The 144,179-nt window shown below is 36.8% G+C and overlaps 6 protein-coding genes and 1 pseudogene across 11 annotated transcripts; 3 read left to right on the plus strand and 4 right to left on the minus strand.

The window, feature by feature from the left end:
- Window positions 1-1,473: 1,473 nt before the first annotated feature.
- LOC121981923 lies at window positions 1,474-3,711 on the plus strand (annotated as a pseudogene).
- A 24,903-nt stretch (window positions 3,712-28,614) lies between these two features.
- LOC121981930 lies at window positions 28,615-38,091 on the minus strand. 2 transcript variants are annotated; one of them, XM_042534715.1, is made up of 6 exons: window positions 37,682-38,091; window positions 37,433-37,591; window positions 30,748-30,879; window positions 30,607-30,666; window positions 29,083-29,175; window positions 28,615-28,993 (listed from the first exon to the last, which is right to left on the minus strand). In XM_042534715.1, the coding sequence occupies exons 2-6, from the start codon at window positions 37,457-37,459 to the stop codon at window positions 28,874-28,876; spliced, it is 432 nt and encodes a 143-aa protein (XP_042390649.1). In that variant the 5' UTR covers window positions 37,460-37,591; window positions 37,682-38,091; the 3' UTR covers window positions 28,615-28,873. The 2 variants fall into 2 exon arrangements, with proteins under 2 accessions (XP_042390649.1, XP_042390651.1); XM_042534717.1 differs by lacking the exon at window positions 30,607-30,666.
- A 9,594-nt stretch (window positions 38,092-47,685) lies between these two features.
- LOC121981928 (protein trichome birefringence-like 1) lies at window positions 47,686-49,253 on the plus strand. Its single transcript, XM_042534713.1, has 2 exons — window positions 47,686-48,288; window positions 48,376-49,253. Exons 1-2 carry the CDS (start codon window positions 48,080-48,082, stop codon window positions 48,605-48,607), a joined length of 441 nt encoding a protein of 146 aa, XP_042390647.1. The 5' UTR covers window positions 47,686-48,079; the 3' UTR covers window positions 48,608-49,253.
- A 575-nt stretch (window positions 49,254-49,828) lies between these two features.
- LOC121981931 lies at window positions 49,829-60,282 on the minus strand. Of its 5 annotated transcripts, XR_006111953.1 has the most exons (8): window positions 59,857-60,282; window positions 59,603-59,764; window positions 52,266-52,397; window positions 52,125-52,184; window positions 50,389-50,481; window positions 50,180-50,298; window positions 49,970-50,088; window positions 49,829-49,882 (listed from the first exon to the last, which is right to left on the minus strand). XR_006111953.1 is itself a non-coding variant. In XM_042534719.1 (7 exons), exons 2-6 carry the CDS (start codon window positions 59,627-59,629, stop codon window positions 49,987-49,989), a joined length of 414 nt encoding a protein of 137 aa, XP_042390653.1. In that variant the 5' UTR covers window positions 59,630-59,764; window positions 59,857-60,282; the 3' UTR covers window positions 49,829-49,882; window positions 49,970-49,986. The 5 variants fall into 5 exon arrangements, 3 of the variants coding, with proteins under 3 accessions (XP_042390653.1, XP_042390652.1, XP_042390654.1); XR_006111954.1 differs by lacking the exon at window positions 50,389-50,481; XM_042534719.1 differs by lacking the exon at window positions 50,180-50,298.
- Window positions 60,283-74,017: 13,735 nt separating this feature from the next.
- Window positions 74,018-75,455, plus strand: LOC121981929 (protein trichome birefringence-like 1). Its single transcript, XM_042534714.1, has 2 exons — window positions 74,018-74,364; window positions 74,452-75,455. Exons 1-2 carry the CDS (start codon window positions 74,156-74,158, stop codon window positions 74,681-74,683), a joined length of 441 nt encoding a protein of 146 aa, XP_042390648.1. The 5' UTR covers window positions 74,018-74,155; the 3' UTR covers window positions 74,684-75,455.
- A 475-nt stretch (window positions 75,456-75,930) lies between these two features.
- LOC121981927 lies at window positions 75,931-86,125 on the minus strand. The gene is made up of 7 exons (XM_042534712.1): window positions 85,712-86,125; window positions 85,459-85,619; window positions 78,770-78,901; window positions 78,629-78,688; window positions 76,807-76,899; window positions 76,385-76,503; window positions 75,931-76,297 (listed from the first exon to the last, which is right to left on the minus strand). Exons 2-6 carry the CDS (start codon window positions 85,570-85,572, stop codon window positions 76,402-76,404), a joined length of 501 nt encoding a protein of 166 aa, XP_042390646.1. The 5' UTR covers window positions 85,573-85,619; window positions 85,712-86,125; the 3' UTR covers window positions 75,931-76,297; window positions 76,385-76,401.
- Window positions 86,126-114,469: 28,344 nt separating this feature from the next.
- On the minus strand, window positions 114,470-119,108 carry LOC121981926. Its single transcript, XM_042534711.1, has 6 exons — window positions 118,987-119,108; window positions 117,279-117,486; window positions 117,078-117,209; window positions 116,937-116,996; window positions 114,857-114,949; window positions 114,470-114,766 (listed from the first exon to the last, which is right to left on the minus strand). The coding sequence occupies exons 2-6, from the start codon at window positions 117,426-117,428 to the stop codon at window positions 114,647-114,649; spliced, it is 555 nt and encodes a 184-aa protein (XP_042390645.1). The 5' UTR covers window positions 117,429-117,486; window positions 118,987-119,108; the 3' UTR covers window positions 114,470-114,646.
- Between the last annotated feature and the right edge of the window lie 25,071 nt (window positions 119,109-144,179).

Below are 144,179 nucleotides of genomic sequence, written 5' to 3' on the forward strand. Positions count from 1 at the left end.
TTATTCCTCTCTGTTCCTTTTTATCGTCTTGTCCAACCTAACATTCTTCTCTTGTGTGAAGTTCGCTTATTCCTCTCTGTTCCTTTTTATCGTCTTGTCCATATAAGTCCAACCTAACATTCTTCTCTTGTGTGATGGAACATTCAACATTATATATACATGAAGAGAAAGTGCACCCAATCAAGTTTTAACGTCTCTTGTATTTTATTTTTACATTTAAAAAGAAATTACAATAAAAAGATGAAAAATAAATGTTTTCATTGGGCTTTTTTTTATCGGTCTGATGAGTGATTGCAATAATGGCCCTTTTTCCAGTAACCTAAACAATAGAAGAATTAAGGGGGTGTTTAGTTCTTTCCTAGGAATAGGAATCGGAATGAGAATCATAGTATTATGTAATGGGAATGGGTATGAGCATAAATATCACATTAAAAACAATATTTGGTTAGTTGAATATTTTCTATCGGAATCAATCAAAATTTTCTTTTTTACCCTTAAAGGAAAATAAAAGAAAAACATTAGATGTGAGAGAGTATGATGAGAGCGAAAGTGTGATGGAAAAGAATCAAGAGAGAGAGAAAGTGCGACGAGAAAAAATAAGAAAAGAGAGTAGATGAGAGAGAGCATGATAATAGAAGATGAGAGACAAAATATGATGAGAGAGAAAATATGATGAGTGAAAAAATATGATGAAGGAGGATGAAGAGAGAGAAAGTGTAATGGAAAAAAAATGAGAAGAGAGTGTGTGATGGGAGAGATTGAGGAAAGAGAAAGTATGATGAAAGAGAAAGTTGATGAGAAAAAAATAGGAAAGCAAATGTGATCAGAGATATTGAGGAGAGAGAAAGTGTGTTAAGAAAAAGGGAGAGAATGTGATGAGAGAGATTGAAGAGAGAGAAAGTGTGATAAGAAAAAAAAAGAAAAGAGAGTGTGATGTGAGAGATGATGAGAGAGGAAGTATGATGAGAGAGAAAGTGTGATGAGAAAAAAGAGGGAAGAGAGTGTGATGGAAGATATTAAGGAGAGAGAAAGTGTGATGAGAGAGAGTGTAATGAGAAAAAAAGAGTAAGGAAAGTGTGATGAGAGAGATTAAGGAGAGAGAAAATGGGTGATAAATGAAGAGAGAGAAAATATGATGAGAGAGAATAAGGAGAGAGAAGGTGATATGAAAGAAAAATTAAATAAATATATTTTGATATTTGATATTAAAGGGGAAAATTTTAGTTTTTTGGTCAAGGGATATTTTGGGAATAAAGAAATATTTTGATTGTTGAAAATAGGGTAATGACTCATTGAAGGGGGGAGACATGGGAATGAGTCATTACCCAATTATAAGGATTCATTCCCTTATTTGTATTCTCATTTCTATAATCCAAACATCAATAATGGAAATCAATGATTGTTATTCTCATTTACCACTCTTATTCCCCTAAACCAAACACCCCCTAAATAATCGCGAGAGATCTAGGGCGCTCACCGTGCGCCGGTGCGCCGAATGCTAACCCGGCTCCGATCCCGGTCCGATCGATTTGATCATCAGCTCTTTAAATCAATCCATGGCGTAGTAAATACTAAATACAGCTTCGTCATGGAATACTACTTCTCCTCCCTTCCTCCTCCCCTCTTCAGCCGGAGATGGCTTATCCTCTCCCTCGCCGCCCTCCTCGGCTACCTCTTGCTCTGCTTCACCCTCCACCGCATCTTTCCGGCCCCGAACGCTATAGCCATCACTTCTTTGTCCTTTCCTCGCCCTCAGGGAGAACTCGACTGGACGCCATTACCACCGGCCCCTCAAGTTAGTCATTTGGCACCGACGGCCAACGTTCCTGGCAACGGCTCCGGCGAGGAGAGCGCGGAGGAGAAATACAACTTGTTCGAGGGGAGGTGGGTCCATGACCCGAGACGGTACCCGCCCTACCGCTCCCAAAGGTGTCCTTTCCTCAGCGACCAAGTGAGCTGCCAGAGAAGCGGCCGGCCGGACTCCGACTACGAGCGGTGGCGGTGGCAGCCCAACGGCTGTGACTTGCCGAGGTCTTAACTAGTAAAGTAGCAACGCCAAATTTAATTAGGAATTAATGTTGGCTAATTAAGAGACAATTACGGACTAATTTAAATGAATTAAAGGTTTAATGGGTCAGAGATGCTGGAGAGGTGGAGGGGGAAGCGGGTGGTGGGAGATTCACTCAACCGGAATATGTGGGAGTCTGATGATCTGCATGCTCTACTCGGCGGCTCGCCGGAAGCGCGTCTACGTCAAGAACTGCAGCGCCGAGCACAAGCTCTTCCGAGCCTTGGTACATATTTAAAGTTTGTCCGTCTACTTTTCTTTTAACTTGTTTTATGTTGAAATGATAGGATCACGATTGCACGGTGGAGTTCTTTTGGAGTCCGTTCCTGGTGGAGCTGAAGGAGAGGGAGGGAGACCGTGCCAAGATCCTGCATCTCGACAATCTCTCCGCCAGCGCACGCTTCTGGAGAGGCGCTGATGTCATGGTCTTCAACACCGGCCACTGGTGGACGCACCATGGCAAAATGAGAGCCTGGGACTACTTCCAACTCAGAGACGAACTCACGGAGGAGATGGAACCCGCCGAGGCTTTCAACAGAGCCCTCAGAACTTGAGCTCACTGGGTCGACCGCAACGTCGACCCTCGCCGGACCGCCGTCTTCTTCCGCAGCATCTCGCCAGAGCACAAGAGGTAATTTGGAAAGTTTGAAACACAAAATGCAGAACCGAAACTTGATTTCAGTTAATGTGAAATTGTGAATGACGGATTAAACTGCAGGGAGAATTTACAATGGTGCTACAACCAAACTCGACCCTTCTCCGACAACGAGGGATAGCTGCAGCTGTTTCCCAAGTCGATGGTGAAGCTGGTAGAGAGGACCCTCCTTAGGATGAGGACGCCAGCGCGTTATCTCAACGTGACGAAGCTGTCAGAGTTCAGGCGGGACGCCCACACGGGCGTGTACACTAAACGGCAGGGGAAGTCCCTGACGCCAGAGCATAGGAAGGAACCGAAGAGGTTTGCTGACTTCAGCCACTGGTGCTTGGCCGGATTGCCCGACACTTGGAACGAACTCCTCTTTGCCTCCCTCCTGGAAACCAGCCTCCCTGCTTCATGAACACAGGCTGGTGAATCACAATCCACGACGGTGTGACTCAAGATTCAAATGGCGCTTATATATTATTTTTGAATCTAATTAGCAGCAATAGTCGAATATCAGACGACATAAGTATGCAAATTGACTTCTTGTAGATTTCATGCAAGAAGAGGCAGCTGTGACCTGCGAATGTGGCGTAGCAGAATGCTGCATCATATCCTTGTTACGTGCTCACTCAACCACAGAATTCAACAGTTTGTCTTTCAAAAAACAAAAAAAGAAAAGAAAAAAGAGATAAACCATGTTATTGGAAACGAAGTAGAGACCAGTATCACCTGCATCTTTTCTTGTCGAATTACAAGATCAAACAAGAGAATGTTCTCTTTAGATGTATTACACGTGGTGGCGTAACTTGCATCGTTCCAAAAGCCATAGTTATCTCAATCATGCGATGGCTTTATAAATTTTGAGAGTACAAGTATTACGTAATTTTGTATGCAGAAACACCTATATGGCATGAGATCAAGTGCTCAGATCACACAACACAGATATCTACGTCCTTGAAACATTTGTTGCTGTCAATTGCTGCAAGAGGTTGGAGTACCATATGGACATCAATGCATATAGATGGATCGATACAAAATCAAATTTATTAACTTTTACCTTAGTCTTTCATTATATGTACACATATCATTTTAAACCAAGTTAAGACAGCAAGTAAATGGGATGTTTCTAAAGATAATTATCATATTCAGTTATAATCCAATCAACATCGACCCATAATTTCTACTCCAAAAAAATGCCCAATAGCAAGTTGAGCATCTGTTGTCAATAAGATAAAAGTACCAACACAGTATTTAATAATTGTTAACCCTAAATAAAGTAGTCTTAATTTCTACATTTAAAAGCACATAATTACAAAAGCAACTATTATCATCAAACAAAGTCTACTTTTAATTTCTACTTCCAAAATAGCACGAATGCAAGACAAATTGAATGCAAGACAAATTGATCCTACTGAAACAAAAGTACCAACACAGTACTTCATAATCTCAAATTTTCCAGCTTACAGTCCTGCTTCCACTTCAATAATTTCTACATTTAAAAGCACATAATTGCAAAAGCAACTATTATCATCAAACAAAGTCTACTTTTAATTTCTACTTCCGAAATAACACGAATGCAAGACAAATTGATCCTACTGAAACAAAAGTAACAACACAATACTTTATAAGCTCAAATTTTCCAGCTTCCAGTCCTGCTTCCACTTCAATAATTTCCTATAAACAAGAACAAAAAAAAAAAAAATCAAATTATCAATGCAAATAAGAGTTTATACAAAACTAACAAAACACTATAACCTAAAATACTTTACCCGGTTAAATTTACTTGTTAATTTAATAACCAATTTCTTAAAATCTCTCTCCAATTTTTCATTTTTTCGTTCCATCGAGAATTAAAATGACCATACTGAAATCAAAAGATAAACTTATAAATGGAATTAGCAAATAGTAAAGATGAAAAAAAAGCATCATTAGTAGATAGAAAACTTTTAATAACTTTATGAAATATCATAAAAGTATTCATAACAAAATAATTTGATTAACTGATAGGTATTTGATAATCAATATTTCAATAAAATAACAATATACATAACATATTCTCCAACATAAGATTGAGTAAAAAGATAATAGAATGAAAATAAATAAATGAAGTCGTATTGCATTCATCCCATAGATTGTTGACAAAGCAAATTTTGATATAGTGTCAATGACAGTAGTACATAAAACTAGGACCATTGAAATAAGCAACAGCAGCCACGTTAGTGGCGATGATAGTAGGTAATAAATGTGAGGCATTCACACGGAAAAATGGATGATACATATCACTTTTAGTGGTTATAGTATTTGATGGCCACGTTAGTGGGGATGCAATAAAATGCTAAATGAAATAAAAATATACAAAAAAATTTAAAAGGAGGACAAAATGCATGCATGCATGCAAATTCACATTGAGAAAAGTAAATTTAGAATATCTTTTGAACGGAACATAGTCAGACTATTGGGTAGTTGATTCAAGCCACCATATCAATTGACTTAGAAAATGAAATCATTTATAAGCATATTAAGTACCTTCAAAGAATGTTGACGATAAGGTGTCAAAAAATTATTGACACTCCAACGCATTTCAATATTTACTAAAATTGTATATGTTACAATATTTTAATACACAACACTAATGAATAAAAATATTTTCGAATCAACTAAATATGAGCATTAAAATTCAAACAAATAAAAAATTGATATTTACGTATAGCATAGTCATTTTAAAAATGGACAAAATTATTTGTCAATTAGCTAAACATGAGATATATTTACACTTCATATTACCTGCATGTGTTTCATTTCTAACTTGAATTGGGATAGATCAGAATTTTGTTCCACCTTAAACTATAAAAACACCAAATAAATTATCAACTTCTGTAAAAAAAAGCATAATAAATTTCAAGAATACTTAAATAGATGTCAAAACCTCATTGATTGCCGACTTTGACACAACAAATTGAGCCAAATGATCTAAATTAGTATTCAAAAATGTCGTCAATGTTGATATGATTATGTATGCTTAATTAGGAGGCAAGCCTTGAGCCTCTAATCTTCTAACCTACAAAAAGATTATAGCAGAATTCAATTTCATTAGTAGACAAATTCAAAGTCATTGTACAGAACATACGAGAGCCGATGTGTCAACAAGATAAGTATTATTTCCATATATCTATGTGTCAACAATTTCATTAGTATATCATTGAATATTTAGTACAAGAAATTACTAATAAATTAAACATAAATTTAAAAATTTATTAAGTGATATATATATACGGACCCCAACCATTTTGTGCAATGGCGGAGACAGGATTTGTAGCCCACCCGAGCTACAAATATCCTCTAAATAGGTACCCGAGCTAGAGACCCCCTTGCTCTATTTGGGAATGGAAAAAACAATGCAAACAAAGGGTAAAATTAACACAACTTTAGCTGGGTCCCTCGGGCTATAGCCCGGGTAGCCTAAAGCCTAGCTCCGCCATTGGTTGAGTGAAACGCATGGTTCGTCGGAACGGACATGGAACGACTGGAACAGACATTCTGGCACGGGAACATCTTATGTCGTGCCAAAGTTTCAGTGAATAACGTTCCGGCTTCTCAATGTCTATAGTCTTGACGGCGTTACTGCTATAAAAATGGAGGATGAAGGACGACGACGGAGGTGCTCTTCGGCGTGGCCGAATCGAGTAGCTCATCGGTGCGGGCACGATGGTGGTGGGAAACACAAGCGGCGCGAGAAGACGAACGCCGAATGGCAGGCGGTGCTGGAATTAGGGCAAGATCGCGTTTTTAATAAAAATTTTATTTTAATTAATAAATATATGATCCTGTCCGAACCAGGGGTCAACGAACGCTGGGGATGCGGCGCTCCCTGCTAGATCCTCGAATGCTCCGGCGAACCTGCAACAAAACCGAGTCGGGAGGGGTGCCCCGGCGACGGCCCTCCGACGCTCAAGTCAGGCGAGGAATAACAAAGAGGTGGCTTAGAAACAGAAGACTCGTGTACCACCGGTGAAGAAATGGAGACCTTATATAGACCTCTCGAAGGAGCCTGGGCATGCCAATCAAAGCAATCACCTGCTTTCGACCATGCCCAGGTATGGGTCTGTCAGAAGGGCATCCATAAGGCCATACCGCTACTGTATCAACCTCTCCATGATGTGACGGCTAGATCCTCTATCATGAAATCTTGTGTACGGCATAATCATTAGGCATGTCTTTGCTGACATCCCATATCCCGAGCCGAACGAATAGGCCGTTCGGCTAACCTTTGTATCCTCGCCCTTATCCTGGCCGAACGGACCACCCGCTCGGCCCTTCGGTTCCAGCCGGGCAGACACCCGCTCGGCCCTTCGGTTCCGGCCGGGCAGACACCCGTCTTGGCGTCGGAAACCCAAGCCTATGGCTGGGTTATATCTGGCTCCGCTCGGACCTGCTCAACTGCTCGACGCGGCCCTTACCCGCTTAGTCAGCCCTCCATCTGTCCTCAGGCTGGGACCCTTCAGGAAGTGGGTCCCCCATTCTCACCGCCGGATCACTTGCCTCCCCTTCAAGTCTAGTCGAAGGAGGCAGTGAGTCCAACTGACTGGACTATGTGTCCGAGCGGGCGGTCGTCGCCTTACCGTCGCTTATAATATCCCTTGAGTCGTTCGGCCCTTATGCCAAATTCAGCCGCTCGGCTCTTCGTTTTGAATGTCTTGGCACTTCACGTAGATGTTTGCTTGTCTAAATCTTCTCGAAAATCACGCAAATCCTTTTCATTAAGTCGAAGCATGCGCGGTATGGGCGTATTAATTGCACCTAGTGACAGAGCGCCACGTGGCTCTTCTCGCGTGGCGGTGATGATCCGTACGATGAGACGCCGATTGTTTTGAAATGGACGGCCCGATGACGTCCTTGTTTCTCGTGACCTGGATCGGACGATGGAGGCCAATCGACTTCGGCCGTATAAAGCCTTAGCCCTCTTCCTCTGCCGCATCTTTGCTCGTGCTTTGTCCTTCTGCCTCCTCTGTTGCTGCGGCCTCCGGCGATCCAGTTCCCGTTTTTCGGCGGCTATCCTCTCACCGGCGATCTTCTCCGCCCATCTCCTTCTTAGTGAGCCTTCTTTCCTCGCTTACCAGGTCTTTCCTAATCGTTTCACCTCTCTTTCGTTGCTATCCTTTTGTCTCTTCGAGATGGCGAGCTCTTCCGAACCCGCTACCTATGTTCACGGTCCATGGTATATGAGTATGGAAAGTAAATTTGACGAGGAGGGCGCTCGGCGTCTTGTTCGGACGTACGGGATCCCGGACGACCATGAAATAGTTATAGCCGACCCGACCGATCGGCCCCATAACCCGCCGATCGATACCATTTGTTTTTTTCTAGACCAATTCCAGGGCGGCCTTAGATTTCCTACCCATCCATTTATTTTGGAAGTCTGTAATTATTTCCGGATCTCGCTCGGCCAACTTGTGCTGAATTCCTTTAGGCTGCTGAGTGGGGTGGTCGTCCTCTTTAGGCTGCATAGTATTCCACTTGACCCCAAAATATTCCACTTCTTCTTCTACCCCAAACAATCCGAGTTGGGCACTTTTATTTTCCAAAGTAGAATATGCTTCAAATTTTTTGATAATATGCCGACCTCCAACAAGCACTGGAAGGAGTTTTTCTTCTATATGCGACTTCCCGAGCGGCCAGCATTCCGAACTAAATGGCAGACTGTCGTGCCGACCCAGCCGGAGCTCGGCAAATTCAGAAGCAATCCAGCCTACCTTCATGCGGCAAACTGGTTGTCCGGTCAGCGGTACAAAATCGACCAGTTGCTTCTCAAGGGGGTGTTGTACATTTTTGGATTGTCTCCCGTTCGGGCCAATCTTCCCTACCGCATGAGTAAGGACTCTTTACTCACTTCGCCTTTTTTTGTCTAACTGATTTTAATTTTTTCTACTGCAGCTGAAGTCATGTGGCGCTCCAAGGCTACTGATCATCTGAAGTTGAAAGCCGCCCGACAGCTACAGGAGAGGGGGGGACGCAGTCCGCCCCCGAAACAGAAGTCACTCCATCCGCTTCAACAGAGGTTGAGGCGGATCATGTTTCCTCTGCCCCAGCCGAGCTGGGAGTCCCCCAGGCCGGGGATTCACCACGGGAAGTTCGGCGGAAACGTCGAAGAGACCCCAGCCTTCCGTCGACCCAAGAGGGCGAACCACAGGCGCCGATCGAGGTCGCTTCGCCAGATCGCACGCCATCGCAGATCGGGACCTCAGTGGCCTCGCCCCCCGCACAGCCCTCTGGCTCTCCTCCTCGGACTCGTCGTCGCTTATGACGGTTGGGCGAAACATCAACCATAGGGGAGTCCTCGGGCCAGGCGACTGCGGCTGAGGAAGTGCCGGCCGGCCACCCGACCGTCAAGACCACCCTTCGATTCCCATCGGAGGAATATTTATTGTCTACCGATCGGCCTTCAAGCCCCGTTCATGAGATAACCTTGAGGGGTCCGCTCGCCAAGCTTTTTGAGGACGCTCAGATTAGGGTGGCCCTCATGACGCCCAAGCAGCTTGGTGATAACCACATGCAGCAGACCACTCAGGTAGGTTCATTTTTCTCCTTGTGTCCTGCTACTGTTTGGTTTCTGATTTTATTGTTTCCCTTACAGCATTGGGCCGAGCAAATCGCCACTAGCCATCGGCTGGCCGAGCTGGAGGATCTCATGGAAAAACTCCAAGTCTCGGGGGGTCCATCGGCCGAGCGGGAGAAACAAGCCCGTGAGGCCGAACAGAAGAAGGCCGCCGACCTGGCTACAGAGGTGGCTCGACTTGAAGGCCTGGTGAAGAAACGCGACACAGACGTGAAGCGCGCCAGTAGCCGGAAGAATTGGGTGATTGCTGATCTGGACAAGATGAAAGTTGAAGTCCGAGCCCTAGATCAGCAATCTAAGAATCTGGAAGCCCAGCTAGTTGCCGAACGGGATGGGTGCTCCGCTGAATGCACTAAAGCGGAGGTGGATCAGAAAGTTCTCCAGGACTCGCTAATTGCCTCCCGAGCGGCTTTCAGAAAGTACAAGGAAGGGGAGCCGAGTCGCCTAGCAGCAGCGCGCCAAGAATACCTCCGCTCGGAGCGGTTCGGTGAAAAGTTCGGTGGCAACGTCTCCTCAACTTTCGCCGAGGCGGTCAAGGTCACCATGGCGTATTTGAAGAAGGGAGGGCACCTTCCTGCTGACCTGAGCATTCCCTCTTCAGATCTGGCGGCTATGATTGACGATATCCCGGACGCCTTTTTTAATTTTGAGGACCCGGAGTGAAGCGAGTTCTTCCCAGTACTTTCTGTATTTTATCTGCTGATGTAAAAATTTTTGCATGTGCCGATCGGCGTAATTGTCTTCTTTTGTTTATTTTTGCTTGCCCTTTATTGTCGTTTTTTGTCTGTTTGGTGCGTATTCGTAGAATCAGTTAAGCTCCACGTGTTCCACACTAGGCGACCGATCGGGTTAATCAGTTGACTTGTTTTCCTCGAAATCCTTTAGCGCTTGGCTATGCTGTTTGCATTCAGTGATGGCCGATCGGACTTAATCAATTTAGTACTTGCGAACGCTCGTAATTTGGCGTCCTTAGTTTCGTCCAGTAAGCTCACAGTCGCGAGTTTGACTCTCGATCTTTAACGTCGGTGCTCGACGGCGCGGTTATTTATAGCCGGTCGGCGCGGCTCTCGATCTTTAACGACGGGGCTCGTCGGTCTTCCGCTCGGACGTTTATAGACGCCGGCTCGTCTCTCGATCTTTAACGTCGGTGCTCGACGGCGCGGTTATTTATAGCCGGTCGGCGCGGCTCTCGATTTTTAACGACGGGGCTCGTCGGTCTTCCGCTCGGACGTTTATAGATGTCGGCTCGTCTCTCGATCTTTAACGTCGGTGCTCGACGGCGCGGTTATTTATAGCCGGTCGGCGCGGCTCTTGATTTTTAACGACGGGGCTCGTCGGTCTTCCGCTCGGACGTTTATAGACGCCGGCTCGTCTCTCGATCTTTAACGTCGGTGCTCGACGGCGCGGTTATTTATAGCCGGTCGGCGCGGCTCTCGATTTTTAACGACGGAGCTCGTCGATCTTCCGCTCGGACGTTTATAGACGCCGGCTCGTCTCTCGATCTTTAATGTCGGTGAACGTCGGTGCTCGACGGCTCGGTTATTTATAGCCGGTCGGCGCGGCACTTGATTTTTAACGACGGGGCTCATCGGTCTTCCGCTCGGACGTTTATAGACGCCGGCTCGTCTCTCGATCTTTAACGTCACAGGTCTAAGCCCCGGTTATTTATAGTCGGTCGGTGCGGCTCTCGATTTTTAATGACGGGGCTCGTCGATCTTCCGCTCGGACGTTTATAGACGCCGGCTCGTCTCTCGATCTTTAACGTCGGTGCTCGACGGCGCGGTTATTTATAGCCGGTCGGCGCGGCTCTTGATTTTTAACGACGGGGCTCGTCGGTCTTCCGCTCGGACGTTTATAGACGCCGGCTCGTCTCTCGATCTTTAACGTCGGTGCTCGACGGCGCGGTTATTTATAGCCGGTCGGCGCGGCTCTCGATTTTTAACGACGGGGCTCGTCGATCTTCCGCTCGGACGTTTATAGACGCCGGCTCGTCTCTCGATCTTTAACGTCGGTGCTCGACGGCGCGGTTATTTATAGCCGGTCGGCGCGGCTCTACGGTTTAACGTCTGGGCTAGACGGTCTTCGGCGCGGATATTTATAGCCGGTCGGCGCGGCTCTACGGTTTAACGTCTGGGCTAGACGGTCTTCGGCGCGGATATTTATAGCCGGTCGGCGCGGCTCTACGGTTTAACGTCTGGGCTAGACGGCCTTCGCTTTTTTGAGCATTTTGCATGAATAATTTACCTCCGGCCGAGCGGCTAGGGGCCTTCGTCTTCGAGCCTCTAGCTGGCTCGCATATCAACCTCCCGGCCGAGCGGCTCGGGGGCCTTCATTCGGAAAATTACGATGAATTCTACGCCCGAAAGAAACTATATCTGAAAAACTAACCTGCCGATCAGCATAAGATCTAACGCAATTTCTCAACTCCCGAATACCCGTGGAGTGAGGTGGATACAATGTACTTCGTCGAAATTCATCTAAGGCCAGGAGGATGGCGAAACTTCCCAGTCGGTCCTCCATGGCCGTTCGGCCTACCAGAGGTGGAGGCGTCCTGCTGCTTTATCCTTTTACTTGAGCCTTCTGCTCCCATTGCTCCATGAGCCTTCGTCAGCGAGCGTCTGGCTCGGATACTATACCTCCAGCCGAACGGCTCGAGGCCTTCTTCATCGATCCAAGAGCGCTTGGCTCGTATCTTATACACCATGAAGATAGGCCGCTCGGCCAATAATTCCAATTGCGCACATTATAACATTTTGCCTTCTACATTTCAAATATACAACCAAACGGAAAATATACAGCACATATTCTATTGGTGCACCTCTCGCCCTACCCCGGACAGGCTAGAGATAATTTGTGCTTCATGGTGGATCCAAGTGCCAATCCCTCTTCATCCGCTCGGCGGCTCGTCCACCCAACTTCCTCGTATGCGGTCGATTCATCGCCTGACATCAAACTCCCGCTCTTGAGGTTCCAGAAGGAGGGGCTTGCTATAAGTCGAATTCGGGAGATGAAGTATCTGCTTTTGAGGGAAATGGAACTGTGGCAGTCGGTGCTTCCGCTCGGGAGAAGCGTCCTCTCGGAGGATTTTGCCCTTCCTATGATCCCGCACGGGAGGCTCATCAGATGAAGATCCTTGCCCCCCGTGAGCGGGCGCGATTTATGGGGGAGTACGGAAGAGTGCCTGAGGGAACCCTCCTGTTGAAACATATTCCGGGCGGTCTGCTTGCGCCGCCAGGCCTGCTGAAGCCGAGGTTTGCTGTTGCGCTCGCTCAGCCTGTGCTTTCTCCTTTTGCTGCACCACTATCTTGGCTGCCCTCGCCTCGACTATGGCGTCCAACTCTTCTTGTGAGAGTGCCACAGTATGTATTCTTCCAGCCTAGTCCATCGTTCCCGTTCGGATGCAGGAGCGTTCCCACAGACGGCGCCAAATTGATCCTGTCCGAACCAGGGGTCAACGAACGCTGGGGATGCGGCGCTCCCTGCTAGATCCTCGAATGCTCCGACGAACCTGCAACAAAACCGAGCCGGGAGGGGTGCCCCGGCGACGGCCCTCCGACGCTCAAGTCAGGCGAGGAATAACAAAGAGGTGGCATAGAAACAGAAGACTCATGTACCTCCGGTGAAGAAATGGAGACCTTATATAGACCTCTCGAAGGAGCCTGGGCATGCCAATCAAAGCAATCACCTGCTTTCGACCATGCCCAGGTATGGGTCTGTCAGAAGGGCATCCATAAGGCCATACCGCTACTGTATCAACCTCTCCATGATGTGACGGCTAGATCCTCTATCATGAAATCTTGTGTACGGCATAATCATTATGCATGCCTTTGCTGACATCCCATATCCCGAGCCGAACGAATAGGCCGTTCGGCTAACCTTTGTATCCTCGCCCTTATCCTGGCCGAACGGACCACCCGCTCGGCCCTTCGATTCCAGCCGGGCAGACACCCGCTCGGCCCTTCGGTTCCGGCCGGGCAGAAACCCGCCTTGGCGTCGGAAACCCAAACCTATGGCTGGGTTATATCTGGCTCCGCTCGGACCTGCTCAACTGCTCGACGCGGCCCTTACCCGCTTAGTCAGCCCTCCATCTGTCCTCAGGCTGGGACCCTTCAGGAAGTGGGTCCCCCATTCTCACCGCCGGATCAATATAATTTATACTTTTTAAGCCCGTCTGATTATTTTATTAAAATATAATAAAAATTAATATATATATATATATATAACAGATTTATTATTTATTGTTATTATATTTTTTTCCCAGTGTTTTATCATTTCCTTAAATATTAAACGTGTTATTTTTAATTCTTAAATTACTAATAATCTAAACATAAATTAAAATTTTTAATTAAGTCAAAGTTTTAATTGTATTTTTCTATATATATACATACACGCGTCGTGCCACGCCGCGCCGCGATCGTTCCATGAAATAATATTGGAACTGGAACGGCAGAATCCGCGATGATTACCGCAACCGTTCCGACGAACCATGCTCTCTTGGTCGATAGAGCTCTTCAACAAGAGCCAGAAGAGGGGAGTGGTACTCACTCTACTTCTGAAGTCCGTCCAGATGGGGATCCTGGCTACTTTCGGGTCGGCCCGGCGACCCACCATTCGGACCGCCTGTGCCTCCTCAGTTGTCGGATAAGGATGTGAGTCTGTTTGTTGCTGCCGCAGCAGTGAACGCATTGTGGGAAAATGTTCTCAATGTCCGTGTACATGTTTAAATTAGCTGTTTGATTCCGCGACTTCTGTTCTCTCACAAAGGTACCTTCAACCCATTAGCCTGATTGATGTGCAAAATTTAATTAATTAGACCAATTGATTCGACGGACTTTTATTTTCTCAATAAAGTTTTGTCAATTGTTAACCTATTAGCCTAATTGAGTAACAAGGCTGAGTCAATTATGTCAATCAATTCAGTAGTTATTTGTTTTCTCGTTAAACAACTATTAATTCATTGTCTCAATTGAGTAGTTGCTCAATCGATCAGATGAATCGATCCGAGCATGTAAACTTAGAATTTCAAGTTTAGAATTTGTCAAACGATTATACTTCTTAATAATCGATTTCTAATCCTAATTTCAGTCGTTCCAAGATGAATTTGTATCTTGTCTGATATTCACTTAACCTCAACTACCATGACTTCTTTAATCCAACATTCAATCATGACCTACTGAGATTTCTCGTTACCTAGTATTCGATCAACCTTGACATGTCAGAGCTTCTTCACCAAATATTTGGTCAACCTTTGATCTACTTGGCGAATAAGGTGTGGCCCCTGAAGTTATGGTCAAAATCAAGAGAATCGACTGATGTGTTAGTCAAAGTTAAGGAGGAGTCAACAGTTGGGGCTAGCATGGCCACATGTCTCGATCGAGTGGTCTAGCCGATCGGATCATTAGTTCGATTAGATCTTGAGTCTCTCAGGGTCGATGGGACCCTGAGCAACATTGGTATCATTTAGAGTCGCATTCTCTTGGCCTAATCGAATATGCTAGGTGTATAGCCCGACTGGACTCTTAGACCGAGCAGAGGTCGAGTTCTCAAGAGGGTCATCCTTAGTCGATCCGACCCCGTCTGTGAACGAGGTTCGATCAAACGATAGAGGTGACTCTGTTGGGCTATCATCAAAGCATGTTAAGGGCTCCTCGATACAATGACCTAATATTCTTTTTTGACGTTTTACGTAACCGTTGTCAAAAAATCAAGGAAATATTCACTGTGCAGTTTATATGACGGAAGCTTCCACCCTGCAAAGCATATAAATGGTGAGTCTATTTTTGGGAAGGTGTCAGAATGGTTGGTCCTTTTTTGAAAATAATTGTTATTCGTGCACAAAGAAAAAATAATAATATATAAGGGGTCTTCTCCAAAAGGCACAGGTATGTTACATTACGCTATACAACATTTACACTCTCAGAGTCATTGTTCATTTTATACTGTTCATCTTTTTCCCCTCTCGATCATCTATTTGAACCCCCCCCCCCTCCCTGTGTATTGGAGTGTCTGTGTCGGAGACCCTTGATTTCGGATGTTTTTCTCACTCTACTTTCTTTTTTGACATGTAGGATCATTTGACGTTATCTTCTTATAGCTCAGAGTCTTCTCCTAGTCAACATCAAAGTCATCTAACTCGCGATCCATCTTCTTTGATTTCAAACAGAATCAATCGCATTAGTTGCAACTTGTCGGGATACCTCATACCACCTTCGCAAACAAGCTTGTTCCATACTTCCTCGTGCCCAAGTAGGTGATGGGTGCTCTCTCTCTATCCTGCCTGACTTTGTTTCTTGTAAAATGAAAGAAGACGATCCTTTATTTGCAGGGTGAGAAACTAATTAGGACTAGAAGGTGCTGTGGAAGCAACAACTAGTAGTATTTTTGAACAAGCTAAGTCAGTCAAGGGACTGGTTGTTAGAATGTATACTAAAAGCCTAGTTTTTTGTATAAACATTTATTTTGAAATGAGAATCACATTGGTCAAATGTCTGCATTTAGTTAAATGCAGTTGTCACTTTAATTTATATTGTACATAACATGGTGTGTGGTGTCACACAGAAGATCATATTATCAGTTACTTATAAATTATAAATAATAGCTCACAATTAAGATAGATTGGGACAAACCATTGGAATGGTTGTAGTATAATTTGATATTAGTTTATCTTGACTATAAAATTACACTAGTACACTATGTGTGTATGGAGCAGGACAATTTGAAGTTGTTCCTTTTATACTGACTGTATAAAAAACAAAACCTCTGTTATTATGGATGTGCATACTCTTAATCCCGATATAATAACAAGCACGTGTACTTAGTATTTATTTCTTTAATTTATCAAAGGGTGAGATTTATTCGTTAAATCAATAGACCCGATAAGTTGGGAAATAATATTATTTATATGGTGTGTTGTTGATTATAAGAAATAGCTCATAATGTAATATGAGATTGGTGTGGTAGTTCAATAATAACTATTTAGTGGTATGAGTTATTATCGATGAACTTGAGTTGGGTGTTCGGGTCGAACACAGGAAGCTCAAGCTCATCAGGAAGCCAAAACCAATTCCTCCTCTCAGTCCCTGTTGTAGCCTCTATAAAGTCTCGCATTCGCCCGTTTTGATTTTCCTTCCTACCCAAGTGAGGGGTCGACCACATCCTTGCTTGGTGCCCAAGCAAGGGGGTGGCCAAGCCTTGCTTGGTGCCCAAGATGTGGGTTGGCCAAGCCTTGCTTGGTGCCCAAGCATGGGGCCGACCATAATAGAAGGGAAAAGGAAATTTATTTAAAACAAAATTTTATTAAAATCTTTTCTTTTATACCTTTCTACAAATGATTAAAAGAGAAATTTTAATTTTGTTAAAATCTTTCCTTTTTTATAGTTATCTACAATGGTTTAAAAAAAAAAATTTAATTTTGTTAAAATCTTTCCTTTTTGTAACCAATAATTATAGAAATAAAAGGAATCTTTTGTTAAAACAAAGTTTTGTTATAATCTTTCCTTTTATAGATATTTATAATGGTTTAAAAGAGATATTTTAATTTTATTAAAATCTTTCCTTTTTTTGTAACCATCCACAATAGCAAATAAAAGGAAAATTTTATTAAGACTTTCCTATTTAGCCGCTAGGAAAGAATATAAAAGAGGAGGAGGGTGGTGCTCAAAACATAACCTAAGTCCTCTCTCTTTTATTCTGTGGTCGGCCCTCTTCTATTGTTTTTCTTTCTCTTGAGGCCGGCGACACCTTGCTTCTGTTAGAGTGTATACTAAAAGTCTAGCTTTTGGTATAAACATTTATCTAGAAATAAGAATCACATTGGTCAAATATCTACATTTGTGATAAATGTAGTTGTTCAATTAATTTATATTGTAGATAACATGGTGTGTGGTGTCACACACAGAGGATCATGTTATCAGTACCTTATAAATTATAAACAGTAGCTCACGACCAAGATGGAAAGGAACAAACCATTTGAAGGTCGTAGTGTAATTAGGTATTAGTTTATCTTAACTATATAATTACACTAGTACACTTAGAGTGTATTGAGTAGGACCATTAGAGGTCGTTTCTTTTATACTGACTTTATAAAGAAACAAAGACCTCAGTTATTATGGAAGTGTATGCTCTTAATCCTAATATAATAACAAGCACATATATTTGATATTTATTTCTTTAATTTGTCAATGGGTGAAATTTAGTTCGATGAATCAATAAGCCCGATAAGTTGGGAAATGATATCACTTATAGTGTGTGTTGTTGATTATAGAAGGAAACTGTGTCCTAGAGATACTAGGTTGAGAATGTCCCCAAGAGGAGCTCAAAAGGATTGTCATGTTAAACCCTGCAGGTGGACTTAGTCCGACATGACGATGAAGTTGAGTGGTACTACTCTTGGAGCTAGATATTAATTAAGTGAGTTGTCAGTAACTTACTTAATTAGTGGACATTTGTTATCTTAAACACAGGGAGACTAACACACTCATAATAAGAAGGAGCCCAAAAATATAATTTGGGATTGGTGCGGTAGTTCAATAATAATTCTCTAGTGGAATGAATTATTATTGATAAAATTAAGTTGTGTGTTCGGGGCGAACACGGGATGCTTAATTTTATCGGGAGATCAAAACCAATTCCTTCTCTCGGTCCCTATCGTAGCCTCTTAATTATAGAGTACTATACACACCTATACCCACCTTCTTACCCATCCTATAGGGGGCCGGCCAAGCTAGCTTGGAGACCAAGCTAGGGCCGGCCATGTTTTGGTTCATGGGTGAATTCATGTGGCCGGCCCTAGCTTGAACTCAAGCTTAGGTGGCCGGCCCTATTAAAATAAAAAGGAATTTTATTTTTTTAAATTTTCTCATGTGGATAACATGATTTAAAAGAGAGTTTAAAAATTTAAATCTTTCCTTTTATAAGATTCTACAAAAGATTAAGAGAAGAGTTAAATATCTTTCCTTATTTGTAGATTAAAAGGTTGATTTTAATTTTGGTAAAAACTTTCCTTTTAATCATGTTCATGATTTAAAAGAGAGTTTAAAAATTAAATATCTCTTTTATAAAGCTTCTACAAGGATTAAGAAAATATTAGATATCTTTCCTTATTTGTAGATTGGAAGAGATTTTAATTTTTAAAGATAATTTTCTTTTTATCCACATGTTTAAAAGAAATATTTTAATTTATAAAATTTCCTTTTTATTGACTATCATGAAGGGAAAATTATTAGAGAAATTTTTTATAAAATTTCCAGAAACAAATTAGGAAAGTTTTAATTCTTGATTGAATTAAATTTCCCTTGCTTGGTTTAAAGTGGCCGGCCACATTGTTGATGAGAAAAAAATTATTTTTAATTAAATAAATTTTCCTTATCAATGGCAAAAGAATTAAGGAAATTTTTATTTAAATTTCCTTATTTGCTAAGGCCAAGGATTATAAAAAAGAGGGTAGAGGTGCCTTCATGGCTAACAACTCTATTATTTTTCCTCTCTCTTTTTCTTCCTTGGTGTGGCCGGCCATCCTCTCCTCCTTTCTTCTCTTTGATGGCCGAACCTCATCCTTCTTGTGGAGACCCATATGGTGGCCGGATTAAGTTTAGAGAAGAAGAAGAAGAAGGAGAGAAAGAAAGCTTTGTTTCTAGCATCCCTTGGAGCATGGTGGTGGTGGCCGAACCTCTTCATCCTAGAAGAAGTTTTGATGGCCGAAATTTGCAAGGAAGAAGAGGTGCTTGGTGGTTCTCGTCTCGGAAGATCGTTACCCACACAACGTCCGAGGTTAGAAGAGGAATACGGTAGAAGATCAAGAGGTTTTTCTAAAAGGTATAACTAGTAATTTTTCTTTCCGCATCATACTAGTTATTTTTGGAAATAATACTAAATACAAGAGGCATACGATTCTAGAGTTTTGAATTTGTTTTCGATATAGTGTTCTTTTGTTTTTTTTTCTTGTGATTTGATTGTTCTTTTCGGTTAACCTAAAGTTATTTTAGGAAATTAAATATTAGCTTTCTATAAAAGGTTTTGTCTAGTCGGTGGTGGTTGCTCCCATATCCAAGAAGGCCATGTGCCTCGCCACGTCAGTACTGGGAACCGATTATGGAAATTAATATTTAATGGAATTAATAACTTAAGGTGACTTGGGTCGAATGTGTTAAGTTCCGCAGGAGATCCAAGTCAAAACCTAAAAGAACAAATAGATTAAGTTTTGGATCAAACGTGTTAAGTTCCGCAGGCGATCCAAAATTTAATTTAAAAGAACACATGGTAGCTAGGAAAAGGTTCAGACCTTTGTACAAAATTTTTGTACAGTGGAACCTCTAGGCTTTCCGAGTAGCAACCAACAGCTTCAATCTTTGTGGCCGGCGGTGCTTGGAGGAGAATAAGAAAATGTTCGGGTGCTTTGCCTTGGTAGATCGTCGCCCACACGACGTCCAGGAGGAGGAGAGGAATACAGCAGAAGATCAAGAGGTATTTGTCTACGAAGAATGGTACAACTAGTTCTTTATTTCGCAACAAAACTAGTTTAGTTTTTCTTTGTATGGATCCTGAAATATCAACATAAGAGACTATCGATTTTGTGCTTCAATTGAGTTCTCTTTAGTTAAACCAAAGGTTCACTGTAAGGAGTTTAAATATTTAATTTCTTTGAAAGGTTTTGTCTAGGAAATGGTGGATGCTCCCATAACCAAGAAGGCCGAGTGACTCGCCAATGATCTGGAAGTCAATCCTCGAAATAGATATTTAATTAAGTTCTGTAATATGGTTTAACTTTTGAAGAACACATGAGTTGAACTTGGATTAATAATGTTAAGTTTCGTTTGCAATCCAAGTTTAACTTTTGAAGAACACATTGGGTGTTAGGAAAAGTTCTGTACTTATACAAATTTTAATACAGGGGAAACATAACGGAATTCTGAGTAGCGCCAACACTGGTACCAAAGCATCATTCTCAATTCATCGAAACTTCTTGGGTCGCCGTCAGCACCAACTTCTGTAAGGAGATAGTAGAACCAGCTGATGCTTTTATATGTGCTCGCTGGCTAGCTAGCTCTTCAACGAGTGTAGCTCTGTGGGGTATTCACTCCTGAGTTCTGATCAAGAAGAAAAAGCTGTGGTGGCACTGCTCAATAGAGTCACTGTTGGAAATGGGCCCTCATTTGGTTGGGTTTTCATGGCGAAATTCTTGACTGCATTGTCTCAGAAGTTGAGGAGGAATTAGAAGAGACGATAACTACAACCACTGGAGAAAAGAAGGATTGCCTATTTGCTTCGGTTTTATCAAAGCAACTGAACGTGCACAAAGAGGATACAAGCAAAGAGCTTTTAGAATGGGGATCAAGATCCTCATTTGCAAACAGTCGCCCTCCGAACACATGACAGTAGAAAAACGACACCGTAAGAATTGACAAGGAATTTTTCCTCTTCTCTTTGCTCTGTGACTGAACTTTTTTTAGGATCATTCTCAAGCTATCTAAGACGATCGAGACATGAAATAATATAATACACTAGTTCAGTTCAGAAATGATTTGATATTGTAGATTTGTAAGTACTTTCTGTTGGATGAATAAGCTCACCCTAACAACATTTAATGATAAAATCTAGTTATATTATTGCTAAAAGAATTATTAGTTAAAATTAATCTCCATAAGATAGATATTTGAATTCATTGTTCTAATAGTCTCCTATCTATAATGGAGTTGTTCGTATTGACCAACAATGTGAAGAAACAAAGATATCTTAGAATCATGCAATGGTTTTACTATATATTTTTTTAGAAATGATAATTGCATAGGTAAGAGATAATGATTAGGCAAGAATCCAAAAAGATGAAGGGTAGTAGAATAGTCTCTATTTTCTCGCCTTTCACATGTATAACATATTTGTTATTAAATTATTAAATTGTATTGATTAGAAACGACGTTGACGGAAAGGACACATAATTTTGCTTTTTATTTTCTAGACTTAACTTCTACCCAAATTACGGCGGAATATATATATTGGCAACAAAAATATTTTTTTTATTTCGACTAAATTATATTTTACTTTCTTTCGAAAATGTTAAATTAATTAAATTTAATCAAACATTTGACATGCGGATCACATGGGCTTCAGCAGCGAAGCGAATCCATCGTCAGCCCATTTGAGTGCTTCTGCCAGGCATAAGATGGTAAAGAAGGTAATCAATCTAAATTAAATCAAATCTAAAATGAATTAAAATAATTATTCAAATTTAATTTAATTTTTTCTATTAGCTTGAGTTTGCTTCAAACTTGATTGGTGTAGATTCTATTGAACTTTTAATTTGAGTTTATTTGATTGTTGGAATTTTTACTTTGTAAATTTATTTGATTAATTATTAAAGTTATAATACAATTTTATTTATTTATTTTATTTTTTTAAATATAAAAAAATTTAATTGAGTGTTAAAAAATAAAGTTCTAGTAATATTTGTTTAAATGCTATAAAAAGATTTAAAAATTAAAAAGGTTATTAAGTTCTAATAATACGATTTTTAAAAATTATATAATATTTTTTGCTACTCAATCAACTTTTATCTAAAATTTAGAAGAGCCCTAAAAAAGTTAGTAAAAAAGGTGATATATATGATATTTTTGTTATCATTTAAGCAGTAGAACATCTAAAAATTGGAAGAAAAAAAAATATGATGCATTTTATTATTATTTAGAACGATCTTGTGACTTTTAAGAATTAATATACTATATTGTTATTTTAACTTGTACAAAGGATTTAAACTGTCCCTAACTAAAAATAACGTGCACGCACCACATTTTTTATTTTTTTTAATGGTAAATCTATCTAAGCTAAGGGTAATTTAAAATATATATATATATATATATGACTATAATCGAACAAAACCTAACAGTATATTTTAGAAGCTTCTTAAAGGTTATTGCCCAATCAAATGGTCCTACTTAGGTAGGACAATATAATTTATCTTTAAGCATGCAGTGGATTGACAGGCTAAATTAGTGAGAACATAATTTTCCCAAGTACTTTGCCACCCAGATTTCAAAACAAAAAACAAAATCCATGAACTGAAAAAAGCTTCGCAAAGGCCATTTTAAAAAGCCCTTGATAGGAAACATGATGGTTCATGCGTTAACATAAAAACAAAACAATGACAAGGGTACGGATATCCTACTGATCTGTACTCTACTTTCTAAGCCGACGGCAACTTTTTCCCTTTTTTTTTTTTTTTTTTTTTTTTTTTTTTTGTAAATTGCATTTCCCCCCTCCCCTGACACGCGCACCTCCCCTCCCCCCTCTCTCTCCCCCCTTTAAATGTCCGTTCTGCCCCTCTATTTTTTTTGATTTCTTTTTATTTCTTTAATTTTATTTTTAAATTTAATTTAATTTATTAATTTTTTCATTCATACTTATAGATTTTTAAATTTTTATTTAATTTTAATTTTTTAATCAATTTTATTTATTATTTTTCATTAATACTTATATATATTTTTAATTTATTTATTTTTATTTTTTAATTAATTTTGTTTATTATTTTTCATTAATACTTATATTTTTTAAATTTTATTTAAGTTTTATTTTTAATTAATTTTATTTATTATTTTTTAAATACTTATTTAGTTTTATTTTTAATTAATTTTATTTATTATTTTTTAAATATTTATTTAGTTTTATTTCTTTAATCAAATGCGTCGGGAGCAGAATTTGGAGGTAATTTTGATTAAGATTTTTATTTTTATATATTTTCATGTTTTTTTTATTATTATATGTATTCTTCATTTGAAAAAATTATTTTTGTTCCTAAGTTATGAATGTGTTCACTATTAATTATTAGCATTTTTGTTAGTTTTAAATATAAACTAAAAATAAACACAAATTATAAACATATAAAAAATTATTAAAAAATAAAACGGATAAAAAATGATAAAAAAAATTGATTAACAAAAAAAAATCAATAAAAAATAAAATTAAAAAAAATCAATTAAAAAAATAACAGTATTATGAAAAAAAATAATAAATTAAATTAATTAAAAAATAAAAACTAAAAACTAAATAAAATTTATATAAAACTGAAAAAATAAGTATTGATAAAAATAATAAATTAAATTAATTAAAAAATAAAATTTAAAATATACTGAGAGTTATTTTTAAACAAAATTAATTAAAAAATTAAACTAAATAAAAATTAAATAAAATTAAAAAAATTGAAGAGGAGGGCACATGCGTCTTTTGGTAGGGAGATTGGGGAGAAAGAGAGGGGTGTGTGTCAGATGCGGGTGGAAAAAACAGCTCTCTTTTTTTTTTACTTGAGACATGAGGCACGTGAGAGAATAAGGTTATGATCAAAATTCTCCACCGATCTTTTCCATCATCAAGGTTACTTTTTATAATTGTTAAATTTACTCGGATCTAACTGGTATGAATTATGAAAGTGGCATTCATGGGAAAAGTTAAAGAAATATAACATGTAATTGTTCTTAATTTGTGAAGTCATATTTCGACCTTAATTTAAAGCCCCTCCTAGTACGAGAGGTTCGCAGCCCCTTAGCTTGATTGGATCAAAACGATGCCTCATTATTAGAGCACATTAATTACACTTTGCCACACCCTCATAGCTAGCCTGTGAAGCACTTACTAAGAGCATATTCAATCATTAAAGTTCTAAATGAGATTTTTTATGATTTCAATATGTTATATTATTATTATAAAATTTCATTGAAACATGAAAAATTTTCATGCGATCCCTATTGGCAAATAAATTTTTACATGCAGTCCCGCCTATAAAAATCTTTATTTCTATTCCCTAGTCAAACATATTTATCTAATTGCCCATAATACTTTTAGGTATAAAAGTCCAAAAATCAGTATAATTCCTATTAAATTCAGTACATTAAATTAGAATCTAGTATATTTTCTATCAAATTGAGTACGATTCTTTTTTCACCTCAATTGGATGGAAAATATACTAGATTTTATTTAAATAGTAAAGATGAAAATATAATATATTTTCTTTAAATGGTACTCAATTGGATGAAAAATATATTAGATTTTCTTTAAATAGTAAATAATGTTGAATTTATAATGAATTATATTAAGCAGGAAAAAAATCGCGCTCAATTTAATAAAAAATATACTCAATTCTAATTTAATTTACTGAATTTAATAGGAATTATACTCATTTTTAGACTATTTGTACCGAAAAAATATGAGGGTTAATTTCAATAGAAAATGTACTCCATTCTAGCATAAAGTACTGGATTCTAGTGTAAAGTGCTGAATTTAATCAAAAATATATTTGTTTTTAGACTTTTTATACCTAAAAAAATTAGAGGGGCAATTTAGATAACAATATTTGCATGAGAGAGTTGAAACAAGTAATACTTTACATGTAGGGAGTGGAAATAAATTTTTTTATGAAAGGGGACTGTATGCAAAGTTGTGATTATGATTAGGAATTTTTCTTTATTTTACCCTTAAACATCCCCAATGGCTAAAGCTCTAAATAAGTTTTTTTGATGATATAATTAAATACAAAAGAGTAGCTCTGAGTTTTCACTATTACTCTTGAATTATAAACCTCAAACCTCATATCTATAATAATTTGATTTTTTTTATTCGATTTTTTTTTATTTTAAAAATTTCTCACAAATCTTTCGTTGGAGATACTCTAATTAGGGGTGTAGATGAGCCAAGCCACTTGTAAGCTATTCGAAGCTCGATTCGAAAAAAGCTCGTTTGAGCTCGTTTAATGAGGCTCGTTAAGATAAACAAATCAAGTTCAAGCTTCACAATATTTGACTCGTTAGCTCGTGAACATGTTCGTTAAACTCATAAATCAACTTTTAAATAAAAATAATAATAGTTTTGATATTGAATTTATAGATTTTATACTCTATTATGAAAAACATAGACAAATATATTAAATTTATTTATTAGAATAAAATTATAAATTTTAACAAGAATATTAGGGGTGACAATTCGGTTCGGGTTGGCAGGTTGGCGGGTTGGCAAATGACAACCTGAACCCGACCTGATTATTATTTCGGGTCAAAATATTCAACCTGAACCTGATCTGTTTATTTGCACTTGACCCGAATCCGACCCGAACCCGACCCGTTTGACCCGTTTAACCCGCTTGACCCGTTTAACTCGTTCGACCCGAATATGACCTGAATTCATTAAATAAAATTTGTATATTTAATTAAAAATTCAAAATAACATTTATCTACATAAATTGAAAATTCATATCATAAATGATAAGCCATAGCAACATTGCAATCAATAGCACTATGTTTAGGGTTTTTAACTTTTTTAAATTTGTAATTTTAGTTTAAATTTATAATTATTTATAAACGGGTTTGCGGGTTGTAATCGGGTCATTTCAGGTTGACCCGAACCCGACCTGTTTATTAATTGGGTCAAATGGGTCGACCCGATTTCGACCCGAACCCGAAACTACCCAACCCTAACCTGATTTTTTCGTGTTCGGTTCGGGTCGTGTTTTCGTGTCGGGTCAAAAATTGTCACCCCTAAAGAATATTATAATTTTTTAAAAATATATAATTTTATTTTTAATAAATATTTAAATTTACTATTTATATTTATTAAGCTCGTTTAAGTTCGATAAAAGCTCGAATAAACTCGTGAGTTATGAATATATTCATTAAATAAAGTTCGAGCTTGACTCGATTATAAACAAGTCAAACTCAAATATCCAAGAGTTTGATTCGACATACCTCTATTACATCCCTAGCTCTAGTCGAATCCAAATCCACTTTAATTAATGCACATGGACGGCATGCATCGTATCCTTTTTTGACCTTTTTGCCGAGTCGATGAATGCGAGGTCGGTTAATGCATCTATCAAAAGTGCATCTCGTTCGCTAGCCATTAAAATTGATGACGACGAAGACTTGTATTTGGCATTTGCGCCTTTATAGTAGAGGAATAATTGATAGAAGCAATTAATTGACGGCTTGACTTGTGAGGATGCAGGTGAGCTACTAGATTAGTTTTATGGGCTATTTACCACCTGCTACGCTTTCTAAACCCCGACCCCGGCAATGATGCATTGACAAAGTATCTAAACAACGTATGAAGTTGGGGTGTTTTATATTACAACCTGCTCCGCTTTCTAAACCCCGGGGCAATGATGCGTTGACAAAGAGTCTAAATAACATATGACGATGATAAGGTAAGTAACGTGGGGCTCTTAAAGTCGGGATTAAAGTTAAGAAAGACAGATGGTGTTGTGGTCAAAGTTTAGGAGGAGTTAACAATCAGATTGTATGGCCACTACAGGCCAAATGGTCTGATCGATCGAAGCGTGTCTACGTCAAGGACCGGAGCGCCGAGCACAAACTCTTCCGAGCCTTGGTATTAAATTTTGTCTATCAACTTTTGTTTTAAGAAATTAACTTGTTTTATGTTGAATTGATAGGATCACGATTGCACGGTGTTCTTTTGGAGTCCGTTCCTGGTGGAGCTGAAGGAGAGGGAGGGAGACCGTGCCAAGATCCTGCATCTCGACAATCTCTCCACCAGCGCTCGCTTCTGGCGAGGTGCCGACGTCACTGGTGGACGCACCATGGCAAAATGAGGGCCTGGGACTACTTCCAGCTCAGAGAAGAACTCACGGAGGAGATGGAACCCGTCGAGGCTTTCAACAAAGCCCTTAGAACTTGGGCTCGCTGGGTCGACCGCAACGTCGACCCTTGCCGGACCGCCTTCTTCCGCAGCATCTCGCCAGAGCACAAGAGGTAATTCGGAAAGTTTGAAACACAAAATGCAGAACCGAAATCTGATTTCAGTTAATGTGAAATTGTGAATGGCGGATTAAACTGCAGGGAGAATTTACAATGGTGCTACAACCGAACTCGACCCTTCTCCGACAACGAGGGATATCTGCAGCTGTTTCCCAAGTCGATGGTGAAGCTGGTAGAGAGGACCCTCCTGAAGATGAGGACGCCAGTGCGTTATCTCAACGTGATGAAGCTGTCAGAGTTCAGGCGGGACGCCCACACGGGCGTGTAAACTAAACGGCAGGGGAAGTTCCTGACGCCAGAGCAGAGGAAGGAACTGAAGAGGTTTGCCGACTGCAGCCACTGGTGCTTGCCCGGATTGCCCAACACTTGGAACGAACTCCTATTTGCCTCCCTCCTGGAAACCAGCTTCCCTGCTTCATGAACAGAGGCTGGTGGATCACAATCCTTGACGGTGTGACTCAAGATTCTGATGGCGCTTATATATTCTTTTTGAATCTAATTAGCAGCAATAGTTGAATATCAGTCGACGTAGGTATGCAAATTGACTTCTTGTAGATTTCATGCAAGAAGAGGCAGCAGTGACCTGTGTATTTGTGGCGTAGCAGAATGCTGCATCATATCCTTGTTACGTGCTCACTCAACCACAGAATTCAACAGTTTTTCCTTTCAAAAAATAAAAAAGAAAAGAAAAAAGAAGGATAAATCATGTTCCTGGAAACGAAGTAGAGACCAGAATCACATGCATCTTTTCTTTTCGAATTACAAGATCAAACAAGAGAATGTTCTCTTTAGATGTATTACACTTGTGGTGGCGTAACTTGCGTCGTTCCAAAAGCCATAGTTATCTCAATCATGCAATGCCTTTATAAATGTTGAGAGTACAAGTATTAGGTAATTTTGTATGCAGAAACACCTATATGGCATGAGATCAAGTGCACAGATCACACAACACAGATATCTACGTCCTTAAAACATTTGTTGCTGTCAATTGCTTCATGAGGTTGGAGTACCATATGGACATCAATGCATATAGATGGATAGATACAAAATCAAATTCATTCACTTTTACCTTAGTCCATTAGCTAGGTGATCACAAACAAAAGGCATGCAGCTAACTCAATAGTGTTGGCCGAAGGAATCATATTCATTCATTGAACTCTAACTGAGAATATATGATAAGTGGCATTCAAATCCATTAAACAGTATATTACATTTCATTAAGTAGAATTTTGTCAATATTCTCTCTATTTATTTTCTAACATTTTTTTTTCATCTATTATATTTTGTACCAACACCATCAAATTACTATGGATAATAATGTTCATTATATGTACAGACACACACACACACACTTACACATATGTTCTACTTATCTCATCTATCCATCTCAGTATTTACTATCAAAGAATATATCAAAATGCAAGATTAAAATGCAAATTACTACTTCAGATGGCTCCAAAAAGATTATAAAATAGACAAAATAACCTCATGTGATCTTCACCATCACTTTAAACCAAGTTAAGGCAGAGAATTAACCAAACCATAGAAAATAAATTTTGAATAAATGGGATGTTTCTAAGATAATTATCATATTCAGTTATAATCCAGCCATCATCCACCCATAATTTCTACTCCAAAAAAATGCCCAATAGCAAGTTGAGCATCTGTTGTCACTAAGATAAAAGTACCAACACAGTATTTAATAATTGTTAACCCTAAATAAAGTAGTCCTAATTTCTACATTTAAAAGCACATAATTGCAAAAGCAACTATTATCATCACACAAAATCTACTTTTAATTTCTACTTCCAAAATAGCACGAATGCAAGACAAATTGATCCTGCTGAAACAAAAGTACCAACACAGTACTTCATAATCTCAAATTTTCCAGCTTCCAGTCCTGCTTCCACTTCAATAATTTCCTATAAACAAGAACAAAAAAAATCAAATTACCAATGCAAATAAGAGTTTATACAAAACTATCAAAACACTATGACCTAAAATACTTTACCCGGTTAAATTTGCTTGTTAATTTAATAACCAATTTCTTAAAAACTCTCTCCAGTTTTTCATTTTTTCGTTCCACCGAATTAAAATGACCATCCTGAAATAAAAAGATAAACTTATAAATGGAATTAGCAAATAGTAAAGATGAAAAAAAATATCATTAGTAGATAATAATCAATATATCAATAAAATAACAATATACATAGAATTTCCAGTTATGTGATAGAAATAAAATTCAGATTCCACCAATTAAATCTTCTTTGGAGACATTGATTCACTAGTTTAATATTTAGTAAATATTTATCAAATTATAATAATAGAAACGTACATCGAATAATAGGTATGATCATTGCAAAGACAAGGTTAAAAAGATAAATCTAATTTTCAAGTCAAACTAGGTCATAAAGATAAAAACCTAAATGCCATTCAATGCCACTTAAATCCGAAATATTATCATGATAATATTTTATACTATCTAAAAGTTCATCTCAAGTAATAGATATCACAATAACTAGCACAATAAAATATAGTCTAAATATCTCAATATTACTTATAATAGAGGGATATATGATTCATTTTCCAAATCAAATACTTAAGACATACGTAGAAACTAATTTGCATTGTTCAAGAAATTTTTTATTGTTTGATTAAATTTTATTCTATTTTCTAAAATAATAGAGCAAAATCAACAAACTATGCAAGTGACTATCATGTCAAGGTTAGCTTGGTTTCAAGGATAAATAGGTACATACATTCAACTATATTGGCTTGCATTCGCTAAAAAAAAATTAATTGCTAAGTGTATAACATGAAAGGTTTATTTGGTAAAGAAATTGTCCATTGTAAAATATAATAATTATGACGAAGAAATAAATTGCAGATGTAAAGATTATATCATAAAGTAACTATAACTCAAAATAGATACACTTTGCATGTAGATATCTTCAACACAATATCCAAATTCCAAACATATTCTCCAACATAAGGTACTCTCTAATTTAAGATGAGACAAGAAATGATGCATTATTTAAGATCCTATCTATATCCTTATAGGAGTTGTCATACTAAACAATCAAACAAGATTAGCAGCACATTCATCTTTATTAATTAGAATATAAAATAACTTAAAATTTTCTATTTAAAAGGAGGATCAACTTACAAAGAGTATTCAAAAATTGAGTAAAAAGATAATAGAATGAAAATAAATAAATTAAATCGTATTGCATTCATCCCATAGATTGTTGACAAAGCAAATTTTGATATAGTGTCATTGACAGTAGTACATATCAAGCGACTATATCAATCAAAAAATTATTGAATCAACTTCAATATCTACTAAAATTGTGTAAGTTACAATATTTTAATACACAACACTAATGAATAAAAATATTTTCGAATCAACTAAATATATGCATTAAGAATCAAACAAATAAAAAATTGATAATTACGTATAGCATAGTCATTTTAAAAATGGACAAAATTATTTGTCAATTAGCTAAACACTAGATATATTTACACTTCATATTACCTGCATGTGTTTCATTTCTAACTTGAATTGGGATAGATCAGAATTTTGTTCCTCCTTAAACTATAAAAACATCAAATAAATTATCAACTTCGGTAAAAAAAGCATAATAAATTTCAAGAATACTGAAATAGATGTCAAAACCTCATTGATTGCCGACTTTGACACAACAAATTGTGCCAAATGATCTAAATTAGTATTCAAAAATGTCGTCAATGTTGATATGATTATGTATGCTTGATTAGGAGGCAAGCCTTGAGCCTCTAATCTTCTAATCTGCAAAAAGATTATGCAGAATTCAATTTCATTAGTAGACAAATTCAATGTCATTGTACAGAACATACGAGAGTCGATGTGTCAACAAGATAAGTATTATTTCCGTATATCTATGTGACTTTCGAAGAAGACAAAGAAGGCGAAGAATAACACCATAGAGACGCTAAAGAGGGTCGGATCATTGACACTCTCTTGGAAACGAACGATAAGGGCGACATCGAAACCGAATAGAGCGAGCGGCAAGGGGAAAGGGGAAGAAGAGAGCGAGCTGGCGAAACCTAGATTGGCAAGTTATTTTATTTCATCCGTTAGATCGTTAAGGATGTTTCATGACAGCCCGTTTACCTGAACTAATTAAAAATATATTTTTTAAATAGATATAATAACATATACTGCTAATACAATTAAATTTAAGAAAATTAGACTATGCTAACTAATCACCGTATCAATTTATAATAAAATCAAATTGTCCCAAGGCATAACGCAAACGGTGGGTGTATGACATCTCTGACGTAATAGACAGGGGTCGATTATCAGGAACTGACGACCTGAAGTTTACCACACCATGCGCTTATGACATATGCACCTGCATTTATCTCCCTCCATATCCGTGGGGCTGACACTAGGAGGCCGTTAAGGTAGCGGGTCTATTTTTTTATAAAATCAAACGCTCCGAGTTATGGTCTAGGAGAGCGTCAAATTGTCACTTAGATATCCATAGTTCGATCATCAATTACAACACATTTACAAGATTTTTTTTTCCTAAATAGGGCATGCAACCACTGGATGTTGAGCTTTTCGACCTTACTAATTTATCCTGATAGTTGATGAAAAATTTATATGCGACTAAAATGATCGCTTCAGATTTACTATTAACTGGTTCAACATTATAATAAAATTAAATCATGATATTTTAATCAAATTTTGACAGATAATAGCTAAATCATAATGCTTAGATAATAAAATTGTAACACCTGTTATAATTAAATACTAACTCCATGTATTAATACAAAATAATGAGAGTTCAACTATAGCATCTTTCAAATTAGAAGATGGTACCCTTCGAATAAATTTGTAGTCACCAAATTTTATTTGGTTTTGGTCGGATATTCACCAAATAATTGATGATAATAACATAACCTTTTTATACATTTTATCCGGTCTTACCTCAATTGATACGATATGTTATAAATCGGGCATAGAAGTGTTGTGATAGTCAAAGTTAAAATGAGGTGATAGTTAAGTCAGGGTGACATGACAATCAGAGTTAGAACATATGCAGCTAAACGAGTCACTCTCACCCGGGTTTAGCCCTTCTCACATTAAGGCCTCCAATATGCAGCTGGACGGCTCAAGGGTCGATCGGCCTAAAGAGGTTTAGTGCTTCATTTCTCAGTATCAAGGTACCTAATATGGAGTCGGTTGACCATATAGCCAGTCAGATTTATGGGACCATATTTTCCATTCTTTAAGCACAAGTCTCTTAGCATACCCTCGATTAAACTTAAAGTCGGTCAGACTTATAAGACTTATTGCTCCACTCAGCCAAAATACACAGAGTAAACCTAGTCGGTCTTCAGTATCCAAGCGAGTATATGGGATAACTCCCCACCCTTCAGAAGCAATCTCCCAATCTATAGCCGAACAGACTAATATCCGATTAGGCTTATAGAGTCAAAAAACTCAGTATACAATCGGTCAATCCCACAATACTATTCTCAGTAGACAGCTGGTCGATCACAACTTCAGTTGGGTTTACTGGGCCCATCAGCTTAACCTCTTATATATGCAAGGTAAATGGATAAGGTAGTTCTCAATATAAACTTGGTCGAACATCAAGCCAACCAGACTTCCAGATCTCAAGTTATCATTTCAGGGCCAAGCCCCATAATATATGGATGATCGGCTCAAAATATCGATCGAATTTCTCGGGACTCAGTTCCTTATTCTTTAAAAGCAAGTCTGCCAGCATATGGATGGTTGGTCATAGAACCGGCCTGACCCATGGGACTCGGTTCCCTGTTGCTTGAATATCAGATTGCCAGTAGCAAGTCACACCACATATAGCCGAGCGGCCTAGAAGACGGACGATCTTACGGGACTTAGAACCCTACTCCTTGTGTACTAGTCTGCTATAATACTGTTGCTCGGATATAAGGCTGATCAGAATACCTCCAGGAATCACAACAACCCGCCAAAAATAACAACAATTTGTCAAAGAATATTCTGCTATTATAACGTATACATGCTAAGGAACCTTCCTCGGAGGATGGCTATACACTTTCTATCGTCCGACATATTCTAACAGTATATTCTCTTAACCACCTCATTAATGCTGGAGTTTATATAAAGCGATTCATATATAGCTAACGCAAGATTCCTAGGAGGGTGACTGTACATCTCCCTGGCTATATATCTTCCATTATGGGATAACTTCTGACGTCAAACATTCTTTACCACCTCTTTATTATGGAGATTATAAGAGCCGGTATAAAAGAGGGGGTTCTCTCCGTTGACCAGGTATGATTTACTGTGTGCGTGTACGCATCTACTGTTCATCTTCTCCACTTTTGACTCGGCTATCGTAATGACTTGAGTGTTGGAGAGCTTGCGCTAGGGACCCCATTTCTGGTTCTCACTCTAACGTTGCCTTGGCTCTCTCTTTGGTGTGTGCAGAGAGGAAGGAGAAAGGAAGGAGGTACCAGAAGTCTTTTTTTTAATCTCCAATTTGAAGTCTTCTTCCGGTCAACAACAGCGCCATATACCTAACATGTCATCTTCCTGATTTTAGACAAGATCAAATTTGACGTCATCTGTGAGAATCTTCGCCTGAATCTGAAACGTTGAGATGGAAAAAGCTGGATGACTCATAGCCGTCACCCTATCTCTTGAAGATTTAAAGTTGTTAATAGTAGCTCGAGCGTAGAGATTGATGCAGCAACAACAAGCAGCAGCAGAGATTCTGTTACTGAACGATCCAGCTACGTCTATGAAAAGCCCTCACGCTGAACGAGAGACCAGAATGGAAGGCCTCACTGGGTTCCAGTCGGTCCCTCCACCAACTCTTAGTTTCATGCCAGCACCTGCTCTACAAGTAAGCCTTCCACCCGTGTCGCCATGTTGCATACCACCGGGAACTGTTTCATACCCCATTCGACGACGCATGCCTAGCGGAGAGGCCCTAAGTATCGTCCTCATGAGATGCGCCCGCATGAGATTTGTACAAAGGAAAGACTCCAATGGCTAGCGGCTCTCCCAAGCAATTAAGTATGTCATTCTCCTATGAAATATTGGAGGGCAAACTGCGAAGCCACTTCCGACCCCTGACAATAGGAGAATATGAAGGGGCAACCGACCAAAAGATCACCTCCTCAAGTTCGAAAATGCCATAAATCTTAATCAATACACAGATGGCGTGAAGTGTCGAGTATTCCTCACCACAATCTCTGTCTCGACACAGAGGTGGTTAAACCGACTGTCGACCGAATCCATCTACTGCTTCAAGGATTTATGTAAGGCTTTCCTTCATCATTTCGCCAGCAGCCGTCGATACACAAAACCACCTGAGCATAATCTCCCTCAAACGGGGGTCCAAGGACTCTCAGGATCTACATCAAAAACTTCAACTAGATGACCATGGATGTTCCTTCAGTCACTCTGAGATTCTAGTGAGTGTCTTCTCTCAAGGACTTGCAGATAGTCAGCTTTCCGATCTTTAATTAAGAAGCCCCCACAGGAGTTTGACCATCTACTTGATTAATAATTTATCAACTTCGATAAAAAAGCATAATAAATTTCAAAAATATTCAAAAGAATGTCAAAACCTCATTCATTATTGACTTTGACACAACAGACTGTGTCAAATGATCTAAATTAATATTCAAAAATTTAGTCAATGTTGATATGATGGCATATGCTTGATTAGCAGACAAACCTTCAACTTCTAATCTTCTAACCTGCAAAGAGATTAAAATAGAAACCAATTGATAAGTAGACAAATTCAATATCAGTGTATAGAACCTACCAGAGTCGATGTATCAACAAGGTAACTCTTATTTCCATAGATCTCTGTGACTTTCGAAGAAGGCGAAGAAGAATATAGTAGAGACGCTAACGAGGGTCAGATCAGTGATATTCTCTTAGAAGCGAGCAATAAGGGTGACATCGGAAACAGAAGAAAGTGAGGGCAAGGGGAACAAAGCAAGTGGCAAGGGGGAAGGAAGAGAGCGAGCAGCAACGGCGTGGGGTGTGGGGCGTGGGGTCGGACATGACTGAGAAACCTAGATCGACATGTTATTTTATTTCATCCGTTAGATGATTAGGGATGTTTCATGATCATCCATTCACCTGATTTAATTAAAAATAAATTTTTAAGAAATTTAATAAGATATACAACTAATACAATTAAATTTTAGTATATTAAATTATGATAACTATCCACCGTATCAATTTATAATAAAATCAAACACCCCCGAGGTTATAGTGCAACGGAGAGGTGTCAAATTGCTACCCATATATCCGTTGTTCGATCCCTAACTACAGCTCCTTGGTAGATATTTTTCTTTCAAATGGGGCACGCAACCACAAAATGCTAGACACTGCGAATGTTTTCTGATTTACCCTGACAACCGGTGGGTAATTTCCATTGGATGAGGCTGATCGCCCCAAGTTTGGTGTTAACTGGTTCAACACGGTAACTTTCTTATACATTTTATCCGGTCTTATCTCAATCATCCTAGAAATTTGGAACATGGCGAAGTGACTCACCAGTCACCAAAGTTTCAGAATTTAACTTACCATGTTTTTTACATCAGTCGTCAGATCCATCTTCTGTGTACAGATTCAAAAACACTATTGTTTCTCCTTTCCTAATTCTCTAACCTGAGCCACTGTCATTGGTTAATATTGTAGCTCATCTGATCAAACCTCTGCAAGTTCGCCCACACCAGATAACATTTCAAATATTTTCCAAATGCTTCATATAGTTTGGGGCCACATCCAAGTCCAGTGCCTAAACCTTGCCCAAAACTTGCACAAAAATTCAATTCCAAGTTTACAGCAACACAATCAGTTCGGGAAAGGTTTCTCATCCAGGACAGTGCATTACGCACATACAAGCAAGGTTTTGTTGAAAATATGAATTAAAAATAGATTACAAAAAATAAACTCTAATGTGTATGGGAGCTTAGTCTCACTCACGCCAGAAGCTATATAACATAAAGACTGATTTAAATTGAATTACAAATTTGGATGTTGTGAACATTTACTCGCATGGGGAGTGTCAGGATTCAGACTGTACTAAATCTAGTGACTCATGTGTGTGCGCAAATTGCGCGTATCAAATGGCAGACCAATCGAGGCAAAGTTTGCCTGAGTAGATCAGCCAATGTTTTTGCCACTGGATCAATTTTTTCATGCCTACTCACTTTTGTAACAGACGCACTAATAATCAACCTGAAAATGGTAAGGTGTTAATAGTGAATCCATAACCGGCCAAGTGGTAACAACATCAGCTGTTAGCGTTATCACTTGGGCATCCAGAGACTATGAATGACCTTTACCATGCCATTTAATACCATTATGAATCGGAATCTATATAAGGAGCTCCTTATTGACAAACATTGTAAAGAAATAAAAATATCTTAGAGTATCTCAATCATGCAATGGTTTTAAAAATGTTTTATAAACGATAATTGTATATGTAAAAGTTATTAATTAGCTAAGAATTCTAAAAGATGGAGCATAGAGTATTCTCTAATTTCACCCTCCTAATATATTTCTTATTAAATTGTATTTATTATGAACAAAGTGTGAATTATAGAATATTTTGCCAAAAGTAGCAAACCTTAAGAGGGAAATTGAAATTTCTCCTATTTTTTAGCAAATGGAAGTCATGAGAGGACAATTCACAGCAACCTATTGCAAATTATATTGACACCATGAGAAGGCAATTGCTGAGTACAAGTATTAGGGAATTTTGTATGCAGAAACAACTACATCGCATGAGATCAAGTGTTCAGATCACACAACACAAACATATATCTTGTAGATGATATGACATCCATATGATCCTGGAATATGTCATTAAAACATTTGTTGCTGTTAATTGCTGTGTAAGGTTGAAGTATCACATGGACATCAATGAAACACAGAGCGTGCATAGATGGATACAGAATCAAATATATTCACTTTTAACTTAGTCCATTAGCAAGGCGATCATAAACTAAAGGAATGCACTAACTCGATAATATTGGGCCTGTTGACCGCATGACTCATATATTCATCCATTGTGCTCTAATTAATCCTTCTCCGTAATAGCCAAAAACAGTGAAGCAGCAAGAGAACATTATTAAGAAAATCGTTGAGAAATAATGGTGCAATATGTTTGTTTCAGCATGGGAATATTATGGAAAAAAAATGATTAAGCCTGATTTTAATATGCTCAATTTAGGGTGGCTGATCTAAATATAAAGTTTCATGTAATTAAAAATTTTAATATTAAAAATACCACCAATAAATTATAATTGAGATATAGAAGACATATTTTACTTACCAAACAAATCTTTCCAATACCTCCCATGCCAAACCTAAAAACATCAGAATGTTTTTTTTTCTTCTTCCTGCAGTTCCATGGGTAAGCCAAATTATTCTCAACTTATCCTCATTTCTTCGGCCAAACTGGAACATTTCACTCCGCAAGAAAATCTGCTACCTGTCAAAAATAACCTCTCTGTGTTTAACTTCCAATTTCCAACAGCCGGATCGCAACACACAAAAAAGGAGAAAGAGACAGAACGAATACCAACAGACGGTTTCTTTTGGATCGTCGCTCAGAATTAAATCGATCTGCCCAGGCCTGCTTTAGACGCAAATCTCAAAAGGGTTTGGTTTGGATGGTGGTGGCGGCGCAGTGAAATAGAGAGGGTTATATAGGGAATCCACAATCGGATCCCTAGCAGATTGCGGGTTGACGGGTTGACGCACGTCGGAACGGGCGTGGAACGGGCACGGGAACGCCTCACGCCGTTCTCGGACGTTATAATAGTAAAAGAACGAATAGAACGTCGGAACGGATCGGAAATGATTATCTCCTGATGAATCGGAAAACGACGTCGGAGGCGCTCCGGCGTGGCCTGATCGGGAAGCTTGCGCGCTGTCGAAGAAGGCGGCGGCGGCAATTTAGGGTTGCTACGCGTGAGAAGTGAGGCAAGAGAGAGGAGACGGAGAATTTAATAAATAAAATTTATTTTCTAAAAATATAATCATTTTAATATATAATATAATAAAAAATCATTTTAAATTTTTATAAAATCTAAAAAAAACTATATAATCATATAAACTTATTTTCTTATTAACTATTATTTATATTATTATTACTTTCTAAGTAAATTTAATTAGATTAAATTTTAATTAATTTTAATTATTATCATATTATATATATATAATATTTATTATTTATTTTTATTATTATTGTTGAGTATTTTAGGCAAAACTTTAAATGATTAGTATATCGTTGAATATTTAGTACGAGAAATTGCTAATAAATTAAACATAAATTTAAAAATTTATTAAGTGATATATATATACGGACCCCAACCATTTTGTGCAATGGCGGAGCGGATTTATAGCCCACTCGAGTTACAAATATCCTCCAAATGGGTACTCGGGCTAGAGACCCCCTTGCTCATTTGGGAATGGAAAAAACAATACAATCAAAGAGTAAAATTAACACAACTTTAGTTGGGTCTCCCGGGCTATAGCCTGGGTAGCCTAAAGCCTAGCTCCGCCATTGGTTGAGTGAAACACATGGTTCGTCGGAACGGACATGGAACGACTGGAACGGACGTTCCGGCACAGGAAGATCTTATGTCGTGCCAAAGTTTCAGTGAATAACATTTCGGCTTCTCAACGTCTATGGACTTGACGACGTTACTGCTATTCAAAATGGAGGATGAAGGACGGCGACGGAGGTGCTCTTCGGCGTGGCCGGATCGAGTAGTTCATCGATGCGGGCACGATGGTGGTGGGAAACACAAGCGGCGCGAGAAGACGAACGTCGAATGGCAGGCTGTACTAGAATTAGGGCAAGATTGAGTTTTTAATAAAAATTTTATTTTAATTAATAAATATATTTTATACTTTTTAAGCCCGTCCGATTATTTTATTAAAATATAATAAAATATATATATATATATATATATATAACAGATTTATTATTTATTGTTATTATATTTTTTTTCCCAGTGTTTTATCATTTCCTTAAATATTAAAAGTGTTATTTTTAATTCTTAAATTACTAATAATCTAAACGTAAATTAAATTTTTTAATTAAGTCAAAGTTTTAATTGTATTTTTCTATATATATACATACACGCGTCGTGCCACGCCGCGCCGCGATCGTTCCATGAAATAATATTGGAACTGGAACGACAGAGTCCGCGATGATTACCGCAACCGTTCCGACGAACCATGCTCTCTTGGTCGGTAGAGCTCTTCAACAAGAGCGAGAAGAGGGGAGGGGTGCTCACTTTGCTTCTGAAGTCCGTCTAGATGGGGAACCTGGCTACTTTCGGGTCGACCCCGGCGACCCACCATTCGGACCGCTTGTGCCTCCTCAATTGTCGGATAAGGATGTGAGTCTGTTTGTTCCCGTCGCAGCAGTGAACGCATTGTGGGAAAATGTTCTCAATGTCCGTGTACATGTTTAAATTAGCTGTTTGATTCCGCGACTTCTGTTCTCTCACAAAGGTACCTTCAACCCATTAGCATGATTGATGTGCAAAATTTAATTAATTAGACCAATTGATTCGACAGACTTTTATTTTCTCAATAAAGTTTTGTCAATTGTTAACCTATTAGCCTAATTGAGTAACAAGGCTGAGTCAATTATGTCAATCAATTCAGTAGCTATTTGTTTTCTCGTTAAACAACTATTAATTCATTGTCTCAATTGAGTAGCTCCTCAATCGATCAGATGAATTGATCCGAGCATGCAAACTTAGAATTTCAAGTTTAGAATTTGTCAAACGATTATACTTCTTGATAATCGATTTCTAATCGTAATTTCAGTCGTTCCAAGATGAATTTGTATCTTGTAACCTCAACTACATGACTTATTTTATCCAACATTCAATCATGACCTACTGAGATTTCTCAGTACTTAGTATTCGATCAACCTTGACATGTCAGAGCTTCTTCACCAAATATTTGGTCAACCTTTGATTTACTTGGCGAATAAGGTGTGGCCCCTGAAGTTATGGTCAAAATCAAGAGAATCGACTGATGTGTTAGTCAAAGTTAAGGAGGAGTCAACAGTTGAGGCTAGCATGGGCACATGTCTCGATCGAGTGGTCTAGTCGATCGGATCATTGGTTCGATTAGATCTTGAGTCCCTCAAGGTCGATGGGACCCTGAGCAACATTGGTATCATTTAGAGTCGCATTCTCTTGGCCTAATCGAATATGCTAGGTGTATAGCCCGACTGGACTCTTAGACCGAGCGGAGGCCGAGTTCTCAAGAGGGTCATCCTTAGTCGATCCGACCCCATCTGTGAACGAGGTTCGATCAAACGATAGAGGTGACTCGGTCAGCCTATCATCAAAGCATGTTAAGGGCTCCTCGATACAACGACCTAATATTCTTTTTTGACGTTTTACGTAACCGTTATCAGAAAATCAAGGAAATATTCTCTGTGCAGTTTATATGACGGAAGCTTCCACCCTGTAAAGCATATAAATGGTGAGTCTATTTTTGGGAAGGTGTCAGAATGGTTGGTCCTTTTTTGAAAATAATTGCTATTCGCGCACAAAGAAAAAATTATAATATATAAGGGGTCTTCTCCAAAAGGAACAGGTATGTTACATTATGCTATACAACATTTACACTCTCAGAGTCATTGTTCATTTTATACTGTTCACCTTTTTTCCCTCTCGATCATCTATTTGACCCCCTCCCTGTGTATTGGAGTGTCTGTGCCAGAGACCCTTGATTTCGGATGTTTTTCTCACTTTACTTTCTTTTTTGACATGCAGGATCATTTGACGTTATCTTCTTCTAGCTCAGAGTCTTCTCCTAGTCAACATCAAAGTCATCTAACTCGCGATCCATCTTCTTTGATTTCAAACAGAATCAATTGCATTAGTTGCAACATGCCGAGATACCTCATCCCACCTTCGCAAACAAGCATGTTCCATACTTCCTCGTGCCAAGTAGGTGATGGGTGCTCTCTCTCTATCCTGCCTGACTTTGTTTCTTGTAAAATGAAAGAAGACGATCCTTTATTTGCAGGGTGAGCAACTAATTAGGACTAGAAGGTGCTGTGGAAGCAACAACTAGTAGTATTTTTGAACAAGCTAAGTCAGTCAAGGGACTGGTTGTTAGAATGTATACTAAAAGCCTAGTTTTTTGTATAAACATTTATTTTGAAATGAGAATCACATTGGTCAAATGTCTGCATTTAGTTAAATGCAGTTGTCACTTTAATTTATATTGTACATAACATGGTGTGTGGTGTCACACAGAAGATCATATTATCAGTTACTTATAAATTATAAATAATAGCTCACAATTAAGATAGATTGGGACAAACCATTGGAATGGTTGTAGTATAATTTGATATTAGTTTATCTTGACTATAAAATTACACTAGTACACTATGTGTGTATGGAGCAGGACAATTTGAAGTTGTTCCTTTTATACTGACTGTATAAAAAACAAAACCTCTGTTATTATGGATGTGCATACTCTTAATCCCGATATAATAACAAGCACGTGTACTTAGTATTTATTTCTTTAATTTATCAAAGGGTGAGATTTATTTGTTAAATTAATAGACCTGATAAGTTGGGAAATAATATTGTTTATATGGTGTGTTGTTGATTATAAGAAAGAGCTCATAATGTAATATGAGATTGGTGTGGTGGTTCAATAATAACTCTTTAGTGGTATGAGTTATTATCGATGAACTTGAGTTGGGTGTTCGGGTCGAATACAGGAAGCTCAAGCTCATCAGGAAGCCAAAACCAATTCCTCCTCTCAGTCCCTGCTGTAGCTTCTATAAAGTCTCGCATTCGCCTGTTTTGATTTTCCTTCCTACCCAAGTGAGGGGCCGACCACATCCTTGCTTGGTGCCCAGGCAAGGGGGTGGTCAAGCCTTGCTTGGTGCCCAAGATGTGGGTTGGCCAAGCCATGCTTGGTGCCCAAGCATGGGGCCGACCATAATAGAAGAGAAAAGGAAGTTTTTATTTAAAACAAAATTTTATTAAAATCTTTCCTTTTATAGCTTTCTACAAAGGATTAAAAGATATATTTTAATTTTGTTAAAATCTTTCCTTTTTTATATTTATCTTCAATGGTTTAAAAGAAAGATTTTAATTTTGTTAAAATCTTTCTTTTTTGTAACCAATAATTATCGAAATAAAAGGAAGCTTTTGTTAAAACAAAGTTTTGTTATAATCTTTCCTTTTATAGATATTTACAATGGTTTAAAAGAGATATTTTAATTTTATTAAAATCTTTCTTTTTTTGTAATCATCTACAATAGCAAATAAAAGGAAAATTTTGTTAAGACTTTCCTTTTTAGCCGCTAGGAAAGAATATAAAAGAGGAGGAGGGTGGTGCCCAAAAACATAACCTAAGTCCTCTCTCTTTTATTCTCTTATGTGGTCGGCCCTCTTCTATTGTTTTCTTTCTCTTAAGGTCGGCGACACCTTGCTTCAATCTTTGTGGCCGGCGGTGCTTGGAGGAGAATAAGAAAAGGTTCGGGTGCTTTGTCTTGGTAGATCGTCGGTCACACGACGTCCAAGAGGAGGAGAGGAATACAGCAAAAGATCAAGAGGTCTTTGTCTGCGAAGAAAGATACAACTAGTTCTTTATTTCACAACGAAACTAATTTAGTTTTTCATTGTATGGATCCTGAAATATCAAGATAAGAGGCTATCGATTTTGTGCTTCAATTGAGTTCTCTTTAGTTAAATCAAAGGTTCACTGTAAGGATTTTAAATATTTAATTTCTTTGAAAGGTTTTGTCTAGGAAGTGGTGGATGCTCCCATAACCAAGAAGGCCGAGTGACTCACCAACGATCTGGAAGTCAATCCTCGAAATAAATATTTAATTAACTTCTGTAATATGGTTTAACTTCTGAAGAACACATGAGTTGAACTTGGATTAATAATGTTAAGTTTCGTTTACAAACCAAGTTTAACTTTTGAAGAACACATGGGTTGTTAGGAAAAGTTCTGTACTTATACAAATTTTTATACAAGGGAAACAGAACGGAATTCTGAGTAGCGCCAACACTGATACCAGAGCACTATTCTGATCAATTCATCGAAACTTCCTGGGTCGCTGTCAACACCAACTTCTGTAAGGAGATAGTAGAATCAGCTGATGCTTATATATGTGCTCGTTGGCTAGCTAGCTCTTCAATGAGTGTAGCTCTGTGGGGTATTCACTCCTGAGTTCTGATCAAGAAGGAAAAAGCTGTGGTGGCATTGCTCAATAGAGTCACTGTTGGAAATGGACCCTCATTTGGTTGGGTTTTCATGGCGAAATTCTTGACTGCATTGTCTCAGAAGCTGAGGAATTAGAAGAGACGATAACTACAGCCACTGGAGAAAAGAAGGATTGCCTATTTGCTTCGATTTTATCAAAGCAACTGAACGTGCACAAAGAGGATACAAGCAAAGAGCTTTTGGAATGGGAATCAAGATCCTCATTTGTAAACAGTCGCCCTCCGAACACATGACAGTAGAAAAACAACACTGTAAGAGTTGACAAGGAATTTTTCCTCTTTTCTTTGCTCTGTGATTGAACTTTTTTTAGGATCATTCTCAAGCTATCTAAGACGATCGAGACATGAAAAAATATAATACACTAGTTCAGTTCAGAAATGATTTGATATTGTAGATTTGTAAGTACTTTCTGTTGGATGAATAAGCTCGCCCTAACAACATTTAATGATAAAATCTAGCTATATTATTGCTAAAAGAATTATTAGTTAAAATTAATCTCCATAAGATAGATATTTGAATTCATTGTTCTAATCGTCTCCTATCTATAATCGAGTTGTTCGTATTGACCAACAATGTGAAGAAACAAAGATATCTTAGAATCATGCAATGGTTTTACTATATATTTTTTTTAGAAATGATAATTGCATATGTAAAAGATAATGATTAGGCAAGAATCCAAAAAGATGAAGGGTGGTAGAATATTCTCTATTTTCTCGCCTTTCACATGTATAACATATTTGTTATTAAATTATTAAATTGTATTGATTAAAAACGACGTTGACGGAAAGGACACATAATTTTGCTTTTATTTTCTAGACTTAACTTCTACCCAAATTACGACGAAATATATATATTGGCAACAAAAATAATTTTTTTTATTTCGACTAAATTATATTTTATTTTCTTTCGGAAATGTTAAATTAATTAAATTTAATCAAACATTTGACATGCGGATCACATAGGCTTCAGCAACGAAGTGAAATCCATCGTCAGCCCATTTAAGTGCTTCTGCAAGGCATAAGATGGTAAAGAAGGTAATCAATCTAAATTAAATCAAATCTAAAACGAATTAAAATAATTAATCAAATTTAATTTAATTTTTTCTATTAGCTTGAGTTTGCTTCAAACTTGATTGGTGTAGATTCTATTGAACTTTTAATTTGAGTTTATTTGATTGTTGGAATTTTTTACTTTGTAAATTTATTTGGTTAATTATTAAAGTTATAATACAATTTTATTTATTTATTTTAATTGTTAAAAAAATATAAAAAAAATTAATTGAGTGTTAAAAAAATAAAGTTCTAGTAATATTTGTTTAAATGCTATAAAAAGATTTAAAAATTAAAAAGGATATTAAGTTCTAATAATACGATTTTTAAAATATATATAATATTTTTTGCTACTCAATCAACTTTTATCTAAAATTTAGGAGAGCCCTAAAAAAGATAGTAAAAAAGGTGATAAATAAATTTTGTTATCATTTAAGCAGTGGAACATCTAAAAATTGGAAGAAAAAAAATATGATGCATTTTACATTTTTTATTTTTTTTAATGGTAAATCTATCTAAGCTAAGGGTAATTAAATATATATATATATATATATATATATATATATATATATATGACTATAATCGAACAAAACCTAGCAGTATATTTTAGAAGCTTCTTAAAGGTTATTGCCCAATCAAATGGTCCTACTTAGGTAGGACAATATAATTTATCTTTAGGCATGCAGTGGATTGACAGGCTAAATTAGTGAGAACATAATTTTCCCAAGTACTTTGCCACCAGGATTTCAAAACAAAAAACAAAATCCATGAACTGAAAAAAGCTTCTCAAAGGCCATTTTAAAAAGCCCTTGATAGGAAACATGATGGTTCATGCGTTAACATAAAAACAAAACAATGACAAGGGTACGGATATCCTACTGATCTGTACTCTACTTTCTAAGCCGATGGCAACTTTTTTCCTTTTTTTTTTTTTTTTACTTGAGACATGAGGCACGTGAGAGAATAAGATTATGATCAAGATTCTCCACCGATCTTTTCCATCATCAAGGTTACTTTTTATAATTGTTAAATTTACTCGGATCTAACTGGTATGAATTATGAAAGTGGCATTCATGGGAAAAGTTAAAGAAATATAACATGTAATTGTTCTTAATTTGTGAAGTCATATTTCGACCTTAATTTAAAGCCCCTCCTAGTACGAGAGTTTCGCAGACCCTTAGCTTGATTGGATCAAAACGATGCCTCATTATTAGAGCACATTAATTACACTTTGTCACACCCTCATAGCTAGCTTGTGAAGCACATTAATAAGAGCATATTCAACCGTTAAAGTTCTAAATAAGGTTTTTTATGATTTTAATATGTCATATCATTATTATAAAATTTCATTGAAACATGAAAAATTTACGTGCAATTCCTATTGGCAAATATATTTACCTAATTGCCCATGATACTTTTAGGTATAAAAGTCCAAAAATCAGTATAATTCCTATTAAATTCAGTACATTAAATTAGAATCTAGTATAGTTTCTATCAAATTTAGTACGATTCTTTTTTCATCTCAATTGGATGGAAAATATATTAGATTTTCTTTAAATAGTAAAGATTAAAAATATACTATATTTTCTTTAAATGGTACTCAATTGGATGAAAAAATATATTAGATTTTATTTAAATAGTAAATAATGCTGAATTTATAAGGAATTATATTAAGCAGGAAAAAAGTCGCCTCAATTTAATAGAAAATATACTCAATTCTAATTTAATGTGCTGAATTTAATAGAATTATACTTATTTTTAGACTATTTGTACCGAAAAAATATGAGGGTTAATTTCAATAGAAAATGTACTCCATTCTATCATAAAGTAATGGATTCTAGTGTAACGCACTGAATTTAATCGAAAATATACTCTTTTTTAGACTTTTTATATCTAAAAAATCAGAGAGGCAATTTAGATAACAATATTTGCATGAGGGAGATGAAACAAGTAATACTTTACATGTCGGGAGTGGAAATAAATTTTTTTGTGAAAGGGGACTGTATGCAAAGTTGTGATTATGATTAGGATTTTTTCTTTATTTTACCCTTAAACATCCCCAATGGCTAAAGCTCAAAATAATTTTTTTATGATATAATTAAATACAAAAGAGTATCTCTGAGTTTTCACTATTACTCTTGAATTATAAACCTCAAATCTCATATCTACAATAATTTAAATTTTTTTATTCGATTTTTTTATTTTAAAAATTTCTCACAAATCTTTCGTTGGAGATGCTCTAATTAGAGGTGTAAATGAGCCAAGTCGAAGCTCGATTCGATAAAAGCTTGTTTGAGCTCGTTTAATGAGGCTCGTTAAGATAAACAAACCAAGTTCAAGTTTCACAATATTTGACTCATTAGCTCGTGAACATGTTCGTTAATATCATAAATCAACTTTTAAATAAAAAAATAATAGTTTTGATATTGAATTTATAGATTTTACACTCTATTTATGAAAAACATAGACAAATATATTAAATTTATTTATCAAAATAAAATTATAAATTTTAACAAGAATATTATAATTTTTTTAAAATATATAATTTTATTTTTAATGAATATTTAAATTTATAATTTATATTTATTAAGCTCGTTTAAGATCGATAAAAACTCGAATAAGTTCGTGAGCCATGAATATATTCGTTAAATAAAATTCGAACTTGACTCGATTATAAACGAGCCAAACTCAAACATCCAAGAGTTCGGTTTGACTCGTTTCGATTACATCCCAAGCTCTAGTCGAATCCAAATCCACTTTAATTAATGCAAATGGACGGCATGCATCGTATCCATCTTTTACCTTTTTGCCGAGTCGATGAATGCGACGTCGGTTAATGCATCTATCAAAAGTGCATCTCGTTCGCTAGCCATTAAAATTGATGACGACGAAGACTTGTATTTGGCAGTTGCGCCTTTATAGTAGAGGAAGCTATTCTACTTTCATGCTCTACACATTAAATCGGAGGAATAATTGATAGAAGCAATTAATTGACGGCTTGACTTGTGAGGATGCAGGTGAGCTACTAGATTAGTTTTATGGGCTATTTACCACCTGCTCCGCTTTCTAAAATAGTTTTGTGGGCTATTTACCACCTGCTACGCTTTCTAAACCCCGACCCCGGCAATGATGCATTGACAAAGTATCTAAACAACGTATGAAGTTGGGGTGTTTTAGATTACAACCTGCTCCGCTTTCTAAACCCCGGGGCAATGATGCATTGACAAAGAATCTAAATAACATATGACGATGATAAGGTAAGTAACGTGGGGCTCTTAAATTCGGGATTAAAGTTAAGAAAGACAGATGGTGTTGTGGTCAAAGTTAAGGAGGAGTTAACAATCAGATTGTATGGCCACGTACAGGCCAAATGGTCTGATCGATCGAAGCGTGTCTACGTCAAGGACCGGAGCGCCGAGCACAAACTCTTCCGAGCCTTGGTATTAAATTTGTCTGTCTACTTTTGTTTTAAGAAATTAACTTGTTTTATGTTGAATTGATAGGATCACGATTGCACGGTGGAGTTCTTTTGGAGTCCGTTCCAGGTGGAGCTGAAGGAGAGGGAGGGAGACCGTGCCAAGATCCTGTATCTCGACAATCTCTCCGCCAGCGCTCGCTTCTGGCGAGGTGCCGACGTCATGGTCTTCAACACCGGCCACTGGTGGACGCACCATGGCAAAATGAGGGCCTGGGACTACTTCCAGCTCAGAGAAGAACTCACGGAGGAGATGGAACCCGCCGAGGCTTTCAACAAAGCCCTTAGACCTTGGGCTCGCTGGGTCGACCGCAACGTCGACCCTTGCCGGACCGACGTCTTCTTCCACAGCATCTCGCCAGAGCACAAGAGGTAATTCGGAAAGTTTGAAACACAAAATGCAGAACCGAAAACTGATTTCAGTTAATGTGAAATTGTGAACGACGGATTAAACTGCAGGGAGAATTTACAATGGTGCTACAACCAAACTAGACCCTTCTCCGACAACGAGGGATATCTGCAGCTGTTTCCCAAGTCGATGGTGAAGCTAGTAGAGAGGACCCACCTGAAGATGAGGGCGCCGGTGCGTTATCTCAACGTGACGAAGCTGTCAGAGTTCAGGCGGGACGCCCACACGGGCGTGTACACTAAACGGCAGGGGAAGTTCCTGACGCCAGAGCAGAGGAAGTAACCGAAGAGGTTTGCCGACTGCAGCCACTGGTGCTTGCCCGGATTGCCCGACACTTGGAACGAACTCCTCTTTGCCTCCCTCCTGGAAACCAGCTTCCCTGCTTCATGAACAGAGGCTGGTGGATCACAATCCTCGACGGTGTGACTCAAGATTCTAATGGCGCTTATATATTATTTTTGAATCTAATTAGCAGCAATAGTTGAATATCAGTCGACGTAGGTATGCAAATTGACTTCTTGTAGATTTCATGCAAGAAGAGGCAGCTGTGACCTGTGTATTTGAGGCGTAGCAGAATGCTGCATCATATCCTTGTTACGTGCTCACTCAACCACAGAATTCAACAGTTTTTTCTTTCAAAAAACAAAAAAGAAAAGAAAAAACAAAGATAAATCATGTTATTGGAAACGAAGTAGAGGCCAGTATCACCTGCATCTTTTCTTGTCGAATTACAAGATCAAACAAGAGAATGTTCTCTTTAGATGTATTACACATGTGGTGGCGTAACTTGCCTCGTTCCAAAAGCCATAGTTATCTCAATCATGCAATGGCTTTATAAATTTTAAGTACAAGTATTAGGTAATATATGGAATGAGATCAAGTGCACAGATCACACAACGCAGGATATCTACGTCCTTGAAACATTTGTTGCTGTCAAATGCTGCATGAGGTTGGAGTACCATAAGGACATCAATGCAAGTAGATGGATCGATACAAAATCAAATTTATTCACTTTTGCCTTAGTCCATTAGCTAGGTGATCACAAACAAAAGGCATGCATCTAACTCAATAGTGTTGGCCGAAGGAATCATATTCATCCATTAAACTCTAACTGAGAATATATGAGAAGTGGCATTCAAATCCATTAAACAGTATATGACATTTCATTAAGTAGAATTTTGTCAATATTGTCTCTATTTATTTTCTAACATTTTTTTTTCCATCTATTAGATTTTGTACCAACACCATCAAATTACTATGGATAATAATGTTCATTATATGTACAGACACACACACACACTTACACATATGTTCTACTTATCTCATCTATCCATCTCAGTATTTACTATCAAAGAATATATCAAAATGCAACTATTGCCATCAAACACATAATTGCAAAAGCAACTATTGCCATCAAACAAAGTCTACTTTTAATATCTACTTCCAAAATAGCACGAATGCAAGACAAATTGATCGTGCTGAAACAAAAGTACCAACACAGTACTTCATAATCTCAAATTTTCCAACTTGCAGTCCTGCTTCCACTTCAATAATTTCCTATAAACAAGAATAAAAAAATCAAATTACCAATGCAAATAAGAGTTTATACAAAACTATCAAAACACTATTACCTAAAATACTTACCCAGTTAAATTTGCTTATTAATTTAATAACCAATTTCTTAAAATCTCTCTCCAATTTTTCATTTTCTTCATAAGCTCAAATTTTCCAGCTTCCAGTCCTACTTCCACTTCAATAATTTCCTATAAACAAGAAGAAAAAAAAAATCAAATTACCAATGCAAATAAGAGTTTATACAAAACTATCAAAACACTATGACCTAAAATCCTTTACCCGGTTAAATTTGCTTGTTAATTTAATAACCAATTTCTTAAAATCTCTCTCCAGATTTTCATTTTCTTCATATGCTCAAATTTTCCAGCTTCCAGTCCTGCTTCCACTTCAATAATTTCCTATAAAGAAGAACAAAAAAAAATCAAATTACCAATGCAAATAAGAGTTTATACAAAACTATCAAAACACTATGACTTAAAATACTTTACCCGGTTAAATTTGTTAGTTAATTTAATAACCAATTTCTTAAAATCTCTCTCCAGTTTTTCATTTTTTCGTTCCACCGAATTAAAATAACCATCCTGAAATTAAAAGATAAACTTATAAATAGAATTAGCAAATAGTAAAGATGAAAAAAAAACATCATTAGTAGATAGAAAACTTTTAATAACTTTATGAAATATCTTAAAAGTATTCATAACAAAATAATTTGATTAACTGATAGGTATTTGATAATCAATATTTCAATAAAATAACAATATACATAGAATTTCTAGTTATGTCATAGAAATAAAATTAAGATTCCACCAATTAATCTTCTTTGGAGACATTGATTCACTAGTTTAATATTTAGTAAATATTTATCAAATTATAATAATAGAAACGTACATCGAATAATAGGTATGATCATTGCAAAGACAAGGTTAAAAAGTTAAATCTTATTTTCAAGTCAAACTAGGTCATAAAGATAAAAACCTAAATGCCATTCAATGCCACTTAAATCCGAAATATTATCATGATAATATTTTATACTATCTAAAAGTCCAAATCAAATACTTAAGACATACGTAGAACCTAATTTGCATTGTTCAAGAAATTTTTTATTGTTTGTTTAAATTTTATTCTATTTTCTAAAAGACTAGAGCAAAATCAACAAACTATGCAAGAGTGTATAACATGAAGGGTTTATTTGGTAAAGAAATTGTCCATTGTAAAATTTAATAATTATGATGAAGAAATAAATTGCAGATATAAAGATTATATCATAAAGTAACTATAACTCAAAATAGATACACTTTGCATGTAGATATCTTCAACACAACATCCAAATTCCAAACATATTCTCCAACATAAGGTACTCTCTAATTTAAGATGAGACAAGAAATGATGCATTATTTAATCTATATCCTTATAGGAGTTGCCATACTAAACAATCAAACTAGATTAGCACATTCATCTTTATTAGTTAGAATATAAAATAACTTAAAATTTCCTATTTAAAAGGAGGGTTAACTTACAAAGAGTATTCAAAAATTGAGTAAAAAGATAATAGAATGAAAATAAATAAATGAAGTCGTATTGCATTCATCCCATAGATTGTTGACAAAGCAAATTTTGATATAGTGTCAATGACAGGACGATTGAAATAAGCAACTGCAGCCACGTTAGTGGCGATGATAGTAGGTAATAAATGTGTGGCATTCACTCGGAAAAATGGATGATAAATATCACTTTTGGTGGTTATAGTATTTGATGGCCACGTTAGTGGGGATACAATAAAATGCTAAATGAAATAAAAATATACAAAAAAATTTAAGAGGACAAAAAGCATGCATGCAAATTCACATTGAGAAAAGTAAATTTAGAATATCTTTTGAACGGAACATAGTAAGACTGTGGGTAGTTGATTCAAACGACCATATCAATTGACTTAGAAAATGGAATCATTTATAAGCATATTAAGTATCTTCAAAGAATATTGACGATAAGGTGTAAAAAAATTATTGACACTCGAACGCATTTCAATATTCACTAAAATCGTATAAGTTACAATATTTTAATACACAACACTAATGAATAAAAATATTTTCGAATCAACTAAATATAAGCATTAAGAATCAAACAAATAAAAAATTGATAATTACGTATAGCATAGTCATTTTAAAAATGGACAAAATTATTTGTCAATTAGCTAAACATGAGATATATTTACACTTCATATTACCTGCATGTGTTTCATTTCTAACTTGAATTGGGATAGATCAGAATTTTGTTCCGCCTTAAACTATAAAAACATCAAATAAATTATCAACTTCTGTAAAAAAAGCATAATAAATTTCAAGAATACTTAAATAGATGTCAAAACCTCATTGATTGCCGACTTTGACACAACAGATTGTGTCAAATGATCTAAATTAGTATTCAAAAATGTCGTCAATGTTGATATGATTATGTATGCTTGATTAGGAGGCAAACCTTGAGCCTCTAATCTTCTAACCTGCAAAAGATTATAGCATAATTCAATTTCATTAGTAGACAAATTCAATGTCATTGTACAGAACATACGAGAGTCGATGTGTCAACAAGATAAGTATTATTTCCGTATATCTATGTGACTTTCGAAGAAGACAAAGAAGGCGAAGAATAACACCGTAGAGACGCTAAAGAGGGTCGGATCATTGACACTCTCTTGGAAACGAACGAAGAGAGTGAACGGCAAGGGGAAAGGGGAAGAAGAGAGCGAGCTGGCGAAACCTAGATTGGTAGGTTATTTTATTTCATCCGTTAGATCGTTAAGGATGTTTCATGACAGCCCGTTTACCTGAACTAATTAAAAATATATTTTTTAAATAGATATAATAACATATACTGCTAATACAATTAAATTTAAGTAAATTAGACTATGCTAACTAATCACCGTATCAATTTATAATAAAATCAAATTGTCCCAAGGCATAACGCAAACGGTGGTGTATGACATCTCTAACGTAATAGACACGGGTCGATTATCAGGAACTGACGACCTGAAGTTTACCACACCATGCACTTATGACATATGCACCTGCATTTATCTCCCTCCATATCCGTGGGGCTGACACTAGGAGGTCGCTAAGGTAGCGGGTCTATTTTTTTATAAAATCAAACGCTCCGAGTTATGGTCTAGGAGAGCGTCAAATTGTCACTTAGATATCCATAGTTCGATCATCAATTACAACACATTTACAAGATTTTTTTTTCCTAAATAGGGCATGCAACCACTGGATGTTGAGCTTTTCGGCCTTACTAATTTATCTTGATAGTTGATGAAAAATTTATATGCGACTAAAATGATCGCTTCAGATTTACTATTAACTGGTTCAACATTATAATAAATTAAATCATGATATTTTAATCAAATTTTGACAGATAATAGCTAAATCATAATGCTTAGATAATAAAATTGTAACACCTGTTATAATTAAATACTAACTCCATGTATTAATACAAAATAATGAAAGTTCAACTATAGCATCTTCCAAATTAGAAGATGGTACCCTTCGAATAAATTTATAGTCACCAAATTTTGTTTGGTTTTGGTCGGATATTCACCAAATACTTGATGATAAATACGTAACCTTATTATACATTTTATCTGGTCTTACCTCAATTGATACGGTATGTTATAAATCGGGCATAGAAGTGCTGTGATAGTCAAAGTTAAAATGAGGTGATCGTTAAATCAAGGTGACATGACAATCAGAGTCAGAACATATGTAGCTAAACCAGTCACTCTCACCCTGGTTTAGCCCTTCTCACATTAAGGCCTCCAATATGCAGCTGGACGGCTCAAGGGTCAATCGGCCTTAAGAGGTTTAGTGCTTCATTTCTCAGTATCAAGGTACCTAATATGGAGTCGATTGACCACATAGCCAGTCGGATTTAGGGGACCATATTTTCCATTCTTTAAGCACAAGTCTCTTAGCATACCGTCGATCAAACTTAAAGTCGGTCGGACTTATAGGACTTATTGCTCCACTCAGCCAAAATACATAAGAGTAAACCTGGTCGGTCTTAAGTATCCAAGCGAGTATACGAGATAACTCCCCACCCTTCAAAAGCAATGTCCCAATCTATAGCCGAACAGACTAATATCCGATTAGGCTTAAAGAGCCAAGAAACTCAGTATACAACCGGTCAATCCCACAATACAATTCTCAGTAGACAGCTGGTCGGTCACAACTTCAGTTGGGCTTACTGGGCCCATCAACGTAACCTCTTATATATGCAAGGTAAATGGATAAGGTAGTTCTCAATATAAACTTGGTCCAACATCAAGCTAGCTAGACTTCCAGATCTTAGGTTATCATTTCAGGGGCAAGTCTTATAATATATAGATGATCGGCTCAAAATATCGATTGAATTTCTCGGGACTCAGTTCCTCATTCTTCAAAAGCAAGTCTCCCAGCATATGGATGGTCGGTCATAGAACTAGCCTGACCCATGGGACTCAGTTCCCTATTGCTTTAATATCATATTGCCAGTAGCAAGTCACACCACATATAGCCGAGCGGCCTAGAAGATGGACGATCTTACGGGACTTAGAACCCTACTTCTTGTGTACTAGTCTGCTATAATAATGTTTTGCTCGGATATAAGGCTGATCAGAATACCTTCAGGAATCACAACAACCCGCCAAAAATAACAGCAATTTGTCAAAGAATATTCTGTTATTATAACGTATACATGCTAAGGAACCTTCCATGGAGGGTGGCTATACACTTTCTATCGTCCGACATATTCTGACAGTATATTCTCTTAACCACCTCATTAATGCTGGAGTTTATATAAAGCGATTCATATATAGGTAACGAAAGATTCCTAGGAGGGTGACTGTACATCTCCCTGACTATATATCTTCTATTATGAGATAACTTTTGACGTCAAACATTCTTTACCACCTCATTATTACGGAGATTATAAGAGTCGATATAAAAGAGGGGGTTCTCTCCGTTGGCCAGGTATGATTTACTGCGTGCACATACGCATCAACTGTTCATCTTCTCCACTTTTGACTCGGCTATCGTATTAACTTGAGTGTTGGAAAGCCTGCGCTAGGGACCCCCTCTCTGGTTCTCACTCTAACGTTGCCTTGCTCTCTCTTTGGTGTGTGCAGAGAGGAAGGAGAAAGGAAGGAGGTACCAGAAGTCTTATTTTTAATCTCCAATTTTAAGTCTTCTTCCGGTCAACAACAGCGGCATATACCTAGCGTGTCATCTTCCTGATTTTAGACAAGATCAAATTTGATGTCATCTGTGAGAATCTTCGCCTGAATCTGAAACGTAGAGATGGAAGAAGCTTGATGATTCATTACCGCCACCCTATCTCCAGAAGATTTAAAGTTGTTAATAGTAGCTCGAGCGTAAAGATTGATGCAGCAACAACAAGCAACAGCTGGCATTCTGTTGCCGAATGATCCAGCTGCGTCTATGAAAAGCCCTCACGCTGAACGAGGGACCCAAGCGGAAGCCCTAACTGGGTTCCAGCCAGTCCCTCCACCAACTATTAGTTTCATGCCAACACCTGCTCTACTAGTAAGCCTTCCACCCGTGCCACCATGTTGCATACCACCGGGAACTGTTTCATACCCCATTCGACGACGCATGCCGAGCGGAGAGGCCCAAAGTATTGTCCTCAGGAGACGCGCCCGCATGAGATTTGTACGAAAGAAATACTCCAATGGCTAGCGGCTCTCCCAAGCAATTATGTCATTCTCCTATGAAATATTGGAGGGCAAATTGCCAAGCCACTTCCGACCCCTAACAATAGGAGAATATGAAGGGACAACCGACCCAAAAGATCACCTCACCTCCTCAAGTTCGAAAATGTCATCATTCTTAATATGTACACAGATGGCGTGAAGTGCCGAATATTCCTGACCAGACTCTATCTCGGCACAGAGGTGGTTAAACCGACTGTCGACCGAATCCATCTACTGCTTCAAGGATTTATGTAAGGCTTTCCTTCATCATTTCGCCAGCAGCCGTCGATACACAAAACCACCTGAGCATAATCTCCCAAAAACGGGAGTCCAAGGAGACTCTCAGGATCTACATCAAAAACTTCAACTAGATGACCATGGATGTTCCTTCGATCACTCCTGAGATTTTAGTGAGTGTCTTCTCTCAAGGACTTGCAGATAGAAATTAAGAAGCCCCTACGGGAGTTTGACCATCTACTTGATTAATAATTTATCAACTTCGATAAAAAAGCATAATAAATTTCAAAAATATTCAAAAGAATGTCAAAACCTCATTCATTACTGACTTTGACACACAGACTGTGTCAAATGGTCTAAATTAATATTCAAAAATTTGGTCAATGTTGATATGATGACATATGCTTGATTAGCAGGCAAACCTTCAACTTCTAATCTTCTAACCTGCAAAGAGATTAAAATAGAAACCAATTTGATAAGTAGACAAATTCAATATCAGTGTATAGAACCTACCAGAGTCGATGTATCAACAAGGTAACTCTTATTTCCATAGATCTCTGTGACTTTTGAAGAAGGGGAAGAAGAATATAGTAGAGACGCTAACGAGGGTCGGATCAGTGACATTCTCTTAAAAGCGAGCAATAAGGGTGCCATCCAAAACAGAAGAAAATGCAGGCAAGGGGAAGAAAGTGAGTGGCAAGGTGGAAGAAAGAGAGCGAGCAGCAACGGCGTGGGGTGTGGAGCATGGGGTCGGACATGACTGAGAAACCTAGATCGAAATGTTATTTTATTTCATCCGTTAGATGATTAGGGATGTTTCATGATCATCCATTCACCTGATTTAATTAACAATAAATTTTTAAGAAATTTAATAAGATATACAACTAATACAATTAAATTTTAGTATATTAAATTATGATAACTATCCACCGTATCAATTTATAATAAAATCAAACACCCCCGAGGTTAGAGTGCAACGGAGAGGTGTCAAATTGCTACCCATATATCCGTTGTTCGATCCCTAATTACAACTCATTTTGTAGATATTTTTCTTTCAAATGGGGCACGCAACCACAAAATGCTAGACACTGCGAGCGATTTCTGATTTACCCTGAGAGCCGGTGGGTAATTTCCGTTGGACGAGGCCGATCGCCCCAAGTTTGGTGTTAACTGGTTCAACACGGTAACTTTCTTATACATTCTATCCTGTCTTATCTCAATCATCCTAGAAATTTGGAACATGGCGAAGTGACTCACCAGTCACCAAAGTTTCAGAATTTAACTTACCATGTTTTTTACATTAGTCGTCAGATCCATCTTCTGTGTACAGATTCAAAAACACTTTTGTTTCTCCTTTCCTAATTCTCTAACCTGAGCCACTGTCACTGGTTAATACTGTAGCTCATCTGATCAAACCTCTGCAAGTTTGCCCACACCAGATAACATTTCAAATATTTTCCAAATGCTTCATATAGTTTGGGGCCACATCCAAGTCCAGTGCCTAAACCTTGCCCAAAACTTGCACGAAAATTCAATTCCAAGTTTACAGCAACACGATCAGTTCGGGAAAGGTTTCTCATCCAGGACAGTGCATTACGCACATACAAGCAAGGTTTTGTTGAAAATATGAATTAAAAATAGATTACAAAAAATAAACTCTAATGTGTATGGGAGCTTAGTCTCACTCACGCCAGAAGCTATATAACATAAAGACTGATTTAAATTGAATTACAAATTTGGATGTTGTGAACATTTACTCGCATGGGGAGTGTCAGGATTCAGACTGTACTAAATCTAGTGACTCATGTGTCCACGCAAATTGCGCGTATCAAATGGCAGACCAATCGAGGCAAAGTTTGCCTGAGTAGATCAGCCAATCTTTTTGCCACTGGATCAATTTTTTCATGCCTACTCACTTTTGTAACAGACACACTAATAATCAACCTGAAAATGATAAGGTGTTAATAGTGAATCCATAACCGGCCAAGTGGTAACAACATCAGCTGTTGGCGTTATGACTTGGGCAGCCAGAGACTATGAATGACCTTTACCATGCCATGTAATACCATTATGAATCGGAATCTATATAAGGAGCTCCTTATTGACAAACATTGTAAAGAAATAAAAATATCTTAGAGTATCTCAATCATGCAATGGTTTTAAAAATGTTTTATAAACGATAATTGTATATGTAAAAGTTATTAATTAGCTAAGAATTCTAAAAGATGGAGAATAGAGTATTCTCTAATTTCACCCTCCTAATATATTTCTTATTAAATTGTATTTATTATGAACAAAGTGTGAATTATAGAATATTTTGCCAAAAGTAGCAAACCTTAAGAGGGAAATTGAAATTTCTCCTATTTTTTAGCAAATGGAAGTCATGAGAGGACAATTCACAGCAACCTATTGCAAATTATATTGACACCATGAGAAGGCAATTGCTGAGTACAAGTATTAGGGAATTTTGTATGCAGAAACAACTACATCGCATGAGATCAAGTGTTCAGATCACACAACACAAACATATATCTTGTAGATGATATGACATCCATATGATCCTGGAATATGTCATTAAAACATTTGTTGCTGTTAATTGCTGTGTAAGGTTGAAGTATCACATGGACATCAATGAAACACAGAGCGTGCATAGATGGATACAGAATCAAATATATTCACTTTTAACTTAGTCCATTAGCAAGGCGATCATAAACTAAAGGAATGCACTAACTCGATAATATTGGGCCTGTTCACCGCATGACTCATATATTTATCCATTGCGCTCTAATTAATCCTTCTCCGTGATAGCCAAAAACAGTGAAGCAGCAAGAGATCATTATTAAGAAAATCGTTGAGAAATAATGGTGCAACCATGCAATATGTTTGTTTCAGCATGGGAATATTATGGGAAAAAAATGATTAAACCTGATTTTAATATGCTCAATTTAGGGTGGCTGATCTAAAAATAAAGTTTCATGTAATTAAAAATTTTAATATTAAAAATACCACCAATAAATTATAATTGAGATATAGAAGACATATTTTACTTAGAGCATCTCCAACCGGTGCCCTTTTACACCATTTTGGTGTAAAAAGGACACCATATCCTCTCCAATGGTGACCCCAAAAATTACACCAAAATGGTGTAAGTAAACAGTGCAGCACCATCTTGGTGCCGCACTGTTCACTTGCACCATTTTGGTGCAAGTAGAGATTTTTTTAATATAAAATATCATAATAGACAAGTTATATTTAAAATATTTTTAAATATTATAAATTAATATGATTTAATTTAATTGAATTTATTATATAAATTTTATATATTATAAATTTCAATTAAATATATATTATAAATTTTAATATTGGTTATGTTGCTAAGATTATAAATATATTAAAATTTATAATATTGGTAATTTCATAACAAACACACAATTAAATATTTAAATTTCAAAATACATAACAATTAATTTTAATTTTCTTGTAACTAAAAACATAATGTCATAAAAATTAATAGTAATTATTATTGTAATAAAAATATTTAACAAATTAATATGTATGTTGAATAATAAATTATAAGATGAAAAAATAAAATATTCTAAAGAATATTCCTTTTAGTGTAGGAAATGGTGTCTCATGGTTGGAGTTGGAAAAAATTTTGGTGCTCAAATGACACCAAATTGGTGTTGAAAGTGCACCAAAATAGAGTTTGTGGTTGGAGATGGTCTTACCAAACAAATCTTTCCAATACCTCCCATGCCAAACCTAAAAACATCAGAATGTTTTTTTTTTTTCTTCTTCCTGCAGTTCCATGGGTAAGCCAAATTATTCTCAACTTATCCTCATTTCTTCGGCCAAACTGGAACATTTCACTCCGCAAGAAAATCTGCTACCTGTCAAAAATAACCTCTGTGTGTTTAACTTCCAATTTCCAACAGCCGGATCGCAACACACACAAAAAAGGAGAAAGAGACAGAACGAATACCAACAGACGGTTTCTTTTGGATCGTCGCTCGGAATTAAATCGATCTGCCCAGGCCTGCTTTAGACGCAAATCTCAAAAGGGTTTGGTTTGGATGGTGGTGGCGGCGCAGTGAAATAGAGAGGGTTATATAGGGAATCCACAATCGGATCCCTAGCAGATTGCGGGTTGACGGGTTGACGCACGTCGGAACGGGCGTGGAACGGCCGGAACGGGCACGTGAACGCCTCACGCCGTTCTCGGACGTTATAATAGTAAAAGAACGAATAGAACGTCGGAACGGAACGGATCGGAAATGATTATCTCCTGATGAATCGGAAAACGACGTCGGAGGCGCTCCGGCGTGGCCTGATCGGGAAGCTTGCGCGCTGTCGAAGAAGGCGGCGGCGGCAATTTAGGGTTGCTACGCGTGAGAAGTGAGACAAGAGAGAGGAGACGGAGAATTTAATAAATAAATTTATTTCTAACAATATAATCATTTTAATATATAATATAATAAAAAATCATTTTAAATTTTTAAAAAATCTAAAAAAAAACTATATAATCATATAAACTTATTTTCTTATTAACTATTATTTATATTATTATTACTTTCTAAGTAAATTTAATTAGATTAAATTTTAATTAATTTTAATTATTATCATATAATATATATATATAATATTTATTATTTATTTTTATTATTATTATTGTTGAGTATTTTAGGCAAAACTTTAAATGATTAGTATATCATTGAATATTTAGTACAAGAAATTACTAATAAATTAAACATAAATTTAAAAATTTATTAAGTGATATATATATACGGACCCCAACCATTTTGTGCAATGGCGGAGCCAGGATTTGTAGCCCACCCGAGCTATAAATATCCTCTAAATGGGTACCCGGGCTAGAGACCCCCTTGCTCTATTTGGGAATGGAAAAAATAATGCAAACAAAGGGTAAAATTAACACAACTTTAGCTCGGTCCCCCGGGCTATAGCCCGGGTAGCCTAAAGCCTAGCTCCACCATTGGTTGAGTGAAACGCATGGTTCGTCGGAACGGACATGGAACGACTGGAACGGACATTCCGGCACGGGAACATCTTATGTCGTGCCAAAGTTTCAGTGAATAATGTTTCGGCTTCTCAACGTGTATAGTCTTGACGGCGTTACTGCTATAAAAATGGAGGATGAAGGACGGCGACGGAGGTGCTCTTCGGCGTGGCCGGATCGAGTAGCTCATCGGTGCGGGCACGATGGTGGTGGGAAACACAAGCGACGCGAGAAGACGAACGTCGAATGGCAGGCAGTACTGGAATTAGGGCAAGATCGCGTTTTTAATAAAAATTTTATTTTAATTAATAAATATATTTTATACTTTTTAAGCCCGTCCGATTATTTTATTAAAATATAATAAAAATTAATAGATATATATATATATATAACAGATTTATTATTTATTGTTATTATATTTTTTTCCCAGTGTTTTATCATTTCCTTAAATATTAAACGTGTTATTTTTAATTCTTAAATTACTAATAATCTAAACATAAATTAAAATTTTTAATCAAGTCAAAGTTTTAATTGTATTTTTCTATATATATACATACACGCGTCGTGCCACGCCGCGCCGCGATCGTTCCTTGAAATAATATTGGAACTGGAACGGCAGAATCCGCGATGATTACCGCAACCGTTCCGACGAACCATGCTCTCTTGGTCGATAGAGCTCTTCAACAAGAGCCAGAAGAGGGGAGTGGTGCTCACTCTGCTTCTGAAGTCCGTCCAGATGGGAATCCTGGCTACTTTCGGGTCGGCCAGGCGACCCACCATTCGGACCGCCTGTGCCACCTCAGTTGTCGGATAAGGATGTGAGTCTGTTTGTTGCCGCCGCAGCAGTGAACGCATTGTGGGAAAATGTTCGCAATGTCCGTGTACATGTTTAAATTAGCTGTTTGATTCCGCGACTTCTGTTCTCTCACAAAGGTACCTTCAACCCATTAGCATGATTGATGTGCAAAATTTAATTAATTAGACCAATTGATTCGACGGACTTTTATTTTCTCAATTGTTAACCTATTAGCCTAATTGAGTAACAAGGCTGAGTCAATTATGTCAATCAATTCAGTAGTTATTTGTTTTCTCGTTAAACAACTATTAATTCATTGTCTCAATTGAGTAGCTGCTCAATCGATCAGATGAATCGATCCGAGCATGTAAACTTAGAATTTCAAGTTTAGAATTTGTCAAACGATTATACTTCTTAATAATCGATTTCTAATCCTAATTTCAGTCGTTCCAAGATGAATTTGTATCTTGTCTGATATTCACTTAACCTCAACTACCATGACTTCTTTTATCCAACATTCAATCATGACCTACTGAGATTTCTCGTTACCTAGTATTCGATCAACCTTGACATGTCAGAGCTTCTTCACCAAATATTTGGTCAACCTTTGATCTACTTGGCGAATAAGGTGTGGCCCCTGAAGTTATGGTCAAAATCAAGAGAATCGACTGATGTGTTAGTCAAAGTTAAGGAGGAGTCAACAGTTGGGGCTAGCATGGCCACATGTCTCGATCGAGTGGTCTAGCCGATCGGATCATTGGTTCGATTAGATCTTGAGTCTCTCTGGGTCGATGGGACCCTGAGCAACATTGGTATCATTTAGAGTCGCATTCTCTTGGCCTAATCGAATATGCTAGGTGTATAGCCCAACTGGACTCTTAGACCGAGCGGAGGCCGAGTTCTCAAGAGGGTCATCCTTAGTCGATCCGACCCCGTCTGTGAACGAGGTTCGATCAAACGATAGAGGTGACTCGGTCGGCCTATCATCAAAGCATGTTAAGGGCTCCTCGATACAATGACCTAATATTCTTTTTTGACGTTTTACGTAACCGTTGTCTGAAAATCAAGGAAATATTCTCTGTGCAGTTTATATGACGAAAGCTTCCACCCTGCAAAGCATATAAATGGTGAGTCTATTTTTGGGAAGGTGTCAGAATGGTTGGTCCTTTTTTGAAAATAATTGTTATTCGTGCACAAAGAAAAAATAATAATATATAAGGGATCTTCTCCAAAAGGCACAGGTATGTTACATTACGCTATACAACATTTACACTCTCAGAGTCATTGTTCATTTTATACTGTTCATCTTTTTTCCCTCTCGATCATCTATTTGACCACCCTCCCTGTGTATTGGAGTGTTTGTGTCGAAGACCCTTGATTTCGGATGTTTTTCTCACTCTACTTTCTTTTTTGACATGCAGGATCATTTGACGTTATCTTCTTCTAGCTCAGAGTCTTCTCCTAGTCAACATCAAAGTCATCTAACTCGCGATCCATCTTCTTTGATTTCAAACAGAATCAATCGCATTAGTTGCAACTTGTCGGGATACCTCATCCCACCTTCGCAAACAAGCTTGTTCCATACTTCCTCGTGCCCAAGTAGGTGATGGGTGCTCTCTCTCTATCCTGCCTGACTTTGTTTCTTGTAAAATGAAAGAAGACGATCCTTTATTTGCAGGGTGAGAAACTATTTGGACTTGAAGGTGCTGTGGAAGCAACAACTAGTAGTATTTTTGAACAAGCTAAGTCAGTCAAGGGACTGGTTGTTAGAATGTATACTAAAAGTCTAGTTTTTTATATAAATATTTATTTTGAAATAAGAATCACATTGGTCAAATATCTGCATTTAGTTAAATGCAGTTGTCCCTTTAATTTATATTGTAGATAACATGGTGTGTGGTGTCACACATAAGATCATATTATCAGTTACTTATAAATTATAAATAATAACTCACAATTAAGATAGATTGAGGCAAACCATTAGAATGGTTGTAGTATAATTTGATATTAGTTTATCTTGACTATAAAATTACAATAGTATAGTATGTGTGTATTGAGCAGGACCATTTGAAGTTATTCCTTTTATACTGACTGTATAAAAAAACAAAACCTCTTTTAGTATGGATGTGCGTACTATTAATCCCGATATAATAACAAGCATATGTACTTAGTATTTATTTCTTTAATTTATCAAAGGGTGAGATTTATTCGTTAAATCAATAGACCCGATAAGTTGGGAAATAATATTATTTATATGGTGTGTTGTTGATTATAAGAAAGAACTCATATTGTAATATGAGATTGGTGTGGTAGTTCAATAATAACTATTTAGTGGTATGAGTTATTATTGATGAACTTGAGTTGGGTGTTCGAGTCAAACACAGCAAGCTCAAGCTCATCAGGAAGCCAAAACCAATTCCTCCTCTCAGTCCCTGCTGTAGCCTCTATAAAGTCTCGCATTCGCCCGTTTTGATTTTCCTTCCTACCCAAGTGAGGGGTCGACCACATCCTTGCTTGGTGCCCAAGCAAGGGGGTGGCCAAGCCTTGCTTGGTGCCCAAGATGTGGGTTGGCCAAGCCATGCTTGGTGTCTAAGCATGGGGCCGACCATAATAGAAGGGAAAAGGAAATTTATTTAAAACAAAATTTTATTAAAATCTTTTCTTTTATACCTTTCTACAAATGATTAAAAGAGAGATTTTAATTTTGTTAAAATCTTTCCTTTTTTATAGTTATCTGTTTAAAAAAAAGATTTTAATTTTGTTAAAATCTTTCCTTTTTGTAACCAATAATTATAGAAATAAATGGAATCTTTTGTTAAAAGAAAGTTTTGTTATAATCTTTCCTTTTATAGATATTTATAATGGTTTAAAAGAGATATTTTAATTTTATTAAAATCTTTCCTTTTTTTGTAACCATCCACAATAGCAAATAAAAGGAAAATTTTGTTAAGACTTTCCTTTTTAGCCGCTAGGAAAGAATATAAAAGAGGAGGAGGGTGGTGCTCAAAACATAACCTAAGTCCTCTCTCTTTTATTCTGTGGTCAGCCCTCTTCTATTGTTTTTCTTTCTCTTGAGGCCGGCGACACCTTGCTTCAATCTTTGTGCCCAGCGGTGCTTGGAGGAGAATAAGAAAATGTTCGGGTGCTTTGTCTTGGTAGATCGTCGCCCACACGACGTCCAGGCACTATGTGAAAATCGTTAATAGACTTCAGATATTATCCGAAGTAATAGGTAGTTAATTACCGAAGTAGACGCACGTGAAGTAAAAGGGTAAATTTTTTACTTCACCACATATTATCAAAGTCTATTACCGGTTCAAAACCGGTTCAAAATCGAACCGTTTTTGAAGTAAAAACGCTCTATTACTTCATCAAGACCAATAAAAATACCGAAGTAATTGATGATATATTACTTCATAGATTACGTTATTTGACGAAGTAAAATATGTATACGACTTCACATTTATTGAATTTTGGTATAGTAAATATTTTATTTTACTTCCGTATAATTTGACTTAGTCGAAGTAATTGATACGAACTACTTCCCAAATTTGATCAGTAGTGAAGTAAATAGTTTCTTTAATTACACCACTATTTAAATTTATTGAAGTCTTTTGTGTTGTATTACTCTGTCATTTATTCGTACCGTTGAAGTAATTGACAATATTTTACTACAATACAATTTTAATTGACCAAAAGAGTATATGATAATGTGTTACTACGACATAATATTTTTCACTATCAAAATTAAATAAATATATCATAAATATGTATCAAATACAATCCAAAAGTATATTCATAAAATACACATTTAACCATAACCCAAAAGTTTTTGTACCCATAAATCTCTAAATACAATCCAAAATTTATATCATAACCTACACTTAAGCATCTTTATAGAAGTAGGTGAATTCGCTCCATTCACTTCTGACTTCATCATACTGAGATTGACTGTAATACTGTTTGTTTTTTGATGTTGCAAACTGAAATATAAACAGAAGTTTGAGAGTCAATGTAAAATGATTCAATATTTCATAAAGAAGATATTTCATAAAGAAGATATTTTAAAAAGAAGAAATTCACCTTCATCTCCAATTGGGGATATTCATCCAAGACTATCTCTTTCATGTATCACATTATACAATATCCACATTCAACACTAGCTTTGTGTTTTAGATTACCCTAATCAAATTGAAAATGTCATCAATAAGTTATAATCCAAATAATAAGAATTATTAACTGATATCTAAATACATAATCACAATGCATACCGTCAAATGTTTAAAACTAGGTCCTTTTGAAATACCCCTTGCTGCATTGTATAACTTGACCCCACTACATTGTAAAAAATAGAAAGTTATTTTTTCAACCTCTAATGAATTTAATGTATATATTCACAATCAACATAATCTACTACCTACTTGGTCACAATAATTTGCCAAGCATGATCTCGGTTCCTATTACTCAAAGAGTTCAATAAATATATCATATTCTTATCTTTATTAATTATAGTCAGGAGTCCAATGTTCTCGGTTGTCCAATCAGATGGCAAGACAAGAGTGCTAAGTGTTGTTTCAAGTTATACATAGTAGAGGTGACCGAAACTCCTATATCTTAGATAGAGATTGTCTAAAACTAATTACCAAAAAAGAGAATTTTTATCCCGATACATAGGGCTAATTTATGTTTTCACAAAAAAATAGGTTCTTATAATCAAGATTCCTATAAAATTGTTTCCTATACCATAAGATCAAAACAAAAGTTGTTGTCTTCTGTTCCCATGCCATATAACAAAGCCGATATTTTGAAACCAAACTAATGTACTAACTGTTTTGAGCAAGATTCAGTAACAAAAATAAACTAAATCCCTTATAGATCGATACAGGCCTAAGGTGTCAGACATAATTAATTAGATTCTCAAGTGTGGATCAACAACTCAATTATGGGTATAATCATGATTCCAGATATAGTCTGGAACTAACTACACCAAACACCACATATCTCTACGAAGAACAGGTAGAAGACCCAAAGAATTAGTACCAGTTAGTACCAACTTAGTCATCATCTTGCCTTTGATCATGCATGGCATTTAGATGTATCCCATACATTATATAGCCCAAACGAACCTAAGCATAGGATCTATGTGATATACATAAGCTTGAGACATCTTCCTTGATCCAACCTGAAATATGCAAAAGCATCCATCAGGAATTTGCGGTAATCAACTTCAAAGAATCAGCTTAATATGAAAAAAAAAATTAACAAATATGCTATCAAATTTCTACATATGTTCCCTAGAAACTAATATTTCCATGTGTCACATTCTAATGGATTTGTACAATGCCCTGAATTATGTAACACACATCTGCATATAGATATATTTTAAACTATACGACATCATTGGGTAAGATTTAATAACCTACAATAAAATCTGTATCTACTTAACTAATTTGTCTTCAAAACATGTAGGGAACAAAACTGAAATTATATGTTAGACATAAGGCATAGCATGTACATGTTTTCTGTTTCTATATTGAGAACATTGATATCATGGTGCATGCCTTTTGTTTGCTTCTTATGCCAACAATACCTTAGGGGGTTTGAAGGGATAATCTGGAGGAAAGTGGATAGTGACAACAAAAACTCCCCCTGCATACAGACTGTCGGTGGACCCATAATTGTTGCTTGCCAATGAAACATATCTTCAGCAACTGGTCCTGCAGGACAATAAAATTTCTGAAACTGATTGTACAAAACTACAAATTAAGGTTAGATAAGCATGATTCAGACGCTTGAGAAGTTAACCAAAACCAAACCAACATTAGAAATACACAAGCAACTCAAATCTTTGGTATATTGAATTGAGAACTTCATTAGCTGAACACTAAACTAGAAAGAATGTTTCCTAAAAGAGTAGCATAATCTTGCTTATTCTGTATGTACCTGTGTCATTCTTAAGGTGCCATGTTCTATATTTTTCCATGAAATTGGTTGCTTTACCATTCAATAAAGTTTATAGGAAATATAATGGAATTAGCAACTTGGTAACATGGATAAGTGGATAAAGAAGATACATGAATAGTGACATGGGTAAAATTATCCATCAATTCTAAAAGTCTCTTAGATGGATGGCACATATTCTTTGAGAAAGCCAACAGGGAATGATCTAAGTTATATAGACTCAACATACAAACATAGGAAACCTAGGAAAAACATTAATGGCACAACATAGGAGAGAAGGGGTCGAGAAGGAAAACCTAATGTCGGGTGACTCTCAGCTTCAAGGAGAAAATGCCGAAGGAGAAGTTGTCGCCTCGCGTCGGGGAGAAACGCCGAAGGAGGAGGTAGCCTTCGGGGGGAGGGGCACGAAGGAGAAGGCTGGTGTTGAGTGGCTGTCACACGTTAGGGAGAAACTGCAATGAGTGGCCGTCGCGCGTCGAGGAGAAAGCGATGAAGAGAAAACGCGAGAAGAAAAGGGCAGATCTAAGGTTTAGGGTTCGGTGAAAATACTTATAATAAACCAATTCAACTTTTAACCATCTATAGCACCAATATTAATCCATTTAACTTATTACTTCATCAATTATCCATATAAAATTTATTTTATAACTTATTACTTCTCCGAATATATATTATGAAGTAAAAAGTCAAGTAAAATTAGAAATGAGATCCATGTTTTTAAACCTATAAAGTATAAAATTATATTTACTGCATCAAATTTATTATCGAAGTTGATTATCATATATTACTTCGCAATTGTTGATTGCCGAAGTAAAACAGTGGCGAAGTCTATTGTCCATTTTCACATAGTGAGGAGGAGGAGAGGAATACAGCAGAAGATCAAGAGGTATTTGTCTACGAAGAAAGGTACAACTAGTTCGTTATTTCGCAACAAAACTAGTTTAGTTTTTCTTTGTATGGATCCTGAAATATCAACATAAGAGACTATCGATTTTGTGCTTCAATTGAGTTCTCTTTAGTTAAACCAAAGGTTCACTGTAAGGAGTTTAAATATTTAATTTCTTTAAAAGGTTTTGTCTAGGAAGTGGTGGATGCTCTCATAACCAAGAAGGCCGAGTGACTCGCCAATGATCTGGAAGTCAATCCTCGAAATAGATATTTAATTAACTTCTGTAATATGGTTAAACTTTTGAAGAACACATGAGTTGAACTTGGATTAATAATGTTAAGTTTCGTTTGCAATCCAAGTTTAACTTTTGAAAAACACATGGGGTGTTAGGAAAAGTTCTGTACTTATACAAATTTTAATACAGGGGAAACATAACGGAATTCTGAGTAGCGCCAACACTGGTACCAAAGCATCATTCTCAATTCATCGAAACTTCCTGGGTCGCCGTCAGCACCAACTTCTGTAAGGAGATAGTAGAACCAGCTGATGCTTATATATGTGCTCGCTGGCTAGCTAGCTCTTCAATGAGTGTAGCTATGTGGGGAATTCACTCCTGAGTTCTGATCAAGAAGGAAAAAGCTGTGGTGGCACTGCTCAATAGAGTCACTGTTGGAAATGGACCCTCATTTGGTTGGGTTTTCATGGCGAAATTCTTGACTGCATTGTCTCAGAAGCTGAGGAGGAATTAGAAGAGACGATAACTACAACCACTGGAGAAAAGAAGGATTGCCTATTTGCTTCGGTTTTATCAAAGCAACTGAACGTGCACAAAGAGGATACAAGCAAAGAGCTTTTGGAATGGGGATCAAGACCCTCATTTGCAAACAGTCGCCCTCCGAACACATGACAGTAGAAAAACGACACCGTAAGAGTTGACAAGGAATTTTTCCTCTTCTCTTTGCTCTGTGACTGAACTTTTTTTAGGATCATTCTCAAGCTATCTAAGACGATCGAGACATGAAATAATATAATACACTAGTTCAGTTCAGAAATGATTTGATATTGTAGATTTGTAAGTACTTTCTGTTGGATGAATAAGCTCACCCTAACAACATTTAATGATAAAATCTAGTTATATTATTGCTAAAAGAATTATTAGTTAAAATTAATCTCCATAAGATAGATATTTGAACTCATTGTTCTAATCGTCTCCTATCTATAATGGAGTTGTTCGTATTGACCAACAATGTGAAGAAACAAAGATATCTTAGAATCATGCAATGGTTTTACTATATATTTTTTTAGAAATGATAATTGCATAGGTAAAAGATAATGATTAGGCAAGAATCCAAAAAGATGAAGGGTAGTAGAATATTCTCTATTTTCTCGCCTTTCACATGTATAACATATTTGTTATTAAATTATTAAATTGTATTGATTAGAAACGACGTTGACGGAAAGGACACATAATTTTTTTTATTTTCTAGACTTAACTTCTACCCAAATTACGACGAAATATATATATTGGCAACAAAAATAATTTTTTTTTATTTCGACTAAATTATATTTTACTTTCTTTCGGAAATGTTAAATTAATTAAATTTAATCAAACATTTGACATGCGGATCATATGGGCTTCAGCAGCGAAGTGAATCCATCGTCAGCCCATTTAAGTGCTTCTGCAAGGCATAAGATGGTAAAGAAGGTAATCAATCTAAATTAAATCAAATCTAAAACGAATTAAAATAATTATTCAAATTTAATTTAATTTTTTCTATTAGCTTGAGTTTGCTTCAAACTTGATTGGTGTAGATTCTATTGAACTTTTAATTTGAGTTTATTTGATTGTTGGAATTTTTTACTTTGTAAATTTATTTGGTTAATTATTAAAGTTATAATACAATTTTATTTATTTATTTTAATTGTTAAAAAAATATAAAAAAAATTAATTGAGTGTTAAAAAAATAAAGTTCTAGTAATATTTGTTTAAATGCTATAAAAAGATTTAAAAATTAAAAAGGATATTAAGTTCTAATAATACGATTTTTAAAATATATATAATATTTTTTGCTACTCAATCAACTTTTATCTAAAATTTAGGAGAGCCCTAAAAAAGATAGTAAAAAAGGTGATAAATAAATTTTGTTATCATTTAAGCAGTGGAACATCTAAAAATTGGAAGAAAAAAAATATGATGCATTTTACATTTTTTATTTTTTTTAATGGTAAATCTATCTAAGCTAAGGATAATTAAATATATATATATATATATATATATATATATATATATATATATATATATATATATATATATATATATATATATATATATATGACTATAATCGAACAAAACCTAGCAGTATATTTTAGAAGCTTCTTAAAGGTTATTGCCCAATCAAATGGTCCTACTTAGGTAGGACAATATAATTTATCTTTAGGCATGCAGTGGATTGACAGGCTAAATTAGTGAGAACATAATTTTCCCAAGTACTTTGCCACCAGGATTTCAAAACAAAAAACAAAATCCATGAACTGAAAAAAGCTTCTCAAAGGCCATTTTAAAAAGCCCTTGTTGCAAAAGGCGGGTCCCGCCGCCCAGCGGCCCCCTCACCCCTGCCCCACGAGTATGAGAGGGAGTAAATCACGGTGAATACGGGCCCGGCGATGACATGGCGGTCGAAGGTGTTTAGCACGGACAGATATTGATGTTATCGCAATTGCTGCCGCAGACCTTCGACCTCCCGACCCATGTTGCAAGAATACCATGTCATAACCGGTTGATCCCGCCCGTGGGGGCCCATTTTAAAAAGCCCTTGATAGGAAACATGATGGTTCATGCGTTAACATAAAAACAAAACAATGACAAGGGTACGGATATCCTACTGATCTGTACTCTACTTTCTAAGCCGATGGCAACTTTTTTCCTTTTTTTTTTTTTTTACTTGAGACATGAGGCACGTGAGAGAATAAGATTATGATCAAGATTCTCCACCGATCTTTTCCATCATCAAGGTTACTTTTTATAATTGTTAAATTTACTCGGATCTAACTGGTATGAATTATGAAAGTGGCATTCATGGGAAAAGTTAAAGAAATATAACATGTAATTGTTCTTAATTTGTGAAGTCATATTTCGACCTTAATTTAAAGCCCCTCCTAGTACGAGAGGTTCGCAGACCCTTAGCTTGATTGGATCAAAACGATGCCTCATTATTAGAGCACATTAATTACACTTTGCCACACCCTCATAGCTAGCTTGTGAAGCACATTAATAAGAGCATATTCAATCGTTAAAGTTCTAAATGAGGTTTTTATGATTTCAATATGTCATATCATTATTATAAAATTTCATTGAAATATGAAAAATTTTACATACAATCCCTATTGATAAATAAATTTTTACATGCAGCCCCCACCTATAAAAATCTTTATTTTCACTCCATAGTCAAACATATTTATCTAATTGTCCATGATACTTTTAGGTATAAAAGTCTAAAAATCAGTATAATTCTTATTAAATTCAGTACATTAAATAGAAAATAATACTAGATTAAAATATACTAGATTTTCTTTAAATAGTAAAGACGGAAAATATGCTATATTTTCTTTAAATGGTACTCAATTAGATAGAAAATATATTAAATTTTCTTTAAATAGTAAATAATGCTGAATTTATAAGGAATTATATTAAGCAGGAAAAAAGTCGCGCTCAATTTAATAGAAAATATACTCAATTCTAATTTAATGTGTTGAAATTAATAGGAATTATACTCATTTTTAAATTATTTGTACCGAAAAAATATTAGGGTTAATTTAGAAAATGTACTCGATTCTAGCATAAAGTACTGGATTCTAGTGTAAAGTGCTGAATTTAATCGAAAATATACTCATTTTAAAACTTTTTATACCTATAAAATTAGAGGGGCAATTTAGATAACAATAATTGCATAAGGGAGTTGAAACAAGTAATACTTTGCATGCAGGGAGTGGAAATAAAATTTTTTGTGAAAGGGGATTGTATGTAAAGTTGTGATTATGATTAGAAATTTTTCTTTATTTTACCCTTAAACATCCCCAATGGCTAAAGCTCTAAATAAAATTTTTTATGATATAATTAAATACAAAAGAGTAGCTCTGAGTTTTCACTATTACTCTTGAATTATAAACCTCAAACCTCATATCTACAATAATTTAAAATTTTTTATTCGATTTTTTTTTATTTTAAAAATTTCTCACAAATCTTTCGTTGGAGATGCTCTAATTAGATGTGTAAATGAGTCAAGCCGCTTGTGAGCTATTCGAAACTCGATTCGATAAAAGCTCGTTTAATGAGGCTCGTTAAGATAAACAAACCAAGTTCAAGCTTCACAATATTTGACTCGTTAGCTCGTGAACATGTTCGTTAAGATCATAAATCAATTTTTAAATAAAAAAATAATAGTTTTGATATTGAATTTATAGATTTTACACTATACTTATGCAAAACATAGACAAATATATTAAATTTATTTATTAGAATAAAATTATAAATTTTAACAAGAATATTATAATTTTTTTAAAATATATAATTTTATTTTTAATGAATATTTAAATTTATAATTTATATTTATTAAGCTCGTTTAAGCTCGATAAAAGTTAGAATAAACTCGTGAGCCATGAAAATATTCGTTAAATAAAGTTCGAACTTAACTCGATTATAAACGAATCAAACTCAAATATCCAAGAATTCGATTCGACTCACCTCGATTACATCCCTAACTTTAGCCGAATCCAAATCCACATTAATTAATGCAAAAGGACGGGATGCATCGTATCCTTCTTTTACCTTTTTGCCGAGTCGATGAATGCAAGGTCGGTTAATGCATCTATCAAAAGTGCATCTCGTTCGCTAGCCATTAAAATTGATGACGACGAAGACTTGTATTTGGCATTTGCGCCTTTATAGTAGAGGAAGCTATTCTACTTTCATGCTCTACACATTAAATCGGAGGAATAATTGATAGAAGCAATTAATTGACGGCTTGACTTGTGAGGATGCAGGTGAGCTACTATATTAGTTTTGTGGGCTATTTACCACCTGCTACGCTTTCTAAACCCCGACCCCGGCAATGATGCATTGACAAAGTATCTAAACAACGTATGAAGTTGGGGTGTTTTATATTACAACCTGCTCTGCTTTCTAAACCCCGGGGCAATGATGCATTGACAAAGAATCTAAATAACATATGACGATGATAAGGTAAGTAACGTGGGGCTCTTAAAGTCGGGATTAAAGTTAAGAAAGACAGATGGTGTTGTGGTCAAAGTTAAGGAGGAGTTAACAATCAGATTGTATGGCCACGTACAGGCCAAATGGTCTGGTCGATCGAAGCGTGTCTATGTCAAGGACCGCAGCGCCGAGCACAAACTCTTCCGAGCCTTGGTATTAAATTTTGTCTGTCTACTTTTGTTTTAAGAAATTAACTTGTTTTATGTTGAATTGATAGGATCACGATTGCACGGTGGAGTTTTTTTGGAGTCCGTTCCTGGTGGAGCTGAAGGAGAGGGAGGGAGACCGTGCAAAGATCCTGCATCTCGACAATCTCTCCACCAGCGCTCGCTTCTGGCGAGGTGCCGACGTCATGGTCTTCAACACCGGCCACTGGTGGACGCACCATGGCAAAATGAGGGCCTGGGACTACTTCCAGCTCAGAGAAGAACTCACGGAGGAGATGGAACCCGCCGAGGCTTTCAACAAAGCCCTTAGAACTTGGGCTCGCTGGGTCGACCGCAACGTCGACCCTTGCCGGACCGACGTCTTCTTCCACAGCATCTCGCCAGAGCACAAGAGGTAATTCGGAAAGTTTGAAACACAAAATGCAGAACCGAAAACTGATTTCAGTTAATGTGAAATTGTGAACGACGGATTAAACTGCAGGGAGAATTTACAATGGTGCTACAACCAAACTAGACCCTTCTCCGACAACGAGGGATATCTGCAGCTGTTTCCCAAGTCGATGGTGAAGCTAGTAGAGAGGACCCACCTGAAGATGAGGGCGCCGGTGCGTTATCTCAACGTGACGAAGCTGTCAGAGTTCAGGCGGGACGCCCACACGGGCGTGTACACTAAACGGCAGGGGAAGTTCCTGACGCCAGAGCAGAGGAAGTAACCGAAGAGGTTTGCCGACTGCAGCCACTGGTGCTTGCCCGGATTGCCCGACACTTGGAACGAACTCCTCTTTGCCTCCCTCCTGGAAACCAGCTTCCCTGCTTCATGAACAGAGGCTGGTGGATCACAATCCTCGACGGTGTGACTCAAGATTCTAATGGCGCTTATATATTATTTTTGAATCTAATTAGCAGCAATAGTTGAATATCAGTCGACGTAGGTATGCAAATTGACTTCTTGTAGATTTCATGCAAGAAGAGGCAGCTGTGACCTGTGTATTTGAGGCGTAGCAGAATGCTGCATCATATCCTTGTTACGTGCTCACTCAACCACAGAATTCAACAGTTTTTTCTTTCAAAAAACAAAAAAGAAAAGAAAAAACAAAGATAAATCATGTTATTGGAAACGAAGTAGAGGCCAGTATCACCTGCATCTTTTCTTGTCGAATTACAAGATCAAACAAGAGAATGTTCTCTTTAGATGTATTACACATGTGGTGGCGTAACTTGCCTCGTTCCAAAAGCCATAGTTATCTCAATCATGCAATGGCTTTATAAATTTTAAGTACAAGTATTAGGTAATATATGGAATGAGATCAAGTGCACAGATCACACAACGCAGGATATCTACGTCCTTGAAACATTTGTTGCTGTCAAATGCTGCATGAGGTTGGAGTACCATAAGGACATCAATGCAAGTAGATGGATCGATACAAAATCAAATTTATTCACTTTTGCCTTAGTCCATTAGCTAGGTGATCACAAACAAAGGGCATGCATCTAACTCAATAGTGTTGGCAGAAGGAATCATATTCATCCATTAAACTCTAACTGAGAATATATGAGAAGTGGCATTCAAATCCATTAAACAGTATATGACATTTCATTAAGTAGAATTTTGTCAATATTGTCTCTATTTATTTTCTAACATTTTTTTTCCATCTATTAGATTTTGTACCAACACCATCAAATTACTATGGATAATAATGTTCATTATATGTACAGACACACACACACACTTACACATATGTTCTACTTATCTCATCTATCCATCTCAGTATTTACTATCAAAGAATATATCAAAATGCAAGATTAAAATGCAAATTACAACTTCAGATGGCTCCAAAAAGATTATAAAATAGACGAAATAACCTCATGTGATCTTCACCATCACTTTAAACCAAGTTAAGGCAGAGAATTAACCAAACCATAGAAAATAAATTTTGCAAGCAAAAGAAGACTTGGGGCAGCAAGTAAAAGGGATGTTTCTAAAGATAATTATCATATTCAGTTATAATCCAGTCATCATCGACCCATAATTTCTACTCCAAAAAAATGCCCAATAACAAGTTGAGCATCTGTTGTCACTAAGATAAAAGTACCAACACAGTATTTAATAATTCTTAACCCTAAATAAAGTAGTCCTAATTTCTACATTTAAAAACACATAATTGCAAAAGCAACTATTGTCATCAAACAAAGTCTACTTTTAATTTCTACTTCCAAAATAGCACGAATGCAAGACAAATTGATCGTGCTGAAACAAAAGTACCAACACAATACTTCATAATCTCAAATTTTCCAGCTTCCAGTCCTGCTTCCACTTCAATAATTTCCTATAAACAAGAACAAAAAAATCAAATTACCAATGCAAATAAGAGTTTATACAAATCTATCAAAACACTATGACCTAAAATACTTACCCAGTTAAATTTGCTTGTTAATTTAATAACCAATTTCTTAAAATCTCTCTCCAATTTTTCATTTTCTTCATAAGCTCAAATTTTCCAGCTTCCAGTCCTGCTTCCACTTCAATAATTTCCTATAAACAAGAACAAAAAAAAAGTCAAATTACCAATGCAAATAAGAGTTTATACAAAACAATCAAAACACTATGACCTAAAATACTTTACCCGGTTAAATTTGCTTGTTAATTTAATAACCAATTTCTTAAAATCTCCCTCCAGTTTTTCATTTTCTTCATAAGCTCAAATTTTCCAGCTTCCAGTCCTGCTTCCACTTCAATAATTTCCTATAAAGAAGAACAAAAAAAAAAAATCAAATTACCAATGCAAATAAGAGTTTATACAAAACTATCAAAACACTATGACCTAAAATACTTTACCCGGTTAAATTTGTTAGTTAATTTAATAACCAATTTCTTAAAATCTCTCTCCAGTTTTTCATTTTTTCGTTCCACCGAATTAAAATGACCATCCTGAAATTAAAAGATAAACTTATAAATAGAATTAGCAAATAGTAAAGATGAAAAAAAAACATCATTAGTAGATAGAAAACTTTTAATAACTTTATGAAAAATCATAAAAGTATTCATAACAAAATATTTTGATTAACTGATAGGTATTTGATAATCAATATTTCAATAAAATAACAATATACATAGAATTTCTAGTTATGTCATAGAAATAAAATTAAGATTCCACCAATTAATCTTCTTTGGAGACATTGATTCACTAGTTTAATATTTAGTAAATATTTATCAAATTATAATAATAGAAACGTACATCGAATAATAGGTATGATCATTGCAAAGACAAGGTTAAAAAGTTAAATCTTATTTTCAAGTCAAACTAGGTCATAAAGATAAAAACCTAAATGCCATTCAATGCCACTTAAATCCGAAATATTATCATGATAATATTTTATACTATCTAAAAGTTCATCTCAAGAAATAGATATCACAATAACTAGCACAATAAAATATAGTCTAAATATCTCAATATTACTTATAATAGAGGGATGTATGATTCATTTTCCAAATCAAATACTTAAGACATACGTAGAACCTAATTTGCATTGTTCAAGAAATTTTTTATTGTTTGTTTAAATTTTATTCTATTTTCTAAAATACTAGAGCAAAATCAACAAACTATGCAAGTGTATAACATGAAGGGTTTATTTGGTAAAGAAATTGTCCATTGTAAAATTTAATAATTATGATGAAGAAATAAATTGCAGATATAAAGATTATATCATAAAGTAACTATAACACAAAATAGATACACTTTGCATGTAGATATCTTCAACACAACATCCAAATTCCAAACATATTCTCCAACATAAGGTACTCTCTAATTTAAGATGAGACAAGAAATGATGCATTATTTAATCTATATCCTTATAGGAGTTGCCATACTAAACAATCAAACTAGATTAGCACATTCATCTTTATTAGTTAGAATATAAAATAACTTAAAATTTCCTATTTAAAAGGAGGGTTAACTTACAAAGAGTATTCAAAAATTGAGTAAAAAGATAATAGAATGAAAATAAATAAATGAAGTCGTATTGCATTCATCCCATAGATTGTTGACAAAGCAAATTTTGATATAGTGTCAATGACAGGACGATTGAAATAAGCAACTGCAGCCACGTTAGTGGCGATGATAGTAGGTAATAAATGTGTGGCATTCACTCGGAAAAATCATATCACTTTTGGTGGTTATAGTATTTGATGGCCACTTTAGTGGGGATACAATAAAATGCTAAATGATATAAAAATATACAAAAAAATTTAAGAGGACAAAAAGCATGCATGCAAATTCACATTGTGAAAAGTAAATTTAGAATATCTTTTGAACGGAACATAGTAAGACTGTGGGTAGTTGATTCAAGCGACCATATCAATTGACTTAGAAAATGGAATCATTTATAAGCATATTAAGTATCTTCAAAGAATATTGACGATAAGGTGTAAAAAAATTATTGACACTCGAACGCATTTCAATATTCACTAAAATCGTATAAGTTACAATATTTTAATACACAACACTAATGAATAAAAATATTTTCGAATCAACTAAATATAAGCATTAAGAATCAAACAAATAAAAAATTGATAATTACGTATAGCAGAGTCATTTTAAAAATGGACAAAATTATTTGTCAATTAGCTAAACATGAGATATATTTACACTTCATATTACCTGCATGTGTTTCATTTTTAACTTGAATTGGGATAGATCAGAATTTTGTTCCGCCTTAAACTATAAAAACATCAAATAAATTATCAACTTCTGTAAAAAAAGCATAATAAATTTCAAGAATACTTAAATAGATGTCAAAACCTCATTGATTGCCGACTTTGACACAACAGATTGTGTCAAATGATCTAAATTAGTATTCAAAAATGTCGTCAATGTTGATATGATTATGTATGCTTGATTAGGAGGCAAACCTTGAGCCTCTAATCTTCTAACCTGCAAAAGATTATAGCATAATTCAATTTCATTAGTAGACAAATTCAATGTCATTATACAGAACATACGAGAGTCGATGTGTCAACAAGATAAGTATTATTTCCGTATATCTATGTGACTTTCGAAGAAGACAAAGAAGGCGAAGAATAACACCATAGAGACACTAAAGAGGGTCGGATCATTGACACTCTCTTGGAAACGAACGATACGGGCGACATCGAAACCGAAGAGAACGAGCGGCAAGGGGAAAGGGGAAGAAGAGAGCGAGCTGGCGAAACCTAGATTGGCAAGTTATTTTATTTCATCCGTTAGATCGTTAAGGATGTTTCATGACAGCCCGTTTACCTGAACTAATTAAAAATATATTTTTTAAATAGATATAATAACATATACTGCTAATACAATTAAATTTAAGAAAATTAGACTATGCTAACTAATCACCGTATCAATTTATAATAAAATCAAATTGTCCCAAGGCATAACGCAAACGGTGGGTGTATGACATCTCTGACGTAATAGACAGGGGTCGATTATCAGGAACTGACGACCTGAAGTTTACCACACCATGCACTTATGACATATGCACCTGCATTTATCTCCCTCCATATCCGTGGGGCTGACACTAGGAGGCCGCTAAGGTAGCGGGTCTATTTTTTTAAAAATCAAACGCTCCGAGTTATGGTCTAGGAGAGCGTCAAATTGTCACTTAGATATCCATAGTTCGATCATCAATTACAACACATTTACAAGATTTTTTTTTCCTAAATAGGGCATGCAACCACTGGATGTTGAGCTTTTCGACCTTACTAATTTATCCTGATAGTTGATGAAAAATTTATATGCGACTAAAATGATCGCTTCAGATTTACTATTAACTGGTTCAACATTATAATAAAATTAAATCATGATATTTTAATCAAATTTTGACAGATAATAGCTAAATCATAATGCTTAGATAATAAAATTCTAACACCTGTTATAATTAAATACTAACTCCATGTATTAATACAAAATAATGAAAGTTCAACTATAGCATCTTCCAAATTAGAAGATGGTACCCTTCGAATAAATTTGTAGTCACCAAATTTTGTTTTGTTTTGGTCAAATATTCACCAAATACTTGATGATAAATACGTAACCTTTTTATACATTTTATCTGGTCTTACCTCAATTGATACGGTATGTTATAAATCGGGCATAGAAGTGCTGTGATAGTCAAAGTTAAAATGAGGTGATCGTTAAATCAAGGTGACATGACAATCAGAGTTAGAACATATGTAGCTAAACCAGTCACTCTCACCCTGGTTTAGCCCTTCTCACATTAAGGCCTCCAATATGCAACTGGACGGCTCAAGGGTCAATCGGCCTTAAGAGGTTTAGTGCTTCATTTCTCAGTATCAAGGTACTTAATATGGAGTCGATTGACCATATAGCCAGTCGGATTTAGGGGACCATATTTTCCATTCTTTAAGCACAAGTCTCTTAGCATACTGTCGATCAAACTTAAAGTCGGTCGGACTTATAGGACTTATTGCTCCACTCAACCAAAATACATAGAGTAAACCTGGTCGGTCTTAAGTATCCAAGCGAGTATACGAGATAACTCCCCACCCTTCAGAAGCAATCTCCCAATCTATAGCCGAACAGACTAATATCCGATCAGGCTTATAGAGCCAAGAAACTCAGTATACAACCGGTCAATCCCACAATACAATTCTCAGTAGACAGCTGGTCGGTCACAACTTCAGTTGGGCTTACTGGGCCCATCAGCTTAACCTCTTATATATGCAAGGTAAATGGATAAGGTAGTTCTCAATATAAACTTGGTCCAACATCAAGCTAGCCAGACTTCCAGATCTTAGGTTATCATTTCAGGGGCAAGTCTTATAATATATGGATGATCGGCTCAAAATATCGATTGAATTTCTCGGGACTCAGTTCCTCATTCTTCAAAAGCAAGTCTCCCAGCATATGGATGGTCAGTCATAGAACTAGCCTAACCCATGGGACTCAGTTCCCTGTTGCTTTAATATCAGATTGCCAGTAGCAAGTCACACCACATATAGCCGAGCGGCCTAGAAGATGGACGATCTTACGGGACTTAGAACCCTACTTCTTGTGTACTGGTCTGCTATAATAATGTTTTGCTCGGATATAAGGCTGATCAGAATACCTCCAGGAATCACAACAACCCGCCAAAAATAACAGCAATTTGTCAAAGAATATTCTGTTATTATAACGTATACATGCTAAGGAACCTTCCTTGGAGGGTGGCTATACACTTTCTATCGTCCGACATATTCTGACAGTATATTCTCTTAACCACCTCATTAATGCTGGAGTTTATATAAAGCGATTCATATATAGGTAACGAAAGATTCCTAGGAGGGTGACTGTACATCTCCCTGACTATATATCTTCTATTATGAGATAACTTTTGACGTCAAACATTCTTTACCACCTCATTATTACGGAGATTATAAGAGCCGATATAAAAGAGGAGGTTCTCTCCGTTGGCCAGGTATGATTTACTGCGTGCACATACGCATCTACTGTTCATCTTCTCCACTTTTGACTCGGCTATCGTATTAACTTGAGTGTTGGAAAGCCTGCGCTAGGGACCCCCTCTCGGGTTATCACTCTAACGTTGCCTTGCTCTCGCTTTGGTGTGTGCAGAGAGGAAGGAGAAAGGAAGGAGGTACCAGAAGTCTTATTTTTAATCTCCAATTTTAAGTCTTCTTCCGGTCAACAACAGCGGCATATACCTAGCGTGCCATCTTCCTGATTTTAGACAAGATCAAAATTGATGTCATCTATGAGAATCTTCGCCTGAATCTGAAACGTAGAGATGGAAGAAGCTTGATGATTCATTACCGTCACCCTATCTCCAGAAGATTTAAAGTTGTTAATAGTAGCTCGAGCGTAAAGATTGATGCAGCAACAACAAGCAGCAGCTGGCATTCTGTTGCCGAATGATCCAGCTGCGTCTATGAAAAGCCCTCACGCTGAACGAGGGACCCAAGTGGAAGGCCTAACTGGGTTCCAGCCAGTCCCTCCACCAACTATTAGTTTCATGCCAGCACCTGCTCTACTAGTAAGCCTTCCACCCGTGCCACCATGTTGCATACCACCGGGAACTGTTTCATACCCCATTCGACGACGCATGCCGAGCGGAGAGGCCCAAAGTATCGTCCTCAGGAGACGCGCCCGCATGAGATTTGTACAAAAGAAATACTCCAATGGCTAGCGGCTCTCCCAAGCAATTATGTCATTCTCCTATGAAATATTGGAGGGCAAATTGTCAAGCCACTTCCGACCCTAACAATAGGAGAATATGAAGGGGCAACCGACCCAAAACATCACCTCACCTCCTCAAGTTCGAAAATGCCATCATTCTTAATCTGTACATAGATGGCGTGAAGTGCCGAATATTCCTCACCAGACTCTATCTCGGCACAGAGGTGGTTAAACCGACTGTCGACCGAATCCATCTACTGCTTCAAGGATTTATGTAAGGCTTTCCTTCATCATTTCGCCAGCAGCCGTCGATACACAAAACCACCTGAGCATAATCTCCCAAAAACGGGAGTCCAAGGAGACTCTCAGGATCTACATCAAAAACTTCAACTAGATGACCATGGATGTTCCTTCGATCACTCCTGAGATTTTAGTGAGTGTCTTCTCTCAAGGACTTGCAGATAGTGAGTTTTTATGATCTTTGATTAAGAAGCCCCTACGGGAGTTTGACCATCTACTTGATTAATAATTTATCAACTTCGATAAAAAAGCATAATAAATTTCAAAAATATTCAAAAGAATGTCAAAACCTCATTCATTACTGACTTTGACACACAGACTGTGTCAAATGGTCTAAATTAATATTCAAAAATTTGGTCAATGTTGATATGATGACATATGCTTGATTAGCAGGCAAACCTTCAACTTCTAATCTTCTAACCTGCAAAGAGATTAAAATAGAAACCAATTTGATAAGTAGACAAATTCAATATCAGTGTATAGAACCTACCAGAGTCGATGTATCAACAAGGTAACTCTTATTTCCATAGATCTCTGTGACTTTTGAAGAAGGCGAAGAAGAATATAGTAGAGACGCTAACGAGGGTCGAATCAGTGACATTCTCTTAAAAGCGAGCAATAAGGGTGACATCCAAAACAGAAGAAAATGCGGGCAAGGGGAAGAAAGTGAGTGGCAAGGTGGAAGAAAGAGAGCGAGCAGCAACGGCGTGGGGTGTGGAGCATGGGGTCGGACATGACTAAGAAACCTAGATCGACATGTTATTTTTTTTCATCCGTTAGATGATTAGGGATGTTTCATGATCATCCATTCACCTGATTTAATTAAAAATAAATTTTTAAGAAATTTAATAAGATATACAACTAATACAATTAAATTTTAGTATATTAAATTATGATAACTATCCACCGTATCAATTTATAATAAAATCAAACACCCCCGAGGTTATAGTGCAACGGAGAGGTGTCAAATTGCTACCCATATATCCGTTGTTCGATCCCTAATTACAACTCATTTTGTAGATATTTTTCTTTCAAATAGGGCACGCAACCACAAAATGCTAGACACTGCGAGCGTTTTCTGATTTACCCTGACAGCCGGTGGGTAATTTCCGTTGGACGAGGCCGATCGCCCCAAGTTTGGTGTTAACTGGTTCAACACGGTAACTTTCTTATACATTCTATCCTGTCTTATCTCAATCATCCTAGAAATTTGGAACATGGCGAAGTGACTCACCAGTCACCAAAGTTTCAGAATTTAACTTACCATGTGTTTTACATCAGTCGTCAGATCCATCTTCTGTGTACAGATTCAAAAACACTTTTGTTTCTCCTTTCCTAATTCTCTAACCTGAGCCACTGTCACTGGTTAATACTGTAGCTCATCTGATCAAACCTCTGCAAGTTTGCCCACACCAGATAACATTTCAAATATTTTCCAAATGCTTCATATAGTTTGGGGCCACATCCAAGTCCAGTGCCTAAACCTTGCCCAAAACTTGCACGAAAATTCAATTCCAAGTTTACAGCAACACGATCAGTTCGGGAAAGGTTTCTCATCCAGGACAGTGCATTACGCACATACAAGCAAGGTTTTGTTGAAAATATGAATTAAAAATAGATTACAAAAAATAAACTCTAATGTGTATGGGAGCTTAGTCTCACTCACGCCAGAAGCTATATAACATAAAGACTGATTTAAATTGAATTACAAATTTGGATGTTGTGAACATTTACTCGCATGGGGAGTGTCAGGATTCAGACTGTACTAAATCTAGTGACTCATGTGTCCACGCAAATTGCGCGTATCAAATGGCAGACCAATCGAGGCAAAGTTTGCCTGAGTAGATCAGCCAATGTTTTTGCCACTGGATCAATTTTTTCATGCCTACTCACTTTTGTAACAGACACACTAATAATCAACCTGAAAATGATAAGGTGTTAATAGTGAATCCATAACCGGCCAAGTGGTAACAACATCAGCTGTTGGCGTTATGACTTGGGCAGCCAGAGACTATGAATGACCTTTACCATGCCATGTAATACCATTATGAATCGGAATCTATATAAGGAGCTCCTTATTGACAAACATTGTAAAGAAATAAAAATATCTTAGAGTATCTCAATCATGCAATGGTTTTAAAAATGTTTTATAAACGATAATTGTATATGTAAAAGTTATTAATTAGCTAAGAATTCTAAAAGATGGAGAATAAAGTATTCTCTAATTTCACCCTCCTAATATATTTCTTATTAAATTGTATTTATTATGAACAAAGTGTGAATTATAGAATATTTTGCCAAAAGTAGCAAACCTTAAGAGGGAAATTGAAATTTCTCCTATTTTTTAGCAAATGGAAGTCATGAGAGGACAATTCACAGCAACCTATTGCAAATTATATTGACACCATGAGAAGGCAATTGCTGAGTACAAGTATTAGGGAATTTTGTATGCAGAAACAACTACATCGCATGAGATCAAGTGTTCAGATCACACAACACAAACATATATCTTGTAGATGATATGACATCCATATGATCCTGGAATATGTCATTAAAACATTTGTTGCTGTTAATTGCTGTGTAAGGTTGAAGTATCACATGAACATCAATGAAACACAGAGCGTGCATAGATTGATACAGAATCAAATATATTCACTTTTAACTTAGTCCATTAGCAAGGCGATCATAAACTAAAGGAATGCACTAACTCGATAATATTGGGCCTGTTGCCCGCATGACTCATATATTCATCCATAGCGCTCTAATTAATCCTTCTCCGTAATAGCCAAAAACAGTGAAGCAGCAAGAGATCATTATTAAGAAAATCGTTGATAAAAAATGGTGCAATGTGTTTGTTTCAGCATGGGAATATTATGGAAAAAAAATGATTAAGCCTGATTTTAATATGCTCAATTTAGGGTGGCTGATCTAAAAATAAAGTTTCATGTAATTAAAAATTTTAATATTAAAAATACCACCAATAAATTATAATTGGGATATAGAAGACTTATTTTACTTACCAAACAAATCTTTCCAATACCTCCCATTCCAAACCTAAAAACATCAGAATGTTTTTTTTTTCTTCTTCCTGCAGTTCCATGGGTAAGCCAAATTATTCTCGACTTAATCCTCATTTCTTCGGCCAAACTGGAACATTTCACTCCGCAAGAAAATCTGCTACCTGTCAAAAATAACCTCTCTGTGTTTAACTTCCAATTTCCAACAGCCGGATCGCAACACACACAAAAAAGGAGAAAGAGACAGGACGAATACCAAGAGACGGTTTCTTTTGGATCGTCGCTCAGAATTAAATCGATCTGCCCAGGCCTGCTTTAGACGCAAATCTCAAAAGGGTTTGGTTTGGATGGTGGTGGCGGCGCAGTGAAATAGAGAGGGTTATATAGGGAATCCACAATCGGATCCCTAGCAGATTGCGGGTTGACGGGTTGACGCACGTCGGAACGGGCGTGGAACGGCCGGAACAGGCACGGGAACGCCTCACGCCGTTCTCGGACGTTATAATAGTAAAAGAACGGATCGGAACGTCGGAACGGAACGGATCGGAAATGATTATCTCCTGATGAATTGGAAACGACGTCGTAGGCGCTCCGGCGTGGCCTGATCGGGAAGCTTGCGCGCTGTCGAAGAAGGCGGCGGCAGCAATTTAGGGTTGCTACGCGTGAGAAGTGAGACAAGAGAGAGGAGACGGAGAATTTAATAAATAAAATTTATTTTCTAAAAATATAATCATTTTAATATATAATATAATAAAAAATCATTTTAAATTTTTTAAAAATCTAAAAACAAAACTATGTAATCATATAAACTTATTTTCTTATTAACTATTATTTATATTATTATTACTTTCTAAGTAAATTTAATTAGATTAAATTTTAATTAATTTTAATTATTATCATAGTATATATATATATAATATTTATTATTTATTATTTATTATTTATTATTATTATTATTATTATTATTATTATTATTATTATTATTATTGTTGTTGTTGAGTATTTTAGGCAAAATTTTAAATAATTAATATATCATTGAATATTTAGTCCGAGAAATTACTAATAAATTAAACATAAATTTAAAAATTTATTAAGTGATATATATATACGGACCCCAATCATTTTGTGCAATGACGGAGCCAGGATTTGTAACCCACTCGAGATACAAATGTCCTCCAAATGGGTACCTGAGCTAGAGACCCCCTTGCTCTATTTGGGAATGGAAAAAACAATGCAATCAAAGGGTAAAATTAACACAACTTTAGTTGGGTCCCCCGGGCTATAGCCCGAGTAGCCTAAAGCCTAGCTCCGCCATTGGTTCATGAGTGAAATGCATGGTTCGTCGGAACGGACATGGAACGACTGGAATGGACGTTTCGACACGGGAACATCTTATGTCGTGCCAAAGTTTCAATGAATAACGTTTCGGCTTCTCAACGTCTATAGTCTTGACGGCGTTACTGCTATTCAAAATGGATGATGAAGGACGGCGACGGAGGTGCTCTTTGGCGTGGGCGGATCGAGTAGCTCATCGGTGCTGGCACGATGGTGGTGGGAAACCCAAGTGGCGCGAGAAGATGAACGTCGAATGACAAGCGGTACTGGAATTAGGGCAAGATCGAGTTTTTAATAAAATTTTTATTTTAATTAATAAATATATTTTATACTTTCTAAGACCGTCCGATTATTTTATTAAAATATAATAAAAATTATTAGATATATATATATATATATATATAACATATTTATTATTTATTGTTATTATATTTTTTTTCCCAGTGTTTTGTCATTTCCTTAAATATTAAACGTGTTATTTTTAATTCTTAAATTACTAATAATCTAAACATAAATTAAAATTTTTAATTAAGTCAAAGTTTTAATTGTATTTTTCTATATATATACATACACGTGCCGTGCCACGCCGCGCCGCGATCGTTCCATGAAATAATATTGGAACTGGAACGACAGAGTCCGCGATGATTACCGCAACCGTTCCGACGAACCATACTCTCTTGGTCGGTAGAGCTCTTCAACAAGAGCAAGAAGAGGGGAGTGGTGCTCACTCTGTTTCTGAAGTCCGTCCAGATGGGGATCCTGGCTACTTTCGGGTCGGCCCCGGCGTTCGGACCGCCTGTGCCTCCTCAGTTGTCGGATATGGATGTGAGTCTGTTTGTTGCCGCCGCAGCATTGAACGCATTGTGGGAAAATGTTCTCAATGTCCGTGTACATGTTTAAATTAGCTGTTTGATTCCGCGACTTCTGTTCTCTCACAAAGGTACCTTCAACCCATTAGCCTGATTGATGTGCAAAATTTAATTAATTAGACTCATTGATTCGACATACTTTTATTTTCTCAATAAAGTTTTGTCAATTGTTAACCTATTAGCCTAATTGAGTAACAAGGCTGAGTCAATTATGTCAATCAATTTAGTAGCTATTTGTTTTCTCGTTAAACAACTATTAATTCATTGTCTCAATTGAGTAGCTGCTCAATCGATCAGATGAATCGATCCGAGCATGCAAACTTAGAATTTGTCAAATGATTATACTTCTTGATAATCGATTTCTAATCCTAACTTCATATTTCTAATCCTAATTTCAGTCGTTCCAAGATGAATTTGTATCTTGTCTGATATTCACTTAACCTCAACTACCATGACTTCTTTTGTCCAACATTTAATCATGACCTACTGAGATTTCTCGTTACCTAGTATTCGATCAACCTTGACATGTCAGATCTTCTTCACCAAATATTTGGTCAACCTTTGATCTACTTGGCGAATAAGGTGTGGCCCCTGAAGTTATGGTCAAAATCAAGAGAATCGACTGATGTGTTAGTCAAAGTTAAGGAGGAGTCAACAGTTGGGGCTAGCATGGCCACATGTCTCGATCGAGTGGTCTAGCCGATCGGATCATTGGTTCGATTAGATCTTGTGTCCCTCTGGGTCGATGGGACCTTGAGCAACATTGGTATCATTTAGAGTCGCATTCTCTTGTCCTAATCGAATATGCTAGGTGTATAGCCCGACTGGACTCTTAGACCGAGCGGAGGCCGAGTTCTCAAGAGGGTCATCCTTAGTCGATTCGACCCCGTCTGTGAACAAGGTTCGATCAAATGATAGAGGTGACTCGGTCGGCCTATCATCAAAGCATGTTAAGGGCTCCTCGATACAATGACCTAATATTCTTTTTTGACGTTTTACGTAACCGTTGTCAGAAAATCAAAGAAATATTCTCTGTGCAATATATATGACAGAAGCTTCCACCCTGCAAAGCATATAAATGGTGAGTCTATTTTTGGGAAGGTGTCAGAATGGTTAGTCCTTTTTTTGAAAATAATTGCTATTCGTGCGCAAAGAAAAAAATAATAATATATAAGGGGTCTTCTCCAAAAGGCACAGGTATGTTACATTACGCTATACAACGTAACATTTACACTCTCAGAGTCATTGTTCATTTTATACTGTTCATCTTTTTTCCCTCTCGATCATCTATTTGACCCCCTCCCTGTGTATTGGAGTGTCTGTGCCGGAGACCCTTGATTTCGGATGTTTTTCTCACTCTACTTTCTTTTTTGACATGCAGGATCATTTGACGTTATCTTCTTCTAGCTCAGAGTCTTCTCCTAGTCAACATCAAAGTCATCTAACTCGCGATCCATCTTCTTTGATTTCAAACAGAATCAATCGCATTAGTTGCAATTTGTCGGGATACCTCATCCCACCTTCGCAAACAAAGCCTGTTCCATACTTCCTCGTGCCCAAGTAGGTGATGGGTGCTCTCTCTCTATCCTGCCTGACTTTGTTTCTTGTAAAATGAAAGAAGACAATCCTTTATTTGCAAGGTGAGCAACTAATTAGGACTAGAAGGTGCTGTGGAAGCAACAACTAGTAGTATTTTTGAACAAGCTAAGTCAGTCAAGGGGTTGGTTGTTAGAATGTATACTAAAAGTCTAGTTTTTTATATAAATATTTATTTTGAAATGAGAATCACATTGGTCAAATGTCTGCATTTAGTTAAATGCAGTTGTCTCTTTAATTTATATTGTAGATAACATGGTGTATGGTGTCACACAAAAGATCATATTATCAGTTACTTATAAATTATAAATAATAGCTCACAATTAAGATAGATTGGGATAAACCATTGGAATGGTTGTAGTATAATTTGATATTAGTTTATCTTGACTATAAAATTACACTAGTACACTATGTGTGTACTGAGCATGACCATTTGAAGTTGTTCCTTTTATACTGACTGTATAAAAAAACAAAACCTCAGTTATTATGGATGTTCGTACTTTTAATCCTGATATAATAACAAGCACGTGTACTTAGTATTTATTTTTTTAATTTATCAAAGAGTGAGATTTATTCGTTAAATCAATAGACCCGATATGTTGGGAAATAATATTATTTATATGGTGTGTTGTTGATTATAAGAAAGAGCTCATAATGTAATATGAGATTGATGTGGTAGTTCAATAATAACTCTTTAGTGGTATGAGTAATTATTGATGAACTTGAGTTGGGTGTTCGGGTCGAACACAGCAAGCTCAAGCTCATCAGGAAGCCAAAACCAATTCCTCCTCTCAATCCCTGCTGTAGCCTCTATACAGTCTCACATTCGCCCGTTTTGATTTTCCTTCCTACCCAAGTGAGGGGCCGACCACATCCTTGCTTGGTGCCCAAGCAAGTGGGTGGCCAAGCCTTGCTTGGTGCCCAAGATGTGGGTTGGCCAAGTCATGCTTGGTGCCCAAGCATGGGGCCATAATAGAAGAGAAAAGGAAGTTTTTATTTAAAATAAAATTTTATTAAAATCTTTCCTTTTATAGTTTTCTACAAAGGATTAAAAGAGATATTTTAATTTTGTTAAAATCTTTCCTTTTTTATAGTTATCTACAATGGTTTAAAAGAAAGATTTTAATTTTGTTAAAATCTTTCCTTTTTATAACCAATAATTATAGAAATAAAAGGAAGTTTTTGTTAAAACAAAGTTTTGTTATAATATTTCCTTTTATAGATATTTACAATGGTTTAAAAGAGATATTTTAATTTTATTAAAATCTTTTCTTTTTTTTTTGTAACCATCCACAATAACAAATAAAAGGAAAATTTTGTTAAGACTTTCCTTTTTAGCCGCTAGGAAAGAATATAAAAGAGGAGGAGGGTGGTACCCAAAAACATAACCTAAGTCCTCTCTCTTTTATTCTCTTGTGTGGTCGACCCTCTTATATTGTTTTCTTTCTCTTGAGGCCAGCGACACCTTGCTTCAATCTTTGTGGCCGGCAGTGCTTGAAGGAGAATAAGAAAAGGTTCGGGTGTTTTGTCTTGGTAGATCGTCGCCCACACGACGTCCAAGAGAAGGAGAGGAATACAGCTAGGGCTGAGCATTCGGTTAAAACCGAACCGACCGAACCGAATAAACCGAATACCGAACAAACCGAACTTTTTTAAACAAACCGAACCGACCGATTTTCACAAAAAAACCGAGAAAACCGAACCGAAATAAAATCAGTTTATTCGGTTTTTTTTCGAATAAACCGATTTAGCCGAATTTTTCCAACATGAACTGAACTGAACATTTAAAGATAGTATTCCAAATTCTAACTCTCTTTTTGCTTTCAATCTTCTTACGATCAATTTCCTCCATCTAGTAGATATCAGTGTATCACAATATGCCATCATACGTGAGCCAAGATAAGCAAGTAAGCAACAACAATTAGCAACAAAGTATAATTCAATTTCCTCCATCTCCTCCATCTAGTAGATATCAGTGTATCACAATATGTCATCACAATTAATCATACGTGAGCCAAGATAAGCAAGTAAGCAACAACAATTAGCAGCAAAATATAATTCAATTTCCTCCATCTCGACAAATAGAATTCAATATAAAAAACCACATAATACAATTTACTCAATCTCAACAACAACAACTAAAATCTGAACAACTCATACATGAGCAGATGAGCTGGGATAAGCAAATAGACAGACAAGATTCACATACCATTTCTAAAATCTAAACAACTCATTAATTATACAAAAAGTGAAGCAAACAAGTCACATGAATGAAACCAACACATATCCTCAGTTCAGATGAAACCAAACATACATTTATCACATAATTGAGTTGTCACAAAAGAAAGCTCTAAAGAAAACTGTCAATAAGAAAACACCACAAAAACAGCAAAGTTTACTTGTTTGAGACATACAAGAAACTTCACACAATTGTTTGGTTACATCAAGATAAAAATTCATAATTTGGATGGCAAGTAGCAGGCTGGCAGCTTTCACGAATACAACATAACAGCAGAGAGCAACATCAAAACAGAAAGCAGCAAGGTCAATCCCAACATAGCTATGTGCCCTTACTCCTTAGCAATCCTTTCCAAATAAACCTGCACTATACAGATCAAAGTATCAAACTGCATAAATTCAACTAGATCAAAGTATCAAACTGCACAAATTCAACTATTTCACAGGACTACTATTAAGAAAATTTATACATTTTTAAGATCAAACTGCATGCTACTATTAAGAAAATTTGTAAATTTTTGGAAAGATCCAGTAGTAAATAGACAAAGAAAACTATTTCACAGGACTCCTAGTTAGAGTTACTAGATGAGGGGAGAAGCTTATGGTAACAAATGTAGCCAACAAAGCCTCACAAGTTCAAGAACCGATAGTCTTTCAAACTTTAAATGAAGGCCATTAAATGTTGCAATTGATGCCAATCCAAGAAATTGGAGGTAAGCAAGTTATGTAGAGTTTCTGCTCACTAACTTATATGTCTCAATTTTTGTACTTTATGGTAGATTATGTCAATAGATTCCACCTTTATCCTGCTAGAAACTTACGAGTTCAATCAACAACATAAAAAGAATTCATATTTCACTAGAAAAGTTTAAGATGCTAGAATTTTTTAAACAGAGTAACCAATTCCAATTTCCAAGACAGAAAACATAGCCAAAATTATCATAAAGTAGTCAACATTAATTGATCAAGTCCTATTGAGCTAGATTGTTATTTGCTAGCTTGGATGGCATGGTTGCCAACAATGAACGACACAAATGAGCACCAGAACTTTTGATAGGGATTTGACTGTGTTTTTTTTTAAATTTGACATACCTTTTTCTTTCCGCAAGTGGTTTTATATAGCTGCAAACACAAAAAAATTGAGGAATAACAACATCACAGAAAGTGAGCAAATTAGAAAGTGAGCAAATTAGAAACAACAACACTTATATCATCATATAGCTTCATATTCTTAGTATCGAGGTCAATTTAAATAAAATACAATATTTAAACATACCATTGATCATTGTGTCACCGGTGTCGTCGAAGAAGACGAGTCCATTATGATTTTTGAGAAATCTGGTAAAAACATGCAAGTTAAGTAAATAAAGTTTATAATTATAAACAAAAATTTAATTATATTTTTTTTAAAAATAAAAACTTACCATTTTCAAGTTTTTCCATATCCTCTAAAATTTCTTCAATATTGAGTGGTTGCAAACTTAACCGAAGCCAATCTTGAGTACAAATAAGACTTTCTATCACCTTAGGAGTTAATGAACTCCTAAAACAGTCAAGTACCCGACCACTAGTACTGAAAGCGGATTCTGAAGCAACTGTCGATATCGGAATAGCTAATACATCGCGAGCAATTTGAGAAAGAATAGGAAATCTGTGACAATTTTGCTTCCACCATCCCAAAATGTCAAAAGTATCACAATATTCTTCAACTATTTCATTAAGATACTTGTCTAATTCTGACATATTGCCATCACCAAAAACTTGTGCCTTTTGTTTCTTATACTTCGCTATGATTGATTGTCTTTTCAAATCACTCATATTTGTTGAAGTATTATCATTGTCAACTGATTTTGGAATAGATGAAACTATTGAAGTACCACATTGAGGCTCCATTTTTTCCTTATAATTCTTGTACAAAGCAAATAAAGTGTCCTTTATTATCTTTCCTACTTTTGCACCCTTCTCATCTCCATATAATTCAATCAACATAAATTCTACGAAATCTAATTTATGCCTTGGATCAAGCACCACCGCAATATAAAGCAACTTATTCACTTTCTCCGGATCTCCCCAATACTTGTCAAATTTGTTTTTCATTCTAATTCCCATTGAATACACATCAATATCATCACTTTGTTGCCACTCCTTCAAGATGGTATGGATATAACTAATCTCGTGTGCAAAAGTATTGGATGTGACATATAAAGATCCTAAAACTTTTAATGTTAGTTCATAAAAAACTTGCAGTAGAGATGCAAAAAGTCTAACATTATTCCAATCTGCACTTGTTGGTTTCCCATCAAAAGTCTTCAATTCTCTTTTAGGTTTACCATCTGATTCAAGTATCATCTCTTCATTCTCATTCAAAAGAACATGCCATTCTGTATATTGAAGATCTAATTTAAAACATGGATCTTGTTCATCAAACCTATCAAAAGCTCTTTCAAATTTTTGAGCTGTGTTCAACATCAAGAAAGTTGAGTTCCATCTGGTTGGTACATCTAAACATAATGAGTTCTTGCTTTCAATTTTTTCAATCTCTACACATTCTTTGAACTTGCTTAATCTAGAGGGGGATTGCTTAACATATTTGATTGCATTCCTTACCTTCATCACAGATTGATTTATATCTTTTAAGCCATCAGTAACAATCAAATTGATTATATGAGCTACGCATCTCATATGAACATATTCTCCCTTTAGAATAGTGGAATCCCAATTAGTCATCTTTTTTTTGAAACTATTGATAGCAACATCATTTGAACTTGCATTATCAACTGTAATAGTAAAAATTTTGTTAATTCCCCAACCTCTCAAGCAATTTTCAATGGCTAAACTAATAGCCTCACCTTTATGACTTGTAATTGGACAAAAATTGATAATTCTTTTCTGTAAATTCCATTTTTTATCAATGAAATGAGCTGTTAGACACATATAATTGATTTTCTGAATCGATGTCCATGTATCAGTGGTCAAACAAACTCTTTGTGCTGAATCATGCAACAATTTTTTCAATTTTTCCCTTTCAACTACATATAATTCAACACAATCACGTGCAACCGTCCATCTTGAAGGAATTCGAAACTTTGGACATACCATAGCCATAAATGTTTTAAATCCTTCTCTTTCTACAAATTTGAAAGGAAGTTCATCCATTATGATCATTCTAGCCAATGCTTTTCTAGATGCATCTTGATCAAATTTCCAAGAAGTTAAACACACCTCACCCTCTTTTGAACTTTGTTGTAAACTTAGCTGTGCTTGAGTTGTTTCAATAACATGAGGATGTTTTCTACATGAGGTAATATGAGATCTCAAGCTTGTTGTCCCATTTCTATATGGATCACAAAAAAATTCTTTATCACAATATTTGCATTTGGCTTTCATATCTGATGCATCGTTAGTAAACTTTATAAAATGATCTCATACTTCACTTCTTGGTTTCATTGCTTTTCTCTTAGTTACCTTTGCTTTACAATCTACTGTAGTTTTTGTTCCCACTGAAGGACCAATTTCAGATTCTTGTATTGAACAACTATTATTAACATCCATATTTGATAAATCTCCTTGCATTGATACCAGATAAATACTGATCACAGATTCACAGTCTTCACAGACACTGTTCAAAATTGCAAGTGTAATAACACTGTTTAAAATATAATTAACTAAAACAAAAAGACAAATATGAAACTCAACTATAACTAAGCATGATAATACTTATCACTTATCAGGATATCTAGATATTGTTAACTTCTTGAGTTCAATAAAAATTCATATGTATGTACAAGATCAATGCAAAGGAAGAATTAAAATTAATAATTTGTGTATTTCTGAAAACAAAAACAAAAAACAGAAAGCCAAAATCCATACACTGATACACATGACAGGAAGGATTAATAGAACATAAACTAACCGTGACTTAATGATTTTCTTGTAAATAACTTATACCTCTAATTTTTGCAGGTCGCAGACGGTCCTAGCGAGTAGCGAGACTCCCCTTGGAGCAATGACTGGTGAGAGTGACGAGAGGAGGGAGGGTTGAACAGGGAGGATAGACGGAGTCGGAGATGTTGAGTCGCTGCCTCGCAGAAGCCTCACAGCAGCCTCACAGGTGCTCGGCTAGCCAGGGGAGGACCGACGGAGAGAAGTCGCAGCGTTGGACAGGCGACAGAAGGAGAGACGAGAGAGGGCTGACTGCTGAGCAAGGCGGAGAGGCGGAGTTGCAGCTTGCAGCGTCGCACAGCAGCGCAGGTGATCAACGGCGAGAGACGGCTGGAGACAGGGATCGAGCATTAGGGATTTTGGGTACCGCGGTGGGGAAGGGGGGAGAGTCGCGAGTGGCGGCGAGTCACGAGTGAATGAGAAGTTTAGGCCTTTAGGGATTTAGTCATTTAGGTTGAAAATTTTAACCCTAGCCACTCATCAGGTCCAGCCGGTCCAGCCCACCTGACCTGAGTTCGTGACTACACTGACCAGATTTTAAATCTGGTTTGGAATTGGAGTAAAAGAAATAAATAATTCAGTTTTTTCGGTTTAACCGAATAGGCAACTTTAAAACCGAACCCGAACCGAAAAAGCCGAATAAACCGAATTATTTAACCGAATTAACCGAAATATCGAAATAACCGAACCAAATTTAAAAAATCGGTCGGTTCGGTCGGTTTATTCGGTTTGACCGAACTTTTGCTCACCCCTAAATACAGCAGAAGATCAAGAGGTCATTGTCTGCGAAGAAAGGTATAACTAGTTCTTTATTTCGCAACGAAACTAGTTTAGCTTTTCTTTGTATGGATCCTGAAATATCAACATAAGAGGCTATCGATTTTGTGCTTCAATTGAGTTCTCTTTAGTTAAACCAAAGGTTTACTGTAAGGAGTTTAAATACTTAATTTATTTGAAAGGTTTTGTCTAGGAAGTGGTGGATGCTCCCATAACCAAGAAGGTCGAGTGACTCGCCAACGATCTGGAAGTCAATCCTCGAAATAGATATTTAATTACTTTTGTAATATGGTTTAACTTCTGAAGAACACATGAGTTGAACTTGGATTAATAATGTTAAGTTTCGTTTGCAATCCAAATTTAACTTTTGAAGAACACATGGGTTGCTAGGAAAAGTTCTGTACTTATACAAATTCTTATACAGGGGAAACAAAACGGAATTCTGAGTAGCGCCAACACTAGTACCAGAGCACCATTCTCAATTCATCGAAACTTCCTGGGTCGCCGTCAGCACTAACTTCTGTAAGGAGATAGTAGAATCAGCTGATGCTTATATATGTGCTCGCTGGCTAGCTAGCTCTGTTGATACAGTCTGACCTGGCTGTTGTTTTGATGTTGACACTGATTTAAGTTTGTATCAGATATTGATTAAACTCAGAATGACTACTGATCGAGGTTGATCAGTTGGGAGGGAAAGTCCTGGTGAGTGAAGCCAGGCAAGGGAAATCCAGATGGGTCAAGACATCTGGTGAAAAGTCCAAGCAGGGAGCTTGGCGGAAAAGTCCCAGTAGCTCGTTCTCCGGACTAGGTCAGAGAGGGCTCGGTAGCTCGTTCTCTGGACCGGACGAAGTCGGAGAGGGCTCGGTAGCTCGTTCTCCGGACTAGGTCAGAGAGGGCTCGGTAGCTCGTTCTCTGGACCGGACGAAGTCGGAAGAGGGCTCGGTAGCTCGTTCTCTGGACCGGACTAGGTCAGAGAGGGCTCGGTAGCTCGTTCTCCGGATTAGGTCAGAGAGGGACCTAAGTGGACATTACATGGCACATTGGATCGGTCGGTAGACCGATCCAGTGACACAAGAATCAGTGGATCGGTCGGCAGACCGATCCAGTGAAACTGTGTTCCACGGATCGGTCTGATGACCGATCAGATGACACTCAGTAGCACACTGAGTGAAATCTGATCGGTCTGCAGACCGATCAGAAAGCACTCAGTAGCACACTGAGTGCAATCTGATTGGTCAGGGAGACCGATCAGGAGAAAAGCCCGCAGAAGAAAGAAAGAGGTGGATCGGTCTGTGGACCGATCCACACTCAATCTGATCGGTCACTACGACCGATCAGAATGGCCTCAGACCGATCAGGCTGTTGCCTGATCGGTCCAAGGCACTGTGATCGGTCTGGTGACCGATCCACACACTCTGATTTGTTTGTTGTATCAACGATTCCTTCACTGCTTTTGATATATCTCATTCATTTATGTGATGTAATCCTCTGTGCTGTTAGCTTTTGAGTTTGCAGGTTAACAGGTATCATTCCAAGCCTAATTTCAAATTAAGTGCAGAATGGGATGCGAGGCATCGAGCGGATCAGATGGATGCGGCGGCAGCGGATGAGGAGCAGTGGGAGCGGCAACGGACCGGAGCGGAGGAGGAGGTGGAAGAGGAGGATGGGTGTGATCGGAACAGGAGAGCAGAAGGAGGAAGAGGTGGAGGCGGGGTTGAGGATGAGACGTGAGTCGGAGATGATTAGTTTTAGAAGCAGTAAAAACAGTGAGAGGGAAACAAGAACGACAACAAGAAAGCTTGAAAGTAAAGTGTGTGCTGTGGTGTGAAGTTCTTGAGCTCTCGGGTGAACTGCGATCTCTATTTTCTGCTACTGATCCTCGCGTGGTTGTAAGCATTTCAATTCTCCTTTGCCACCGAGTTTCTGTAAGTCTCGTGCTTTAACTTAAATCTTTCTTGAGACGTTGTGGGGAGGTTACTCCACCGAGAAGGAGGATTTGTAGCCGGAAGTTATCCGGGGTGCGATCTACCGAAGATCTAGGAGTCGTCCACCTTACGGACACGCCGAGGAGTAGGGGCAAGTTATCCCCGAACCTCGTAAATCCTAGTGTTAGTGTGCTTGTGTTTTTCCTTTCTTTAGTTGTCTAATTCCGCTGTGCTAACAATTATCTGTGTAGAAGTTTTGGTTTAAGTCTTTGAAGGGGCTATTCACCCCCCCTCTAGCCATCTAAGATCCCAACAAGTGGTATCAGAGCCTGGTGCTCTTCATTTCGGCTTAACAACCCAAAGAGCTAAACAATGGCCATGAAGGAGGGATTCAGCACCAACCGTCCACCCTATTTCGAGGGAGCAGATTTCCAATACTGGAAAAGCCGCATGGAGTATTATCTCAAGACCGATATCTCCATGTGGTTTTCCGTCAAGGAGGGTTTTACACCACCAAAAGATGAAGAAGGTAAGGAACTTGATTTGTCTAAATGGTCTACCGAACAACTCCGCAAAGCACAAGCCGATGCCAAGGCCATGGTCACCTTGCAATGTGGAATCGCCAAGGACCAACTCGTCAAGGTAGGTCCGTTCTCGAGTGCAAGAGACCTATGGAACAAACTCATCGAGCTCCAAGAGGGAACTCGAGATTCTCGGATTGCCAAGAGGGACCTATTCTTGAATCAACTCCAAAATCTAACCATGAAGGACAGTGAAACGGTAAGTGAACTTCATGGGAGATTCAAGGAGATCATCAACGGTCTACACTCTGTGGACAAACGAGTGGAGAATCGCGATCTAGTAAGGTATGCTCTAAAAGCTTTTCCTAGGAATGCCTTGTGGTCATCTATGGTAGATGCCTACAAGGTATCCAAGGATCTTTCCATTGTTAAATTAGATGAATTTTTCTGTGAGATGGAACTTCATGAGTTTGCTAACAAAGGTCAAAAAGAGAAGGGTATTGCTTTGTTTGCAGGACCAAAGAGCAAGGATGGAAGAAGGAAGAAGGAAAAGAAGAAAGAAAAGGAGATTTCCTCATCCATCTCTTCCTCAGAATCCGATGATGAAAGTGGATCATCATCAAGTGAGATGGCGAATTTCGTAAGAAGAGTCATGAGAAGGAGCAGGAGATACAAAGGAAAAGGTAAACCTAGTGAACAAAATATTGACAAAACTAATGTTACATGTTATGAGTGCAGCAAAAAGGGACACTATCGAAGTGAGTGTCCAAAACTTAAGAAGAAGGAGGAACGAGCCAAAAAGAAGGAGGAAAGAGCCAAGAAGAAGAAGGCTCTCAAGGCCACTTGGGATGAGTCCTCATCAAGCTCATCGGAGGAAGAAGAGAAGATGGAAAAGAGCACACGACAATTAGCACTCATGGCAAGGGAGGTTTCCGACTCCGAAAGTGAGGGAGATTCGAGTGACGCTTCAACCGCGGCTTCATCATCGTCGGATGATGAAGAGGTAACCTCTTCTCATATAGAAAAGTGTTATAAGACTATCACTCATTTATCTACATTGCTTAAAAAGTCAAAAACAGAAAATAAATTGTTAAAAGAAGAAGTAAAAACCTTAAGGACCCTTAGGGAAGATGAGGTCGATGACCTACATCTAGAAGTCCTTGAGGATGAGAACAAGGTTTTAAAGGGTGAGGTTCGGAAACTCAAGAAAATGCTTGAGAAGTTCTCAACTAGCTCTAAGACTCTAGACATGATTCTAAATGCCCAAAGGGCAGTCTACAACAAGGCCGGGCTAGGGTATCAACCCAAGGAGTCGAGTTTCATTTCTCTAATGTCTAGAACTCAAGATAGTAGATTACATGTTTCTAGGGCTCATGGAACTAGGAAAGGTATGACCAAGGCATGGGTTCCTAGGTCTTTCGTTGTAGAAGCATTAGGTCCCAAGATTTGGGTACCTAAAACCTCTATCTTCCGTGTCTTGTAGGCATTGGTCGAGGGGGAGCATCTATCAACTTGGTTTATTGATAGTGGATGCTCCAAGCACATGACCGGGAACAAATCACTGTTTACAACCATTCAAAACAAAAGTAGAGGTAATGTGTCTTTTGGTAATAATGGTAGCCTTAAGGTTGTAGGAGTTGGAGACATTCATATATCCAAATGTCTCCATATCAAGAATGCCCTTCTAGTCAAGGGGATGACTTTTAATTTCCTAAGTGTCAGTCAATTGTGTGATACGGGTTACACAATTGAATTTCATTCAAGTCAATGTTTGGTTAAACACATTGACACACTTAACACGGTACTAGTAGGCACAAGGGTTGATAATATTTATCAAGTATCGTTTAAAAGTGCTACTAATGCTTTGATTAAGTGTTTCATGTCAAAAGAAGAAGAGTCTTGGCTTTGGCATAGAAGGTTGGCACATGTAAACATGAAGAACATTCGGAAGTTGGCCAACAAAGGACTAGTACGAGGCTTACCAAGCATTAAGTATCAAAAGAACAAACTATGTGATGCATGTCAAATGGGTAAGCAAACAAAAGCACCTCATAAAGGTAAAAGCACTGTGAGTACATCTACTGCCTTAGACTTATTACATATGGACTTGTTTGATTGTAACAATGTTATTTCATTGAATGGTAGTAGATATTGTTTAGTAATTATTGATGATTTTACTAGATACACATGGACTTTCTTTTTGAAAACTAAGGATCAAACCATAGACATTTTTATTTCTTTTTGTAGAAGAACTGAAAATGAAAAATCAACAACAATTAAAACCATTAGAAGTGATCATGGTGGTGAATTTCAAAACCATAGGTTTTTAGAACTTTGTCAAGCAAAAGGGTATAGACATGAGTTCTCAACTCCAAGGACCCCACAGCAAAATGAGGTTGTGGAGAGAAAGAACCGAGTCTTGCAAGAGGCAGCACGAAGCATGCTTAATGAGTACTCACTACCGAGTTACTTGTGGGCTGAAGCTGTAAATACAGCGTGTTATGTGCAAAATCGAATATTGATACATAGGTTTTTAGGAAAGACCCCCCATGAACTTTGGTTTGGGAGACCCCCTACAATTAAACATCTTAGGGTGTTTGGTTGTAAGGTGTTTATCTTGAACACAAAGGATCATCTTGGGAAGTTCACGGCTAAGGCTGATGAAGGGATACTGGTCGGGTACTCTCTCACCAGCAAAGCCTATCGAGTCTACAACAATAGGACTAAATTGATTGAAGAGTCCTCAGATGTAGCGTTTGAAGAAATCCCCAACTCAAATGATCAATCAAGGGATGTAGGAGAAATTCAATTTGAACTTAGAAATCTAAGTTTGAATGATCAAAATGAAGAAAGAGTCGAGGTTGACTCTGATGACGATGAGCAAAGGCAACAAAGGGCTCCGGTTGATCCCTTGCCTGATAGTGAGTCCTTGCCTGTGCCTAGTGAGACCATTCATGAGGCACCACCAACACCAAGACAATCTAGGATAACCACTAGTCATCCCCAAGACCAAATTGTGGGAGATATCCAACAAGGGGTTAGGACTAGGTCATTCTTTAGAAATGAGTCTAATGAAGTCGCATTGATTTCAGAGATTGAACCAAAATTAGTTGATGAGGCATTGCACGATCCTGATTGGATCTTAGCTATGCAAGACAAATTAGGTCAATTTGAAAGGAGCCAAGTGTGGGACTTAGTTCCTAGACCGAAAAAGACCACCATTATTGGAACTAAATGAGTCTTCAAAAATAAGTTAAATCAAAAGGGAGAAGTTGTAAGAAACAAGGCAAGACTTGTAGCCAAGGGCTATAGTCAAGTCGAAGGTCTCGATTATGATGAGACTTATGCTCCCGTGGCACGATTAGAGTCCATTCGTTTGATGCTAGCTTTTGCTGCACATAGAGGTTTCAAACTCTATCAAATGGATGTTAAATCTGCCTTCTTAAATGGTTTTATTAAAGAAGAAGTCTATGTTGAACAACCACCGGGGTTTGTGAGTACCGAAGCTCCAAACCACGTATACAAGCTCAAGAAAGCTCTTTATGGGCTTAAACAAGCACCTCGAGCATGGTACGATAGGTTGTCAACTTACCTATTAGAAAAGGGCTTTGTAAGAGGCCAAATAGACCCAACACTATTTCTATGTAGAGATGGTGAAAACATTTTTGTAGCCCAAGTATATGTCGATGACATAATTTGTGGCTCAAATAACAAGGGCTATTTGAATGAATTCATTTCTCACATAGAAAGTGAGTTTGAGATGAGTCTCGTAGGAGAGTTGACATTCTTCCTCGGACTTGAAATCAAACAAACTCGAGATGGAATTTATGTCCATCAGACAAAATACACTCAAGAGATGCTTAGAAAATTCAATATGAGTGACTCTAAGGAAGTGTCCACTCCAATGGCGACAAACACTCGCCTTGACAATGATGAGAGTGGAAAACCAATTGATCTAACGCAATATAGAAGCATGATTGGTAGTCTTCTATATCTCACAGCTAGTCGACCGGACATACTCTTTGCTGTGGGCATGTGCGCTAGGTATCAAGTCTGTGCCAAGGAATCTCACTTGATTGCAGTTAAGAGAATTCTGAGATATCTTAAAGGCACAATTAGAGTAGGTCTTTGGTACCCTCGTACAGAGTCTTTTGACTTGGTAGGCTATACCGATTCCGATTATGCTGGGTGCAAATTGGATCGGAAAAGCACTAGTGGGGGTTGTCAATTCTTAGGTTCATCATTAGTTAGTTGGTCAAGTCGGAAGCAACATTGTGTTGCTCTCTCCACGACCGAGGCCGAATATATTGCCATGGGAGAGAGTGTATCACAGTTGTTGTGGATGATACACACCCTAGAGGATTATGGACTTTCTTATAAGGGTGTACAAGTGCTATGTGACAACATTAGCACGATCAACCTAACTAAAAATCCAGTCCATCATTCAAGGACCAAGCACATTGAAGTGCGTCATCACTTCATAAGAGATCACGTAGCTAGGGGAGACATTGCACTCACATATGTTGAGTCAAAGTCAAACCTAGCTGATATTTTCACCAAACCCCTTCCGGAGAATGAATTTAGTCATTTAAGGAGGGAGTTGGGAATGTGTTTAGCTCCTTAGGTCCTTAAGACTTCATCATGATCAATAAGGACAAATTAAAATGACAAGAGAAATTGGGAATGATTTTGGGCAACTTGGGAACATCTCACACAAACTATAAGGTTTAACAAAATATTTTTGTTTGCTAGAAATGGGGTGAGATGCTAGGAACAACCAAATTATTCAAAATGTATCATGCATCCCTTGAATAATTAGGTTGAAGAGACATTAATTGAGTATGGGGAACACCTTTACACAATTCATGTGTAATTGGTTCCTAGATCTTACTCATATATTCCAACCAAGGAATCTTGGTTGGACCTATGTCTAGATATTCTCTAACCTTGTTATGTTGATTGATACCATTGCTTGATACCTTCCTGTTTGAATTTAGGACAAGTTGGTAAAATAAAAAAAAAAAATATTTTGACAAACTTGGAACTACTCATAACAAGGAGATATTTTGAACCGATAGCCTTGGTACTTGTTTCACTATAAATCATAGTTTCAACAAACAAGCAAACAAAGTAAACTTATTCAGCACATCTGTTATGATGTGTCTGAAAAAGTTTCGAGCCCTAATATTTCCAAACCATTAGAGCTCATTATTAGAAAATATTCATTGGTATCACTAAATCTACTCTGTGAGCTCTCCGGATCCTAGGTTCTGAACTTGGAAGCTGTTAAACCAAAATTCCAGAGCTTTTGATAAGAATTTCAGAGGCTGAAATCGCTGACAATCAGACACTGATCGGTCCAGGGACCGATCAGGATGATATCTGATCGGTCTCTACGACCGATCAGGGGCGTATGCTCATTACTGATCGACCTCTGATCGGTCCAGGGACCGATCAGAGGCTCCCTGATCGGTCTCCACGACCGATCAGGACATTCCTGACCACAGAAGGTTCACTGATCGATCCAGGGATCGATCAGGAGACATCGGCACAGATTGCACCCCACTGATCCACATCTGATCGGTCCAGGGACCGATCAGGAAGATCCCTGATCGGTCCCCACGACCGATCAGGACGATCGCTGACCGATCAGGACGTTCCCTGATCGGTCAGGATTTCTCTGTTCGGACAGCCGTCCGATCAGATCACACTGTGCACTTTCCCCTCATTAAATCCTCCCGACCTCCTCTCTTCCCGATCTTCTTCCTTCTCAAAACCCTAGCCGACGCCCCTCTTTTCTTCCTGTCTTCTCGACCCACCATCTTCTAAAAGCCGAAGGTCACAATGGCGCCCAGGTAACTCTTTTCTTCCAGAGAGTTGTTCATTCTTAGCATTTTAGCTTCTTTTCACATTTTTCTCTATGTGTGTTGTCTCGGTTCTCTCTGTGTGGCTCCCGTGGACTCCCATTTGCCCCGATCGTGTCCAAATCTTTATCTATTTAGGAAGAAAGCAGCCGGTGAGGGTTCTTCTAAGTCCCCAGCTGAGAAATCCAAGTCCCATGCACCCTCTCGACCCCAACCAGCTAGTTCCAGTAGATTCCCAAACCGCCAGTTTGAGCAAGCATTTCAACAGAGAACATTCAAGCTGCTTCCATGTCGATCTGTGGATCGAAAGTGGATGGATGAATTTTGTCCATCTGTATCCGAAACCCTAGCCTATTATAAGCTTGATTCAGTAGTCTACCTAGAAAGGGACATCAATCTTGACCTAATATCTGAATTCTATAACAACCTTCATCAAAACCATGATGGTATTTATACCACTCGAGTCGCTAAAAGAAGTATCGATTTCTCCATCAGAGAATTCTTTGGGTATCTAGGTTGTCGTATGTGTTCAGGAGATCCTTTTCCTTTGTATCCTGATTTACCAGAGTCACTACCTTCTCCACTTGATGTATCACCTGACGATATTTATGAGTACTTCTTCAGGCAACCTAGACCGGATGGACTAGATGAGCTAGATGTTGACTTCCCTACTTTTGCAGTCTTGAGATTATCTCCTCAAGACTACATTCTTTTTAAGATTGTCACGAACTGCCTTCTACCTATCACATCTAAACCATTATCTGAGATCCGATCATATCATTGTCTTATGCTTTATGGGTTGCGTCGACGTCTCGATTTTGAAATCATGTCGAGCATCTACTCCTCAATCATATCATATTCTAGGCCTAGCGGCTCCACTATTTATATGTCTTATGGACATATAATTACTGATTGGCTCGAAACCCTTCAGGTTGATGTCTCTAAGGGTAGAATAGTCAAAATGGTCAGGCAGGATTGCCGACTTGGGAAACGGGCGTTTTCCAAGTCTAGCATCATAGGGCAAAATGGGGATGTTCGGTGGAAGGATGGGAGAGCATTGGGTGAGTTACCACGGGGACCTTCACGACAGGTTGCTCCTGTTGCTGCTCCTCCTGCTGCTGACGATGGAGAGGCCGATCCTGATCTGCGCTAGCAGATCGCTGAGCTGGAGAGCCGCTTTGATCGGCACGATGAGATGATATCTGCTGAGCTGGATGGTCTGCATATTCGGATAGACCAGCGCTACGATGACTTGCGCGGGCATATTGACCAGCGTTTCGATGATATGCGCAGTCATCAGGTGGTGACACAGCAGTTGCTACTCGGATGGATGGCACGCTACCCGCCTCCGCAGTCGTACCCAGGCTATCCATCCTCCAGCGTGCCGCCTCAGGATTTCACTACTCCTGCCGATGATGATGATGCTCCTCATGTTGAGGACGTTGATTGATATAGTCTGTGTGTCACCTTGTCTGTCTGTATTTTGGATGTTATTTGTTAGTCTTTATGACTGACCTGGATGTTTGCACTTCTGATGCTACTCCTGTATTTATGCTACTCAGTTTTATATTTGCTTGCTCTTTATTATGCTTCATTTTCTATCGGTTATTAATATGCTGTTCACTTGCATGTCTTGTTTTGTCTTTCATTTTCTTATTACTGTCTTAGAATACACTTAGAGGGAATTCTAAGTGCTTTAAGAACCAGACGGTAAGGGTTAAGGGGGAGTTCTTTAAGTTATCTTATCTTATTCGTACTTTTTCGGTGTTTGACAAAGGGGGAGAAGATAACTAAGTTTAGATAAATACAAATGTGAAGACCCTCACATAGTGTTGTATCCGTCTTAGGGGGAGGATCTTGATTCCCCTAAAATTATGAAAATTTGAACAATTCTGATCTAAACTTAAATCGTATTGTCAAACAACAAAAAGGGGGAGATTGTTGATACAGTCTGACCTGACTGTTGTTTTGATGTTGACACTGATTTAAGTTTGTATCAGATATTGATTAAACTCAGAATGACTACTGATCGAGGTTGATCAGTTGGGAGGGAAAGTCCTGGTAAGTGAAGCCAGGCAAGGGAAATCCAGATGGGTCAAGACATCTGGTGAAAAGTCCAAGCAGGGAGCTTGGCACGGGAAAAGTCCAAGTATGCCGACTTGGCACGGAATGGTCAGAGAGGGCTCGGTAGCTCGTTCTCTGGACCGGACGAAGTCGGAGAGGGCTCGGTAGCTCGTTCTCCGGACTAGGTCAGAGAGGGCTCGGTAGCTCGTTCTCTGGACCGGACGAAGTCGGAAGAGGGCTCGGTAGCTCGTTCTCTGGACCGGACTAGGTCAGAGAGGGCTCGGTAGCTCGTTCTCCGGATTAGGTCAGAGAGGGACCTAAGTGGACATTACATGGCACATTGGATCGGTCGGTGACCGATCCAGTGATACTGAAAACGATGGATCGGTCGGCGAGACCGATCCGGTGTGTTCCACGGATCGGTCGATGACCGATCGATGACACATCGGTGAAATCTGATCGGTGCGATCGATCGAAACACTCGATGCACATGCGGTGCTGATCGGTCGTGAGACCGATCGGGAGAAAGCCCGCAAAGAAAGAAAGAGGTGGATCGGTGCGTGGACCGATCCACACTCAATTGATCGGTCACTACGACCGATCGGAGAGTTCCGGTTCTGTTGCCGATCAAGCTATGATCGATGCGGTGACCGATCCACACTCGATTTGTTCGTTGTATCAACGATTCCTTCACTGCTTTTGATATATCTCATTCATTTATGTGATGTAATCCTCTGTGCTGTTAGCTTTTGAGTTTGCAGGTTAACAGGTATCATTCCAAGCCTAATTTCAAATTAAGTTCATAAGAGGAATGCGACAAATGGTCTTTCAGCGGCGTATGGTGCATTTCAGGCATCAACGGATACTGCTGTGATCTGGCTGCGATCTGCTTGACTCCTGGGGATTGGTTCGAGCTCAGAAGACGCCAGTGTTGACTGTGATACCATTGGTGTGAGTTCAGAGAACCAGAGAAGGAGGAAGAGGGATTGGCTGCAGCGCTGATTTGCGCAGTTTTGACCAGATCTGTGACAGCAGAGATTAGTTTTTGAGAAGCAGTAAAAACAGCGAGAGGGAAACAAGAACGACAACAAGAAAGCTTGAAAGTAAAGTGTGTGCTGTGGTGTGAAGTTCTTGAGCTCTCGGGTGAACTGCGATCTCTATTTTCTGCTATTGATCCTCGCGTGGTTGTAAGCATTTCAATTCTCCTTTGCCACCGAGTTTCTGTAAGTCTCGTGCTTTAACTTAAATCTTTCTTGAGACGTTGTGGGGAGGTTACTCCACCGAGAAGGAGGATTTGTAGCCGGAAGTTATCCGGGGTGCGATCTACCGAAGATCTAGGAGTCGTCCACCTTACGGACACGCCGAGGAGTAGGGACAAGTTATCCCCGAACCTCGTAAATTCTAGTGTTAGTGTGCTTGTGTTTTTCCTTTCTTTAGTTGTCTAATTCCGCTGTGCTAACAATTATCTGTGTAGAAGTTTTGGTTTAAGTTTTTGAAGGGGCTATTCACCCCCCCTCTAGCCATCTAAGATCCCAACAAGCTCTTCAATGAGTGTAGCTCTGTGGGGTATTCACTCCTGAGTTCTGATCAAGAAGAAAAAGCTGTGGTGGCACTGCTCAATAGAGTCACTGTTGGAAATGGACCCTCATTTGGTTGGGTTTTCATGGCGAAATTCTTGATTGCATTGTCTCAGAAGCTGAGGAGGAATTAGAAGAGACGATAACTACAGCCACTGGAGAAAAGAAGGATTGCCTATTTGCTTCGGTTTTATCAAAGCAACTAAACGTGCACAAAGAGGATACAAGCAAAGAGCTTTTGGAATGGGGATCAAGATCCTCATTTGCAAACAGTCGCCCTCCGAACTCATGACAGTAGAAAAACGACACCGTAAGAGTTGACAAGGAATTTTTCCTCTTCTCTTTGCTCTGTGACTGAACTTTTTTTAGGATCATTCTCAAGCTATCTAAGACGATCGAGACATGAAATAATATAATACACTAGTTCAGTTCAGAAATGATTTGATATTGTAGATTTGTAAGTACTTTCTGTTGGATGAATAAGCTCACCCTAACATCATTTAATGATAAAATCTAGTTATATTATTGCTAAAAGAATTATTAGTTAAAATTAATCTCCATAAGATAGATATTTGAATTCATTGTTCTAATCGTCTCCTATCTATAATGGAGTTGTTCGTATTGACCAACAATGTGAAGAAACAAAGATATCTTAGAATCATGCAATGGTTTTACTATATATTTTTTTAGAAATGATAATTGCATAGGTAAAAGAAAATGATTAGGCAAGAATCCAAAAAGATGAAGGGTAGTAGAAGATTCTCTATTTTCTCACCTTTCACATGTATAACATATTTGTTATTAAATTATTAAATTGTATTGATTAGAAACGATGTTGACGGAAAGGACACATAATTTTGCTTTTATTTTCTAGACTTAACTTCTACCCAAATTACGACGAAATATATATATTGGCAACAAAAATATTTTTTTTATTTTGACTAAATTATATTTTACTTTCTTTCTGAAATATTAAATTAATTAAATTTAATCAAACATTTGACATGCGGATCACATGGGCTTCAGCAGCGAAGTGAATCCATCGTCAGCCCATTTAAGTGCTTCTGCAAGGCATAAGATGTTAAAGAAGGTAATCAATCTAAATTAAATCAAATCTAAAATAAATTAAAATAATTATTCAAATTTCATTTAATTTTTTCTATTAGCTTGAGTTTGCTTCAAACTTGATTGGTGTAGATTCTATTGAACTTTTAATTTGAGTTTATTTGATTGTTGGAATTTTTAGTTTGTAAATTTATTTGATTAATTATTAAAGTTATAATACAATTTTATTTATTTATTTTATTTAAAAAAAATATAAAAAAATTTAATTGAGTGTTAAAAAATAAAGTTCTAGTAATATTTGTTTAAATGCTATAAAAATATTAAAAAATTTAAAAGGTTATTAAGTTCTAATAATACGATTTTTATAAATTATATAATATTTTTTGCTACTCAATCAACTTTTATCTAAAATTTAGGAGAGCCCTAAAAAAGTTAGTAAAAAAGGTGATATATATATGATATTTTTGTTATCAATTAAGCAGTAAAACATCTAAAAATTGGAAGAAAAAAAATATGATGCATTTTATTATTATTTAGAACTCTTATGATTTTTAAGAATTAATATACTATATTGTTATTTTAACTTGTACAAAGGATTTAAATTGTTTCTAACTAAAAATAACATGCATGCATAAAACTTTTATTTTTTTTTAATGGCAAATCTATCTAAACTAAGGGTAATTTAAAAAAATAAATAAATAAATGACGCTAATAGAACAAACCTAGCAGTATATTTTAGAAGCTTCTTAAAGGTTATTGCCCAATCAAATGGTCCTACTTAGGTAGGGCAATATAATTTATCTTTAGGCATGCAGTGGATTGACAGGCTACATTAGTGAGAACATAATCTTCCCAAGTACTTTGCCACCCGGATTTCAAAACAAAAACCAAAATCCGTGAACTGAAAAAAGCTTCGCAAAGGCCATTTAAAAAGCCCTTGATAGGAAACATGATGGTTCATGGGTTTAACAGAAAACAGAACAATGACAAAGGTACGGATATCCTACTGATCTGTACTCTACTTTCTAATCCGAGGGCAACTTTTTCCCATTTTTTTTTTTTTACTTGAGACATGAGGCACGTGAGAGAATAAGATTATGATCAAGATCCTCCACCGATCTTTTCCATCATCAAGGTTACTTTTTATAATTGTTAAATTTACTCGGATCTAACTGGTATGAATTATGAAAGTGGCATTCATGGGAAAAGTTAAAGAAATATAACATGTAATTGTTCTTAATTTGTGAAGTCATATTTCGACCTTAATTTAAAGCCCCTCCTAGTACGAGAGGTTCGCAGACCCTTAGCTTGATTGGATCAAAACGATGCCTCATTATTAGAGCACATTAATTACACTTTGCCACACCCTAATAGCTAGCTTGTGAAGCACATTAATAAGAGCATATTCAATCGTTAAAGTTCTAAATGAGATTTTTTATGATTTCAATATGTCATATCATTATTATAAAATTTCATTGAAACATGAAAAATTTACATGTAATCCCTATTGGTAAACAAATTTTTGCATGCAGCCTCCGCCTATAAAAATCTTTATTTCCACTCCCTAGTCAAATATATTTACCTAATTGCCCATGATACTTTTAGGTATAAAAGTCCAAAAATCAGTATAATTTCTTTTAAATTCAATACATTAAATTAAAATCTAGTATATTTTATATCAAATTGAGTACGATTCTTTTTTCACCTCAATTGGATGGAAAATATACTAAATTTTCTTTAAATAGTAAAGATGGAAAATATACTATATTTTCTTTAAATGGTACTCAATTGGATGGAAAATATATTAGATTTTCTTTAAATAGTAAATAATGTTGAATTTATAAGGAATTATATTAAGCAAGGAAAAAGTCGCACTCAATTTAATAGAAAATATACTCAGTTCTAATTTAATGTGTTGAATTTAATAGGAATTATACTCATTTTTAGACTATTTGTACCGAAAAAATATGAGGGTTAATTTCAATAGAAAATGTACTCGATTCTAGCATAAAGTACTGGATTCTAGTGTAAAGTGCTGAATTTAATCGAAAATATACTCGTTTTTAGACTTTTTATACCTAAAAAATCAGAGGGGCAATTTAGATAACAATATTTGCATGAGGGAGTTGAAACAAGTAATACTTTGCATGCAAAGAGTGGAAATAAAAATTTTTGTGAAAGGGGACTGTATGCAAAGTTGTGATTATGATTAGGAATTTTTCTTTATTTTACCCTTAAACATCCCTAATGGCTAAAGCTCTAAATAAGTTTTTTTTATGATATAATTAAATACAAAATAGTTAGCTCTGAGTTTTCACTATTACTCTTGAATTATAAACCTCAAATCTCATATATACAATAATTTAAATTTTTTTATTCGTTTTTTTTTTAAAAAAAAATTCTCACAAATCTTTCGTTGGAGATGCTCTAATTAGAGGTGTAAATGAGTCAAGCCGCTTGTGAGCTATTCGAAGCTCGATTCGATAAAAGCTCGTTTGAGCTCGTTTAATGAGGCTCGTTAAGATAAACAAACCAAGTTCAAGCTTCACAATATTCGACTCGTTAGCTCGTGAACATGTTCGTTAAGATCATAAATCAACTTTTAAATAAAAATAATAATAATTTTGATATTGAATTTATAGATTTTACACTCTACTTATGAAAAACATAGACAAATATATTAAATTTATTTATTAGAATAAAATTATAAATTTTAACAAGAATATTATAATTTTCTTAAAATATATAATTTTATTTTTAATGAATATTTAAATTTATAATTTATATTTATTAAACTTGTTTAAGCTCGATAAAAACTCGAATAAGCTCGTGAGCCATGAATATATTCGTTAAATAAAGTTCGAGCTTGACTCGATTATAAACAAGTCAAATTCAAACATCCAAGAGTTCGATTCGACTCACCTCGATTACATCCCTAGCACTAGTCGAATCCAAATCCACTTTAATTAATACAAATGGATGGCATGCATCGTATCTTTCTTTTACCTTTTTGCCGAGTCGATGAATGCGAGGTCGGTTAATGCATCTATCAAAAGTGCATCTCGTTCGCTAGCCATTAAAATTGATGACGACGAAGACTTGTATTTGGCATTTGCGCCTTTATAGTAGAGGAAGCTATTCTACTTTCATGCTCTACACATTAAATCGGAGGAATAATTGATAGAAGCATTTAATTGACGGCTTGACTTGTGAGGATGCAGGTGAGCTACTAGATTAGTTTTATGGGCTATTTACCACCTGCTCCGCTTTCTAAAATAGTTTTGTGGGCTATTTACCACCTGCTACGCTTTCTAAACCCCGACCCCGGCAATGATGCATTGGCAAAGTATCTAAACAACGTATGAAGTTGGGGTGTTTTAGATTACAACCTGCTCCGCTTTCTAAACCCCGGGGCAATGATGCATTGACAAAGAATCTAAATAACATATGACGATGATAAGGTAAGTAACGTGGGGCTCTTAAATTCGGGATTAAAGTTAAGAAAGACAGATGGTGTTGTGGTCAAAGTTAAGGAGGAGTTAACAATCAGATTGTATGGCCACGTACAGGCCAAATGGTCTGGTCGATCGAAGCGTGTCTACGTCAAGACAAACTCTTCCGAGCCTTGGTATTAAATTTTGTCTGTCTACTTTTGTTTTAAGAAATTAACTTGTTTTATGTTGAATTGATAGGATCACGATTGCACGGTGGAGTTCTTTGGAGTCCATTCCTGGTGGAGCTGAAGGAGAGGGAGGGAGACCGTGCCAAGATCCTGCATCTCGACAATCTCTCCGCCAGCGCTCGCTTCTGGCGAGGTGCCGACGTCATGGTCTTCAACACCGGCCACTGGTGGACGCACCATGGCAAAATGAGGGCCTGGGACTACTTCCAGCTCAGAGAAGAACTCACGGAGGAGATGGAACCCGCCGAGGCGTTCAACAAAGCCCTTAGAACTTGGGTTCGCTGGGTCGACCGCAACGTTGACCCTTGCCGGACCGCCGCCTTCTTCCGCAGCATCTCGCCATAGCACTAGAGGTAATTCGGAAAGTTTGAAACACAAAATGCAGAACCGAAATCTGATTTCAGTTAATGTGAAATTGTGAATGGCGGATTAAACTGCAGGGAGAATTTACAATGGTGCTACAACCGAACTCGACCCTTCTCCGACAATGGATATCTGCAGCTGTTTCCCAAGTCGATGGTGAAGCTGGTAGAGAGGACCCTCCTGAGGATGAGGACGCCAGTGCGTTATCTCAACGTGACGAAGCTGTCAGAGTTCAGGCGGGGCACCCACACGGGCGTGTACACTAAACGGCAGGGTAAGTTCCTGACGCCAGAGAAAAGGAACCGAAGAGGTTTGCCGATTGCAGCCACTGGTGGTTGCCCGGATTGCCCAACACTTGGAACGAACTCCTATTTGCCTCCCTCCTGGAAACCAGCTTCCCTGCTTCATGAACAGAGGCTGGTGGATCACAATCCTCGACGGTGTGACTCAAGATTCTAATGGCGCTTATATAATATTTTTGAACCTAATTAGCAGCAATAGTTGAATATCAGTCGACGTAGGTATGCAAATTGACTTCTTGTAGATTTCATGCAAGAAGAGGCAGCTGTGACATGTGTATTTGTGGCGTAGCAGAATGCTGCATCATATCCTTGTTACGTGCTCACTCAACCACAGAATTCAACAGTTTTTTCTTTCAAAAAACAAAAAAGAAAAGAAAAAAGAAAGATAAATCATGTTCCTGGAAATGAAGTAGAGACCAGAATCACATGCATCTTTTCTTGTCGAATTACAAGATCAAACAAGAGAATGTTCTCTTTAGATGTATTACACTTGTGGTGGCGTAACTTGCCTCGTTCCAAAAGCCATAGTTATCTCAATCATGCAATGCCTTTATAAATTTTGAGAGTACAAGTATTAGGTAATTTTGTATGCAGAAACACCTATATGGCATGAGATCAAGTGCTCAGATCACACAACACAGATATCTACGTCCTTGAAACATTTGTTGCTGTCAATTGCTGCATGAGGTTGGAGTACCATATGGACATCAATGCATATAGATGGATCGATACAAAATCAAATTTATTAACTTTTACCTTAGTCTTTCATTATATGTACAGACACACACACACACACACATATCATTTTAAACCAAGTTAAGACAGCAAGTAAATGGGATGTTTCTAAAGATAATTATCATATTCAGTTATAATCCAATCATCATCGACCCATAATTTCTACTCCAAAAAAATGCTCAATAGCAAGTTGAGCATCTGTCGTCACTAAGATAAAAGTACCAACACAGTATTTAATAATTGTTAACGCTAAATAAAGTAGTCCTAATTTCTACATTTAAAAGCACATAATTGCAAAAGCAACTATTGTCATCAAACAAAGTCTACTTTTAATTTCTACTTCCAAAATAGCACGAATGCAAGACAAATTGATCCTGCTGAAACAAAAGTACCAACACAATACTTCATAATCTCAAATTTTGCAGCTTTCAGTCCTGCTTCCACTTCAATAATTTCCTATAAACAAGAACAAAAAATAATCAAATTACCAATGCAAATAAGAGTTTATACAAAACTATCAAAACACTATGACCTAAAATACTTTACCCGGTTAAATTTGCTTGTTAATTTAATAACCAATTTCTTAAAATCTCTCTCCAGTTTTTCATTTTTTCGTACCACCGAATTAAAATGACCATCCTGAAATCAAAATATAAACTTATAAATGGAATTAGCAAATAATAAGATGAAAAAAAAACATCATTAGTAGATAGAAAGCTTTTAATAACTTTATGAAATATCATAAAAGTATTCATGACAAAATAATTTGATTAACTGATTGGTATTTGTTAATCAATATTTCAATAAAATTACAATATACATAGAATTTCTAGTTATGTGATAGAAATAAAATCAAGATTCCACCAATTAAATCTTCTTTGGAGACATTGATCACTAATTTATATTTAGTAAATATTTATCAAATTATAATAATAGAAACGTACATCGAATAATAGGTATGATCATTGCAAAGATAAGGTTAAAAAGTTAAATCTAATTTTCAAGTCAAACTAGGTCATAAAGATAAAAACCTAAATGCCATTCAATGCCACTTAAATCAGAAATATTATCATGATAATATTTTATACTATCTAAAAGTTCATCTCAAGTAATAGATATCACAATAACTAGCACAATAAAATATAGTCCAAATATCTCAATATTACTTATAATAGAGGGATGTATGATTCATTTTCCAAATCAAATACTTAAGACATACATAGAACCTAATTTGCATTGTTCAAGAAATTTTTTATTGTTTGATTAAATCTTATTCTATTTTCTAAAATAATAGAGCAAAATCAACAAACTATGCAAGTAACTATCATATCAAGGTTAGACATATCTAAAAATTCAAATCCCAAATTCAAACTTGGTTTCAAGGTTCAAACTCCAAATCACACTTGCATTTTTTGATTACATCTCCTTTCCAAAATTAAATTCTAATGTCCACATTGGACTAAGGATAAATAGGTACATACATTCAACTATATTGGCTTGCATTCGCTAAAAAAAAAATAATTGCTAAGTGTATAACATGAAGGGTTTATTTGGTAAAGAAATTGTCCATTGTAAAATTTAATAATTATGATGAAGAAATAAATTGCAGATATAAAGATTATATCATAAAGTAACTATAACTCAAAATAGATACACTTTGCATGTAGATATCTTCAACACAACATCCAAATTCCAAACATATTCTCCAACATAAGGTACTCTCTAATTTAAGATGAGACAAGAAATGATGCATTATTTAAGATCCTATCTATATCCTTATAGGAGTTGTCATACTAAACAATCAAACTAGATTAGCACATTCATCTTTATTAGTTAGAGTATAAAATAACTTAAAATTTCCTATTTAAAAGGAGGGTCAAATTACAAAGAGTATTCAAAAATTGAGTAAAAATATAATAGAATGAAAATAAATAAATGAAGTCGTATTGCATTCGTCTCATAGATTGTTGACAAAGCAAATTTTGATATAGTGTCAATGACAGTAGTACATAAAACTAGGACCATTGAAATAAGCAACTGCAGCCACGTTAGTGGCAATGATAGTAGGTAATAAATGTGTGGCATTCACTCAGAAAAATGGATGATACATATCACTTTTGGTGGTTATAGTATTTGATGGTGACGATAATGATGATGTCATGTGGGGATGCAATCAAAAGCTAAATGAAATAAAAATGTACAAAAAAAATTTAAAAGGAGGACAAAATGCATGCATGCAAATTCACATTGAGAAAAGTAAATTTAGAATATCTTTTGAACGGAACATAATAAGACTATTGGGTAGTTGATTCAAGCGACCATATCAATTGACTTAGAAAATGAAATCATTTATAAGCATATTAAGTACCTTCAAAGAATGTTAACGATAAGGTGTCAAAAAATTATTGACACTCCAACGCATTTCAATATTCACTAAAATCGTATAAGTTACAATATTTTAATACACAACACTAATGAATAAAAATCTTTTCGAATCAACTAAATATAAGCATTAAGAATCAAACAAATAAAAAATTGATAATTACATATAGCATAGTAATTTTAAAAATGGACAAAATTATTTGTCAATTAGCTAAACATGAGATATATTTACACTTCATATTACCTGCATGTGTTTCATTACTAACTTGAATTGAGATAGGTCAGAATTTTGTTTCGCCATAAACTATAAAAACACCAAATAAATTATCAACTTCTGTAAAAAAGCATAATAAATTTCAAGAATACTTAAATGGATGTCAAAAACCTCATTGAATGCCGACTTTGACACAACAGATTGTGTCAAATGATCTAAATTAGTATTCAAAAATGTCGTCAATGTTGATATGATTATGTATGCTTGATTAGGAGGCAAACCTTGAGCCTCTAATCTTCTAACCTGCAAAAAGATTATAGCAGAATTCAATTTCATTAGTAAACAAATTCAATGTCATTGTATAGAGCCTACCAGAGTTGATGTGTCAACAAGATAAGTATTATTTCCGTATATCTCTGTGACTTTCGTTGAAGACGAAGAAGGCGAAGAATAATACTGCAGAGACGCTAAAGAGGGTCGGATCAGTGACACTCTCTTGGAAACAAACGATAAGAGTGACATTGGAACTGAAGAGAGTGAGCGGCAAGGGGAAGAGAGCGAGTTGCCGAAACCTAGAAACCTGCAGGTTATTGTATTTATCTGTTAGATCGTTAAGGATGTTTCATGACCGTTCATTAATTAAAAATATATTTTTTAAAGAGATATAATAAGATAGATGATATGCTGCGTGCTGCACAGTGCGCGACTGTGCACGCGCAGCATATCAGGATTTTTTTATTATTTTTTTAGATTTTGAATTAAAAAAAAAAAATATTTCCTTAGATAAATTCCTAATACATAAATATATCCCCTAAATATATTACAATACTCCATAAATACTTAAATTTATTTCAATTTTAAATTTTCTTTTTACTAAACACCATAACACAACTAGGAAGCCTAAACCCTAGAGGTAAAATCTTTAAAAAAAAATAGCTTAAAAATTATAACCCAATTAGAAAGCATGAACCCTAAAATAAAATCTTAAAAAAAATATTTTAATTAATTTTTTAATTCAAAATTTAAAAAATAATAATAATAAAAATAATAAAAATAACAGATGATATCTATTATTGTTTTTAGATTTTGAATTTTAAAAAAATTAATATTTTCTTATATAAATCCCTAATCAATGAATATATCCCCTAAACACATTACAATACTCCGTAAATACTTAAATTTATTTTATTTTTAATTTTTCTTTTTACTAAATACTATAATTTAATTGAGAAACTTGAACCCTAGAGGTAAAATCTTAAAAATAAAAATACCTTACAAATTATAATCCAATTGGGAAGCATCAACACTAAAATAAAATCTTAAAGAAATATTTTATATATATTTTTAATTCAAAATTTTAAAAAATAATTAAAAATTAAAAAAAACAAAGCTCATATCCTGCGCGACGCGCAGGATATCATCTATATATATATATATATATATATATATATATATATATATATATATATATATCTGAACTAAATCCGGCTTCTCGTGTATATTAGTTATAGAATGAATATGCATCCTCTAGTGATGCGAATTCCATTCCAATTTTTTGACTTTCGATCATCTGCAACTTGGGGAATGAATTCTTGATTATCAACTCTATTATCTTCCATTTTTAGACACCATCGCATTATATTTGACAATTGATAAATAAATAAACAACAAACTCAAGTTTTCCAATTAACTTGACAGAGACTCTAAACTCTAAACTTGATTGAACAAATCATGCAATTTCTAAAGCAAAATAACAGAAGGAAACTAACAATTTTCTAGAGCAAAATTACAAACAATCTAAAGCAGGACATATTGAAATTTACAAAGCCATAGCAAATACTTAACAAATTATATCAAGCTTATCTCCTGCCTTCAAGAACACCTACGGCGGACCCATTGAATTTTTATTTCCAAATTTCTGATCTTTCAGTTCTCACCTCACTTATCAACCATTTATATTTTCTAACGATTCAATATGCCATTCTGCTTTTTTTCCCCTCAAATAAAAGAATGGAAGTAAAAATTATCAAAGAAATCAAGCTAAAAGAGAAGGTTAAGAATATAAGAGCAGGGAAAGGACCTCGTGCAGAAAGAAAAAGGACCTCGTCGGCGAGAGAGGAAGGCGCAGCAGGGAACAGAGCTCGTCGCGGCGAGAGAGAGATCTCGCGGCGGGGAAACCCTAGCTTGGACGGAGAGCTCGTCGCGGCGAGAGAATTTATAGAAAATATATATATATTTATAGAAAATTATTTATAGAAAATATATATATATTTGTATATTTAATCTAAATTCAGTTTCACTGATTAGGATTTATAAAATTTAAAATAATAAAAATGTACTATAAATGGTTTTCTTGATTCAAATCTAATAGGAAGTGGAGTAATATGGGCTTTTCATTCAAGCCCAAGTATGAGAGATTCCGGGTCAATGAGATTTGGATCGAATAATAAGGCTTGAGATTTGAGAGGTTTATTTAGATGACAAAGTCGATCGATCTTTCTAATAATAAAAGTATTATTGTCATAGATAAAAAATAAAAATATTATTGACATAAAAAAGGTAATAAAATAAATAGAGATTTGGATCGAATAATAAGGCTTGAGACTTGCGATGTTTATTTACTGGTGATGAATCTTTCTAATAATAAAAGTATTATTGTCATAGATAAAAAATAAAAATATTATTTACATAAAAAGGTAATAAAATAAATGGAGATACCGGATATGAGAGATTTGGATCGAATAATAAGGCTTTGACTTGCGAGGTTTATTTAGGGGTGATGAATCTTTCTAAAAATAAAAGTATTATTGTCATAGATAAAAAATAAAAATATTATTGAATAGCTAATTAAAAATAAAGATACAGAAGTATTGATCCCCATGCCTCTTGCATGCTAAACAGGCATGTTACCATCTAAGCTCCAATCCCTGAAGTCCAACTTGTACGAGGAATCTCTAGAAATGGAGATATACCCACCCGAAACGAGCCATGGAGAAAACGACGACCACAAGAAGGACGCAGCCGCAAAGGTGAACCCAAACAGAGGCCAAACATGATGGTCAAGCTCAGGAGGAAACAGGAGCCGAGGAAGCTGAGAAGAAGTAACGACAGACGTGGTGGTGAAGCAGACGATTATTTCGAACCTGGTGTCGCTCATTCTCAGCAACCAGGAGTTGCAGCCAGGATGGCGATGGAGGTGCTTCGTTGTGTGGGTGCTGCTGCATGCTCGTCGACATTGGCAGCTGACAGTGGCTGAAGCCGGAGATTATAATGGGGATCGATGAGCCTCGTGGAGCAGCAGCGGTGGGAGTACATCAACAGCCTGCAGCTCACCGTCGACGACCTCAAGTTGCCGCTTTAAAACCCTGAATTAATAATATTAACCTCATTCACTAATTTTATAACTATAATAAAGCCCAATCGAAGGAATTGCGCACATTAAGAAATTGTAGATCAGAAATGCCCAAACGGCAAGGGATCCCAAATTGCAAGCAGAGTTAAGGCTTGAAATAAGAGTCGCACTTTATTATCTGACTACAGAGGCAAGGTGAAACGAATTTATTAGATTCTCAGAAGTGATGAAAAATCTTGAACATCCAAGAGCAAATTGCAATTTTCCCAGGCAGAAATTATCTGCAAAATTTTCCTTGCCTAAACGGGTACAATATACATCATGGTACCAAAAGATTCAAAACATTGCAGGGTAGTCATGCAGGTTGTGTTCGAAGCATTTCATTTGTTGAGATATGATGGAATAAACACTAGAAGTTGACAATAAGATAAAAGTCACAGGAGGGAAATGGCCAAGCGTGACATTAATGAGATTATGTGGCATCCCGCTGATCTGTTCTTAGATTAACACAGAGAAAATAAATTATGAATAACTACTAGTCATTACTGATACCAAGGCATGGAGGAAGACATTTATAAGATTATGAACTGTGAGGTGCACGTGTTTGGTTGAGTCTGTTTGATTGCGACATGACAAAGGCGTCTAGGAGGGTAATGGTGTCTCCAGTGGCACTGTCGCCCTGCAGTCTTGGGACAAACATGTCCATCACCGTAGCTCACCTCTCTAAAGTAACAGGCAGTCATAAACAACACTAGGGCTGAGATCAACAGCTCAAACTTTCTGATATGCAGGAAGTTACAATTGCATTGAGAAAATGAGAGTAATCAATAATAAGGCAAAGTCAAATCAAATTATTGTCAAGTTTATTTATTTTAATTTGTTTTAAATCAGTTTACGCCACTAGAATTACTCAAAATCAATAGAAAATAGATTCGAGATAAAATTCAACTTGTGATACAATAAAAAAAATGGCGATATATTTAGAAGTTCACATGTTTTTTTTTCTGCCCTATACAGTGGATACAATTGTCAAAAAAAAAATACATCTTTAATAATGGTTGATATAGATATATCGATATTAACGGTATATTGAAAATTTTAGTATGGTCAATATTGAGTTTAAGATTTTGATACGATATATACTGTATCGATACTGAAAGTTGAGTATAAACGATATGAAATTTATACCATATTGAAAATTCGATATATCAAAGTTTCGGTATATCGAATTTTTGGTATGGTATCGATATATATTTGTTTTATATCAAAATTTTTGGTATAATATACAATATCATATAAAAAAATTTGGTACGGTATACCATCCCTATTGTTCAGCCTTGATAAAAACAATTTTGTCTAAACTGGAATTTGATGTAGAGCAAAGGTTGTTTCTATCACTACACATCAAAACAATACATAACTTGAGCAAGGAACCTTTTCAGGCCAAGGAAATTAGGGCCAACATAAGCAAGAAACCTTTTCCACCTTGGTGTCTACCATTTTTCACAGTCTTCTCTAAGTCAAGTAGCTAAAACAAAGACAAGGATCCCAAATTAACAATGAAATAAAAGTCTCAGGAGGGAAATGACCAAGTGTGACATTAATGAGATTATGTGGCAAAAGGCGATTCACTCGCCCCTAGCGGCCTCACCAATCCGTCCCTAAGCCAACATGGACGAGTTAAATCACGGATGACTACTATCCATTAGTGCAAGTTGTCAAGGCATGGGGGAAGACATGCTTGGACATGCCGAGTTTCGAGACATTAACAACATTATGAATTGTGAGGCGCAAGTGTTTGGTTGAGTCTGTTTGATTGTGGCATGACAAGGGCTCCTTGGACGGTAATAGTGTCTCTCGTGGTGTTGTTACCTTGCAGTCTTGGGACAAACAAACCCTTCATCACAGTAACTCACCTCCCCAAAGTAACAGGTTGTCATCGAAAAATACTAAGACTGAGATCAACAGTTAAAGTTTTCTGATATGCAGGAAATTACAAATGTAATGAGAAAATGACAGGAAGTAATGAGTAATGAGGCAAAGTCAAATCAAATTGATGTCAAGTTTATTTATTTTAGATTGTTTTAAATTAGCTTACATCACTAGAATTAGTCAAAATCAATATAAAATGATTCCGAGATAAAATTCAACTTGCGATACAATGAAACAAATGACGATATATTTAGAAGTTTGCATGCTTTTATTTTTTTTATGCCCTATACAGTGGATTCGATTGTCAAAAAAAAATAGATCTTCAATAACGGTTGATATAGATATATATCTATATTAATAGTATATCAAAAATTTTAGTATGGTCAGTGATCCGATCCGGTGATAAGGACGGGGGATCCTCGTTGGCGGAAGGTCAACAGCACGTGGAGGTCAAAGGTCAAGAGATTCAACCCTGAGATCGGCCGACCGGATGAAGCGGGCCGACCGACCGGGCGATGCAGTCCGACCGGCCATGAATCCCCCGAACCGAATGAAGACAACCCGAATGGGGGTCGGGTTTCCGATGCTCAAAGTAAAAAGGTTTAAGTGCCAAGCGAGATGTCCGTTCGGCCGGAGCACAAGGCAGCAAAGATAGGCAGGAGCAATCTCATCCGAGCATACGACCTTGGCAGAAGTGCTATGCCCGCCGAGCGGTTGAACCGCTCGGCCCCGGAACAGACAAGAAGCGCAAGAGGACAAAGAAGACAAGAGATAACATCATCCTCGAGACGTCTGCCGCCGACAAACAGCAGGGTTGGCGGCCGAGCCGTACACAAGATCATACGGTGGAAGCTTCCACCGTCACATCCGGGATATGCTCGGACGATTGCGGAATGACGTCAGAGGTACTTTCCTGACACAGGCTCGTTAAGGTATGTTTGGGGAAGCGTGTCCGCATCGGGAAGCGTGCCCGCGCTTCCCCAGGGTCCTATATAAGGACCCCCAGACGTCGACGAAGGTATGCGCAAATCTTTACTGTAGCCACATTACGCTACCTCTCTCGTTGCTTGACTTGAGCGTCGGAGGGTCGTCGCCGGGAAACCCCTACCGGCTCGAATTCTTTGCAGGTTCCCTGGAGATCTACGCCACCAGTCGGAGACAGCGGAGCGTGTCACTTCCCCAGCGCCCGTCGACTCAGCGCTCGGACAGGATTAGTCAGTATCGATATAAGATTTAAGATTTTGGTATGATATACACTGTATCAATATTGAAAGTTGAGTATAAACGATATGAAATTTATATCATATAAAAAATTTGGTATATCGAAGTTTCTGTATACCAAATTTTTAGTACGGTATCGGTATATATTTTTCTTATATCAAAATTTCCGGTACAATATACAATATTGTATAAAAAAATTTGGTACGGTATATCACTTATTGCTTAGCCTTGTCAAAAGCACTCGTGCCCAAATTAAAATTTCCCTTTGGTAGAAGGTAGCGTCTTCCTTGAGAGCACCAGTGTTGAATGTAGAAACAAATTATGCCTAAAAATAGATTTGTTGTGAGGATTATGAACTGTGAAGTGCAAGTGTTTGGTTGAATCTGTTTGCTTACGGCGTGACAAGCGCGCACAGGAGGGAAATGACGTCTCCCTGTAGTCTTGCCCTTCATCACCTCTGCTGCAGGTAACTTCACATAGATCACCTCCCTAAAGTAACAGGAGACCATCAAAAACACTAGAACTGAGATCAACATCTCAAACTTTCCGATCTACAGGAAATTACAATTGCAGTGAGAAAATGAGAGTGAGTAATCAGTAATGAGGCAAAGTCAAATCAAATTGCTGTCAAGTTTATTTATTTTAGATCAGCTTACACCACTAGAATTAGTTAGAATCAATATAAAATGGTTCTGAGATAAAATTCAACTTATGATACAATGAAACAAATGGCGATAGATTTAGAAGTTCGCATGATGTTGTTTGTTTTTTTGCCTTGTATAGTAGATATGGTCGTCAAAAATTACATCTTCAATAACGGTTGATTTAGATATATCGATATAACCATATACCAAAAATTTTGATATAATTGGTATTTAAATCGATATGAGATTTAAGATTTCAGTACGGTATATACTATATCAATATTGAAAGTTGAGTATAAATGATATGAAATTTATACCATATCAAATATTCAATATTTTGAAGTTTTGGTATACCGAATTTTATGTATGGTATCAATAGATATTTTTCTTATATTAAAATATTAGATATAACATACGACATCATATAAAAAAATTTGGTACATTATACAACCCCTAGTGCTTAGTCCTATCAAATTCACTCTCACCCAAACTGAAATTTGATGTTGAGAGCAAAGATTGTTTCTATCACTACACATCAAAACAATACATAAATAAATAAATATAGAATAAATGCACATAATAATCTTGAGATCCCAACACAATAGCTACAGGAGTAGCGATCACTGCTAGCTCTATCACCAACCTGAGGTAAAACTTTACAAATGTAGGGTACTCTGCTTTGTATAGTTCAACCGGGTTGTTCCCTTCATTTATCTATCATGTTAATCCATAGGCTTTGTGAAAGAAAAAAAGTTATAAGTGTCGGTTAGTATCACCCACAATAGCTCGTATTTGTGTTTTGCTCTAGCTTGCAAATCAGTCTCCACTATCTTAAAACAAAGCAAATTAATTGATACATTTCAAAAACAAATATAAAAAAGTTTAGAGAATGAGAAAGATGCTACAGTTTCCAGGATCAAGGTAGGCCAATGAGACAAAGAAATCAAGGCCAACATAAGCAAGGAACATTTTCCACCCTAGTGGCTGCCATTTTTCACAGTCTTTTTTGAGTCAAGTAGCTAAAAGAAGAAGAAGGAACAAAAAGTGATAAATATATGACAAATATCTCTGTAATCCACATGGTGTCAAAGTGCTCAATAGAGGTAAATAAAATAACAAAATTTTGATATACAACACATACTATACTAACATATACCAAACATATATGCCAAAAATTTTGGTGCAACCAGTATTGGAATTGATATGAGATTTAAGATTTTGATATGGTATATACCATACTGATACAAAAAGTTTAGTATAAATGGTATAAATTTATACCATTCAAAAATTCAATATACTGAAGTTCTAGTATATCAGATTTTTAGTATGATATTAGTATATATTTTTATTATACCAAAATTTTTGGTATACTATATGATATCGTATAAAAAATTTTGGCACGATACGACCCCTAGTGCTCAGCCCAGTCAAATGCCCAAACTAGAATATGATGTTGACAGCAAAGGTTATTCGTATCACTACATATCAAAACAATACATAAATAAATAAATTTAGAATAAATGCACATAATAATCTTGAGATCCCAATATGACAACTTCAGATATATTAGCAGCAATTACAATCAGCTCTACGACCAGCCAGAGATAATGCTTCACAAGTAAGATGCTCTACTTTGCATAGTTGAGCTAGGTATTTCCATTCATTATTGATCATATTAATTCATAGATCTTTTGAAAAAATAGAAAGTTATAAGTGCTAATTGTACCTATACTCACCCTTAGATTTACTAACAATGACTAAATAATGAGTTCAAAAATTAGTATCACCCGCAATAGCTCATATATGTGGTTTGCGCCAACTTGCAAATTAGTCTTCACTGTCTTAAAACAAAGCAAATCAATTCATACATTTCAAAGATAAATACAAAAAAGTTTAGAGAATGAGAAAGATGTTACAGTTTCCAAGATCAAGGTATGCCAATAAGAAAAGGAAACAATAGCCAACATGAGAAAAAAAAAAAACCTTTCCCACCTTGACGCTTGTTATTTTTCACAATTTTCTCTAAGTCAATTAGCTAACAGAAGAAGAACAAATAGTGATGACCCTCTAAAAAATATCTCTGTAATCCACGCGGTGTCAGGATGCTCAATAGAGGTAAATAAAATATCAAAAAATTTGATATACCGCACATATCATACCAACATATACCGAACATATTAATATTAACGGTATACCAAAAATTTTGATAAGGTCAGTATCAAAATTGAAATGAGATTTAGGATTTCGGTATGATATATAATGTAATGATACCAAAAATAATAATAAACGGTATGAAACTTATACTATATCAAAAATTTGATAAACCGATGATCTAATCATTGGTTCGATTAGATCTTGAGTCCCTCAGGGTCGATGGAACCCCAAGCAACATTAGTGTCATTCAGAGTTGAGTCCTTTTGGCCTAATCGGATATGCTAGGCGTATAGCCTGACTGGACTCTTAGGTAGAGTGGAGATTGAGTTCTCGAGAGGGTCATCATTTAGAAATTATAAATGGAAAAATAATGAAAAAGGTTTAAATGCCTTTTGGATGATTAAAAGGTACATCTAATGAAGAGGTAGTATGCCTCTTAGGAACGGATACGATCTACATCATCCATTTTGTAATAGATAGATAAGATCTAATTGAACGTAACCAAGAGGTTCTTATACCCTTTTATATGTATAAATAAAGTCCCTCACATACTCATTCATTCATACACTCACTTCCTTCCAAGCAAAGCAAACATTGCATTCTTGCATTGGAGAGTTCAATAAGCTTCCTCGGTTCGGAGGTCTTACGATTTGCAGTGCTGCTATCGCAAGATAATAGTCGTTGTATCTTGGGAGATGATTGCCGTATTGCGTGAGCACCGTGTGCCGAGCAAATTCGTCTTAAAGAGATAGAGTCTAACTCTAGCTTCGACTTAGCCGAAAACGGTGGTATACTATCATTCTGCTTGCACTCAGTTTGCATCAACAATAAATGACACAACATGTTTAAGACGAATTTTCTTCGTGCAAATTGATAGCTGGAATCAACGACATTCCAACATCCGTTCCAATCGGAGAGAAGCCGGAAAAGTTCGACGGAGCCGACTTCAAAAGATGACAGCAGAAGATGTTGTTCTACCTAACAACATTAAACTTCGTACGATTTTTGCATGAAGACCCGCCAGCCGCTACGGAAGGTAATTCCGATAGTAAGGTTGCATGTGATGCGTGGTTGCACGGAGATTTCCTGTGTCGTAACTATTAGTGCGGTTAGCACTAACAGTCTAACTCAGGTTTTGATGAATGATAAATCAGGTTAAGTTAGGTTTGTCGTTGTCTAATACTCTAATCGAGTGTGCAGGCGAAGTCCAGACAGGTCGACGGGCTGACCTGATGTCTGGCACGAAGTCCAAGCGGGTCGACGGGCTGACCGGACGCTTGGCACGAAGTCCAAATGGGTCGACGGGCTGACCAGACGCTTGGCATGAAGTCCAGCTAAGTCGACGGGCTGACCGGATAGCTGGCGAGAAGTCCAGATAGGTCGAAGAGCTAATTGGACGTCTGGCAGGTGAGTAAAGGTAAGTCACTAGAAGGGAGTGACTGTAAGGATGTATTCCCGGAAAGGAAACATTAGGCGTCGATCCGGCTTAGATCCATTTCGGACATCTAAGTCGAGATCGTGACTAGATTCCGGTCTCGGAAAGACAGAATCTAAGTCATACTCTTGATATTGAATTTATAAACTGTGCTAACACTTAATTTTGTAGGAATCATATTATATACTTGTCTCGGACTAACCTTGTTTTCCAAATCAATTTTAAAATGATTTTAAACCTTTTAATTTAGGACCATAATCTTAGGGCTAAATGTACATGACTTGTACATAAGCTTTCCCTATGATCCCCAATTTCTTGAATTAGGCTCATCTAGGTACAAGAACTATGCACCTTGATCCTAACTCATGATCCTAATATCTCACACACATCTAAAGTGTATCAAACACATCCAAGTCAATTTTGATGTGAGATATGGGTTTAGGTTATCTTAGGCTAAGTTCTCATGCATTTGCTAAACTACACTTTGATCTCAATATCAAAATGTGTTTTTATCCTTAAATCAAATTCATTGATTATTAATGCAAGAGATGATGACATGGCATGAAATAATATCATAAATAAAAGCATGTGCCAATGTCATGATGTCATGGCATAAAGTATGAAACTTAACTAAAGCATGACATATAAATAACCTAAGCATTATCATGACATTTCAAATGATCATAAATTAAATATGATGTCATGACATGACATATGGCAAACAATCATGGTAAGTTAGCACAAATGAAATACCTAGATTACCTATCTAAGTATCCTTAATCACTTAGCTAATTTAACATCTAATCCTAGATTGCCCTTATATCCCTAAGAGAAACCAAAATCCCAATTATGGTATTTCTCTAGGTTTTCCTCAAATTGTGCCACTTAAGATTAAAAATGATATTTCCACCATTAGGCACGTTTAACTCTTCAAGGAGTAACTAGTAATTCTATTTCATTTTCAAAGGTTAACAAAACCTTGAAAATGCTCCTTGAGTGTCAATTTCCTCAAAGTTGGGCTAACTACCCTTCTAAGCGGAGTTGACACTCTCTAACCCATCTATGAGATAGAGAGGATGCTCCTAGGAACCCAATACCTATTTGAGCTCATTGGGTTCACTAAATATTCACTAGGGATTACTTCCCTAGCAACCCTCCTAATGACCCTCTTAGGCTTTAAAGCCTTGGTCATTTGAGACTCATCAAGATCAATTCTAGGGGTGACTCCCCTTGTGACCTTGGTGATGGTCTTCCTAGCTCTAGGTTTTGTTCCATACTCGAATGGAACACTATGATAAGTGGGCTTGGCCACTTGGGACTTAGGTTTGTGACCCAAACCTTTCTTGTCCTTGGACATTGGTTTTTGACCCCTAGACTCTAGAGTCAAATCCTTAAGAGCCTTTTCTAAGGAGTCAAGTCTTGACCTCAAGACTTGATTTTCCTTTTCTAATACCTCAAGTTTTGATTTGTCATTCTTTCTTGAGGTGTTCCTAGGCATATGTCTAGTTCTTTTGGGGCTTCTACCTAGGTTTTCCTTAACCTTAGATGAGTTATTTCTAGGGTTGACATTTCTAGAGTTGTCCTTATTCAAGCTAACATGTTTAGCACCTAAGCACATATATTGATTTCTATAATTAACATGCTTATCATTATTAGCAATTGCAATCAAACTACTAGCATGTGTTCTATTTGAATTGCAAAAGTGAGCCTTAGAGATTACCTTAGGGTTTGCCTTAGCTCCCCCTATCGATGTGCTCGTCTTCTTGTCCTTGTGAGGTTGCCTCCCCCTCGGACATTGGCTCCGATAATGTCCCCTTCGCTTGCATTGGAAGCACACCACGTGCTCCTTGTTCTTGCGTATCGGGACTCCGGCTTCCTTGATCTTGGGCGCCGGTGGAGTCTTTCTAACCCTCTTTGGACATTTACTCTTGTAATGTCCAAATTCTCTACACTCAAAGCACATTATGTGTAATTTGCTAGAAATTAAAATGCTTGAGTTACCTAGGTTTGAGGATGGATGAAAGCTCTCTTCTTCATCCCTTCCGGAGGTAGAAGCTTCTTCTTCTTGCTCCGTACTTGAGGAAGAACTCTCCTCTTCTTCTTTAGATGTTGAGTGGCCCTCAACTTCTAAATTCACATCTCCATGAAGTGAGCTACTTAGCTCACTTGACTCCTCTTCATTACTTGAAGTGGAGCTCCCCTCATGGAACTTAGCCAAATTGTTCCACAATTCCTTGGCATTGTTGTAACCACCTATCTTACACAATATATCGTTAGGTAATGAGAATTCAAATATTTTCATTACCTCGTCGTTGACTAGGGATTGGTGGACTTGTTCCTTGGTCCACTTCTTCTTCTCTAGGGTTTCTCCTTTCTTGTCCATCGGAGGCTTGAACCCTAATTGAACACAACTCCAATTTTCAAGGTTAGTCATAAGAAAATATTTCATTCTTACCTTCCAAAACGCGAAGTCGTCGCAATCGTAGAAAGGTGGAATTGTGATGTCTTCTCCGAGTTGATCCATCTCTAGCTCGTGCTCCCCCGGGTGTTGATCCAACGAAGAGCGACCTTGCTCTGATACCACTTGTTAGGATCCTTTGTACGGCTAGAGAGGGGGTGTGAATAGCCGACCCCAATCTTTCGCGTTTCTTCCTACGATTAGGTTAGTGCAGCGGAAATACAACGTAGAAAGAAAACAGGAGAAGAAAGACAAACCATATAACGAGGTTCGGAGATGATACTCCTACTCCTCGGCGTGTCCGTAAGGTGGACGAGCCCTGTCAATCCGTCGGTGGATGAATCCCCGGAAACCCGGCTAAAATATACTCCTTCTGGGTGGAGAAACCTCGCCACAAAATCTTGCAACAGCAAGCAAAGAGTACACGAGATACAACAAGAAATACAAGACAATATGAATCAACAACACTAGCTTGCCTTCTCGTTGTCGACTGAAGTCCCAGATGAAGCAACAACTTCACGGACGGATGCCAACAAGCAACTCAGCAGCAGCTGATCCAGTCGTGGAATGAAGCTCACGCGAAGCTTTCGGAAGAACTCAACAGAGCTCTTATCGCAGCCCACAAATCTTTAGTAGAAGGGAGGAAAGAAGGAAGAAGAAGCACAGAAGATGCCCTCGATCCTTTATACCTGTGAAGGAGAAACATCGAAGAAACTAGCCGTTGCGTCGCAACGGCTAGAACCCTGATCGGTCTGTGGACCGATCAGGCAACATCCTGATCGGTCTGCAGACCGATCAGGAAAGAAGCCTTCGCTTCTGTTCCGTCCCTGATCGGGTCCGTAGACCGATCAGGCTTCTTGCTAGTTTGCCACTGATCTTCTTCTGATCGGTCTCCAGACCGATCAGATAACCATCAGTAGCATACTGATCGGTCACCAGACCGATCAGATGAGCCATGTATCATTGGATCGGTCTGCAGCCCGATCCAAACTTCTCAGCCCTAAACCTAAGGCTTCCATACCAACATCCGGTCAACCTTGACCTGTTGGTACATCATCCCTAGCATTTGGTCACTCCCTTGACCTGCTAGCACTCCCCGCTAAGTGTCCGGTCAATCCTTTTGACCCACTTAGACTTTTCCCACCAGATGTCCGATTACCCTTGATCCATCTGGATTTTTGCCTTGCCCGGCTTCACTCACCAGGACTTTCCACACTGCCTAACATCCCAGTTAGGACTTTCCCACTGCCTGACTTCACTCACCAGGACTTTCCAACTGCCTAACATCCCAGTTAGGACTTTCCCACTGCCTGGCTTCACTCACCAGGACTTTCCAACTGCCTAACATCCCAGTTAGGACTTTCTCATTCACCTAGCTTCACTCACTAGGATTTTCACCTGGCTTCACTCACCAGGATTTTCCCGAATGCCTGGCTTCACTCACCAGGACTTTCACCTTCACCTAGCTTCACTCACTAGGATTTTCACCTGGCTTCACTCACCAGGATTTCCCGACTGCCTGGCTTCACTCACCAGGACTTTCACCTTCACCTAGCTTCACTCACTAGGATTTTCACCGGCCCACTCCCTGTTTGGACTGGCTTCACTCACCAGGACTTTTCCCGTGCCAAACTCCCTGTTTGGACTTTCCCCGTGCCAAGCCTCCATACTTGGACTTTCCGCGTGCCAAGCTCCTGCTTGGACTTTTCCCCGTGCCAAGTCTCCGTACTTGGACTTTTCCAATGCCAAGTCTCCATACTTGGACTTTTCGCGTGCCAAGCTCCCTGCTTGGACTTTTCCCGAATCAGGTCAACCAAGTCAACCTTGACTTACAGTTGCACCAATAATCTCCCAAACATCTATTCTTGTCCTATATCAAGAATAGAACTCTCTCACGAGTGTCAAACATCAACATGCAACTCAACTAGGTCAACCTTGACCTAAGGTTGCACCGACAATCTTCCCAAGTCAAACATCAAAATACAACTCGAGTCAAGTCACCTCGAGTCGGGTCAACCAGGTCAACCTTGACCTAAGGTTGCACCAACACATACTAGAGGAGGTAAAAAGTATTTTATTACTTTTATCGATGACTATACGAGATTCTGTTATGTCTTTCTTTTAAGAAGTAAAGATGAAGCCTTAGAAGCTTTCAGAACCTATAAAACAGAAGTTGAAAATCAATTTGATAAACGAATTAAAATAATTCGTAGCGATAGAGGAGGAGAATATGATGCATCGTTTGATGAGTTTTGTTCAGAATCTAGTATTATCCATCAAACAACGACGTCTTACTCGCCTCAATCAAATGGTATTGGCGAATGTAAAAATCGGACACTAAAAAAATGATGAATGCCTTGTCGATAAATTAAGGCTTACCCTATAACTTGTTTAGGGGGGGGGGGGGGGGCTATACTATCAGCAGACCACATTCTCAACAAAATCCCTCACAAGAAAAATAATAAAACACCATATGAATTATGGAAAGGCCGCGAGCGATCGTATAAATACCTAAAGGTATGGGGGGTGCTTAGCAAAGGTCGAAGTACCTAAGCCAAAACAAGTAAAGATCGAACCTAAAACATTCGATGCGATATTTGTCGGATATGCCCATAACAGTAGTGCATATCGATTCATAGTTCACAAGTTAAACATTCCTGATATTCATGTGGGAACAACCATAGAATTTCGGAATGCAATATTCTTTGAAAACATATTCCCAAATAAGAATAGAAACGTTCAAAGTGATAACAACGGAAGTTCTAATGAAAATGACGTTTCTGAACTTAGTTGTTGTAAAAAGGACTATTGATAATCAAAGCGTAGAGCTACGTCGGAGCAAATGAGCTAGAGTTGAGAAATTGTTCGGGTCAAATTTCATGACTTTTATGTTAGAAATGGACCCAAGAACATTAAGCGAAGCTCTCTCTATTCCAGACACCCTAATGTGGAAAGAAGTCGGCAATAGTGAAATCGAGTCCATCATGAATAATCATACTTGGGAACTAGTAGACCTTTTTTCTGGTACCAAACCATTAGGTTGTAAGTGGATATTAAAACGCAAGTATAAAACTGATGGATCAATAGATAAGTATAAAGCCTGACTTGTAGTCAAAGGGTACAGGCAAAAGGAAGGTCTTGACTACTTTGATACCTACTCACTGGTAATAAGGATTACATCCATACGATTGCTGATAGCCATTGTAACACTGTATGACCTTGGAATACACCAAATGGATGTTAAGACTGAGTTCTTAAATGGTGAGTTGGAAGAAGAAATCTATATGGAGTAACCAGAGGGGTTCGTAGCTCCAAAAAAAGAGGAAAAAGTGTGTCAACTTGTTAAGTCGTTGTACAGATTTAAACAAGTGTCTAAACAATGACACGAAAAATTTGACAAAATAATGTTGTCAATCGAATTCAAAATAAATGAATGTGACAAATACATTTATGTCAAAACCACACCTTAATGTCATGTAATGATCTGTCTATACGTAGACGACATACTTATAATGAGCAGTAATCATGAGGTAATCATGAGTACAAAGAAAATGTTGACCAAGAATTTCGATATGAAAGACATGGATCTAGCAGATGTTATATTGGGAATTAAAATTCTCAGGACATCCAATGGGATAGTTTTGACATAATCCCATTATGTAGAGTCATTATTGAAAATGTTCAATGCGAACGATCTTTCTACAGTGAAAACACCTATGGATCTAAGTCAACACTTAGCGAAAAATCATGGTGAGTCCATATCGCAATTGGAATATTATCGGATAATAGGCAGCTTGATGCATCTCACAAACTGCACACGTCCAGATATTGCTTGTACAATCAACAAGCTGAGTCGTTTTACGAGTAATCCAAACGACATCCATTGGAAAATATTGATGCGAGTTTTTAGATATTTGAAATATAGTATGAACTATGAATTATATTACGAAAAGTATCATGCTGTCTTAGAGGGATATTGTGATGCTAATTGGATATCAGATACAAAAAATTCAAATTCACTAGTGGGTATGTATTCACAATCGGTGGAGGAGACTTATGAATTCAAGATGGTATCCATGGCCAAAACGGAACGAACCATGAGAACCCAAAGTAAGTGAGATAAATCTTTGTGTGAGTGTTATTGTCTTAGTATACACAAATAGCTGAGCAGTTAAAGACATCACGTTCACCGCGCAACCTAGTATGCTCGATAACATTCCACTACGGAAGGTTCAAATCCACAAGCTACCTCTCCCGATGCATTGACTTATCAATTGAACTCTCCTTGGGTGATAACATGCATGCATTAATTTTCATTTATGTGGGAAATTGTTAAAAATTATAAATGAAAAAATAAGCAAAAAGGTTTATATGCCTTTTGGATGATTAAAGGGTGCATCTAATGAAGAGGTAGTATGCCTCTTAGGAAAGGATGCGATCTACATCATCCATTTTGAAATGTATGGATGAGATCTAATTGAACCAGGAGGTTCTTATACCCTTTCATATGTATAAATAAAGTCCCTCATATATTCATTCATTCATACACTCACTTCCTTCCAAGCAAAGCAAGGATTACATTCTTGCATTAGAAAGTTCAAGAAGCTTCCTCGGTTCGGAGGTTTTGCGATTTGCAGTGCTGCTATCTCAAGATAAAAGTCGTTATATCTTGGGAGACGATTGCCGTATTTCGTGAATACCGTGTGCGGAGCAAATTCGTCTTAAAGAGATAGAGTCTAACTCCAACTCCGACTTAGTCGAAAATGATGGTATACCATCATTCTGTTTGCATTCAGTTTGCATCAGTAATAAAGGACTCAACAAGATTTTCATGATGGAATTCTTGACTGCATTGTCTCAGAAGCTGAGGAGGACTTAAAAGAGACGATAACTTTAGCCACTGGAGAAAAGAAGGATTGCCTATTTGCCTGGGTTTTACCGAAGCAACTGAACGTGCACAAAGAGGATACAAGCAAAGAGCTTTTGGAATGGGGATCAAGATCATTATTTGCAAACAGTCGCCCTCCGAACACATGACAGTAGAAAAATGGCACCGTAAGAATTGAGAAGGAATTTTTCCTCTTGGCTTTGTGACTGAGCTTTTTTTAGGGTCATTCTCAAGCTATCTAACACTCTAAGACGATCGAGACATGAAATAATACACTAGTTCAGCTCAGAAATGATTTGATTATGTACATTTTATAAGTAGGTTCGGTTGGATGAATAAGCTCAATCTAACAACATTTAATGATAGAATCTATATTATTCATAAAAGAATTATTAGTTAAAATCAATCTCCATAAAATAGATATTTGAATTCATTGTTCTAATCTTCTCCTATCTATAATGGAGTTGCTCGTATTGACAAATAACGTGAAGAAACAAAGATATCTTAGAATCATACAATGGTTTTACTATATATTTTTTTTAGAAATGATAATTGCATATGTAAAAGACAATGATTTGGCAAGAATCCAAAAAGATGAAGGCTAATAGAATATTCTCTATTTTCTCGCCCTTCACATGTATAACATATTTGTTATTAAATTATTAAATTGTTTTGATTAAAAACGACATTGACGGAAAGGACACATAATTTTGCTTTTATTTTCTAGACTTAACTTCTACTCAAATTACGGTGAAATATATATATTGGCAACAAAAATATTTTTTTATTTCGATTAAATTGTATTTTACTTTCTTTAGGAAATGTTAAATTAATTAAATTTAATCAAACATTTGACATGCGGACCACATGTGCTTCAGCGGCGAAGCGAATCCATCGTCGGGCCCATTTTAGTGCTGCTGCAAGTGATTGTACAGGAGGTAATCAAACTAAATTAAACCAAATCTCAAATGAATTAAATCGTTAAAATAAATTATACAAATTTAATTTAATTTTTTTTATTAGCTTGAGTTGGGTTCAAACTTGATTGGTGTAGATTCTATTAAACTTTTAATTTGAGTTTATTTGATTGTTGGAACTTTTTACCTTTTTAAATTAATTTGATTAATTATTAAACTTATAATACAATTTTATTTATATATTTATTTTTTTTAAATAAAAATATATAAAAAATTAATTGAGTGTTAAATAATAAAGTTCTAGTAATATTTGTTTAAATGCTATAACAAGATTAAAAAATTAAAAAGGTTATTAAGTTCTAATAATACGATTTTTAAAAATTATATAATATTTTTTGCTACTCAATAAACTTTTATCTAAAATTTAGGAGAGCCCTAAAAAAGTTAGTAAAATCAAAGCGTAGTATCTAAGATAAGGGTTCTGTTATGTGTTTCTTTTAAGAAGTAAAGATGAAGTCTTGGAAGCTTTCAGAATCTATAAAACAGAAGTTGAAAATCAATTTGATAAACGAATTAAAATAATTCGTAGCGATAGAGGAGGAGAATATGATGCATCGTTTGATGAGTTTTGTTCAGAATCTAGCATTATCCATTAAACAACGACGTCTTACTCGCCTCATTCAAATGGTGTTGCCGAATGTAAAAATCGGATACTAAAAAAATGATGAATGCATTGTTGATAAATTCAGGCTTACCCTAGAACTTGGGGGGGGAGCTATACTATCAGCAAACCACATTCTCAACAAAATCTCTTACAAGAAAAATGATAAAACACCATATGAACTATGGAAAGGCCGCGAGCGATCGTACAAATACCTAAAGGTATGGGGGGGGGGGGTGCTTAGCAAAGGTCGAAGTACCTAAGCCAAAACAAGTAAAGATCGAACCTAAAACATTCGATGCGATATTTGTCGGATATGCCCATAGCAGTAGTGCATATCGATTCATAGTTCACAAGTCAAACATTCCTGATATTCATGTGGAAACAACCATAGAATCTCGGAATGCGATATTCTTTGAAAACATATTCTCAAATAAGAATGGAAACGTTCAAAGTGATAACAACGGAAGTTCTAATGAAAATGACGTTTCTGAACTTAGTTGTTGTAAAAGGACTATTGATAATCAAAGCGTAGAGCTACGTTGGAGCAAACGAGCTAGAGTTGAGAAATTGTTCGGGCCAGACTTCATAACTTTTTTGTTAGAAATGAACCCAAGAACATTAAGCGAAACTTTCTCTATTCCCGACACCCTAATGTGGAAAGAAGTCGTCAATAGTGAAATCGATTCCATCATGAATGATCATACTTGGGAACTAGTAGACCTTCTTTCTGGTACCAAACCATTAGGTTGTAAGTGGATATTAAAACGCAAGTATAAAACTGATGGATCAATTGATAAGTATAAGGTCTGACTTGTAGCCAAAGGGTACAAGCCAAAGGAAGGTCTTGACTACTTTGATACCTACTCACTAGTGACAATGATTACATCCATACGATTGCTGATACCCATCGCAGCACTGTATGATCTTGAAATACACCAAATGGATGTTAAGACTGTGTTCTTAAATGGTGAGTTGGAAGAAGAAATCTATATGGAGTAACCTGAGGGGTTCATAGCTCCAGGAAAAGAGTAAAAGGTGTGTCGACTTGTTAAGTCGTTGTACAGACTTAAACAAGCATCTAAACAATGACACGAAAAATTTGACAAAATAATGTTGTCAATCAAATTCAAAATAAATGAATGTGACAAATACATTTATGTCAAAACCACACCTGAATGTCATGTAATGATCTGTCTATACGTAGACGACATACTTATAATGAACAGTAATCATGAGTACAAAGAAAATGTTGACCAAGAATTTCGATATGAAAGACATGGGTCTAGCAGATGTTATATTGGAAATTAAAATTCTCAGGACATCCGATGGGATAGTTTTGACATAATCCCATTATGTAGAGTCATTATTGAAAATGTTCAATGCGAACGATCTCTCTACAGTGAAAACACCTATGGATCTAAGTCAACACTTAGCGAAAAATCATGGTGAGTCCATATCGCAATTGGAATATTATCGGATAATAGGCAGCTTAATGTATCTCACAAACTGCACACGTCCGGATATTGCCTGTACAGTCAACAAGCTGAGTCGTTTTACGAGTAATCCAAACGACATCCATTGGAAAATATTGATGCGAGTTCTTAGATATTTGAAATATACTATGAACTATGGATTATATTACGAAAAGTATTGTGCTATCTTAGAGGGATATTGTGATGCTAATTGGATATCAGATACAAAAGATTCCAAATTCACTAGTGGGTATGTATTCACAATCGGTGGAGGAGCGGTATCTTGGAAATTCACAAAGCAGACATGCATAGCTCGGTCAACTATGAAATTCGAGTTTATAGCATTAGACAAAACAGCTAAAGAAGCTAAATGACTACGAAATTTCTTGGAAGATATTCAGAGCTGGACGAAACCTATGCCTACCGTATTTATACACTGTGATAGTCAATCGGCGATTGGAAGGGCATATAGTAGTATGTATAATGGTAAGTCTCGACATATACATCGTAGACACAATACCATTAGGCAGTTGATCTCGAACGGAGTGATTGCAATCAACTATGTCAAGTCCAAAGATAATTTGGCAGATCCTCTTACGAAGGGGCTAAGTCGAGATCAAGTATACTGCTCATCGAGAGAAATAAGATTAAAAATCTACAACTAAAAACGACTGTAGCGATAACTCAACCTTGTTGACTGGAGATCCCAATATCTTGGTTCAATGAGACAACGAAGTTACATAAGTTGTGTTACAACATATGAGATATATTATCATTATCTCTATCCCAATTCTACGATGAACTTGTGTTGTCCTACCACATGTAGTGAGGTTAATTTTATGCTTTTAATGACTTATATATCTTTATAAGGTGAAGTATGGTAGGATACTCTTGATAGAAGTGACAACTATGTGAGTGCGAAAACTGACCGTTTCAATGAAATACTCATGAATTCAAGATGGTATCCATGGCCAAAACGGAACCAACCATGAGAACTCAAAATAAGTGAGATAAATCTTTGTGTGAGTGTTATTGTCTTAGTATACACAAACATCTGAGCAGTTAAAGACGTTCACCGCGCAGCCTAGTATGCTCGATAACATTCCACTACGGAAGGTTCAAAGCCATAAGCTACCTCTCCCGATGCATTGACTTATCGATTGAACTCTCCTTGGGTGATAACATGCATGCATTAATTTTCATTTATGTAGGAAATTGTTAAAAATTATAAATGGAAAAATAAGCAAAAAGGTTTATATGCCTTTTGGATGATTAAAGGGTGCATCTAATGAAGAGGTAGTATGCCTCTTAGGAAAGGATGTGATCTACATCATCCATTTTGAAATGTATGGATGAGATCTAATTGAACCAAGAGATTTTTATACCCTTTCATATGTATAAATAAAGTCCCTCATATACTTATTCATTCATACACTCACTTCCTTCCAAGCAAAGCAAGGATTACATTCTTGCATTGGAAAGTTCAAAAAGCTTCCTCAGTTCGGAGGTTTTGCGATTTGCAGTGCTGCTATCGTAAGATAAAAGTCATTGTATCTTGGGAGACGATTGTCGTATTCCGTGAATACCATGTGCGGAGCAAATTCGTCTTAAAGAGATAGAGTCTAACTCCAGCTTCGACTTAGTCGAAAATGATGGTATACCATCATTCTGTTTGCATTCAGTTTGCATCAGCAATAAAGGACTCAACAAGATTTTCATGGTGGAATTCTTGACTACATTGTCTCAGAAGCTGAGGAGGAATTAGAAGAGGTGATAACTACAGCCACGGGAGAAAAGAAGGATTGCCTATTTGTTTGGGTTTTATCGAAGCAACTAAATGTGCACAAAGAGGATACAAGCAAAGAGCTTTTGGAATGGGGATCAAATCATTATTTGCAAACAGTCGCCCTCTGAACACATGACAGTAGAAAAATAGCACTGTAAGAACTGACAAGGAATTTTTCCTCTTTGCTTTGTGACTGAGCTTTTTTTAGGGCCATTCTCAAGCTATCTAACACTCTAAGACGATCGAGACATGAAATAATACACTAGTTCAACTCAGAAATGATTTGATTATGTACATTTTATAAGTAGGCTCTGTTGGATGAATAAGCTCAATCTAACAACATTTAATGATAGAATCTATATTATTCATAAAAGAATTATTAGTTAAAATCAATCTCCATAAAAATACATATTTGAATTCATTGTTCTAATATAATGGAATTGCTCGTATTGACAAATAATGTGAAGAAACAAAGATATCTTAGAATCATGCAATGATTTTACTATATATATTTTTTAGAAATGATAATTGCATATGTAAAAGATAATGATTAGGCAAGAATCCAAAAAGATGAAGGGTAGTAGAATATTCTCTATTTTCTCGCCCTTCACATGTATAACATATTTGTTATTAAATTATTAAATCGTTTTGATTAAAAACGACATTGACGGAAAGGACACATAATTTTGCTTTTATTTTCTAGACTTAACTTCTACTCAAATTACGGTGAAATATATATATTGGCAACAAAAATATTTTTTTATTTCGATTAAATTGTATTTTACTTTCTTTAGGAAATGTTAAATTAATTAAATTTAATCAAACATTTGACATGCGGACCACATGTGCTTCAGCGGCGAAGCGAATCCATCGTCGGCCCATTTTAGTGCTGCTGCAAGTGATTGTAAAGGAGGTAATCAAACTAAATTAAATCAAATCTGAAATGAATTAAATCGTTAAAATAAATTATACTAATTTAATTTAATTTTTTTTATTAGCTTGAGTTGGGTTCAAACTTGATTGGTGTAGATTCTATTAAACTTTTAATTTGAGTTTATTTGATTGTTGGAACTTTTTACCTTTTTAAATTTATTTGATTAATTATTAAACTTATAATACAATTTTATTTATATATTTATTTTTTTAAAATAAAAAAATATAAAAAATTAATTGAGTGTTAAAAAATAAAGTTCTAGTGATATTTGTTTAAATGCTATAAAAATATTAAAAAATTAAAAAGGTTATTAAGTTCTAATAATACGATTTTTAAAAATTATATAATATTTTTTGCTACTCAATCAACTTTTATCTAAAATTTAGGAGAGCCCTAAAAAAGTTATTAAAAAAGGTGATATATATATGATATTTTTGTTATCAATTAAGCAGTAAAACATCTAAAAATTGGAAGAAAAAAAATATGATGCATTTTATTATTATTTAGAACTCTTATGATTTTTAAGAAGTAATATACTATATTGTTATTTTAACTTGTACAAAGGATTTAAATTGTTCCTAACTAAAAAATAACATGCACGCATCACATTTTTTATTTTTTTTAATGGCAAATCTATCTAAGCTAAGGGTAATTTAAAAAATAAATAAATAAATGACGCTAATAGAACAAAGCCTAGCAGTATATTTAGAAGCTTCTTAATGGTTATTGCCCAATCAAATGGTCCTACTTTGGTAGGACAATATAATTTATCTTTAGGCATGCAGTGGATTGACAGGCCAAAATCCGTGAACTGAAAAAAAGCTTCGCAAAGGCCATTTAAAAAGCCCTTGATAGGAAACATGATGGTTCATGGGTTTAACAGAAAACAAAACAATGACAAGGGTACGGATATCCTACTGATCTGTACTCTACTTTCTAAGCCGAGGGCAACTTTTCCCATTTTTTTTTTTTACTTGAGACATGAGGCACGTGAGAGAATAAGTATGATCAAGATTCTCCACCGATCTTTTCCATCATCAAGGTTACTTTTTATAATTATTAAATTTACTCGGATCTAACTGGTATGAATTATGAAAGTGGCATTTATGGGAAAAGTTAAAGAAATATAACATGTAATTGTTCTTAATTTGTGAAGTCATATTTCAACCTTAATTTAAAGCCCCTCCTAGTACGAGAGGTTCGCAGACCCTTAGCTCGATTGGATCAAAACGATGCCTCATTATTAGAGCACATTAATTACACTTTCCCACACCCTCACTCATCGCTAGCTAGCTTGTGAAGCCCATTAATAACATCTCATCTCGGTTGCCAAATCCACTTTAATTAATGCAAATGGACGGCATTCATCGTATCCTTCTTTTACCTTTTTGCCGAGTCGATGAATGAGAGGTCAGTTAATGCATCCATCAAAAGTCCATCTCGTTCGCTAGCCACTAAAATCGACGACGACGAAGACTTGTATTTGGCATTTGCGCCTTTATAGTAGAGGACGCTATTCCACTTTCATGCTCGACACATTAAATCGGAGGAATAATTGATAGAAGCAATTAATTGACGGCTTGACTTGTGAGGATGCAGGTGAGCTACTAGATTAGTTTTTTGGGCTATTTACCTACCACCTGCTCCGCTTTCTAAAATAGTTTTGTGGGCTATTTACCACCTGCTCCGCTTTCTGAACCCCGGGCCCGGCAATGATGCATTGACAAAGTATCTAAACAACATATGACGATGGGGTGTTTTATATTACCACCTGCTCCTCTATCTAAACCCCGGGGCAATGACGCATTGACAAAGTGTCTAAATAACATATGACGATGATAAGGTAAGTAACGTGGGGCTCTCAAAGTCGGGATTAAGGTTAAGAAAGGCAGATGGTGGCGCGGTCAAAGTTAGGAGGAGTTTACAATCGGTTGGTATGGTCACATGTCGCAGTCAAATGATCTGATCGATCGGACCTTAGGTTCGAGCAAATCTTGAGTTCCTCAAAAATAATGAAATCCCGGGCTATATCAGTGCCACCGAAAAGCCAAGTCTTCTTATCCACTTGGAGTTAACACAGTCACACTCGGAGTTAACATGGTCACATGCCTCGGTCGAGTGTTCCAACCGACCAAACCTACAACCCTACTAGAGAAGCTAGACATGTAGCTCGATTGGATTCTTTGGCCGAGCGGAGGCCGAGTCCTTGAAAGTGATATCGTTCTTTAATTCGACCCGACCTGACTCGACCCTGTCTACAAACGAGGTCATGACTGGGGAACTCAGTCGGCCCGCCAACAAAGCACATTAAGGGTCCACTAACCCAACGACCTAATGTTTCCTTTTGACATTTTGTGTAACGATTGTCAGAGAATCAAGAGAATATTTCCTATACAAGCAGTACGATAGAGGTTTTTACTTTGCGAATTGCAGAAGTGGTGGGCCTATTTTTAGAAGGTGTCCTCTGCATCTAGCTCAAAGCTTTTTTACAGTTAACATTGAAGTCACCTGTCTAATGTACTATCTTCCCTGATTCAGACGAATTAATAATCACAGAAAACAAACCCTTTTCTTACTGGAATCAATCATAACTGTGGTCAATTGCAGCAATCGGTATGATTGGTGGCTGCTACAATCACCCGTGTTGTGGGATGTGATCTGGTTGTGGGCCTCTTGGCCTGGACGATCGTACCTTGAATGTAGTGGCGGATCCAAAAATTTAAGTATGGAGGAATGATTTTTACATGGAATAAGAGACAATATCTTTTATCTCCATCGGTGAAACCCTATAATACTAAGGGTTCCACCGTCGACAAGGAAAGACGACTGCCGATGCTAACCTCCACTGAATTCACCCCTACTTGGATGAGGATGTGATTTTGCGATCGAGTCTAGGTCGAGTCTATAGTAGGCCATAAAATTGCCGTCGTCGGTCATGCCCTGTGACCTACCTGTAATTTTGCGGCCTCTCAGTGGTCATGACGTCATGACTTGAATCTAACTGCGATTTTACAGTCGAGTTCAGGCCGAACAAGGAGGGTCAGAAATTACAGGCGAAGTGCATAAATTGCTAATTAACTAACTGCGAATTAAGGAGGTCATAAACCAGTGATTGTGATTTTGCGACCTCATCACAACGGATAATTGTGGCAATTCGTCGCACTAGTCGAACTGATTATGACGGCTCGTCATGACAACCACCCCCAATTTTGCGGGAGTCCCGGCGGTGACATTGGAAAATAATTTCTTTAACTGTTTTATATATATTTAAAAAAATAAACGCACACTTTATTAAATATAAAAGTTAAGTGTACTGTTTTTTTACATATTTTAAAAAGTTAAGTATACCATATTGCTAAATTAAAATAAAAGGGGCTTTCCATTTTACCAGAATAATCAGGAGCGTTTTTTTGTAA

The sequence above is a fragment of the Zingiber officinale genome, chromosome 5A (genome assembly GCF_018446385.1).
Source record: "Zingiber officinale cultivar Zhangliang chromosome 5A, Zo_v1.1, whole genome shotgun sequence".
In the NCBI taxonomy this organism is placed as follows: Eukaryota; Viridiplantae; Streptophyta; class Magnoliopsida; order Zingiberales; family Zingiberaceae; genus Zingiber; species Zingiber officinale.

Excerpts from the sequence above, each read along its gene's own strand:
- LOC121981931 (XM_042534719.1), bottom strand. The coding sequence starts at position 59,629 with ATGGGAGGTATTGGAAAGATTTGTTTG. Across the intron at positions 50,482-52,124 it reads TAGAAATGAAACACATGCAG|GATGGTTATTTTAATTCGGT; the intron begins GTAATATGAAGT and ends TTTTAATTTCAG. Across the intron at positions 50,089-50,388 it reads TAACTAACAAATTTAACCGG|GAAATTATTGAAGTGGAAGT; the intron begins GTAAAGTATTTT and ends TCTTGTTTATAG.
- LOC121981929 (XM_042534714.1), top strand. The coding sequence starts at position 74,156 with ATGGTCTTCAACACCGGCCACTGGTGGACGCACCATGGCAAAATGAGG. Across the intron at positions 74,365-74,451 it reads ATCTCGCCAGAGCACAAGAG|GGAGAATTTACAATGGTGCT; the intron begins GTAATTCGGAAA and ends ATTAAACTGCAG.
- LOC121981928 (XM_042534713.1), top strand. The coding sequence starts at position 48,080 with ATGGTCTTCAACACCGGCCACTGGTGGACGCACCATGGCAAAATGAGG. Across the intron at positions 48,289-48,375 it reads ATCTCGCCAGAGCACAAGAG|GGAGAATTTACAATGGTGCT; the intron begins GTAATTCGGAAA and ends ATTAAACTGCAG.
- LOC121981926 (XM_042534711.1), bottom strand. The coding sequence starts at position 117,428 with ATGTCACTCTTATCGTTTGTTTCCAAGAGAGTGTCACTGATCCGACCC. Across the intron at positions 117,210-117,278 it reads TTGTTGACACATCAACTCTG|GTTAGAAGATTAGAGGCTCA; the intron begins GTAGGCTCTATA and ends ATCTTTTTGCAG. Across the intron at positions 116,997-117,077 it reads CAAAGTCGGCATTCAATGAG|TTTATGGCGAAACAAAATTC; the intron begins GTTTTTGACATC and ends GTGTTTTTATAG.
- LOC121981927 (XM_042534712.1), bottom strand. The coding sequence starts at position 85,572 with ATGAGGATTAAGTCGAGAATAATTTGGCTTACCCATGGAACTGCAGGA. Across the intron at positions 78,902-85,458 it reads GTATTGGAAAGATTTGTTTG|GTTAGAAGATTAGAGGCTCA; the intron begins GTAAGTAAAATA and ends AATCTTTTGCAG. Across the intron at positions 78,689-78,769 it reads CAAAGTCGGCAATCAATGAG|TTTAAGGCGGAACAAAATTC; the intron begins GTTTTGACATCT and ends ATGTTTTTATAG.
- LOC121981930 (XM_042534715.1), bottom strand. The coding sequence starts at position 37,459 with ATGGGAGGTATTGGAAAGATTTGTTTG. Across the intron at positions 30,880-37,432 it reads GTATTGGAAAGATTTGTTTG|ATTAGAAGATTAGAGGCTCA; the intron begins GTAAGTAAAATA and ends ATCTTTTTGCAG. Across the intron at positions 28,994-29,082 it reads TAACAAGCAAATTTAACCGG|GAAATTATTGAAGTGGAAGC; the intron begins GTAAAGTATTTT and ends TCTTGTTTATAG.